This window comes from Chrysemys picta, chromosome 2 (assembly GCF_011386835.1).
Source record: "Chrysemys picta bellii isolate R12L10 chromosome 2, ASM1138683v2, whole genome shotgun sequence".
NCBI lineage: Eukaryota > Metazoa > Chordata > Testudines > Emydidae > Chrysemys > Chrysemys picta.
In genome coordinates, this window is record NC_088792.1 from 172523899 (window position 1) to 172638036 (window position 114138).

General features: G+C 41.8%; 1 protein-coding gene and 1 non-coding gene across 8 annotated transcripts; both read right to left on the reverse strand.

The window, feature by feature from the left end:
• Positions 1-23653: 23653 nt before the first annotated feature.
• Positions 23654-86807, reverse strand: DUSP22 (dual specificity phosphatase 22). Of its 7 annotated transcripts, none has more exons than XM_005307066.5 (7): positions 86398-86807; positions 79783-79816; positions 68059-68141; positions 52032-52081; positions 33804-33878; positions 31749-31920; positions 23654-26963 (listed from the first exon to the last, which is right to left on the reverse strand). In XM_005307066.5, exons 1-7 carry the CDS (start codon positions 86416-86418, stop codon positions 26778-26780), a joined length of 621 nt encoding a protein of 206 aa, XP_005307123.1. In that variant the 5' UTR covers positions 86419-86807; the 3' UTR covers positions 23654-26777. The 7 variants fall into 7 exon arrangements, with proteins under 7 accessions (XP_005307123.1, XP_065440959.1, XP_065440962.1 ...); XM_065584887.1 differs by lacking the exon at positions 86398-86807 and adding an exon at positions 84304-84333; XM_065584890.1 differs by lacking the exon at positions 52032-52081 and having other exon boundaries at positions 86398-86783.
• On the reverse strand, positions 73454-73572 carry LOC112059167 (5S ribosomal RNA). Its single transcript, XR_002888387.2, has one exon. It is a non-coding gene; the product is annotated as a 5S ribosomal RNA (ribosomal RNA).
• Positions 86808-114138: the final 27331 nt, after the last annotated feature.

Consider the following 114138-nt stretch of genomic DNA (forward strand, 5'->3'; position numbering starts at 1 on the left):
TTTACTGTTATATAACAGCTGAGGATCCCAAAGCACTTTAGGAACACTCAAATACAACCTCACAACACCTCTATGTAATAACATTCATTTTTAGAATTGGACAAATAATTCATACAACAAATTTAGCATGTCTTTTATGTTGTGATTTGTGAATGAACAGACTGTAGTTTGCTTGCATTTGTTATTAAAATTTGCCAAAAAAGGTCATGTCTACATGGGGAAACTGACCAGAATATCTAATGCAGAATAAAATATTCTGGAATAGCCAGTTGTGTGGGCACTCTTATTCCGGAATAGTTTTTAATTCATACCCTCCCTGGACTAACTTCCTCATGCAGAAAAGCCCTAAATCTTGGTCTAGGTCATTCACAAACAGTTCACTGTATTTTCATTCATAAAGTGAGATGTTTTGATTAGACACACAAATCGCAAACTATATTTCTGTTCACTCATTTTTGAGTGTAAATTCATTAAATGCAGGGTTTTGGTGCAAATACAGTTTCAATTTTGATATTTGTTTCCTGCAAAAATTCTGTAATATCCATAGTTGAAAATCTAAATGAAGATTAGCAGATTATTTTTGCTGTGTTCACCCTATCCTAATCATATTACTGATATATGTAAACTGTGATGCATAGAAGGCTAATGACTTACTCATGGGTACAGAGCGAGTCTTCGAAAAAGCCTTCCCACCATAAGAATGACACTGGCAATACTGACACCCTCTTCTACACACAAATGCAAAACCAACCTCTCCATTTCCCACAAAATTAAATTAATAAAATCATTAAAAATCAGAAACAAAACCTCCACACCAAAGTTCTTAACCCCAAAAGAAGGATGAGCCAGAGACTCCATAAAGTCCACAAGGGACTTTGCTACTGCTATTGATTTTACGTGGTAGGCACTAGATAGTACAGTGATAGGCGTCAGCATAAAACCCTAACATAGTCAATATGAACCTGGACTAGATCGCTGCTATTCCAACTCTCATTTTTTTTCGCTACACTTTCACCTTTTGATTATTCTGTTTATTTGACACTCTTGAGGCATTTAATTTTTGCTGAAATTGTTATGAACATTTGCTGTTCTTCATTTAATTTATTTTTTCATTAAAAATCTTCAGTCATCCAGTCAAGGAGCAGAAACAATGCCATGTGGTTTATGTGACCAATCATATAATATGAATAACAAACACTGAAAGTGAAGATAAGTGGAAAACTGTTTACCAGATATAAATAACGAATACATTCACATAAATCAAGACTGATTCAGAACAATTTACTAACCCAGCAAGAAGCTAAATTCATAATGCATATTTTCATAGTAAATATAGTCATTTGATCTATTTGCTATTTTGATGGACCTTACCTCCAATCCAGCCTTTCCATCTTGAAATCAGATAAGCCAGAGATTCTGCCTCTTCAAGGAAAAGGGCTATCACTTGGACATGAAATTTAAAACTTCTAGCTTTATGAGTAAACTGCGAGCATTTTGTTTATAACCCAGTCACCATTTCCATTTTTAAGGAAAATGGTTAAGGAAGAAAAGCTGGGTTTGTGTTGAATAGCACCTTACCCCACATCTGGTCTTATTGAGCTATCCTGTTGAAGTCAAAAAGTAAGGAACTAATCACCATGAAAGGTCAGAAGATTCTGGCCCATAGTAAATAAAGATAAAAGGCTTAATGTGATCTATTCGGTGGTGAGCTGGAGCCGGTTCGCACCGGTTCACATGAGCCGGTTGTTACATTTTGAAGCAGTTTTAGAACTGGTTGTTAACCCGCTTCCCTGCGAGGGGGTGCTGAGGCTTTGATGGGCTCTAAAAGTTTTCAGATTTTGGTTTTCAAAAGCTGAAATATTTTACCTATTTATTTATTTATTTTTGACTTCAGCAACTGATTTTTCCTTTTTTAAAAACAATAGGGGGGGGAAATCTCACCAAAAGGAAAATTTTCTTCAAAAAATGATCATTCTGGTCAAAAAACATCTTTCAATGAAAAAATTTCAACCTGTTCTGCCTTGCAATTTGGTACTGGCCAGGAGGTGCACAAACAACATCTAAATTAACTCAGATAATAAAAACTCCATATCCCAATCACAATCCCTCTAGCAAAGACTGAAGCGCTTTCTCTTTCAGAACCAAGTAACATAACTCCTTACTAAGCCAATTGCTGCTGGGTTATACACTCCTAATCCCTAGAGCAGTGGTTCTCAACCTATTTACCATTGTGGGCCACAACCAGTACTACCTCTATGGCCTTGAGGATGTCACATGGGCCGCAGCTGTGTGTTGATTGGCCTCAAGTGGCCCACAGATCATGGGTTGAGAACCACAGAGGGAAAGATGCTTCTTCCATACAGCTCCTGAACTCCTGCTGGCCTGGATATCCAAACAGTGCCCTTATTCTAAAAAAGATAGTGATTAAAGTGGGATTTTCTTCTGAAAAGTAACCATAAAAATGGCTCCCTGTGATGCCATATTTACCATACTCAGCATGATCATATGTTTACAGTGCAGGACCTAGCACTTAATAAAGAAAACCAAATGATACATATTTTTTTAAAACAAATAACACGGGTTGGCTGACATTTTTCCATTGAAACCAATTTTTCAGTGGAAAATTGGGTTTTTGACTAAATGAAATTTTTCATGAAAAGTGCTGCTTTCCATGGGATTTTGATTTTTCATCAAACAAACAAACAAACGAAACACCTGATAATCAAAGAGGAGATGCATTACTGCTGATCCAATTACAGGAAAAAACTGGAGACTGGCAAAAGATTTAAAAACTCTGATATTTTACTAATCACAAATTAAAGTACATATAATAATTTTAAACAGGGAAAACACTTGTGCTAAAGCATCATATGACAGTATATTTATAAATGCAATTAACACAGTCCCATCCTCATTGAAGAAAGCTTTTAGAAACACAGTAACATCAAAGCAATCTCTCTTTATGTCTCCGATATAAATAAACTAAAAGAAGTCATACATGAAATGTGACTAGTGTGAGGAACACAAGGGCAGGAAAAATCACCGATAGCAAGCTGCCAAACCAAGAATAATTTCTAATTAATAAAAGTCAAGATAAAAATAAACATTTTTCCTTTTTCTATTGGTAACAGTAAATATTTTCTTCTACTAATTTTTACATGTAAGAGTGGTATTGTTGTCTGTTGCATTAGGGGGATCTTACACCATGATTTGGGAGCTTCTAGGATCTGCAAGAATTTCCAGGAGCAAACCTGGATTAACCAATGTGAACTCTGTACATTTGCACAGGGACCCTGATCTCCAGAGGGCCCATGACCAGGTTTAGGCCTAGGGTTGCTGCCTGGCTGGTTTTTAACTGGCCTGGCCAGCTTTTCTCCAGCATTGCCAGTTGCAATATGCCTGGGTTTTTTTTCACTTGTAACTTACAGTTACTTGTAAGTTACAGGTGAGCCCCTACCACCACCTTACATTGCAACCAGCAGCCTTTGCTGCCTGCAGGCAGGAATACCAGCAGGTGCTTCCACTATGGCTCACAAGTCACTGCTGGTACAGCACGGCACTCAGGTCCTGCTCTGCATGCCACGCCCTCAGCATGCTGACACAGTGGCTGAGGTTCCCTCCTCCTCTCAGTGCTAGAAAGCAAGATGGACCCCAGGCTTGCCAGCAGGGATGGGTAAGCACCAGGAACAGGGGTGGGGGAGGAAGGGGCCCCTAGGTGGGGAGGGTGGAGGGCTTCTTGGGCTGAGGCTCCTAAGAGGGGGTGGGTATAGATGCTCATGGGTCAGGAGAGTTGGGGGTTGATGATGGGGTGCCTGGGAAGGGAAGAGGAGGATCAAGCTGGTGGTAGTGCATGGAAGGGAAGAAGAGGGTCAGGCTGGTGGGTGGGGCACCTGGGAAGGGAAGAGTGGCAAATTTTTCTGCCTCTCAGAGAGGGCATCCCTATTTGGGCCCTGACCAGGTTTGGCCCAGGTGCCTCCTCCTGAGTCATGACTCAAATGGGGCAAGGGGAGGGAGGCCAAACTTCAGAGAGTGATTTAACCTGGCCCAGGTATGGTGAACCACACGGTTCAGGTATGGTGCTGTAGGCAGCTGGGTCACTTCTCGGTCTAGTTTAAGGAAGATGATGGGGGTGGGGGTAAGGGGGAATTTCCATAGTTCACAGAGCCCCAAAATTCTTTAATCTGGCCCTGTCCTGGGAGACTGCAGCACTATAACTGCCCAATTTCTCATCAGCGAGGGAAAAAACAAATCCCCAGATGTTCCCCACTGGGATTTCGTCCCTCCACCCCACACATAAAGGGAGAAGGTGTGTAAAGGAGGCAGGAATCTATCTCCCTGCCCCCTTCAGCATGGGGCAACGGGAGAATTGAGGGGGTCAGGCTGTGTCAGAGCAAGATGTCACTGGGAATTAGGAAAGAAACCTAAGTCAGAAGAGATGCTGCTTTTTGACACATTGGATTTATTCTCCCTCTTTGTTAGAGCCCTGAGGTGGTGTCCTGGGAGACAGGTGAATCAGAGCCCCCATCTCCTTCCACTCTTAGCAGACTGAGGTAGCTCGGATCAGGCAAAAATGCCAGAAAGCGGGTGCTGGGAGCATTGTGCTCAGCAGGGATTTATTTTAGTAAACAACACTGCTGAGATTCTGAAGACCGAGCTAGTAGTTTCAGAGAGGTGCTGGTACAGCTATTTCTGAGCCCTGTCTGTTGGTGTAATGAGCACACCCATTTTTGAGAACCTGCTCTACCTCAGTCCTCCTGTTTGCTGCCACTGCTGGGCACCCTGGCTCACTCCCATGGAAGGTGACAGAGGGGGAGGTTGGAGGGAGCAAAGTGGGACAGGGCAGCAACAAATAGCCTAGAGCAGCCTGACAGGGGTGGGCTGGTTGTCAGGTGTGTGGGTAGGTGGTGCCAATTCAGATATTTCTTGCAGGTGTGCAAATTCTCATCATCCCCCATCCCCAGCAGGGGGTCCTTGCTCATCCCCCCTTCCTGCATGGACCCCAGGTCTCCCTTGGCAGGGGACTGTGTATGGAGAGGTCAGTGGGTCAAATTTCAGTGGTGTTGCAACCATGGAGTCAGAGTGATGCTCCAGACCTCTCTGGCAGCAGCCATACTGCTTTAGTATGGGATCACTGCTTAAAAGTGGTCAAGAAATGCCTCCCCCCCTCCCCCCCCAGTCTATGGAACATTGAGCAAACCTGGGGAGCAGCGGCATTCCCCTCCCCCACCTCACTCCTCCTAAGTGGCACCATTGTGTGTAGGGGGTAGTTGGCGGTGGTTGATGGAGGGCTTAGGAGTTTCCTTTTAGACACCTTTGTCTGCCCCTGTCTTCTTCAGTATCTAGGGTTGCCATCATTGTATTTTAAAAATAAGGGGCTGTTTTCTTAGCACTCCCACCCACCTCCCCTCCTGATATTATCATTACTATTAATAATAATTAGTAAGCAGTACTCACCTACATTCGCCAGGGGTATTTCTTGCTGCTTTTTACAGCATTCAGCAACTCCTGATCTTGTTGTACAGAGATGAAAAAATAAGGGATTTTCCCTTGTAATAAGGGACTGTTGGCAACCCAAGATTTGTATCCCCCTTTCAGCCCAGGCCCTATTCTGCTCGATGTTGTCCCTCTCTTTTAAATCCCTGTCATCTATCACATGCACCATTCTCTCTTCTCCCTTTCTGGCCTCTATCTTCCTTACTGCTGTGGGGAGGTTGGGAGAGGGAAGGGTTGGAGTAGAGGAGAACTTTGTTCGCTCTGTGCTCCCTGGCTTGGGTGAGCAGCACTCTCATACAGCTCCGCCTCCTTTGCTGGTGTGGTTAGAGCAGGGGTTCTCAAAGTGGGGGTCGGGACCCCTCAGGGCATCGCGAGGTTATTACATGGGAGGGTCGCGAGCTGTCAGTCTCCACCCCAAACCCTGCTTTGCCTCCAGCATTTATAATGGTGTTAAATATATAAACAAGTGTTTTTAATTTATAAGGGGGGTTGCACTCAGAGGCTTGCTATGTGAAAGGGGTCACCCGTACAATAGTTTGAGAACCACTGGGTTAGAGCTTCCCTTTCTGTTTCAAACTTCAGTGGGATAGCCAGGCACAACTCCTTTTCCAACTTGCTTCATTTTGATTTGGATCCAGCAGGGGGAGCAGTAAGAGTGGGAGCTTTAGCTGCCTTATATTCCTCTCCAAGTGCTCAAAGAGAAGCTTTGGAGGAAGGCCTGCACCCTGGGTGAATCCCTAAGATTCCAGAGGGGCAGTGGAGAGGTATAACAACTATATGAACATCACACCAGATGCCTGAAACTTGGCAGCCCAACAGCTGCCCAGGATTGAGCTCAGGGAAGTTCCAGAAGCCTCTAATTATGCTTGTTACACGAAGGAGAAAGAGGCCAGTCACCAGCACTTACATGTTGCCTTGCTCCACACTGGGAAGTGTGCTCTTGATCCCAATTCTTCTTCCTTCCTTTCCACTAGAGGGCAAGAAAAAGGGAGGTGGGAGTTAACCTACAGTAACTTTCCAAGATTAGCAGCTGGCAGCCATGGTTATAGACTTCCCAGGCAACAATGAGCTCTAGGAGCGCTGCTTCTTATTTCTTTGAGGAAGCCACGTCTAGCGGCCTGGACTGCTACAGGACAGAGGTTGGAGGATACCATATCTGCAGACCTGTGGACTTTAATGGGAATTATTAGTGCTCAGTATCTCAGAAAATCAGGCCTGTTATCTGGGTGCTTAACTTTAGGAATCCAGGTTTTAATATTCGTGCCTCCATTCACTATTCATAAAATGGGTATCAGACTTAGATGGATGAACTAACTGTGCCTAATTTCAAACACTCACAGACATTATGGCTTCAGAAGATCAGTTACACTTTGAAAGCTTCTGGGTAAGTGCTACTGTTCAAAGAGACAAAGTAAAGAGCAGAGAAAGACATTCAAGTTAAACAAAAATTAATTGGGAGCGAGAGAGAGAGAGATCAGAGTAGAGAAAAAAATAAAGAGTGTAAGGGGTGTGACATAAAAAGAAAAAAAACTTTATATTATATATTAGTGAGGGAAAAAACAAATCCCAAAACATTCCCCATTGGGATTTTCTCCCTCCACTCCACACACACAAAAGGAGGAGATGTGCAAAGGAGGCAGGAATCTATCTCCCTGCCCCTTTCAGCAGGGCAGGGAGCTAGATTCCTAGGGTATTTGTGGTCGCTTAGCTTTTGTGGGTGTTAGGGAATGGTCTTCTACCCTTATACATAGCACAAGCAGCTCTTAGCCAAAAAAATAAAGCATCTGGGTTTTTTGTCCTTCTGTTTTTGTTTTTAATCAAGGCATCCTTGGGGTTTACATTACAGAAAAAAGGTTCATGAATGCAAACTTGTTTTGCAATCCCTAAGCACAGCTGGAAGGTTCACAACATCCCAAATGTCATGAAGTTCCTCAGCCCTGATGATAATACTTATTTATCTCAGGGAAGTTGTGAGGCATACTACATGTTCATAAAGTACGTGGAGATCCATAGATAGAGAGTACAGATAGAAAGTACACATATCATTACAAAGTGACTGCATGATCAGAGGTTTTAGAAGGTGAAAAATCATAGTGAAGCCACAGTGTGCCTCATACAAGTCAAGATATTAGTGTATTGTTTCATCCTAACTGGATTAGTGAGGAGCAAAGCCTCAACCCTGGGCCTGTTCAGCAGCTGATACTAGAGTGGTCAGTGCTCCCTCTCCCAAAGCTTGTAGTACCTTCTTCTGAAAAGAAGAACTGCACAACCCAGAAAGAAAGACTGACCCATGAAGTACCCAAGCAGGGACAAACTCTAAATTCTTCAAAGGAAAATCCCAGTGATTCGTTATAATGCTTTAAGCAGCTGAATAAATACACCTTTTTTTCTGTAGAACATTGGTCTGACTCTGTCTTCAGTTACATCATTACAACATGGTAGGGAGGGAGAGAGAGAGAGTGTGTGTGTGTGTGTGTGCGTGAGAGAGAGAGAGAGAGAGAGAGAGAGATCTTTATGAATGTACTGTGGCAAGTGCATTTCACTTTGAAAAGAGTCCGTGCAGCCCCAAAAGATGTGCAGAAGGATGATTTTAAAAGAAATATCTGTAGCCAATGACTTAACGGGGCTGCATGGTGTCTAAGTCCAGTCAGAATTTGTCACAGTGTCAGTGATCAGTCTGACCAATATATAAGCCAGTAAATACTTCCATCTCATTCTCAAAAATAGATAACACCCTCACCCCTTGATACATGATGCAATCACACTGCAACTTACATCAAATATCCAAATGTTTCTTTAAAAATGACATTTGTTTCACTTCTACAGCATGTGGTCAAATCACAATGCAACGTGATCAGGTCAAGTGGGCAACCTTTTCCATACTGCCTCCCCCACCACTGCAGCCAGCAGGGACCTAGCTGGGATTCTTCCTCCCATTTAGCAATATGGGGATGGGCAGGGTAGTCACAACTTCCTGACACCTATCTGCAACCCCCTAGATGGAGAACCCCGTCCAATCGGATAGTTGCCTAGATTCTGAATATTATTGTACATGATGGAATTACAAGGTTGGCTGCGAGCTCCATAGGGTTGACAACATATCTTGTTCTGGACAGTGCTGATCACATTCTTGAGACTCAACAAATAGTGCTAAATTGTGCCTTTAAGGCATGGTGTACATTAGGGGGCACTGTAGAGTTGTCCCACCCCAAAGGAAGCTCCTTGAGGCATTGTATCTCAGCCAATGAACCTCCTGAACCACAGTGAGACTGTGGTATTCCTTAGTGGGACAAAGTGCATGCTTACCCTGCCTAGGACAAGTTCCGGTCCGTGGAGTGGGGACTCTTCCCTGCCCTATTTATTCTGGGGAGTCTCTTAATGCTAGATTCTGGGGCCTAATTTTCAGAGGTTCTAAGAACCTGCTGCTTCCCCTGACTTCAATGGATGTGTGGGTGCTCAGCACCTCTGAAAATCAGGGTAATTGCGTGGAGGATACACAGCTACAGGTGATAAACTGAGCCGAGTCCTTGCTCTGAGATGGGGGCTGTGTGATGGCTTAAATTCCCCCCCCCCCCCCCATCATGTTTGATGTCTCTGTGCTGGAGGGGTGCACTCTTTACAATAGAATTAACTACATATTGTGCTCGATGAAGTTTAACAGAAAAAAATATCAGTGGGGCTGGTAGCAAAGCCTATTAAGTTTACCCAACACATCCCATTATAAGATCCTATTTTCAGTTGCTTATAACTTTTCCAAACTTTAACCATTTGGCCTAAAAGTTTCCATGTCAGTGGTCTGCCTCAGGCTATGTGTTTTGGAAACATTTCAGCTGCAACAGTTCAGCCATTTCTGAAAACAAGGGTAGGGAAAGCAACATTGTTTTTCAATGTTAAATACATGTTGGTGACTGTTTTTGAAAAGTTTTAGCGCCCTCATACTTTGAAGATGGGACTTGAAATTTTGCAGGTGGTGGCCTGTCAGAGATGTGCCTTTGATCTTCCCTTTGAAAATCTGTGCAAATTTGACCAAGTTTTAAGCCTCTGAAAAATTGTAGTTCACACATGCTCAGAAGAGACTTACTACAGCTTGGCAGCTAAAATCCTTAAAAGTTCCATCCTCGTAGAACTTCTTACAGTTGGAGTTCTGACCAGACCGTGCCCGTGCCTTCCCCACAGAGCAACTGAACATATACTAGCCCCAGGCTACAGGGAGGAAGCTGGACTCTCCCTATAATGCCTGCTCCAGGCTGGGGTGAGCACTAGAGCTAACAGCAGGTAACCTAGAGAGCCAAGGTGGGTTGAGGTAATATCTTTTATTGGAGCAACATCTGTTGGTCAGAGAGACAAGCTTTCGAGCTACCCAGAGCTCTTCTTCAGCTCTGGGAAAGGTAATCAGAGCATCCCAGCTAAATACAAGATCGATACAGATAAATAATTAGCACATATTCTAGGGATCATTCAAGGGGAAGTGGCCCATTAATGGTCCTTAGTTTAGCTTAGCATATATGCTATCTTCTCAATAGCTGTGACATTCTGAGTACTTTCCCAAACCTGAAAAGCAACTCTGTGTAGCTTGAAAGCTTGTCTCTCTCACCAACAGAAGTTGGTCCAATAAAAGATATTACCTCACCCACCTTGCCTTTCTAATATCTTGGGACTGACATAGCTACACCACCATTGGATACAGCAGGGAACCCGTCTCTCCTTTGCTATCAGTGACCCTCCTGCTGGCCTCCATGCAGTGTGGAGGAGGAAATCATCTGATTCAAGTGCAGAAAGGACAAGAGTGCAACCTGTGGTGTTACAGGAGAAAGCTGGAAAAGTAGATTGGGACAAGGACTCCTGGGGTATGGAGACTGAGACTTGAGGCTAGCAGCGGGGCAGAGACTAACTTGACAAGGAGACTATGCCTGGTAGCTGAGGAGCGAAAGCAGTGGGGAAAGAGACTGGGAGTCAGTGAGTGGGGAAAACTAGGACTAGCAGGGCAAGGAGACTGGGAACCGGTGGGGTGGAAGGGAGAGACATTTGAAAAGGACACAGGCTGCAGAGAGAAAACTGGCACTGGGTGGGCAGAAACTGGAATAAGGAGCTGGGGAAAGTGTGGACACCGAGATGGGATGAAAAGCCCAGGGAGGGTAACTGGTAGTAGGCCCTGTAGCGACAGGGAATGAGAGAGGCAGTGGGGCGGGGGAAGAGAGACAAGTAAGCAACAGTGCAGGGGAGGGAACCAGGTCTTGGGGTGTGGTGGAACACTTCAGAATGCCATTCCTGCACTCTTTTGGGGGAGTTGGAAGGGCGTTCGGGTACTGTCACTTCTGAGTGATAATTCCAGAAGAACGCAAGTGCATCTTGGCCCCCCCCCCCTTTTTTTTTTTCAGGACACCAGCACTGGAGGCAACTGGGACTGGCTGAGCAAGGAGACTAGGGATGAGGGCAAGATTGGGATAAGGAGTCTGGAGGAGTGACACTTTTGGGGCAGAACCTTAATTTGGCCTCTTTGTGCTTATGCATTATGATACGGACTTTAATTACGTGAGCACATACTTTTTTTCCACAGTACCCCGGCCTCTTTCAGTTCACAGAATGGACAGTGCTCACTTAATGAACAAGCTATTCAATATTTCATTTTCTCCTTGTTGTTCAATGTGGCCCCGGGTCTTATGTACTACATGCTGTTCCAACCCTACTTTGAAGACAGAATTATTCATTTCCTCAAGAGCTCTTATATGATGCCTATGACTATAATATCTGAGTGCTTCACAGACATGACTGAATATATTTTCAACCTGGCTGTGAGAGAAGGGGATATTATCCACATTTTACAGATTGAGAACTGAGGCACAGAGAGGTCAAAAATACCCATTAATTTTGGGTGCCCAATTTAAGATGACTAGGACCTGATTTTTCAGAGTACTTCACTTTATATAACACTTCATATGTTCAAAATACAGCTCCCATTGACTTCAGTTGCAGCTGTGGTGCACAGCACTTGTGCATAACAGACACCCCGGTCTCAAGTAAAGCACCCCAAAAATGAGAAACACACAATTAGTGACCACATATAAAAAGCTGGTTGTAAGTGACTTGCCCAGCATCACATAGGAACAATGGCAGGAATAGAATCTAATTCCCCAGGGCAACAATTAATTATCTTAACCATGAAACTGTCTTGTCTCTTCCTGCTATTCCCTGCCTCATTCATTACACCCCTTCCAGCTTCTGAAGCAAATGAAGCAGGGTTCCTACAGACAACAGTCTCCTTCACTACACAACCCAGGTTCATCCTGTGCACTGAATGAGGTAGGGAACCAGTGGAAAAAATACTATTTGATCATGTACCAAAGATTGTACCATAATGCCTACGCACAAGAGGGCTGTATTAAAGTTGCACCTGGTGTTGGCCACTGTTGGAAGACAGGATACTGGACTGGATGGACCATTGGTCTTACCCCGTATAGCCGTTCTTATATTCTTAACTGTTGCACAGACAACCTTAATTCTGGCACTTCCTAACTTTTGAGTGTTTCACTTTGCAACCTGGTTAATATTCTTTTAACACAGATTACACATGCACACAAAAACTCTCAAGATAGCTGGTGCCTTATTGTGCAATTTTTAAAATGTTGAATAGGCAGAACAAGGAAGACATGTCTGTATTAATGTATGGGGGGGAAGGTTTCATGTATATAATATTTGTTTTTAGAACTACCGGTACTTACCCCACAGTAGCAGGTTGAAGCAAGGTACTTTGGACAGTAAAAGGGAGATTTTCAAAGGCAAAAAGAGGAAATCGACTTTCAGTGGCAGTTGGATGCCTAACTTTTTTTGTGCCTTCGAAAATCTCCCACTTAGCCATTTAAAAACAAATGAGTTATCCACCTTGATATTTCTATTTAACTTAAGGATATACAGGAGTCGATTCTGAATGTTCTGTGATTTTCATCTGACAGTTGATGTTGGCCCACAATATTTTTGACAAACAAACAGCTGCAGTGACTGTTGACAGCTGATATAATCGGGGTGGTCTATCTCATGAGCTCTGGCAACATATGTTCTTTTCTTCTGGTGAAAAAAAAGTCTCTGCATGCATGGTTACTCTTGGTTAACATGAACAGGAAGGACATTCTGAAGGGTGAGTTCTTAGCATGGGCAAATGCTTCTCTTCTGAAGCAAAATAAAGCTTTTCACATTACTAATGACGCAAATTTAGCCATGCAAGATGTGTTTAAGTAAAGCATGATAGAAAACACCAAGAATTTCCCTCACCCACTCAATAGTACTTATTTTATTGCATAACTTTTTTGGGAGGGGTCTGGATTAGACTAAAAAAATAGCCTCTGTTCAAATAAATTCTGGCTACTGTTTTTCATTTATGGTAAATGTAATTATACACATCACACAAAGGAAGGGAGCATGGTCTAGTGGTTAAAACAAGGCTCTAGATGTCAGGCAACCTGCCACTGCTTTGTTGGGACACAATGGGCAAGTCATATGACACTGCATACCTCAGTTTGCCCAACTGTAACTTGAGGATGCTCATAACTATCAGTCTTCGCAGAGCGCTTTGAGATCCTCATCAGGTGTTATGTGATAGATGTTATTACTGTATATGGAGTATAGAAACATTTGCTGCTAAAGTTGTTTTAAAGACTGCTTATTTTATAGTAAAAATCTATTAAATGTTAAGAGCTTTATAACATCAATTTGCTTTCAAAGGCAAGTATTCCTTTACTCCAACACACAAACTGTTTTTGCTGTGACAGGGGTCACATACAGTGGTATGTAGAGGAAGAAACTGCCTTGCTTTCTTTTAATTAGTGTGTGTATATATATATACATATACATATATATATATATATATATATATATATATACACACACACACACATACACACACATATACATACACACATACACACACACAGAATTCTTATAATATAAAGAATATTCTAAATTCTCTTAATGATATATTAGCGTTTACTGACAGCTCTCACTCTGTTCTCTCTTCTATAACACTGCTAGTGAGAGCGTTGAAAGAAAGAACTAAATGACCACGTACAATGGCCTTAACAAGCTTTGGCCTGTGAAACTTAAAGCTGGGTCGTGTTCTCATGGTGGTCAATAGGAGTTTAGCAATTGATTTCAATGAGAACAGGATCTTGGTTTCTTGTCCGTTACAGAAGTTGTAAACTGCAAGAGTGGGGAAGATGGTGCACTGAACAGATTGTTTCTTATCTATCTAGGTCCTAATATGTCTTCCGTCAACATGTAATCTGAGAGTCAAATACATGGGAGAGATTTCCCTGACAACTGCAGGCAACTAGTTTTTAAAGTATCTAGCAAAAAGATGGGAAGTGATACCTAAAAGGACACACAAGAAAAATCCTCACCAGTATAACTGTTCTCAGGTAAAAGTAAATGTCCTGTGAAAAACTGGAGAGACAGGGTGGATGAGGTAATAATCTCTCTAATATCCTGAGAGCAACACAGCTACAACACTGCCCACTGTGAAAAATTGTTCACCTATACATTTGTTACTCTGGGTTTGACTGCACTGAGAAATTACTTTGGATTAAGGGTGTGAGTTTAAAGTAGACTATTTATTCCTTATTAACTCCCTGCGTGGATGCTCTTATTACAGAAGAGAACTGCCTTATTCCAAATGAGCTCAATTCAAGTGGATGGGTAAGATACCACAGCCATATCCCATTATCTCATGCACTAAAACAGCACCAACAAGGGAGCTCAGGTTTACCTTTAAAAAAAAACAAAAACCAACAGCTACTCTCCTAGCCTACCCACAACTCACTGTGCACTTCAGCCAAGCTTCTTTGAGCACAAGATGCTGCAGGTCCCAATCGCCTATGCAATGGGATGATGGAAATTCCACTGCATTTTGGGCCTTTCATGGCCCCTCTGCATGCAGGCACAACTTTTCCTCTAATGTGTGAAATATTAGCATGAAGAGTAAAAGTTAGGGCTAGCATGAGGATGACTATTAAAATGTCAAGATCAGCACCTGCATGGTAGGCTTTTCAGTCTTATATTTGCTTAACTAATCAGTTCTCTCAGTCTACATGATTATTGCCCTCTTTTGGCCAATTAAAAGATCACTGTCTGCATGGTGCTTGTTCTTGAAGAAATGCCTTCTTCATTTTGAGCTGCCTCTTTCCATGTGATAGCTGTAAAACCCGCCTTGTCCCTTGTTGGTCCTCTTTCAAGAAACGCATATTGCTCCTAAAAGCTGCCCTGGATCTCAGATCTCCAGTTGTCACCATCCCCTATTTGTTTGATTATAAAGCTCCCACAGTTTGATAAAGCCACAGGAGCCTAATAGGCCAAAAATCAGAGCCCAGTCTGGCTCACATTTGAATGTGTTCCTATGTTTTCTTACCTTTAGTGATCAATTCAGCCGGTTCTCTGTGATGCTGGTTTAGTTCTTATTATCCATGATGATTTTCAGCCATCACACAATCTAAGCAGCTGTCCACTGCAGGGCAACACCACCAACTGTGATAGAAGCTGAGAGGTGGCTCGTTGCTGTCATCCCTTGGGAGGGAAAATGAGTGTGGGGAATTTCATTATAGGACTGAAATAGATGATGACTCTGATCTTTCTTTTTCCATCATGTTCGGTAAATTACTTTCAAAGACGACAACCATCATCATCTGCATATCTCAAATGAAAGACTGTCCTGACTCCCATTCGAGTCATCAACTGCTATGATGCTCTAAGACACACCAGCTTACTGGAAATCCTTTCAAAATCTCAAACCAGCCTATATTCCATTTGCAGTCTTGTAAAGATTACATAGAGCCCATCTGAGAAAAAGTCTGCATGAAATGTTACCACACACCTATGTCCGGTAGGGAAGCCTTGCTGCCAAATGAAAGGGAGGGCTGTTGTGATTTCACACCTTTTGGATGCTGCTAAACTAACTTCCGCCAGGGATAGCTTTTATCTTTAGGGCTCACAAATACACATCTGGAGAACAAGGCCCACATTTTCCAAAGTGACCAATGATGTCAAGTGCCTCAACTTTTGAGTGCCCAACTTGAGACACCAGGACTGGGCCTGATTTTTAGAAAACATTCAGCACCCATCCTCTTCAAAAGGGGCTGATTTTCAGCTTCTCAGACTGAGCACCCAAAATACAGAGGCACCCAAAATCACTAGTCACTTCGTAAGTCTTTTTCTTTGAAATGTACCAAATGCCTGCAACTCCCACTAAAGATTTGCATTCCATTCTCCTCCACAATCTGCTGCTTTCAATTCACAAATGGAAAACCTTCTACAATATCAATATACTCAGTATGTCTTTCAGGAAACAGCCAGTGCATGCACTTAATATAAACTTCTTTGCCAAATGGTGAAGCCTCCTTAGAGTACAATTTTGAGTTTCTATTTAAATGGGAAAACAAATTATTAGATTTCTCCAGTCCATTGCCCAACTTCTCTCCAAGCTCACGTACCCCTGGCTTTATGATACTTATCTCCATTAAAGGATTTTTTTTTTTAATTGTAGCCCCTTATTAAAAGATTGGAAGCACTTCACTATCCCCATATATATTTGTGTAAATTTGTGTAGGTTTTAAAGACTTAATGGAACATTACTATGTAAACCATACTGTATTCTATTTAATGGCATTCTTTTCCTTTGTGGCTGATAGTGTTCCTGGTTTTGACAAAAGCCACGAAGAGACATTTTTAAATGAACCAAGTGGACTGATTCCTGGATTGCTGCCTCCTCCCCTAAAACTTTCCCATAGTAATTGGGCAAATTAAAAAAAAACCTGTTCCCTCGTCCCACAGTTGTTGAACTGTTTTCAAAACCCAAGTCCCCATATTATTTGGATGGTTTTATGTACATAACGTGCCTATCAGTGTCCAAACACTCTATTGTACACAATTAAAATAATCAGTTAAAACATCATATTGATTCAAGTTATTTAATGAACTCAGAGTTGAGTTGCCTTCCTCCTTCAACCCTGGAGTAAAAGGGGTAATTTGGGACCAGATTGTGAGTATGAATCATAATCTATTTTCTGAGCTGCTCCTGGGCCAGTATAACTATGCACTGTCCCTTGCTCAATGCCTGTAGCAAAGCTCCAGTTTAAGCCTAAGGACCTAAACAATGTAAGGCTTTATTGATCAGTACCAATACCCAGAATTGCAGCCAAACAAATAGCTGGAAGGTAGTACTGGAGCATGGGTGTTATATTCTCTGTCTGAGAAAAACTGCTCAGGAGAGGGGCAGCCACATTCTGCAATGGCCGAAGCTTCCAAATGTTCTTTGGAAAAAAAGGTGTTGTGGATTCTTTAAATTAAGTCCAAGCCTTCTAGACAGCAGCCCAGAAGCACCACCACTAGGATAATGGTCTGACTCAATCAGCACTATTTTATGACCTAGTCAGTCACTTTGCCATACATTGTAACAGATTCTATTAAATGTACTAGCTAGCCACACATTTTCTCCTATAATGAGCCCATCTTTAACCATGGAGAATGTGGGCATCACTTCTTTTTAGTATTGTAGTCATATGTCCAAGATACTGGAGGGATGGAGGTTCTCTTTCATTTCCATAGTGAATGAATTCTCTTTCTATGGGCTGGAATACCCTTTGGCATGTCTTATAGTGCTCATAATATTTTGGTCCATGATAATTTCTGATTCCTTTGTATTCTCGGTATGTCATTTTACCTCTGTGGTTTCACTGCTCTGAACAGTCTATGGAGGGTTGTTGTGGCATGACAATTACGGTTCACTAGATCCTGTATATGGAAAGCATGTTCAGCGCTTCCCTTGGTTCAAGTCAAAAGGCAGCAATTTGTAGCCAAGGTTTACTACCATGATTTGCCTCCACTAGGGTCAAAACTCAGCAAGCCAGTATGCTCAGTATGCAGCTACCAGAATGCACTCCACCTGCCAATGGGAGTATTGATTTGCATATTCTCTTGCACAGAGGATTAACGAAATTAAAAAAAGAAATGTAATGACAAATTATCTACTATAGATGTTTATAATTTAATCATAAATATTTAACTCTTACCTAGTGCATTTCACCAACATATCTCAAGTGCTTTATCGAGGAGGTTAGTATCATTTATCCCCATTTTACAGATTAGAAACTGAAGCAGAGAAGTGAAGTGACTTGCCCAAAGTTTCACAACAGATCAGCAGCAGAGGTGGGAACAAAATCCAAACCTCCTGACTCTTCATCTAGTGCCTTATACACTGGACTATGCTGCCTCCCTAATGGCTGGTGGACATAAATTGTGCCATGTGTCATTCAACATGTCCTTTAAACTAGAATCTTGACCTTTTGTTGATCTCTGCAAAGGACAGTGGGCAATTTAGGATCAAATCTCTGTCTTACTGCATTTAAACTGTTCACATGACATTTTGAACCAGTCTTGAAATTTGGTGCACTTTTAATGGACCACTAATGGGGAGATAATCAAAAGATCAGTTTAACAATTTGCAAAAACTGAATTATTTTCCCCATGTCACGGTCATGTTTGGTATGAAGCATCCAATCTGGGGAAATTAAGGTCAGCTCTATTTACTGAATTTTAACCAAGAACATTTTTGAAGGTGAGTGCACTGCAGATGCTGAAAGTGATAGCAGTCTGTCCTTTGTGTGGACTCGGCTGGCAACTAATATATTTATAGAATTAGTACTGATTGTGGCTGAGTCATTGTGAAACAGCCCAAAAACCTATTACTAATGGTGACACTGATCGTAGTAAGCCAGTATGAGCTGAGAAAGGCCCAGGAAATCCTGGAGTGATCCCTAAGGCTTCTAGAATTACAAACATTATTCAGTTTTTTTCCACCCAAAAGAGCATCTTATTTCCAGAGCAGAAGGCAGCATTACTTCTTAAGAAACTTAAAATGTAGGGCTGTCAATTAATCACAGTTAACCCATGCGATTAACTCAAAAAAATTAATCGCGATTAATTGCAGTTTTAATCACACTGTTAAACAATAGAATACCAATTGAAATTTATTAAATATTTTTTGATGTTTTTCTGTATTTTCATATATATTGTAATCTGTGTTATAATTGAAATCAAAGTGTATATTATTTTTTATTACAAATATTTGCACTGTAAAAATGATAAACAAAAGTAGTATTTTTAAATTCACCTCATACAAATACTGTAGTGGAATCTCTTTTGTTGTGAAAGTGCTACTTACAAATGTACATTTTTTTGTTACATAACTGCACTCAAAAACAAAACAATGTAAAACTTTAGGGCCTACAAGTCCACTCAGTGCTACTTTTTGTTCAGCCAGTCGCTAAGACAAATAAGTTTGTTTACATTTACAGGAGATAATGCTGCCCTCTTCTTATTTACAATGTCACCAGAAATTGAGAACGGGCATTTGCATGGCACTTTTGTAGCCAGCATTGCAAGGTATTTACGTGCCAGATATGCTAAACATTCGTATGCCCCTTCATGCTTTGGCCACCATTCTAGAGGACATGCTTCCATGCTGACAGTGCTCGTTAAAAAAATAATGCATTAATTCAATTTCTGACTGAACTCCTTGGGGGAGAATTGTATGTCCCCTGCTCTGTTTTATCTGCATTCTGCCATATATTTCATGTTATAGCAGTCTCGGAAAATGACCCAGCACATGTTCATTTTAAGAACACTTTCACTGCAGATTTCACAAAACACAAAGAAGGTACCAATGTGAAATTTCTAAGGCTAGCTACAGCACTCAACCCAAGATTTAATAATCTGAAGTGCTGTCCAAAATCTGAGAGGGATGAGGTGTGGAATATGCTTTCAGAAGTCTTAAAAAAGCAACACTCCAATGTGGAAACTACAGAACCCGAACAACCAAAAAAGAAAATCAATCTTCTGCTGGTGGCATCTGACTCAGATCATGAAAATAAACATGTGTCGGTCCGCACCGCTTTTATCGAGCAGAATCCATCATCAGCATGGACGCATGTCCCCTGCAATGGTGCAAATGTATTCAGTTGCATTAAATGTTAATAATACTTTAAAGTGCTTTCTAGCGGCTGGCTGTGGTACCACCACCACCCTTTTCTCACCCCTGGTGCCCACTGCAGGCTGCCAGCCAACCTTGGTGGATCTTCCCTGGCTTGGTCACACAGTCCAAAAGAATCCCTTCTGGGGTAGTAAAGAGTTCAATAAATGAACAGTCCTGTGGCCCTCGCGAGTGTCTTCCACTCCAGCTCTGGGCCCTTTAAATTCACCCCTTTATTTGGACTCTCAAATAAGCCCTGTCCCCTCTTGGGGTTTATACCACTGTGGCCAGTAGACAGGTCCACCCACTGCTCCAGGTTCCAACCCAGGGACCCTATAAACATCAGCTATGCCCTGCTTGACTTCAGTTTGTTGCTGCTTCTTCTCTGGGCCTCTCCATACTTGGCCCCTTTTAGCTCCACCCTTACCTCAGGATTAAGGTTCTTAGGTCCTCTCTCCCTGCAAACCCAGCTCAAGCAAATGCAGCCAAAAACAAACTCTGGTTATCTCTCAAGCTCCTTTGGCCAGGGAGGTGCACCCTTCCTTCCAGCCAGAAACTTACCTGCTAAAGCCCTGCAGCTCCTTTTATCTGAGCCTTCTGGGCTCCGACTGGCTGCATCCATGAGGCCCCTAGACAGGCCTTTGCTGCTCTTTTCCTGTCATTTCGGTGCCTCCTGGGGCACAGTGTAGAAGCAGCAAGGGGCCTCCTGTAGGGAGCTGCAAAGGCCAGATATGCCCTATCACACATACAAATAATTGTATGGTATACTGGCATTTGTATTAATTAACCCATCTCAGGAGTCCTGGGGTAAATATCAGAATTTTAAATAAATAAATATATATATATATAAATAACAAGGAAAAAGTTACTTAGAATTCACTTATTAAAAGGTAGTCATAGCAAAGAGCCTGTTCCTTGTGTCTGAATAGTCAACACAAACACCACTGCCTTTTAACATAACCTAGGCACAGATTTTCAAACGGGACCTCCAGTAAATGCATGTGCACAAAACTTAGGCTATATACTTGCACCTTTGATTATCTGTTGGCCCAAGCAGCAGACATTGAACGACGTGTTTGTACCTGAAATCAAGTAGTTTAGAGGTCAATCTCATAATATTTTTATCCGAGTTTACACAGAGCTCTTCTTCAGGTCTGGAAAATGTACTGAGAGCGTCACAGCGAAATACAAGGTGAAACAGATTATGCTAAACAATTCGTTCCACCTGTATTTAGCTGCGACAGCGAGTACGTTTTCCAGACCTGAGGAAGAATGCTGTGTAAGCTCGAAACCTTGTCTCTCACCAACAGAAGTTGGTCAAATAAAAGATATTATCTCCCCTATCTTGTCTCTCTAATGTCCTGTGACTGACACAGCTACAACAACACTGCAACATACAATATTTTTATTCATAATTCATTGGAGATGCAAACTGGAGGATACAATTTTATATGTATGAGAATTGCACCTGGAATAGAAGTTGGGCTAAGACCATCTGAAAAAAATCTATATTAGCAACCTAATTCTGCCTTAATTTGATGAAGTTGGACTGGGTTTATCTCAGGAAGAATTTGGCCTTTCATTAAGATTATGAGCTGTGCTATATTTCCATGGTAATAATGCACCTGCTTATACACGGTTAGATGACAACTCCTAATAATTGCACTAGAAACTACACAAAAACTACAGTATGTAATCTTGCAACTTGTGAGCTATTAACCCTTTGTAAACTGCAGTTTGCATAATTAGCTACAGCAAATGCAAACCTAAACTTGCAGATGTTCAGACATGTACAGACAAGAATTTGCCCACTTGTCAAAGGATAAGAGAAAAATATGGGACAGCTACAAAGTTTAGTCACAGATCGTTTAATTTAAATGAGCTCGGCCCATGTGGTAAAGCAAGAACCATATTTAAAGTGCTGCTGAGAATATAATTTATAAATAACTAACTTGTAACAGTCACATATTTATGTCTCCAGGGGATTTTATAAAAATATCAATGACTTGAGAATGTCTTCACGATGAAGTCTTTCTAATACTCTCTAGAAGGCCCAAAGTGTACCCACCCCTCCAGCACAACCATCTCCAATAAGTGTAAATATTTGTTTATTTTAGCTCCCGCTACAATGTCCTGGGAAGGTCCTCTTCATATTTCTGACCAGGACTTCGGCATAACTAAACAAGAAATTGCCCTCAAAAGAATCACCCCACCGTTACAGTTAACCCCCTGTATGCTAGGACAGGACATGTGGGGGTTTAGTGAGTACTCTCATGCAGTCCTAATATAAGCAATAAAGCAACACTGAGGCTCAGTGCTTTGATTTATTAAGATCCCAGTAACCTAGGGCACATCTTAATCTTCCTAAGTGATAAGAGGATGGTGGGGAGATGAAAATGGTCACTGATGTCTGGTTATTTTATAATCAGTGATATAGAAGAGGATGTACCTCACGCTCATACTGAATAATTATTAAAGATTCATTGTCAAGTTAGCAGTTGGCATTGAAGAGAGTCATGCAGCAGTCAGTTCAGTGAAGTTCAATATTTGTCATTAACACCATGGAAGACGGAGTGGAAGGTACGCGAATCAAATTCACAGATCATACAGGTCTTAGAGGACTGCAATTCCACGGAAAGTATTACATTAAATTGGTGAAATAGGCTAAGGCCCTGAGTCTCTTCTCATACTGGTGTCCCTTCATTTGACTTCTGATTGCCTAACATGATGTAGATGATAGAAAAATCAGGCCCTATAACTCAGCACTAGAACAGATTATGTTGAAAAAGATCTGTGGGTCACAAAGGAATGAATAAATATTAGGGAATCATGGTAACTACCCAGCTGACTTGGGCTCTGGCACATTTCAGCAAAGAACTTAAACACATGAACGTTACTTTTACCACATGAGCAGTCCCAGCAACGGGCTCTGGGTCAGACCTGATATCTGCAAATAATTGAAATATATCAAATACTTTGCGTTAAATGTTTCAGAGCCTCAAAATTCTCTGGGACCAACATCTTGTCTATACTACAAATGCAACTCTTACATCAGCATAGCTGCATCTACACTGGAAGTTTTGGCAACACAACTATGCCGGTTAAGGGGTGTGGGGTTTTTTCACACCCAACCAAACTTTGTAGTGTAGATCTGGCCCGAGGTTCATTTGGTTTAAACCATAAACCGTGTCTTAGGCAATGAATAAACTGGTCAATAGTTTTGGTTTCCCAAAGACTGCTGACCAGTTATGAGGCAATAATATCTTCGTTTTTATGACACTATCTGAGTTAATTGGGCAGTTCTGGAAAGTTTAACACATTTCATATATTGTAAACGGAATACACTTTGCGATGACTGTCCCATAAGGGTATGACTCATCAGCCTCTTAGATGGACCAGCCACTGAGGGTGAACAAAGAACCACACTATGGTGATGTGGGTTATAACTAGCACAGTGAGCTCCTAGGCGCTATGATATGCACACTGCAACACATTGTAAAATAGTTGTATTAACATCTAAAACAATGGCATACCAGGAAAAGAATATATTCCAAAGGGCAAAATGACAACAAGTCACTGCATGTCTTGTTCTAGACATCACCTGCCTAGGGAACTACGTGCAACAGTTCTCGTCTGCTACTGCAAAGATAACTTATATGGAGGGGGAACATGGTAATGCACTAAGCAGAGCACAGGAACTATTTAAATGTATACATTATTAATATGATTTCTGATTTTCAGTTTCACGTCAGTTTTCACACTGGTCTTTAATTGGCTGAACTCTGACAAGAATTCAGACTACTACGACCTGGGTACTGCAGACACTGGCACTACAGTAACCAAGTGTAGCAAGGCTTCCATTGTTCAGAGTAAAAAAACATTTGCTATTACTCCCTTTTCTCCCCTGTCCCCTCCTCCCCCCCCAGGTGGCACTTCTTGACTCACTTGGCAGAGATCAATGAACCCATGGAAGGATTCAGGAGCCTTCCTGGGCTGCAGAGATCTCTGTGATGGAAAGAGCAACTTCACCTGAACACCAGAGTGAATCAGTTCGTGATAGGCTCTCTTTGCAAACAGTAGGGATGCTAGCCAAGGACCAGGGATCCAGCAGAGAATATTAATTTAGGTCTTTCAAGAAAATACACAAATAGATAGGCTATTAACATTTACTTTTATTTATAGAAAATTGTAGAACTTATTAAATACAAACCATAGAGAAAAGCAACCAAAGAGGAGGCTTCATTATTATGTCAAAAGGAAGACAGAGAACCAAGCTCACTGGGCTTACAGTTCCTAACTGACTGAAGTATTTACTCTGCTCTTTCACTGACTTAGTTATATACAGTGACCATTATAAACAATCAATGCTATTTTTTTTAAAAAGATAGAATTTGCCATAATATTTTTCCAATCACTCAAAAAAAAAAAATCAAAGTAACAACTGTTTCCAGGTTAAAATCAGGGTAATAAATACTGATGAAGTTACCTGTAGAATCATGCTAAAATGTTTGCTTGCAGTCACAAAAAAAAATTAAGTTTACAAAATAGTAAGTTATCAGTGTAAATCAGGATGCTCAATAAGTTTCATGCATTTGATAGTGGAAGGCAAAATAAAGCAGAGGCTTAGAAATACAGAAAGGCAATACTGAAAGTATGTGGAAAAACTGAACACAGTCTTTACTGCTACAGTCAAACACCTGAATGTTGACTGTCCTCTGGTGGATAATCATATATCCACACAGTCAAGTAGCCCTTTACTGTCACTGGAAGGCTGGTAAGAGAAGAGACTGTGCCAGGTTTCTGGACAATGTCTCTTTCGCTCCTTTCTTAAAGGAATGGAGCAAGGTTTAGCTGTGATTGCCATCCCTTCTGTGCCTTGATAACTTACTAATGCAGGAGATCCTACAGTCTCACTCCCCATAGGGACAGGATAGCCCAGGCTTCACTATGCTCCTGTTGCCCTCTCACCCGCTTAATTCTTTTCTACTCTCTTGAAGGAGAAGATGGTGCAATTGTGGCCTGGGTTTAGGAGGGTGATACACAACCATTGAAGATCAAGGAGATGAGGATCTACTCTATCCCAGCCAGATACCTTCCTCTGGTCCATTAAAGAGAAAGAAGAGTTGGTGTGTGCTGGAAACATAACACTCCAATTCCCATCTATGGATCTTCTTACTTTACTCTTGAGTCTTCTTTCCAGTTGCAGCTTCACAAGTGTGTGGGCTTTATGGCTATTGAGACATATCAACTATGCAGGCATCGAATGATGTTGTTTCAGAGGTTGACACTTTGGCAGTCAACCAGCCAATTAAAACAAAAAAGCAAAGAACAAGCCTGAACACAAAACATTAACAGATGTCTCCAATTGTTCTCAGTATAAAGTCATTTTAAATTTATCAGCACTTACAGTGTTGCTGTGGAAAAAGAGAAGTGCAACAATACATTCTGGAACATGTGTCAAATGCAGTTAACATTGGTATATATTCTGTGTGCGTGTGTAGGTTGTGTACACACACACACACACCTGCTGTAAATTCTTGGAATACTTTTGAGATCTGTCTTTTTTTGGTGCAAGTGCCAAAAATGCCATATATATCTTATTGTGATTACACAGGTTTGAACAAGGAGATCATCATTCTTAATCTTGCGTGTAAGACTCTTTTACAAAGTCTCCAGTCTACAAAAACTAGTGACCGTGAATGGAAGCTTCCATCGGTCTAATGCATAGAAGGTAGTATTGTCTTGGGCAATCACTAAACCGGTCTCCTATTGAAATTCATACAGTCACCTGTTTGCCTGCTAGCCAAGTGTTATCTATTAATGACGGTGGTCTGCAAAGATTAAGTAACACGTCCACATGGGATTCAGCAAGCTATGAGGTTGGAAACAAAAGGCAAGACTTTTCCAAGTCCTACAATATCCCAACACCTACCACCAACACAGTCACAATTTGTTCTGACCATATGTAATATCGCACCACACAGTGCTAGTATGAGGCCCACAACATAGAATTCTGGTGCAGATTGGAGATGGAATACAGTAGTAATGTAAATCCTAATTTTTGCGTTAATGGATTTTTAATATCCATACTTTCCATTCCATTAAAATGGATAAGATGTCAAAAATACCCCTACAGTCCATCCCAGAGCTCATCATTGTGTGAAGACATTGGCAGCAAGCATCAAAGGGTACCACGTTAAATGTTTGTAAGTTAGCATATCATAGGACATGAAATAAAAAAAATTCTGGTTAAATACAGTGTGCTGAATGTCTCTCTTATTGTGGATGACTGGGACATTCTGCATATTCTGTATATTTAAAATGGCTTGATTCTCTTGAAATGTCCTTGCAGGATGGGAGAGCATCCTTCTCTGTTCTGGAATCTTTAAGCAATACCTCTGCTTGCTCTGAATCAAAGACTAAAAGTAAGGACATTGTATCCAATTCTCCTCATCATAACACCAGTGTAAATCTGGAACAACTTCATTAACTTGTTTGGAGTTACATTGTTGTAAATCCAGAATAACTCCAACTAAGTCAACTGAGCTATTCCTGATTTACATCAGAATAACCAGAATTTGGCCTCTAGTTTTTTTTTTTTTTTACTCTGGTTTAAAATTTTGCTTACATGTGCACTCTGACAAATTTGACCACTGGTTTTAAATTGGCAAAATAGATGGAATTCACACATCTTGAATCTTCCTACTTAATCTTAATTTTTAATTAAAACTAGTGACAACTATGAATAATTTAAATGAAAGCCAGAAACCTCTCAAATAAATTTTTTTATGACACACACACTTTGCATTCATCAAGTGTAAAATCGAGGCAATTTTCAAAGTTGCATTTACAACCTCAGTGACAAGAACAGCATTTTTGAGGTAGCTAAGGTCAAACAGCAACCCGCAGCACAAGCAAAAAATACAAAAGTGCTCACACACTTTGGAAGCTCATTCTTTGGAGACAATGTTATCATGTGCACGGGGGAGTGTGTTTTAGAGAGAGACACATATTATAAAGGGGGTGGAGTTTGAGGGCAGTGAGATTCTGACATAAGGGGTGCCCCTCAGCAGAGAAGCTTACAGAGAGTGGTGTTACATAAAACTGTAAAATTGTGTCAAACACACACACACACGCGCGCGCGGTATAGTATTTTCATTAAGTTTTCCACAAGGGTACAGCTCGCATGACTTCCGTAGAGAGTGGAGGGGACACTGGTGACATCTGTTTTTAAACAGGTCGAAGGAAAAAAGAAAGTGAATCCAGCCTGGAGTGATTAGGTCTCTGTTGTGTAGTTGTTGTATGACAGGGAAGGCAGTGAGGAAAAGTTATTATTCCACTGTCGTCCTCCGGCACCTGGTTGCATCATTGCCTGCTCTTTATATTTACTCAGAAGAACTTTGGCTTCTTGCTCATCCTGCAAAGAATTTTCTCCATATTCTTCCTTCAGCCACTGCCTGAACTGGAGAAGTTAAACATATAGTAGATATGCTAATTATTAACACAAACCAGATGCAGAAGTAATACTCCTCTTACACCACAGTATCTTTAATAGTAAATATCAACATCTTTTCAAGAACATTAAAGGAGTCAAAATAATTTCCAAATCACATCATTTAAACCTTTTACATTCTAACCCTGATTGTCTAAAGAAGAGTGCCCCAAATACTGCATTTTATGGCTTTGAAACAGCAAAGCACTTAAACAAGTCAATGGGACCACTCATATGCTTAAAAAGTTACACACATACATAAGTGCTTTGCTGCATTGGGTTCTAAATTTGGAATCGGGTACTCCCACAGCACGTGCTTGTTCACAAATACAATCACACTTTGGGCGGAACAACTGGCAGAGTAATGGCCATTTTTACCAATTTAAATGTCACCTGGCACAAAGGTAAATTATGGAACTATTCACATTCATGGTGTCCTTGTCCAGACTGAAGCGTCAACAGAGGTGGTTTTGGAATAAATGAACGAATTAAACTGATAGTATTCACCCAAGAGTTCTGAAGGAACTCAGATATGAAATTGCAGAACTACTAACTGGCCTATGTAATCTATTGCTTAAATCAGCCTCTGTGCCAGATGACTGGAGGATAGCTAATGTAATGCTGATTTTCAAGAAAGGCTCCGGAGACGATCCTGGCAATTACAGGCCAGTAAGCCTAATTTAATTACCAGACAAATTGCTTGAAAGCAATAGTAAAGTACAGGATTATCAGAGACAAACATGAACACAGTATGTTGGGGAAGAGTTAACATGGTTTTTGAAAAGGGAAATCATGCCTCACCAATCTAAAAATTCTTTGAGGCTGTCAACAAACATGCGGACAAGGATGAACCAGTTAATATAGTGTACTTGGACTTTCAGAAAACCTTTGACAAGATCCCACACCAAAGGCTCTTAAACATAGTAAGCAGTCATGGAATAAGAAAGAAGGTGCTATAATGGATCAGTAACTGGTTAAAAGATAAGAAACAAAGGGTAGGAATAAGCAGTCAGTTTTCGCAGTGGAGAGAGGCAAATAGCAGCATTCCCCAAGAATCTGTACTGGGATCAATGCTGTTCAACATATTCATAAATGATCTGGAAAAAAAGGGGCAAACAGTGAGGTGGTAAAGTTTGCAGATGATACAAAATTACTCAAGATAGTTAGGTCCAAAGCTGACTGCGAAAAGTTACCGAGAGATCTCACTAAACTGGTTGACTGGGCAACAAAATGGCAAATGAAATTCAATGTTGATAAATAAAAAATAATTCACATTGGAAAACAATCACAACTATACCTACAAAATTATGGGGTCTAATCTAGCGGATTCCACCCAAGAAAGAGTTTGGAGTTTGTGTGGATAGTTCTCTGAAAACATCTGCTCAATGTGCAGCAGCAGTCAAAAAAAACTATGATGAAAAGTTAGAATGTTAGGAACCATAAGGAAAGGGATAGAAAATAATACACAAAACATCATAATGCCACTATATAAATCCATGGTACGCCCAGACCTTGAATACTGGGTGCAGTTCTGGTCGCCTCATCTCAAAAAGGATGTATCAGAACTGGAAAAGGTACAGAGAAGGGCAACAAAACTGACTCAGGGGTATGGAACAGCTTCCATATGAGGAGAAATTAAAAAGACTGGGACTGGTCAGCTTGGAAAAGAGACAATTAAGGGGGCCTACGATAGAGGTCTATAAAATCGTGAATGGTGTGGAGAAAGTGCATAAGGAAGTGTTATTTACCCCTTTATAACACAAGAACAAGGGGTCGCCCGAGGAAATCAATAGGCAGCAGATTTAAAACAAACATAAGAAAGTACTTCTTTGCACACACAATGTACTGATTGCCAGGGGATGCTCTGAAGGCCAAAAAGTATAATTGGTTAAAAAAAGAATTAGGTAAGTCCATGGAGGATAGGTCCATCAAAGGTTATAGCCAAGATTGTCAGGGACACAACCCATATTCTGGGTGTCCCCAAACCTCTGACCTACCAGAAGCTGGGAGTGGACGACAGGGGATGGATTAGGGAGTGGACGACAGGGGATGGATTACTTGATCATTGTCTGTTCTGTTCATTCCCTCCGAAGCACCTGGCATTGGCCACTGTCGGAACACAGGATACTGGGGCTAGATGGACCATTGGTCTGACCCAATATGACTGTTCTTGTTTCAACATACCAATGCTGGGGGGTGTAGTATATAGGCTGTTTAATACATACTTAGAAGTGCATTACTGTGCTTTTAAAATTATTTAGCTGGATGCAGGGAGAAGGGAAGGAAAACTTTTAAATGTTTAACATTTTATAAAATATGCATCTGCCCCCCCCCAAAAAAAGAAAAAAAGATTCCATTGCAGTCTCAGATACAATGTGTGATACAACTACAGCCTCAGACCCTGATCCTGCAAAGATTTATGCATGTGCTTAGTTTGATGTTGATGGGGCTACTCACGTGTGTCAAGTTAAGTATGAGCATAAGTCTTTGTGGGATTGGGAGCTAAACCAGGCGTTTTAAGCATTCAACGTTTTACATAAGGCCAGTTCCTCAGCGGGTACAAGTCAGCATTGCTCCAATGACTTCAATGGAGGTATGTCGATTTACACCAGCTGATGACCTGGCCTATAATCTCTTGCTGTATCAAATAAGCACATTACAAATGTGTGCAAATTCTTTAACCTGCCTCTCCTTCTTCCTGCCTTGACTCGTCTCCCACTTACCTAACCCGGCAGTGAAGCCTCAATCCGGAAGCAATTACAATTGCTCTTACTCTGCTCAGCTGTTTGGGGGGGCGTGGGGGCTTCAAAAAATAAGTGGCTCCTGCTCTTTATTCTTGCTTATTCTATATTCTCCACTACTGTCAATCAACTGAGCAAAGCAAGGCTCGTAGGCAGCACCTTCCCTCTCCAAGCCCTGCTATCACTGATTAGCTATGAATGCAAAACTATTTTAGGTCACATGACTCTTCCTTAATCAACTGTGTAATGTTTGGCAAGTTTAGGAAGAGTATGAAATATATTAGAGTGGAGGTATCCATTCAGTTAGTAACTATATGGGGATCGATCCTGTAAGGAACTCGGCAATTGCGCTCTGACCCAGCAAAGTACTTAAACACAGACTCACAAGTATGCAAAGAGTCGTAAAGGTATTAATGGGATTGCTCACATTCTTAAAAGTTGAGCACATGCTTAAGTGTTTTGCTGGATCAGGACCATAGTGCTCAGCCTCTTGCAGGATCAAACACATACAGAATAAGCAAAATATATTTATATTGAGGCCATAGCAAAGATGAGACCTTAACATAAGAATGGCCCAACTGGGTCAGACCAAAGGTCCATCTAGCCCAGTATCCTGTCTTCCAACAGTGGCCAGTGCCAGGTGCCCCAGAGGGAATGAACAGAACAGGTAATCATCAAGTGATCCATCCCCTGTCGCTCATTTCCAGCTTCTGGCAAACAGAGGCTAGGGACACCATTCCTGCCCTAAATGCACATCTAAGGGAAATTTATCAATGATACACAACATGTTATGATCTTCAATGCCTAAAAGCCTAGAAGATCAAATCTAATGGATCAAACGTCCTGAAACCCCAATATACTTTGTACAGAGCTACCAGGGACAAGTGGTGCTGTAATTAAAAACTCAGGCCCAGATCCTCATTGAAATCAATAGAAGTACACTGATTCACACCTGTGGAGGATATGGTCCCAAAAGTTGTGATTGAGAGATACAATAGCTTGCTACAACTTATGTCCACAGGTGAGCATTTTTTTTTTTTTTAGCCTAGTGCCATCCTTTCAGTGAAGAAACTGCTGCATCCTTCCATTGTGACATGAAAAAAAAAGACGTTACTCTTTTCAAGGTTATTTGCATATACAATGACAATTAGGGTTATTAGCTCAGTCCAATTAGATCTGAAATGACTGTAAACCTTCATATAAGGGAGAAAGGAGACCAGTCTGGAAAGTCCCTTTATATTGTATCTTAAAAAGTCAGTTACTAACCCATTAATATCAGTTCTGAATGACCCAGGAAATATTCAGTTAAATATTTTCAAAAAACAAATATTTACAGTTGAAAACTGCATTCCTGAAATGCCACAGTAATTTCTCAGCTCTCTGCTGCAAGAAATCCTGGAAGAAAAATGAAGCCAACCTCCTCACCTTATTTACTTTCTTTTAAAAGAGCGTCTTGAGAAAGTATAGAGGACAGAAATGTGCTGAGCAATGTAAAATGGAGTTATGGTCAGAAAAGCAATTATGTAAAAATAGTACCTCCTTACTCAACAGACCTGTTCCAGGTGTGTGTTCAGCTGTATTTGTTTATGTTATTGACAAAAACAGGTTATTACTATTTTTCTAAACTCCCGTTAGCCCTGCAGAACCAACCCAGCTCAAGGAGAAGGAGCTGGATTCCATTCTGGTTCATGCATCATCCTCACAGTTGTTAGTTAAGTTCCGATTGTACAAAACGTTTATTACTGGTGATGATGCATAAGCCAGGACAAGAACCCAGCTTGACTTTCAGATCTCAGGTTTTGTTTACAACATTGTTAATTTGAAAAACTATTTTTTCTTGCTTTAACATCTAGGTAGATGTGAAAAAACAATTTTTACATGAGCATCACTTGTACATTTGTATTATTGCCGCATTGTGGGCCATTTATCTTCTAATCTTTAACCTTCTAAAGTTATGATACAGTCCAAAACTTTATGCCTTAAGAAACCAAATTGGTCAACAAAAATCACTTACATGGTCAACATCATGTTTTTCAAACTCCTGTAGCTGCCTCTGGAAGCCCATGTTAGGATTGGCACAAGATCTCGATGCTCGTACAATAGACAATGCATCTTCCCAACCAAAGTCTGTGATTGTCATGATGTAAGCAACTACCAAAGTTACGCTCCTGGAGACTCCAGCAAGACTGCAGCAGACATGAGACAGAATAAATAGATACAAAATATGAAGTCTTAAAATAAATACGCTCATTATCTCATATAGCATCATAAATTTACACAGCACTTTACAGAGTAATATATACTACCTAAATTAAGGAGTTTAAAGTAATGAGCACATTGTGGCAGCTGTTCCTATAGAACTATTGAGATATCTTTATGTTGTCTATGTACTGGACCTTAAAATGTAGAGGAGTGAATCTTGATTATCACTACAAAAGTTTTTTCTCTTAATTAATTAGCTTCCCACCTTTTAATGTTCTCTGTATGTGTATATATATCTCCTCACTATATGTTCCATTCTATGCATCCGATGAAGTGGGCTGTAGCCCACGAAAGCTTATGCTCAAATAAATTTGTTAGTCTCTAAAGGTGCCACTAGTACTCCTGTTCTTTTTGCGGATACAGACTAACACGGCTGCTACTCTGAAACCTGCATGCAGTATGGGCACCCCAAGAGAGGAGCTGTACTGAAATTCAGTTCAGATGAGAGTTTTTTTAAACAAAGAACAAATACAAAACTTCCATGAGAAAGCATGAGAACAATTTTGTATTGTTGTTTTTCTTAAACTAGATATGAGTTATCCAGACATAAAAATAAAACACCCCCCCATACAGAATAGGGTCATGAAATAAGAAGGCAGCCTTTTCCAGCACAAATAGAGCTCTAATTTTAATGAGATTGGGTTTAAATTCATTAAACCTTCAGACTGAGTTGAACAATTAGAGCACAGGACTCAGTTCTCAGTTCTGTTTCTGGGTCTGCCACGGACATGCCGTGAGACTTTATTTCTCAGTGCCTCAGTTTCACCATCTGTGACACTGGGAGAATGACAGAACCTACCACTGTCAAGTGGTTTGACAGCTCTGAATGAAAAGTGGTGTTATTACTATAGATAAAAAATACATTTGAGTGACAGTTGTAGATTTGCTCACTTAGCACTTAACACTTTCAAAGAATATAAATGATAAAGCACAATATCAGCGAACTGTCTCAGAACACCCTCATGAAGTAGGTCAATATCCCCATTTTATATATGAAGAGAGTGAGGTGCAGAGAGTTTAATCGACTTGTTCAAAGCTACACAATGAGCCAATGGCAGAACAGGATTAGAATGCTGGAGTTCCTACCTCCAAGTCCAGTGCTCAAACTACTAGACCTGCCTCTAGATATCGGTTTTGAAATGCTGGTTAGACATTGCAGCAATGCACAAGGACCACAAGCAATGACAGTAAGAAAAACCACGATGGGCTTTCCTTTTCTCTGTTCCAACTCTTTGAAGGCAGTTAATGTCTCAGGACTCCCTCTCTAATCAGTAATCTGCTCGAAACAGCTGTGATATTTGAATGCTTCAGTGAAGCTTAAAATATCAGTTTCTGTTGAGAGGAAAATTTCCAGCAGCCCTAAAGCAGCAAAAATAGTTGCAACAGGAACTGATAAAATTATTAGGATTACAGGAACTGTCTGTGAGAGAAGAAAACGGTGACTAGCATTAATCAGAAAAATAGATGATGCAACACTATTGGTAAAATAGAACACAGGGAACAGATAGTTCCAAGGTCCGAGTGGGGGACTGGAGTCAGCAGATCTGGATTTCACTCCTGGCTCTGCCACTGACACATCGCGCGCTCCGGCAGCCACTTAACCTCTCTGTGCCTCAATATCCACAGTGGAGCCAGGCTTAACGAGCATTTTTAATTTTGATGGGGGATCCTCAGATGTGAGGTGCTATCTAAGTACAAAAGTATTATTATTAAAAAAGAAAGAGAAGGGTGGGCAACGCTAATTTATCACTGACAACAAAATGGAGGGGGGAAATTAAGAATATTCTTAAACAATTGACATACGTACCAGTGAACAAGACAGCCCTCACCTCTAAGCCGGCACTCATGGATAAACTTGATGCTCTCTTTGAAATGTCTTGTCCTGAAAACAGAAGCAAGAGGGAAATACAAAGCACTGGGCTTTAGTAAAATCATGACTAAGAGAAAAAAAGTGAGAAAAATATTTTAAAAGCCACTTAATATGGTTCGCACAATACAGTACATTAAAAAGCAACCAACAGATACTACACAGTTGCCTTCATTATTCCTTATTTTAAATATGAATGGAAACTTTAGTATCTCAGGCACCACTCTTATAGTCACCGTTGACAAATACTTTCTGCTGATGACTGACAAATCTCCCTCCCTTCCTCTCAGCGTGCAACTATGTTCGTTTGTCTTTCTGACATTTCCTTGTGGAGGCCTGCCATCAACTGAAACTTAGCATGACCAAAACAGAGCTCCTGATTTTTTCCGTAAAGACCTCCCTTCCCTCCTCTTTCTCTGTCACAGCAGACATCACAACGACCCAAGCTCGTCCAGGCCATGTCTAAATCTTGCCACTTCTTCCTGCACAATATCTCCAAGATCCACCTTTTCTCTCTGATCACACTGCCAAAAGTCTTGTTCAGCCCTTGATCACTTCGCACTTTGACTACTGTAGTCTCTTCTTCTCTGGCTTTGACAACTCCAAACTCCATCCTCCCCCCAACTCAAATCCTTCCAAAATGCTGCTAAGATCATCATTCTTGGCTCATTACTCCACCTATAGCAATCGACTCAAGACTCTCTCCATTGGTTCCCTCTCTTCCACTGCATGAAATACAAACTTCTTCTCCTTACTTTCAAAGCCCTCCACAGTGTAGCCCCACCACCACCAAGAACTTGCACACATCCTATTACAATTTGTTTCCCGGTCTTTCAGGCCTTCAGTCTCAGCCTACTCATTTGGCTCATCCACTCATTAGGTCTCATCTTTTAGACTGGAAGTTCTTTAGTGTAGGTGGTCATTTTTATATGCTTGTACTGCACCTAGCATAATGTGGCCCAACCTCATTGTGGCCATTAGGTGCTACTGCAATATAAATGTTTCATAACAAAAAACAGTTACTTACCGGTGCATCTGACGAAGCGGGTATTCACCCACAAAAGCTTATGCTCCAATACGTCTGTTAGTCTATAAGGTGCCACAGGACTCTTTGTTGCTTTTTACAGATCTAGACTAACACAACTACCCCTCTGATACTTACCTGTACAGTCACTGTTGTTCTTCAAGATGTACATTCCACTGTAGGTGGATGTGCACCCAACACACTCCAGCCAGAGACTTTTACCAGCCATACCAGCAGGCAGCACATGCGCCCTCGCTATCCTCATGCACCAAACCAAGGGTATAAAGGGGTGTGATTGCCATCTCCTTCTCCCTTTCTTTGCACTGATGGTAAGCTAAACTCAAAGTAGCGGGGAAGGTGGGAGAGTCGCAGAATCTCGCAGCACATCTCAAAGAACAACAGTTACTGTACAGATAAGTAACCATTTTTGACTCCGTGGGGAGATTGTGCACACACATTCCATTGTAGGTGATTCACCCGCAGTTTCCTTGCAGCTGGTGGATATCAGATGACTTGAAGAGAGACCGCAACACCAACTGGCTGAAGTTGGTGTCCTCTAATGAACCTTGAGTAACAGTATCTGGAGAAGGTATATACAGATGACCACATTGCTGCTTTGCAAATGGCTGCTATAGGAACGTTACTCAAGAAGGCTGACAAAATGGAAGGAACCCTCGTGGAGTGGGCTCCTTTGCAGAGAGATGTTTGCCAGATCATAACAAAGCTCAGTACAATCTGAAATTCAATGTGAAATATGCTGGACTGTAACAGGTTGCCCTTTAACCCTGTCAGCGTAGGCAACAAACAGTCTAGGAGAGGATCTGAAAGACTTTGTGAGGTGCAGGTAAAATGTCAGAGCCCTCCCAATCATCCCATCATTTTCACTGACCGCAGAAGCAAGGACATTGCTGCCAAAGGTCCAAAGAGGGGTCTCACCAAATGGGACAATATTAAAATTCAGGTCCCATGAAGGTACTGGTTCAGACTCTGGAGGGTATATGTGGATAAGAACCCTTAAAAATATGGGTACCGGGGATTGAAAACCTGTCCACTCGTGGGCGTGCTGCAGAAATTGCTGCTCAACGGAGAGCTGAGAGACCAAAGGATTTCAGATGCAGTAACGTAGTCTGGCATAAATATGTCTAATCTCTGTGTTATCAGGAGATAACTGATGCGATTCCGCCCAGACTGAAAACCTTTTCCATTTTGCTTCATACATGGCTCTTGTGGAATCCTTTTTGCTGTTCACCAGAACAGCTTGGACTTCTCAGGAGCAGACTTTCTCCTCATTGATCAACCAGAGATCATCATACTGTTAGGTGAAGATATTGTAGGTTAGGGTGCAGTGACTTGCTTTGGTTTTGAGACAAGAAATTCTCAAGCAGAGATAGAGGTATGGGTGGCCAGATGGAGAGTTGCTGTAGGTCCATGTGCTAGTACTGCCTTTGTCAGGCAAGCGCTATGAGGTTTAAGGTTCTTTATCTCTTAGTTTCCTTATCATCCTTGGAATCAGAGAGACTGGAGGAAACATGGCACCAGATGTCCCAAACAGGGAAAAAATAAAGACATTAATAATAGAACCTGGGCTGTGACCTGTCCTAGAACTGAACCTCCTGCAGTTATTGTTCAGGTTGGTTACAAAGAGGTCTATTATTGGATAACCCCACTAATGGAAGTTCTGCTGCAGAATGGCCTCTTTACTGACCACTCGTGATGATCTATGAGGTATCTGCTGATGGAATCTGCAATATAGCGTTCCTCACTCCTGAGAGGTGAAAGACATTTAGTGAGATATTGGTCTTTATACAGAAGTTTCACAAGTGGATCGCTTCCTGGCATAGCTGAGACAACCTTTCATCTCCCTGCTTGTTCAGATAAAACACAGCAGTGATGTTGTTGGTAAGATCTTGAACCACCTGATGGTGATGAACACCTTGCATCCCAAAGAATAGCTCAAAGTTCCAGCATATTTTTATGGAATGAAAGTTCCTTAGATGTCCAAAGTGCTTGAGCCTGAAGTTGACTCAGATAGGCCCCTCAATCCCTGGTGGACGCATCTATTACAAAAATCATAGTTGGTTCTGGTGGAAGGAATGGAACCCCTCTGCCTACATTCTGAGGTGTTAATGGGGCTGAAGCTCTTGGGCAGATACACAAAGCAGCATATCCAGCAAATGTTTGCTGGATGATATGCTGAGTGAAGCCAGGTCTACAGACATCTGAGGTAAAGTCTGGCATGCTGAGTTCACTTACGTACACAAGGCCATGTGACCCAACAACTCTAGACATGAATTCACTGTGGTCCTCAGGTTGGAATTGAAGCTCTCGGACAAAGACCATGGACTGGAACTTGTTTGTCGGGAGGTAAGCAATGGGAATTGTGGCATCGAGATCTACCCCTATGAAATTTACTTGCTGCACTGCTTGTAATGTTGATTCCTCTACATTCAGTTTTCAATCTAGACCAAAGAACAGATGTCTGATGACAAGAATGCTTTTTTGATTGTGAGATCCTGACCTTTTCTGACCAAGCCTACTGTCCAGGTAGGGAAATATTTTAACTCCTAAACGGTGCAGGTGAGCTACTGCTACCATCATACACTTGATAAATACCCTTAGGCCAAGGATAGGCTGGTGGGCAGCACAGTGTATGGGCAGTGCATGTTGTTTGAATCAAAGATACTTTATGTGGCCAAGATATATTGCCATGTGAAAATACGCATCCTGCAGGTCAAGGGCAGCATATCCCTCTCTGAGATTGGTAATAGATGTCAAGTTGACTGTCTTTTTGATAAGATGGTTTGGCTTTCTTAAATCCAGAATGGGCCGAAGGCCACCTCTCTTTTTAGGAATCAGAAAGTAGCAGAAATAGAAATCTTTCCCTCTGTGTTGATAAGGAACTTCCTCTCTTGCCCCCAATTCCAACAGAAACTGTACTTCTTGATGTAAAACAACCTCATAAGATGGGTCCCTGAAAAGAGACAAGGAAGGCAGGTTGAGGAAAGGAAAGGACATGAACTGGATAATGTATCCTTCTCTTACTGTGCTGAGCACCTATTTGTCCAACATAATCTCCGTCCATGCACTATAAAAGAGAGACAGCATTTCCAAAATGGAGGGTCTGGATGTAGTAGATGAAACATGGTCAGCACGCAGTCATCAATCAAGATATCAAAACGACTGCTTCAAAGTGTACAAAAAGTCTGGTGAGAAGGGTCTGTGATGCCAATGGGGGACATCTAAGCGGCTTAGATCTCCTTCTAGAGGCATCCTGAGATCTCTGCTGGTAGTAAGCTCTGTACTGTGTTTTGGGCCTCAAACTGCTTCCTCTTTTAGTTATTGGGGTGTAAACACCCAGCAAACAAAGCGATGGATAAGAATCTTTCAACATGTGCATGGCGTCATCGGTTTTCTGAGAAAACAGTTTAGCACCTTCAAATGGTAGGATCTTCTATTGCATTTTTAATTGTTTAGGAATGCCAGAGACCTGCAACCAAAAAGAGTGTCTCATTGAGATGGCTGTACCCATCAAACATGATGCAGGATCGGATACACCAATAGCTGCTTGGACAGACATTCAAGCAGTGAGATGGCCTTGAAGACAATGACCAAAAAGTGATCCCTATATTCTTCAGGCAGTTTGTCCAAAAATAAATAAATAAATAAATAAAATTGAAATTTCTGAGCAGTTTATAAAGGTGCATTTGGACAAAAATGCCAGGTAATTTGATACCCTTATCTGAAGGTTCGTGGTAATACAAGCCTTTTTGCTATATAGGTCCAGTCTCTTACACTCCCTATCCTTCATGGGTAGCCTGAGGGCGAGACTGCCTCAAATGTTCTTTTGTTTCTGTCACCACTAATGAGTCTGGGATGGGGTAAGTGAAGAAATACACAAATTCTTGCTGGAGAACCTGATACCATCTGTCCATTCATTTGGCAGTGGGTGGAATAGAGACCAGTGTCTGCCAAAGGATCTTTGCAAGTTCAAGCAAGGCTTAATTAATGGGATGGGCAACCTTTCCCAGAATGGGAGTTTGTTCAGATGTAGACACCCTCCTAATGGGGTCTTGAAAACCTTTAAAGTCCTCAAGAGGTGGTGATGTTTACTCTGGGGCGATGGACTCCTCTGGGGAAGAGGAAGAAATATGTGGGGAAAATATTCAGGAGTTCCTCTCTAGTTCCCTCCTTTTTGGAACCCAGAGAGGAAGAGGGAGGTTGTAGATTAGGAGGAGGCTCTTCTCTGGTTGTTATAGGTACTGGAGAAGCTGACTTTCTCTGGGACTGAGTGGCTGACAGGGGGCATAAATGCTCTTGGACCAATCCAAGAGGTCCCATAAGGCCAAGTAGAGCAGTCACCCCTCTGACATGGTACCCACCACCATAAGCATCTTTATAATATTGTTCCTTGCTCTGGGTATTCCTAGAACTTGATCTGTATGGTGACCTGAAAGACCTTGATGGAGATATGGGTCTATCATGGTCAGAGTCTAAAGAGAGGGAAATACAACTCTCCTCAGTGAATGGTGGAGCAGTCCCATTAGGCATCCGTGGAGGTCTTGACACCTGCAACACACATGCTACCCCAATGGTACCAACACTGATGTATCTGATAGTGCTGGTGGAAGCAGATGAGGCAGACAGGTGAGAAGGCAACACTGATGGTGCTGATGGAGTTGACGCAGACTGTATCAATGAAGCAGATGGAACTGCCGGTGCCATGGTGATAATTGGTGCTAGTGATGTAGTGGAGGCCATTACGTTTGGAACTGGATGACACAAAAGGGAGAGTCCAGGAGCGGGAGACAAAAGATATTCTGCCACGAAAAAAGCCTGAAGCATCAATGGTACGGTTAGCAGAAATGAGTTATCAGCCACTATCACTGGAGGTGCCAGACGTGATGAGCCAGGGTCAAAGCCCTCTTTAGTAGAAGTGAAGACACTGGTCTCACTGACTCTGTTAGAGCTGGCGCCAATGGTGTCCCTTTGGATGGGAGCTGGTGAGTGAGTGTTGGTGCTTGTGACCAGACCTTGACTCAGCACCAGAGGACTTTTATTGAGCACTTTTTTGTGAGGCAAAAAGTGGTACCTTGGGGGTTTCTCAGCCTCTGAAGACAAGGGAGTGCTTCAAGGAGACAGAAGGAGAAGATGCTTCTCACCAGATTTTGGCTTAAAGGCTGAGGCAGCTGGAGGGGCAACCTCATGGACAAAATCTCCATCCTCTTGAGGTCAGTGTTGGGCTCGGATGAGGGGCACATGCCTTTCTTAAGGAGATGCACTCTAAGGGGAAAATCCCTTTGTTTCTTCATTCTTATCAAGAAATAGGATATTTGTCCCTCACACGTCCCTTGCCCAAGCAGACTGGGCAACTTTTGTGCTTATTGCTAACTAACTGTGCACAATAGTATATGCATATGGGACAGATCCTGCAAGGACAAGCAGTTGCAGACCTATTGGTAAATATGAAGCTGAAAACAGGATCACCGAATACCCATGAAACATTTATTGTATATTCAAGATGTTGCCCCCCTCTGGATAAATATTAGCCCACAAAAAGAAAGAGAAGCCTCAGCCTAGCCCATACAAAAATCAGGAATGCCAGAGAAAGGGAGCTTCCCTTTCCACTCAAGAGAGCAGCTGTTGAGGCAGCGAGCAAACTTAGCACTCCAAGAGACCATCGGGCAGAAGCATGTAATGGACTTCAATACCAGAGAATTACTGTCTTGTCTACACATGGACTTGTACTGGTTTACCTTACAGTGTGATTTTAAACCGATGTAGTTAAACTGGTGCAAAAGGCCATGTGGACACCTATTCAGGTTTAAACCAGGTTTATTTTGGCTTATCTTAAATCACTTAAGTACATGGTTAAATCAAACCAAAATAAGAACAAAAATAAAAAAATTGACCATGCATGAGTTTGCATTGGCTTAGTTACATTGGTGTGAGCTTGAGAGTTAGACAAGGCCTTGGTACAATCCCCCAGATCAGAACAGTGAGAATGCAGAGACAATACTTCTGCAAAATCTACCAGATTAACAAGAATGGGAGGGATTTTACTGACCCAATGGAAACCGGTTGAATTGCACACCAGTATATCGTTTGGGGAATTAGTATCTTGCTAGACACCCAGCCTGCTTGAGGGTCAACTAAATGACTAATTCATGGAGTAGTTCATTCAGAATCATACAAGACACTCTATGTAACTCACTCCTCTGTAATGAACAGGGATTAGTTCAGGAGAAACAATGAGGAAGAAAGTATTGGAGAAAATAGCTGAAACGGCACTCTTCTCTCCTACCCCCTTAACTTGCAGGTGCTCTAGAAAGAAGAATCCACAATGGGAGGAAAACTGTCACCAACAACGCTACTAGCTCTTCCTCTGCCTGCACCTGTGGGGGCTTTCAACAGACAGGCATCCTAACCCTGGAGCTTTTCACCCACACCCTGGTCTAGACTTGCTGTGAATACAGCCTGCATGTCCCCACCAATGAAAGCCAGGCAGGGGGAACCATCCAGCGTAAGAGGTGTGTATCCCTCAGAAAGCAGGTAAGATTGCTGCAGGAGGAAGTGGCTCATCTGTGTAGCATCCAGGAGCCCAAGGACTTCATCAACAGGATGCACATGAAACATCTGGGATGGAGGATGAGAGCCAACCACACATTACAGCAGTACCAGAGGAGGAAGGAGAACCAGCTGCTCTATGGGGAGGAGACTGGCTGCTGGCCACTTCAGGTAGTAGATAGTGCTCCAGCCTGTGGTCAAGAACAAATATGCTATATTGGCAACAAGAGGCAAGGATCAGACTCCAGTGACTGAGGAGAGTCCCGAAGGCTCGGAAGCTCACAGGCACCACACCCAAGATGAGGAAGTGTAGGTCAGGGACTCCCTTCTAAGGGGGATGGAGCAACTATCTGCTAACCTGATGTCCCAGGAAGTGAGCTGCAGTTGCAGAAGCTCACACATCCTTCCAATCACTACCCAATGCTGCTCATCCACATGTGGCACTCATGATACTGCCAGGTATGACCCTGAGCAGATCAGCAGTGACTACAGGACTCTGGGAGTGAGAGTGAAGGAGTCGGGCACTTAGGTTGTGTGCTCGTCCATCCTCCCAGCTGAGGGTAGGGGCTCAGGCCGAGATACAAGCAACTTGGAGATAAAGGCATCGCTGCGCACATGGTGTTGATAGGAGGGCTTCAGCTTCCTTGACTATGGGATGTGGTTCCTGGACGGAAGAGACAAGGCAACTGGACCAAGAATGGAAGAGTATCTTCATGCGCTGACTCACCAACCTAGTGAGGAGGGCTTTAAACTAGGTTCAGAGGAGACAAAAGCACACAAAAGCAAAAAAGGCAACCTTAATAGAGGGCTAGATGTCGGGGAGGGGGCGGGATGGAAAACTACAATAGGGTCAAAGAAGCAGCAAGAAGGAAATCAGTGGGGGAATCTGCTCAATACATTAGATGTCTGTACACAAATGCAAGGAGTAAGGGGAATGAACAGGAAGAATGGAAGGATTAGTAAATAAGCTATATTATGATTTAACTGACATTACACATCAAGAATATATACACTTGTTCTGAGGTCCAGAAGGAGGCGAGAGGCAGACCAGCTGAAAGTCTTTGGGTAACGATAAAAGACGGAAAAAAAAGGGGTGACATCATGGTAGGGCAGGGGTAGGCAAACTTTTTAGCCCGAAAGCCACATCTGGGTGGGGAAATTGTATGCAGGGCCATGAATGTAGGGCTGGGACAGGAGGTTGGGGGGCTGGAGGGGGTGTGGTGTGCAGGAACGGGCTCAGGGCAAGGGGTTAGGGTGCAGGAGTGGTGCGGGGCTGAGGGCAGGGGGTGCGGAGTGCAGGAGGGGGGGCTAAGGGCAGGGAGTGTGCAGTGTGGGAGTGGTGTGGCAGGGGCTCAAGGCAGGGGGTTAGGAGGCTCAGGGTTGTGGATTGGGGTGCAGGAGGGGTTCGGGGTGCAGGCTCCAGCCCGGCACCGCTTACCTCAAGCAGCTCCAGGGTGGCAGCTGCGCGCAGAAGGGCTAAGGCAGGCTCCCTGCCTGCCCTGGCCTCGTGCCGCTCCCGGAAGTGGCCAGCATGTCCAGCAGTGGTTACTGGGGATGGGGGGGGGGAGCAGGCAGCTCCACCGTGCGCTGTCATCACCTACAGGTACACCCCCAAAGCTCCCATTGGCCGTGGTTCCCCATTCCCAGCCAATGGGAGCTGCGGGGTGAGGTGCCTGCAGGCGAGGACAGCACATGGAGCCCTCCACCTCCCTCCCCCGGGGCCGCAGGGACGTGGTGCTGGCTGCTTCTGGGAGCGGCGTGGGGCCAGGGCAGACAGGAAGCCTGCTTTAGCCCCCCTGCGCCATAGGGCTGGCAATCCCGCGGGCCAGATTGAAAGCCCTGACGGGCCGGATCCAGCCCACGGGCCATAGTTTGCCCTCCCCTGTGGTAGTGGGTCTATTATAGAACATCAAATCAGGAAGAGGTGGATGAGGCATTTCTAGAACAAATAATAGAAATATCCAAAACAAGACCTGGTAGTACTGGGGGACTTTAACACACCAGATATCTGTTGGAAGAGTAATACAGCAAAACAAAATTTCTAGTATGTTCTTGGAATGTATTGGGGACAACTTTTTGTTTCAAAAGGTGGAGAAAATAACTAGGGGGACAGCCATTTTTTACTTGATTCTGACCAATAGGGAGGAATTGGTTGTAAATCTGACGGCGGGAGCCAATTTGGGTGAATGTGATCATGAAATAATAGATTTCATGATTCTAAGACAAGGAAGGAGCGAGAGCAGCAGAATAAGGACAATGGGATTTCAAAAAAGCAGACTTTCAAAAAATTCAGAGAAATGGTAGGAGTAAGGTCCCATGGGAAGGAAATCTAAGAGAAAAAGGAGTTTGGGAGAGCTGGCAGTTTCTCAAGATGACAATATTAAATGCACAATTTCAAACTATCCTGATGTGAAGGAAAAAAAATAGAAAGAATAGTAAAAGGCCAATAAGACTCCATCAAGAGCACTTTAATGACGTGAAACTCATTAAGGAATCCTACAAAAAGTGGAAACATGGACAAATCGCTAAGAAGTAGTACAAAAGAATAGCACAAGCATGTAGGGACAAAATCAGAAAGATTAAGGCACCAAATGAGTTACACCTAGCAAGGTACATAAAAGGCAATAAGAAGAGGTTCTTTAAATACATTAAGAGCAAGAGAAAGACAGAGAACAGTATAGGTCCTCTACTTAATGGAGAAGAACTAATAACTGATGACATCAAGAAAGCTGAGGTGTTTAATTCCTCTTGTGCTTCAGCCTCCACTAAAAAGGCTAATATTGACCAGATACTCAACATAATTAACATTAACAACGAGGGTAAAAGAAGGCAAGACAAAAATAGGGAAAGATCAGGTTAAAGAATATTTAGACAAGTTAGATGTATTCAAGTTAGCTGGGCCTGATGAAATTCACCTTAGGGCACTTAAGGAACTAGCTGAAGCAATCTCAGAACTGTTAGCAATTATCTTTCAGAACTCATGGAGGACACATGAGGACGAGGAGAATCGAAGGAAGGCAAACTAGTACCTATCTTTAAAAGGGGGCAACAAAGAGGACCTGGGCAATTATAGACCAGTCAGCCTAACTTCTATACCTGGAAAGATACTGGAACAAATTATTAAACAAGCCATTTGTAAGCATAGAGAGGATGATAGGGTTATAAGGAATAGCCAGCATGGATTTGTCACAAACAAATCATACCAAACCAACCTAACTTCCTTCTTTGCCAAGGTTACTGGCCTCGTAGATAGAGACAAAGCAGTACTCAGGATATAGGTGGACTTCAGTAAAGCTTTTGATGTAGTCCCACATTCTCATAAGCAAACTAGGGAAATGTGGTCTAGATGGAATTACTATAAAGTGCGTGTACAACTGGTTGAAAGACCTCACTCAAAGAATAGTTATCAATTACTGTATATTCTTGATCATAAGCCAATCTGTTTATAAGCCGACCCCCTCCCCAAGATGGATAAGTAATAATGGAAAATTTTTATGATCCATTCATAAGCCGACCCTGTAATTCAGGGGTCCGCAAACTTTGGCTCCTGGTCCATCAGGATAAGCCGCTGGCGGGCCGAGACAGTTTGTTTACCTTGAGCGTCCACAGACACGGAGGTAAACCTAAGTAAACAAAGTGTCCCGGCCCACCAGCGGCTTACCCTGACAGGTCGGGACAGCAACTGGGGGGGAAATTTGAGGGGGGGGAATGGAGAGGGGGGGGAAGAGAAGCTGAGGGTCAGGGGAGTAACCCCTGTGACCACCCCCCACATGACCCCACCCCTAGCCTGGGACCCCCACACTCTCCCCATCCCTTCCCACCTTAGCTGGGGAGGGCCAGGTGAGGATGTCTCTGGCCTGGCTGGAGCTGCTCCGGCAGGCTGGGCAGTGCAGCCGCAGCCTGCTTCGGTGGGCTAGACTGGGTGGCACGGCCGCAACTTGCTTTGGAGGGTGGGGCCGGGCGGCGCGGACACAGCCTGCCAGCCCAGGAGCTGCAGCTGCTTTGGAGGCTGGGGGGAGAACAGCGTGGCCAGAAGCGGAGACACTCTGGCCCCACCTCTTCCCTTCTGGTTCTGCTGGCTGTGCTGCCTCTCTTTGCTCCCTCTGTTGGGGGGAGGGGCTGTGTCCCACCTCTCCCTCTCTATGCCCATTCATAAGCCGATCCCCTTCTCTGATGCTTCCCTTTTTTACTAAAAAAAATTCGGCTTATGAACGAGTATATACAGTATTCTCTTTCAACCTGGAAGGGCATGTATAAGGAGGTCCCACGGGGATCAGTCCTGTGTCTGGAACTATTCAATATCTTTAATGACTTGGATAATGGAGTGAAGAGTATGCTTATAAAATCTGTGGATGACACCAAGCTGGGAGGTGATTAACAAACAAACTTGACAAATTAGAGATTTGATCTGAAATCCATAAAATGAAACTCAATAAAGACAAGTGCAAAGTACTAAACTTACGAAAGAAAAATCAAATGTACAACTATAAAAATGGGGAATAACTTGGTTAGGTGGCTGGAAAGGAGCTGGGGATTATAGTGGATCACAAATTGAATGTGAGTCAACAATGTGATGCCGTTGCAAAAAGGCTAATATTGTGGGGTGTATTAACAAGAGTGTCTTATGGGAGGTAATTGTCCCACTCTATTCAGCGCTGGTGAGGCCTGAGCTCGAGTACCCTGTCCAATTCTGGACACTTTAGGAAAGATGTGGACAAACTGAAGAACACCCAGACGAGAGCAACAAAAATGATAAAAAGTTTAGAAAAAAAATGGCCTATGAAGAAAGGTTAAAAAAAACTGGATATGTTTAATGTTGAGAAAAGCGGACTGAGGACCTAATAACAATCTTCAAATATGCTATGGAGCTATTATAAAAAGGACGGTGATCAATTGTTCTCCATGTCCACTGAAGGTAGCACACGAAGTAATGGGCTTAATCTGCAGTAGGAGCGTTAGATTAGATCAGAAGTCCCCAAACTGTGGGATGCGCCCTAGGGGGCACAGAGGAACATTTGAGGGGGCGCGGCAGGGCCTGGGCCAACCCTCACACGAGGCGGAGCGGGAGCGACACCCAGACCCACTCCGTTCCCAGCTCTGCTGCGGTCCTGGCTCCCCGCCCCCAGCCTCGATCCCTTACCTTGGCCTGGCCATGGCTCCGCACACAGCCTTGGCCCTGGCCCCTGGCTGCAGCTCCGTTCCTGGCCCCAGACCCACCCCCAGCTGTGGCCCCAGCCTCGTCCTGCTTACCCCTGTCCCACTCCCTCCCCCCAACCCCAAGCCATGGCCATGGCTCCGGGAGGGCAGGGAAATGGACAGGGGAAGGAGAAGGGGAGGGGGTGTGACCCTGAGCATTTCAAGACCACTGGGTTAGATACTAGGAAACACTTTCTAACTACAAGGATAGTTTAGTTCTGGAATAGGCTTACAAGGGAGGTTGTGGAATCCCCAACATTGGAGGCTTTCAAGGACAGGATGGACAAAACCCCTGTCAGGAATGGCCTAGGTTTACTTAGTCCTGCCTCAGCAAGCCGGGAGAGATGGATTTGATGACCTCTCAAGCTCCCTTCCAGTCCTACACATATTTCTATGAATGACTCTTTCAGAAGAGGATCTCCTGAGGAATTCTGCAATTCCAGACTTTTTAAATGTGGGTCTATTCTAACATTTTGACTAGAACTGGTCGGGAAATGTTTTTTCCTTGGGATAAATTATTGACATTTTGTTGGAAAGATGAAAGCTGAAATGTTCTGGTTTTCAGTTACCGAAAACTGGGGGGGAAAAAGAAAAAAAAAGAAAGAAAGAAAAGTTGATACTTTGCGCAAACATTTTCATTCAGTCAAGAAAATTATTTTCCATTGAAAAAAGTTTCGACCAGCCCTAATTTTGACACCATATGGTGCTTGTGTTTGCTTGCAGGAACATAACCTGTAGGCAGCAGCTGAACCTAACAAATGACTCAGTCACAGTGAACAGACTTTACTAGTGGCATACATGGCTTTTTAAAAAGAACTGCACCACAGTCAAGCAGTATTTCTCCAAGATCTAACTTGACTCCTTACTTGACCCCTTTTTACCCCTAGATCTCTGGGGAAATGACTTAGGTTGATGTATGCAGTGTAGTTGTAGCTTTGTCGATCCCAGGACAGAGACACAGAGAAGGTGGGAAGTTGGTCCAATAAAAGATATAACCTCACCCACCTTGTCTCTCCAATACGTTGGTGTGTTTTTCCACAGTAGCTCCAAACATCAATACATCTATACATCTTCTACAATGACCTAACATAAGTTTTTCCCACTTTCTTATGGAACATGCTTTAGGATGAAAAATCTCAAAGGTAAATGGGTGATGTCTTTCTCGGGGGGGAGGGGGGGGAAGAGCGTAATTAAGCTTGGCTAATAGTGAACTTTTGGTCCAGTTTTATTAGTCATTTTCCAGATATGACATTCCGTACACTGCGTCACTGTGTATCAGCCAGTTTACTTGTTAGTGCATCAAATTTAGATGTGTGCTAGTGTTCACCCTTGATTGTCTTGTTCAAGTTTCATAGAAGTTAGAAGGGAAATCCTAACACAGTCACACCTGTGGAATTCATTGCCAGTTTGTGGAATCATGGAGCCCTGACTCTGATCAATGGGGCAGTTCACACCTCTTAGAGCTATTGTTTCAAGCAATCTGCCAACTCAACACGGTACTGGTTTACATTCACCCCTGGAATAGCAAATTATTCTATGTTAACAATGAAATGGGAAATCAATATTTACTACATAAAAGTGTAAGACAAGTGTCCTGATTAACAATCTACTCACTGGACTGACAATTCAGTGTAAAGACAATTTATTGTACAACAGCCAACTTCCACACTTCTGTTGCCAACTTAATATTATGAACGGCAGCTTCTTTATATTATCACTGGGCACATCCCACACAAAGTAAAGCAGTGAACGGCCTCTCCAATCACGTTTTAATAAAGAGGGTAATCTGATACAAATTAGATGAGGGATTTTCCATGTCAGCTCTACACTTCAGTGTTTCGTTGAGCTTTCAGAAATGCGTTAGGGTTGAAAAAAAAGCATCAGTAGGGAAAGAAATGTAGTGGTATTGTCTCTTCAGCAATCAAACCTGTAATAGTCAAGGACTAAGAACTACCTAGACCTTTTGTATGATTCTTTGGCATTTTGCTACTGTAGACAGACTGGCTGTAATATTAAATCTAAACCAAAAGGAAGGTTCAAAAGGCAACCAGGAAGCCCAATAGGCTCAGGGTGACCATACATCCCATTTTGGCCAGGACAGTCCCTTTTATTAGCCATGATCAGTTGGCAAGAACAAAACACGACAAATGCCCACTTTTATTTAAAAAAAAAAAAAAAAGGGTGGTGTGGTGAGGAGGAATATAAGCAGAGATGACAGCCCTGTGCAAGGGGGAGGCAGGGTTCGAGTGGTCAGTGATAGTCCCACCAGGGGGAGGGGTGGGGAAGGGAGCTCGGGCGAGCAGCTGGGGCCAGCCCCAGGGGGAGGGGGGCAGCCTTGGGCAAGTGGCTTGGGGGGAGCTTGGGCCAGCCCCACATGGTGTTCTGTTTTCCCCTTGGGAAATATGGTCACCCTAAATAGGCTAGCATAACTGGGTATTAATTCCCTAGAAACATACGGTACAGCAATAAGGTGGAGTGAGGAAGGGTATATTTAATTTCTACAGAATTAATTTTCGAGTAGCAAGTTCCTTAGGAGAGGGCATTGTCAAGGAAATCAGTGACCAGCAGAAGTTAATGGCCTGAGGCCAAATTCCCACCATGGAGGCCAAATTCACATTAAACTCCCAGGAAATGACCTAGGTCTCAATAATGATTGCTTAATTCAAATTCTAAGCAGGAGCAGAAAATGCTAGTAGAACTGAACCGTCACACAGTTTCAAAGAATGTGAGCATATTCTATTTTCACTGTTGTATTTTATTGGGAATTGATTTCTTTCAGGAACAGGACAGCCCTTAATATGCTTACTGTAAGTGCATTTATATTATACGTATTGAAAAAAAGTTCCATGAGGAAAACATAGCTAATGCGAACTTAAGTTAGCAACTCCACAGTCCCAAGATCCACTCTGACCATGTATCAAGCCGGCCCCATTCAACAAATGCCAGCAGCTGCAGAAAAGTAGTACCACCATCTCAGAAGAACTTTACCTGAAAAGCCAGCTGCTGAGTGATACAGACAAGCATCTTATGTGATCCTAGTCAATTTCACTCGACAGCAACCATTAGGTAAAAGCACTTTATATGCAATGCTATTCTTTTCCTCTGCAGCTGTCAGTCTCACTGACTCTTTGAGAAGGGGAGAGACACAAAGAAGTCACAAAAGGACAGATCCCCTCTTTCCCCAGGGCCCCTCCCCTCAAACTGATAAACACCCTATACTTTTAAACAGTGTTTGATAAGATCATATTACATTCTTATGACCTGAATAAAACAAAATTCTTTTGACCTTATGAAGTTTTTACACTAAAAGCAAGTAACATCAGTATTTAAAGATACTGTGCATTATACTTGAAGATTTCCATCATATAAAGAAAAGTCAGTTACTCATCAAGTTTTCTTTTAAGTGATCAAATGTATTAATATCAGAAGTAACAAAATTTGGCTGAAACCATCTGATACCGAAGCAAGAACCGTAGATGCTTTCAGCATAACAGAAACAATACTCATGCAAATACCTTATCTTCTTGTTAGTGCTTTAAAAGACTTGGTACAGTGCCAGAAAGTTAATTGCTTTTGAATGCTATAGGTTGCTTTTCAATGTATTTCCTTGATATGCAATGACTAGGGCTGGTTGCATTGCATGTGTAATTAACATTCGCTGGAAATGATGTCCTCTTTCTATTCACAAATTGGTCCAGATTTCTACTAACACACATGGCAGATTTGCAAACATTTTCACAACTACCCAGTACGATCTCCAAATACTGACACACCATTAATGACGACCCAACAAATGCGATTATGGCCTCTGTAATTTCTTAAGTTGCTTCCTTTCTAAAAGAAATGAACCTCCACAATTTTTCCTACCCTCCCACCAAAAAAAAAATGCACAAAATTGCTTCCATATCCACTGTCTTAGTTCTGAAAATCCTATTCTGTTCTCTAACCTGGATTCCCACTTAATAGCATATGGGCTACTATTATTTTTAAGGGAGTAATAATACTCAGGGTCTGATTTTTAAGAGGCACTGAGAACGTGCAGCTCTCATTGACTAAAATCTGCACCTCTGATGGGAAAAACAGGCTCATGGTCTATGTTCTTACTACATAAAATTGTGTTAAAAATGATTTTTATAATTTCAGAAACATGTTCTTGTCACTCTTTTCAGTGGCAATTAAGAAACATCAAGTGTCATGTTGGAATCTCTCCAAGGTATGAGAAACAAAATACTCTAAAAATATGCACTGAAAGCATCAGCCGGAATATTACTCTGATCTGAGAGAAAAAGCAGTGCTGCATTTCCTTCCGTAGGTACCAGGCCCTTTCAACTACTTCTGTTTCTCTACATAACTAGCTAGCAGGAAGTGGCTGAAACCCCCCGCACCTCTCCTCAACATAAACAGTGAACGCTAGAAGAAAGAGTTGGTCGCCATCCAAGTATTCTTATGAAATACGTTTTGATTACTTCAAGATCATGATTTCCTAGATACCATCAATTCAAAGATTCGGAATGTTAAACCCCGGGTCAGTTCAACTAACTTTCAGGACAGTTATATAGCCAGTGGATATTTAAAATAAAATTAAATTAAATTTAAAAAGCCTGAAAGTGGGACACAGCAGCTTCACATAGCTACATTCCTACTACAAGAAGCATAAGACCATAGGAATTGACATACTGGATCAGGCGTAATCCAGTACACTGTTTCCAGCAATGGCCAGGAGCAGATGATTTGGAGGAAGGTGTAAGAACTCTACAGTAGGAAGACGTGCCATAATCTGCACCCCACATAGGTGGTCTCCCTGTCTCTAAAATGTAGAGATTGGCTAAGGCTCTCTCTCTCTACCAGAAATGCTACAGCTGCACAGCAGCAGCTGCACTGCTGTGGGGCTGTTTTTCCATCACTGTAGTAAAGTCAACTCTCTGAGAGGTGGTTGCTAGGTCAACAGAACAATTTTTCCATCAATCAAGCAGAGTGTACGCCAGGGCTTAGGTTGGCTTAATTACATCACACAAGGTGTTAATTTTTTCATAGTCCTGGAGGAATTAATTTCAGCAATTTCTGTTAAGCGGACCTAACTTTGCAGCATAGACCAGCCCTGAAGCACAAGGTTTAATATCCCTTCCAAAAATTTTGCCTTAATTATAACAACACTGGATATTCTTGGTAGCAAAGCAGCCATGCCAAGTAGGAAAGCACTTTTTTTTTTAATTATTATTAAAAGGACCTATTTTTCTGTTACCTCAATATAAATCAGGAGTAATTCCCCTTAAACCAACAGATTTAAACCCACATTGGTGTAAAACTAGTGAAAGATCAGAATCAGGTCCCTTAACATATTCCAAAACAACATTAGTACTGAATTAAAAAAACCCAAAACTTACAAATTCTGTGAGGGTGAATCAGCAGCAGGAATGCACAGATATTTCACTCCCTGTATAAAGTAGTAAACAGGAATGAGAACACAACATTAAGAAAAAAGCATAATGGTCACAGATCAATGGGCAAATTCTGCTCTAGTATTTGTGGAGCTCCACTGATTATGAAAGAATTGTAGTATTGTAAGTATCTGCAGATTTTGTCTCATCTGCCCAGATTTAAAAAGACAAGGTGGGTGAGGTAATATCTTTTATTGGACCAACTCCTGTTGGTGAGAGAGACAAGTTTTCAAGCTTATACAGAGCTCTTCTTCAGCTCTGTGTAAGCTTCCATATGAGGAGAAATTAAAAAGACTGGGACTGTTCAGTTTGGAAAAGAGATGACTAAGGGCGGATATGACAGACATCTATAAAATCATGACTGGTATGGAGAAAGTGAATAAGGAAGTGTTATTTACCCCTTCACATAGCACAAGAACCAGGGGTCACCCAATGAAATTAATAGGCAACAGGTTTAAAACAAACACAAGAAAGTACTTCTTCACACTATGCACAGTCAACCTGTGGAACTCATTGACAGGGGATGTTGTGAAAGCCCAATGTATAACTGGGTTCAAAAAAGGATTAGATACATTCAAGGAGGATAGGTCCATCAATGGCTATTAGCCAAGATGGTCAGGAATGCAACCCCAAGCTTGGGGGTCCCTAAGCCTCTGACTGCCAGATATTGGAATTGGAGGACAGGGGATGGATCACTCAATAATTGCCTGTTCTGTTCATTCCCTTTGAAGCATCTGGCATTGACCTCTGTCAGAAGACAGGATACCAGGCTAGATGGATGATTGGTCTGACCCACTATGACCATTCTTATGTGATGAACCCACCCACCTTGCCTCTCTAATATTCTCGGACCAACGCTGTTACAACACCACTGCATACGGACTTAAAAAGTTGTTTTCAGAAATGTTTTGTTGCTAAGGAACAGACAGCTTAGTCATGTTTACACCAAAGAGCCTTAAGTGAATTCTTTAAGCGGCAGCATCTTTATTAGAAAGGCGTAAAACTTTTGTTATATTCATCAGCTTAAACATGTTATTCTTGTTATGTTTCATTGGAAACTAGTCGCATCTTATACAGTTCTCACTTTGTCAAAATGAATGCTGAAAATGAAATTTGAGAAAAACTTTTTTCTCGTGCAGAATGCCACATTCAGTTGTTTTTCCCTTACGTATTTAGCAACACAAAGGGCATTTTGGAAGAGGAATCGGTTATTTTTTGAAAGCGATGACTTTAAAACTCAGGCGTATCTTCCAATAAGAAGTCCTCACTTTATTAGTCAGCTATTATTGTAACGAATTATGTACCGAAATAAGGAACTGCAATATATATTCTTAGAAGAACTCTGATCTGAAAAGTCAAGTAGGCAATGCCTTTTCAGGAGTGTTTTACAAAAGACCACAGAAACAAGTTTAAAAAAATGAGCTTGGACAATAAAGTGACAAAGTAATAGATAAGTAACAAATAAAAAGAGCGATGACAACAGAAGTTAGTACTCCATACGAACATGCTGTAGTTTTAAATATACCTAGTAACTTCCCTCTCCAGGGACATCTCCAGGATCTCGGATGGTGATCAGGCTCATCATGACCTCCTCAAATATACACCTCTCCCCAGGCTATGATCTCCAACCCCACCTCTGGCTATTCCACACCTGAGCCAACAAACCACTGATGGTGCAACAGCTATCTTCTCCATCTGAAGAACCAGAGGTAGTACGTCAGAGCAAGCCAATGCATTCTTCACAGCCACTCCACTACCGCTTTCCAACCTCTTCCTGGCCCTTTGAGCCATCTGTGGATTGTCAACTTGTTTCCTCCTGAAGTGTGTCACAGAGTATAGCTGGTGAACTGTCAATGGTTCACTGACTAAGTGGCACAGCCAGAGTGTGGGGATTATTGGAAATGTGGAAGGCATAGCCGGGGGAAATCATGACTTAGGGAGAGGGAAATATTTGAAGAGGGGTTTACAGTGAGAAAGCGCACAATCTCAGCTGAACTCCTGCAGAGTGGGAGCTGGTGATATTTCGGGAGGGTAAAGTGGGGAGAGTTGTGTGGACATGATAAAACATGGTTGTGGGGAAAAGAGATGAGATTCAGCTGGTGAACCATGGAGGCTGGACAGCTAAATGGCATCTCTGATATCTGTCAAAAAATGAAAACCGTTAAACATGGCAGCCACCCCCACTTGAATCAGGGCAAAGCAGCCCTAGTGTGGTTGCAAGGATAATAACCCTTACGGAGTCAAGATGGCTAGCGGAGATGCACTCAACTGGTGGTAGAACAATCTGCATATAAAACAGATTGCTAATATCATGGATTGATTTCTCTAGACTAGACAATGCTACAGTATAGATCTGGTATCATTACCTCCTTACAGAGGTATTCACCATGAAGCTTTAGCTTTGAACTTAAGAGGACTGCTCAAATGAGTAAATTTTATAGAATTAGACCCTACATTTGCTGAAGCTTGGCAATTTACCTTTTCAGGTCATATTAAATACTCTCTCCTTTGGACAATTCAGTACCAGGAGCCCAGTACTCATTATCTACCCTTCAACAAGGCAGAACACAGGAATGAAAAGAAGGGGGGAGGGGAGAGAGAGAAGGAAACATATTGAGGCCAGCTTTGTACCATGCAATTAAGGTTCCAATCCTGCATCCCATACTCATTTAAGTAGTCCCACTGATTGCAGCAGTTATCACACATGCTGAATGCTTACAGTAGCTGAACTAAGAGGGGCTTTCAGAAAATGTTCACTTTAAAAGAAGAAGTACTGTCAGTTTTACAGCACACAGTGTTCTTTTCTGTCACAGCTGGCTGATTCCCATTCTGCATGATGCTAAGAGGGACGTGAATTCAGAGCTACCACAGAACCACACGTAAGCATGAAACTAGCCTACGAGAGACCACATATTGTGCTAAATAGCTCCTCCAAGGCCTGATCCTGGAAGGTACAACTCCCAATAAAGCCAATGAGAGTTGAGCACCTCTCATTGAGTGTATCACTTCTCAGGATCAGAAGTTTAGTCAGGTTAACTGGGCCATTCAACATATAAAGGTTCTGGAAGTCTAAGCTTTACCAATGCGTGCCACCTTGGAGCATTTTGGAAGGTGGTGCTAATGAATTCCCCGCCCCAGGCCTCCCAGGAAATCCCCCCCTCCTCCAATAGGAAAATGACAATTATGGGTGGGATCTCAAAAATGCTCAGTGTTGGCCTCTCTCTGTCCCACTGAAATCAACAGTAAAACTCCCAATTACTTCAACTGGAGCACAGTTAGAACATTGCTGACCAACTTTTTAAAATCCTACCTTATAAACAAACAGATTTGATCCTAGATAGTTTAAAAATCTTAGAATCAAAAGCATTCATTTTAATTGCACGAATAAAATAGAGGGACTATACTGGTTGGTATTGGGCAGGTGTTTGTAAATGAAACACTTGGGCCACTGTCCAACAGAGATATTTATATGTCGCTGTTGATCACAAGACTTGCCACGCTGCATTCGCTTTTCTTCATGCACTTTTGATATTTTTACAAACTTAGTGCCCCCCCCTTTTTTTTTTAAGATATTGGAAACAGGAAGTTATTTAATTTCTGAGCCCTCTTGTCTATGTGATAATTAAAAAAAAACCATCCGAGATCGTAGTGTTCTTATGCAGTTATGCCCCAGAGACATCACTGTCTTTCCTGTGCATGTACAATGCAGATAACATCTAAGAATTGTCCCAAAGGGACTCTAAGCAAAGCAGAACAGTTTGTGTCAACGTAACAAGTAAATACTCTAGACTAAGATTTTCAGATGCTCATGGCTGGTTCATTAGTGCGCAACTATGCCATAGGCTTCACAATTTCAGTAGTTAGTGGCGTTTGCAATTTTAGAATCTTCAACAAAGACCAAGCCAAAGGAGGAAGCAAAAACATCACTGAAGTGTCTGTTTCCTTGCTTGGGTATGTGCTCATCATGACAACACAGAGTCTGTGCCTGATCATAGATTGCTGAAGCCAATGGGATGACTCCCAATGCCTCTATGGGCCTTAGAGATTTATTCAGGAAGCTATAATATTGCTAGAAAATGTTAAGAATAAACCCTACTATAAGATTTAACAGGATTTAAATTAATAATATTAACAAAGATGGGGCAGGCAAAGTAAACATTAAGTGTATGTGTATAACTCAGTATTTCTTTCAAAGGGAAACCTGCATTTTGTCATCTGGTAGAACAATAGATGGATTTTTCAGTGAAAAAAAGTGGATTTAGGTTCCAGCAGATCAGTTCCACTCATTAAATTTGTTAAGTTAATTGAATATTTGCCCTTCTCAAAAATGAAATGTTTTGTTTAGGTCAGAGATAAAACCTTATTACAAGAGTTGATGAAAAAGCAAATATTATTATAAATCCAATGTGAAGGAATGAATCCACATTAATTAATTACTGCTGCAGTTGGTATATTCACAATGAAATATTCCTTCAACTGATATCTTGCATGCCAACATTTTTCTTCTTCTTTCTCCCTCCAAACAAACCCTTCCCTGGATTAAATCAAACCAGCTTTTTCATCAAACTAAAATTAAATATTTTCTCGGAGTTATGAAAAATTACACACATACATTGCTGTAAATCAAATCGAATTCTATGCTCCAGCTGTAAAAAAACCAAACCTTCAGCAGTTCACCACACAAGTTCAAGTGTTCGTACAAACTTCCTAGATCTGTACATAAGCAGAATAACCAACTACATCACAGTGCCTTTCTCATGGCCACTTCTAAATTCAATGCTATATATTCTCCAACTGTTATTTCTAACTCCTTAACATCACCCCACCCACAACCTACATTTTTTTAAGATGTTTTCTAAGGTTATCGATATTAGTTAGTTTTCGTATGATGCCAGAATCAATTGAGGTCATGCATGTTTCTTCCAGTGCAGTTAAAGATACATGATGGACTGGAGAGCCAATATACTAAAAGATCATTTTCTTTTCAGTTTTCTATTTCAGCAGACAGAGTAACCACCAAAACTAGAATTTTGTCTCTCTTAGGCCCTGAAACTAAAGGCTACAGTTAAACCGATACAGTGAGAGCTAACAAAACCAGAACAAGTATTCTGATTTCAAGATTGTCAAAGCTGAAACAAGCGAGAGTTAAGTAAAATTTCTAAAATTCACTGTTATTTGTGAAACAATACTATGCTTGCACCATTTTGCCAAACATCGTAAAATAAAGCCAAACCCATTACACAGTATCTCTCAAGTTTTCAAAAATGAAAAACAAAATTTAAATATATATTTTATGTAGCCAGGGTTTACACCGAGAGCTAATAAAAACCTATCAACTGAAGAGCAAATATGTTATAACTTCTAATTATTTTGGTGTCATTATGTATAAGATCTGAACACTGCATACTTGTTTAATGTTTGGAATATTCAATGAAACTGTAATAAAATCTCTCTCTCATTTAGAATGCTTTTTTTTTTAAGTCTTCTATAAAGTATTAAATATAATCCAAAAATGTAATGCACAAGAAAAAAAGTACAGGAAAAACAATGAGTATCTTTTATGACCCAGTTTAATTTTTTTCTATTCTACTTATCTGTGGCTAATTTGAAATGAAAAAAATAAGTGGATGTTACTTTCCTAACTTAATTTTATCAACCAAACTTAAAAAACAATTTGAACTTTCCTATGCAGAGCAAGACTTTGCAGTAGCAAAATGATGCAATCACATCTAGTGCAGTTGAGATAGTAGGTTAGTATGTGAGAATGGGAAATCCAAACAGCACATTGCAGATTTCACCTTGACAAAAGCATTACCAAGAATCAGCTAATAGAAGCATGACAAAACATATATGTCTTGTTATTTCTTCAGGTTACAAACATAGGATAGTTAGTGAATTCAGAGTGTCTTTGATTATAACAAAGAATGATGCTTGATTAACAAACTATAAATAAATAGTATTGTATGGTGTATTCAGACGTATAAAAAAATCTAATAAAGTATTTGGGTGTTTTTGCTTTAACGTTTTTGAGTAATCTAGCAACACTCTGTCGAGGGAGGGAAAAGAGTTATAGAACTTAAAAAAACAGACTCATAATGCATAGTAACACTCAAGATAGAGTTTGACTTCAATGCTCTATCCCCTTTGAGAGTTGTCCTCTGTTTTGTAACATCTCAATTTCTAGTCAATCAGTGATGGGAAAGGGAGAGAGAGAGAAATACGAACCCTGAGTTGTCCAAAACCACCACCACAATTTTCTATTCTAAAATCATTATTTTTTAAAGATAAATGTTACATTTTTGGCATTAAACTTCTCGGTATTTAAATTTATGTAAAGATACCATCAACGACTTCCAAGAAATTCTTTTTTTTTCTTTTTCTTTTTTTTAAAAAACAACCAAAACCCCTCAGCTTAAATTTGTGAACCCAGATGCAAATAGGAAACCTCTAGCACCTGGCAAGTTCTTTCAGGTTAGTCAAAAGCCATGTGTTAATCTGACTTGTCACATCAACAGATGAGGATGGGAGTACTTATTTTTGTTCAGGGGCATTTCAGCAAAAAAGCTAAAGTGGGAAACAGCCAGCAGATAAGGTTTCCTCAAGGCAAACCAGCAAGAGGTTACCAAGAGTTTTGTCCAGTACAGCTACAGAACCACCTAACTGAAAACTAGTCAACCGTTGTTTGTCCTTTCAGTTACTTTCTGGAGCAGTTACAAATGCTGTTGATTTTATTAATGACTCATAGAAAACACATTTATGTTTCAGCAATAACCATTAATTGACCACATTGTAAAGTTATTTCATGTTTGCTTTTGAGAGCATCATAAATACATGAAATAGACTTATGGGAAATCTGATCTACTGAAGCTGGGAAGGTCCTGTAATATTTATTTTTAATAATAAAGTAGCCTTTTTATATTCACAGCACTTGATTACATAAGGGATCTCACAGCAATCTTATGAAGTATTTTCAGATTTTTTAAAAAAGTCATTAAGATCAGAAACAGCTATATCTCTTTTTAGAAATGAAAAGTAACACACTTTCCACATCTTTGCCTAGGTGGAAGTTGAAGGGCTCATTGTGTTCCAGTGAATGTGGTATTCAGAAGACTGCAGTCAATGGGTCAATACTGACCCATACTTTCAACAACCTAACCCCTAGTAGAGGTGCCTCATTAGTGGAAAGATTCCAAAACCACCCTTCCACCAGATGTTAGTGCTACCCAACAAAGGCTGGAGTTCACCTGGAAGGTGGAATAACTAGGGAAACCAAAGAATGAACTGAGTCAGTATATCACCTCAGCAGTCTCCACCAGAGATGACTAATGTTGAGTGCCCAACTTGAGACACTACAAGGAACCAATATCAAGAGGGCGAATGCTCAGCACTTCCTGGAATTCAGGCCTCTTTCAGGTGTCTCATAATGGACATACAAAATCACTAGTCACTTTAGAGAAATTAGGTCAGAGTTCCCAACTCCTCATGAACTAAGCCAAAGTCAGAAGAACTGTATTTTAAATAAAGGAGTCTTCTCGCACCACTACAGCTGAAAGAAAAATGGTAACTATTTTGCTCAGCACAGTCTTTGGAAACCTCTCATAGGGAAATTCTTACCATGAATAAGCAGTGAAATTATATGAAAAATACATTTTTTTATTTAAAATGAGCACTTCTGAGCTTCCTCTTGATTGTGACCTGACCTGACTGTTGAAGAATGACAATTTGTGACACTGGTTGAGGTAGGAGCCCATTGGAAGAGACTCAAACAGAACAGTTTCAATCTGACTTTAATTACTTATTGAACAACTGGAAGAACTAATTTTCATTGTGGTAGCATGATAATGACTTGGAAATTGCATTTTGTCGTATGCTATGTGGCCAGCAGAATGCACTCATTAAGAGTCCCCTAAGATTTTGGCCTACATACAAAAAGATTGCAGAGCCAGTGTACAGAATGTGCTACACAATCATGACTAAAGGATACGTTTCTTCTCATCGGTTCCTTAAGAAGCAATTTTTACTTACAAATAGCTTCTTGCATCTCAAGAACTGCTCCATGTTTATAGTACAAAAGCTGTATTTTTTTTAAAGGTCTGGAGGTTTACACATAATGAACAGCATCAGTCCAGATTTAGCCTGAACTCAAAAAAATGCATGATTGATTGGTTTCCTAATATTTCGCTATTTAGCCATCATGTGTCAGAGCAATGATGCACTTCTAGTCCAAACCAAAGACTTACGGGTTGGTTTCTGAGTGTGGATATTCCCTTGAGATTACAGAGCTAAAGAGAGAATGCTGAAGCTTAGTTATCTTCTGCACCTGTAGTTATACCAATTAGGGAGATGGAAATTGCTTCTTTCATCTTAACCCAGGGTTTCCCCCAAGAATTTTGGAAATCTCTTTAAGTGTATCAAAGGGGGGGGGTAAGGCTATTTCAAATCTAAAGTTAAAGGTGGTGGTGGAAGCTTTCAGGACAGGGAACGTGGTATTAGAAAACTGAAACACACTGTGGCTATCACCATTTAATATTTCAATGGAAACCCTATGCTGAGCATGCCCCAATAATATTCTGAGGCACCAAGAGCTGATATCTTAGGCAGCAGCAGGAATATCAGCCAAAGACTGTGTTGAAGCAGCTGATCTGCTCTATGCTAAGAAACTAGCTAGTTCCTCTGCTCATCTGGAACCATTTTTAATCCAGAAGGTGCAAAAAGTACAGCCCACTTTAAGTTTGATATCTGAAATATTTGGCCACATGCAGAAATTTAAGAAATTTCCACAAACAGCAAATCTAAGTGTAGGCCCATAAGGATGTATTATTACTAGGTCTCTGATAAGTGTCAAACAGACATCTCTCTTCCAGGATAATAGCTGATAGTAGAGAGATTGCATGGCTTTTGCTAGCAGATCAGCCACTTTGTTAAGTTTCCTCAGGACTCCTAGATCTTCCATCCAGTCCTAGGAACTTGTTATTTATCAGTTTGTTCCAGCACATCCTCTTTTGACTTCTCCATCCCCAAGAGTGCCTGAAAAGAACAGGTATGTCCGCAACATCGTCTGTAGTGAAAACTGACTCAAAGAAATCATTTAGCTTCTCTGCAATGTCCTCATTCTTTTATTTCCCCTCATTCTCTCACACTTACTGATTTGAATATAAAAACAAGAAGATACTCTAAGTATATCTTTGGCTATATACTCAACCATTCACTTCCTCTTAATTCCACCTTATATTTTACCTGCCATAGTTTGTGTTCCTTTTTATTAGCTTTAATTGGGCTGAATTTCCATTTTTTTAAGAATACCTTCAAAAACTTTGTGGGTTTTACTCTAAATCATCTCTTAACTGCAGGCCTCAAAGAATTTGACACACACTTTGTTGGAGAACTATTATTTTAATGCAGGAGTCCAAATTAACATGCTGTCAACCTCTTGCCACTTCAGATTATCTTGATGAACTAGCATCATTGATGCTAGCAGAACTGAAAATAAGAGTCATGCATTAACTACTTCTGCAAACTCAAGGAGCTTGAAGAATTGTCTTCATCGCTCTCATATTCCTTCCCCCGGTCAGTTTCTTAGTGACTGCATGGAAGATCAAATTTGGGATCTAAATTCTTTAGGAGGGTCCCTTGGAACTTTTTAGTCTTAAAGCTACAGTTCATTTAAGATAAGTGATGACAGCAGCACAAGAAAAGCTAGTAAATCGACCAAAATTGATAACTGCATTAAATTGTCTTAAGAAGTTTTTTTTGTTTTGTTTTGTTTCTTTCTACAGAGCATACAAGCCAAAGCTTATTTTATGTAGCCATTAGTATGGGGGAGGGGAGGTACACACTGCACTATTCTGGAGATACTGTGCACAAGATCTATCTTGGCATCGTGAATGGGATCAGAATTTTTTTTTAAAAGAATAAATAACTCTGCTTCCTGCAGGTGCTCTGGTTAATTATAAAGAATGAAAAAAACCACACTACAAAATTTACATTATAGAAGAGCTAATGGAGGAAGATTACGATGTTTCATTGGCATGCACCATAGAGTATTTCCTAAGCAGCAGTCATATCTATGTTATGCTCTAAACAACTATGTATAATACTTTAAAATTATGATATTTGCCCTAGAAAGAAACTGATCATCAAACCACAGCAGCTCTAATGACAGGACTACCTTCCTGAGGGGCCACTTATACAGACTTGCATCACCAAACAGGCTAGATATATCTTCTAGACCAAAGACTGCACCGGTGTGTGGATTGGCTATAGACATGTATTGCAACTGCCTACAATGTAAAGAGAGCGGTGTGCTCTTAAAAAACCCAAAAGCTTGTCCAGTTTGCTGGGATTTAAATATAGCCCAACTATTTTAGCCTCACCTGGACGGTTTCAGATTAAAATTGCAACTACATATCCCTTTCTCTTCTAATACCCATGAAAAAGAAAAATCAATTCTTTTAGAAACAGAAAGCAAGAAAAATCACACACGTGCACAAAGCACAAAACCTAGACAAGGGCCAGCTTCAAATGTGACTCACTGTAAATGGAATGGTGAAGATCCAAGCCTTCTGTGACAGAAGATAGTACTACAGGCTATTTTAATGGGAACATTAAAATGCCTCCAAGGTCATGCTACTCTTCCTTTTGAGGGCCAGGCCTCTGATAAAATGAAAGTGTCTTAATTATGTCATAGAATCATCAAATCATAGAAGATTAGGGTTGGAAGAGACCTCAGGAGGTCATTTAATCCAACCCCCTGCTCAAAGCAGGGCCAACCCCAACAAAATCATCCCAGACAGGGCTTTGTCAAGCCGGGCTTCAAAACCTCTAAGGATGGAGATTCCACCACCTCCCTAGATAACCCATTCCAGTGCTTCACCACCCTCCTAGTGAAATAGTTTTTCCTAATATCCAACCTAGGCCTCCCCCACTGCAACTTGAGACCATTGCTCCTTGTCCTTGCATCTGCCATCACTGAGAACAGCCTAGCTCCATCCTCTTTGGAACCCCCCTTCAGGTAGTTGAAGGCTGCTATCAAATCCCCCATACAAATCTGCTATCCAACAGAGTACAGAACTTGCTGTGATGCAACAGAGGCCACTCTGCAAATGACAGAATACTGTAAATTAATGTCAGGAGACCAGATAGCCTCGGGAGACCGGGAATAGGATTCATACACTTACTGTTTCAACTCCGGTATAGCTTAACGGCAATAAAAATGTACTAGTAACTGACAAACATTTGTTGGATTCTATAAAAAGAGTTGATAGTTTCAATCCAGTTCCTGATGGACATATGGCTACCTCTCTTGCACACACATCTTCTAGAGAAAATCCAGTCTTGATTTTAAAATTGCCAGTAATGGAAAATCCACCACAAACCTTGATAAGTTGTTCCAATAATCAATTACCCTGTCTGTGAAAAATGTGCATCTTATTTCTAGTTTGAATTTGTCTAGCTTCAACTTCCACACATTGGATCTTGTTATATACCTTTGTCGGATGGACTGAAGAGCCCTCTATTATCAAATTTCTGTTCCCCAGGCAAGTCCTTATAGACAGTGATCAAAACACTCTTTAACCTTCTTTTTGTTAAGCTAAGCTAATGCTTGAGGACAGGCTAATAGTAATTATCTAACCCCTGCTCCAAAGCAGAGATGGTTGACATTTGCTAAAATAAAAAGCTCTCAAATGCACTCTCTCAGTATTTATATTGTGCTCCTCATTGCAGGCTATGAGCACCTAAATGAATGAACGAATGCAACACAAGAATACAATAAAATACAAACTTCCACCATGAAACAGTGTGGGGAAAGCTCATATTGCTGCTGCCAGTGTTGTACCTGCCTTGGGACAGATTCAAAGCCCATAGAAGTCAATAGAGAGACTTCAACAGGCTTTGTGTTTGGTCCTTTGTGATAACTTTTTATCCCCCTTCACCCCACAGCAACAGAAATGAAAGCTGTAAAAATTAGCTTTAAGGAGCATGTGTTGGCATTGCTGAGAATCCTTGTAGATTCTTGTCTTCAGAGGTTTCAGAGTGCATGTGGACAACAACTCTAATAACGTGGATATTCCTGGAAGCCATGGACTTTCTGGCTGTCCCACCACAAACATCAGGGCTGGTTACATGCTTGTTCTCACCTCTGGGTTTTGTCTGAAGATCAGCCCTGAGTCAGGTCTGCCCATCAACCTGTGCATGTTGATGCTTGGTCTATTCCAAACCTGTGTCACCCCCAAAGCCTACTCCTCGTTGCATCAGAGGTACTGATGCTAAGGGATAGCTGACATCCCCTTCACACCATGGAATCCAGCAGATCACTGACCGATATTATCTTTTAGAGGAGGCTCCCAGCTCACTGATTCCTTGTTGTTTCTCATGCCCAGAGAGCACTGGGGTTAATATCTATAATTTGAAGCATCCAAGCAGCAAATTGGTGAGGTGATGGCCTAGAATCCGAGCTTCTTCTATGCTAGGATTTTATGTGACATTCAGATCTATGAACAGTCATCTGTGGCCATGCAAGTTCAGCCTCTGTGCTGGAGGAATGCTCGTCTTATACTGACGAGCTAACACGTCAGAGATACCTACTCCTTGCCCAGGCAAAAACAGAAATGATGCTGGTAGATAGAGGATGGTGTTCTGTGTGTGTCACTGTTTATTAAGGCACTCATTTGAAGTAGTTCACTTTATCATCTTTTGTAGTCCCTTTTGTGTTGGACCCACCACAATCACTTCCATCTGTTTTCTCCTGACAAACTTTTAGGCATGTCTTTTTAAATTACAAATGTCTGTATGTGTTGTTAGGATATCTGTATGGTGATGGTGTTCAGCATTTGAACTGCTTCAGTATTGGGGCTTCATAAACAAATTAATTACAGGCTCTATTTTTAAAAAGATAGCACTAGTTTACATTAAAATAGTATTACATACAGAGCAAAAGAACTAAGCAGGCAATAGTGGCAGATTGCTCAATTCATGTTCTTTTTTTTCCAATTTAAGCCCATGTCAAGTTTAATACCTATAATATGGAAGCCATACCCTTCCCTACAAAAAGTAAAAACAATCCTTTAAAAAGCTGTTTTCAGCCTTTGTTGTACCACAAGTAGAATACAAGACTTTATTTACTTTAAAAACATTTTGTCTGCAGATATTCCATTTTGAAAGCAAACAATAGCTTCCTGAGCCTAATCTTTGTTAATTAGCCAACTATAAATAGCGAACTCATAAGAGGATTTATAGAGTTGAACTTTACCAGAAAGGGCTTCTGAAAGCAAATCCCACTGAAGAGTTATTGGTTTCTCAATTATTTCTCCTGAAAAAACTTAAAGCATTTTTATATGAACCCCAAACGGGCAATCATTTTCACTGATGTGGCAAGCTATGGGGCAACAGAAGTTTCATATTTCCTAATAGTGCAGAAAACACAAGGAACAGAGCAGGAAAATGTAAGTTAAGAAGGTATTTGTTCAAATACAAAATCATTCTCAGGTCAAAAATAATTTTTAAAATGTCCTCATTGGCATTATTAACAGATTATTAAAATTAGATTTTAGAATATACACCAAATATACTATTCACTATTTATGATGGCGGTTTGCTTTTTATTCTTCACTCAACATGGACAATGAAATTAGACTGGTCAATTCCATTTTCTGGTTCTCATGCACTAGCAAGGTGCTACCATGTTGCATATTCAAATGCTACAGAATAATTATTATTACATCAAAACAAAAAACTATTATTGAAATTACAAAAAAAAAAAAGGAACACCAGGTAACAGTAGGTTTTGTAAGAATTTTTGAGAGCTAACCTATGTGACAGTGACCCTTTAAGCATGATTCACTAGAATGATGAACACAATTTCTCTGATCAATAAAAAGAACTTCAAATTCATTATCACATAATGTGTTATTTCATACTACTGATATCAACTCATTCAATACAGCCATCACTTTAATGTACTATGTTTACCACTTTAAAAACAAAACAAAAAGTTCTTCCCACAGTTTTTTATTTAAGTTTAGTGAAATAGTTACAAATATTTCTTAAACTTAGGCTAGGAAATTAAAAAAAAAAAAAAAAAATCAACTTTGGTAAATGGTCAATTAAATTACCATCTTGATTTTTAGGGGTAACTACTGTATCTAAGTAACAGGAAAGTTTACTAAGGGTCTGATTTTACAGTCATTCCATGCATTAATCTCAAAATGATTTCAGCGGAATTTCCACTGACTGAGCAGCTACAGAACTGGGTACCTAATACTGCACCAATGAAGTCAATAGGAGCTTTGCTGTTGACTTCAGAGGGCAAGAGAAAAAGCCCCGAGTCTCTACGAATGGAATAAAGCTACTAATCTTTTAAAAGCAAAATATAATTTACATAAGGCCTAAACTCTAAACATTGTTTTCAGCGTATCTTAATTACAACCTGACAAGTAATCATACCTAAATGGAACTAATGAAGTACTGTAACAAGATTTTCTAAACCTTCGTTCATCAGTAAGTACTTAGTTGCAAGTGTCTACTGAATTAAGACCATGAATTAGAATGTAATTAATAATAATTTCACTGAAAAACAAAAGGAACTTGCAATCTTCCTTCTACTTAAAGAACTGCGGACAAATTGTAACATTTGTTTTCCCCATGAGAGGAGGTTGTAGACTGAGAATACTGTGACTGCACCTGGATTCTGCAGTGAGTAGTTCCCCTACCTTGACTAGAAAATCATGACACTAGACACAAGCAAGCTTCTGTTTATTTTAGAGGACAACACCCCGGAGGAAACACATGCAGCACAGACATAAAAGTGTGATTACATCTTCCTTAGTGAGTGCAACTGTATATCATTCCAGTTAACAGCAGTCTTGAAATTCAATATGCTTTTAGACCATGCAGTAGGCACACCTTAATAAGTCAAACATACACACACACACACACACACCACAGAGAACAGTTTTAGCGTTGCTGATCCACAGTACTGAGCCCAAAGACAATCTTCAAATTCCAGTTCACCTTTAACTGTCCTTTCCCCTACGGCTGCCAGCCCTCCAAGATTGTCCTGAAGTCTCCAGGAATTAAAGATTATTTTTTAATTAAAAGATTATGTCATGTGTTGAAACCTCCAGGAATACATCCAACCAAAATTGGCAACCCTATTTTCCCCAGGTATGAATATATATGTTATCCAAGCTTTAAAAACAAACAAAAACTATTCACTGGCTTGCCAGGTCAAATGGAAATTTTGCAGGAGTGAGTGGCTGAATCCATTGCTCTTTTTTACTGGAGGGGAACAGAACTAGAGAGAGCCGTATAGGCTCAGAAGGAGAGCAGTAGCGGCAGCAACATCAGCAGTCATCTTCTATGATGCGAACGTTCACAATATGTAGATGAAAGTAAAATGGGGGAAGGAAAGGATTAATTTGCAGAGGGGGCAAATATCTGCCCATGTGAATTGAATGAGTAGTTTTTTGGGGTGTAGCAGCACAGGTGTATTCCCTCCAGGCAAATAGGCAATGGCATTTTTTGTCAAGCCTGGATAATTACATTTTAGACAGAAAAGGATTTTAAACCTCTTGCACAAATACTTTGCTGTGCAGTGTTAGCAAGGGGCATGTTATGATAAAGGGACATTTTTAAATGGGTTTTAGTTACCTCTGCTACTGGGCTAAGAACATGTACTCTCACCAACAGAAGTTGGTCCAATAAAAGATATTACCTCCCCCACCTTGTCTCTCTGATAAAACAGAACGTCAATCAATAAAACACTGTAACTGAATCCTCCTTTGACAGCTGGATTGCCTGTTGTAACAATACCAGTGATGAAAACTGTGACTGACTCACAAAACTATGACTGCCAAATGTTTCCAAGAGAAAATACGGAAAATTGTGTCAAACAATTGTAATAAGGATCAAATTAAACGAAGGTTGACAGGCCATTATTTCATGTTAACTAGAGCTATGATGGATTCCCCCTTACCTCAAGCATAGGCCTAGCACCGTCATGGATTGACAGAATGTGTGTAACATTATTCTTGCTCAGTTGCTCCGCATCTCGAGCATCTGTAGTGGGGGGAAAAAAGAGATTATTTTTTTTAAGTTTCTCTTAAAAAGCTGTTCCTAGTTCTCTCACACATGTTGAGAATCATGATCATCTGTGAAGTTCTTCTAAAAACAACACATTCAAAAAGACAGAAGGGGGGGGGGGGAAAATGAACTCCAAAGCAAATGATATACTATATAAAGAACAAGCTTAAGAAAACATCCCTAAATTATTAAGCCAACAGTTTCACACATTTTGCATCTGAAATTGAGTGTGTCTATCTGTGGTGTGTCACACACATCACATGTATGCAGATGACATAGGATACATTTCAGAGCCATGTGATAACATGCATTTATCATACACCTTTGACTGTCTCGCCTATTCTCTGCCCACTAATACTAATCCATCTGCACTTTAATTTATTCTTACATTTCAAAACCTGTAGCACTAAGCAGTTTCAAAACTGCCATCGTTGTTTAAGATCAATTTACCACACAAGTGTTCCTTCTACCTTCCACATAGAGAATCCCACCTTCATGTCCCCTTCCACCACCCCTACAAACAAGTTACACTGGCCAAGGTAGGCAATATTCAGTCATGAAAGGTTTAAGGCCTGATATCTCACAATTCTGCAGAGCTAGAAACAGGAGATTTCTTACACTGGACAGGAGAAATTCCCAGCTTCCCAAGAAAATGCACCCCAGTTGCTTCTAATCCTGGAAGACCCTAAGAAATCACATTTCAAGTCTAGAAAAACAATGTTAGTTTTTTTAGAGGGGACTTACATTTATTTTCTTCTCCATCCAAGATTTGTACGGTTGGACTTTTGATTTTACCAACAAAGGGATACAAGAAATTGTGTGTGTGTGTATAAATAAATATTTCTCAATTTTTTGTATAATATGTAATACATATATATAGTGTATATGAAAATGTGGTATTACGATTTTATAGACGTTTGTTTTAGATGACCTGCAAAATTCACTGGGAAAGTTGGTGGGGAAAAGTTTAGGATTTTTGTTTTTAATATTCCCCGCCCACACCCAAATATTCAACATTTCATCAAAACTCACAAGATTTCTATTAGCTCTATAGGAAGCAGAATAACATGGGGGAAGAGAAATTTATAACAATTTAATCAACTTTTGAATTTTGAAATTTCTCATTACTTCAACCAGCTCCACTCATGGGTAAGGTAGCCATCCCAACAAAGCCTTTACATCATAGTGCCCAGTCATGTATTCTCTATGCATTATTCAAAAAACACACACCGAGTAACCCTCACAAACGAAAGTATAAGACAGTCCTTGCCCAAGGTGTTTAAAACAAGATTAAAAGTTTAATAGTCACCAGTGAGGAGTGAATCTGTGAAAAAAAGCAAAGGCCACTGCCACTTCAGCATCTGGAGTACTGCTAGCTAATAGCAATACTGGGTTCTTATTCTCTGTAGACTAGCTACTAGAGAGGGACGTAGCACCTGTAACATTCCATACCTGCGCTACTCCTTTTAAGTTTGGCCAGTGATTATAAAGAGATTTGATAAGTTTCAACATGGGAGAGGTACCAAACCACATCTTTAATCAAGTTACATAAAAAATAAGAAAGCAGTGGTACAATTTAACACATTTTATTAAGTAAATTTGAGGAAAATTTTTTCCCAAGGTGACTTTTAATCTTGAACCCTTAATTATAGGCACATGAGTATTCAGAATTACAATTAGGTGCTCAGAACTGGAATGCAGGTTAAGGCCTGAAAAATTCGTGCTAAACGTTTTAAAGAAATGTAGTTGATTTTAACTCCGTTCACGTAGACATAATCCAACAGCTCTGGAGTCTGAAATCTTCTGTAGCCACAGTGCAACTTCACTACACTGGCCCATCAGCAAGACCAGGAGGGAGGACCCTGGTTTGTTCAGTTTGCCTTTAATCTTGATCTCTTGACTGGGAAAAGCTGCCATACATGTCATTTATGACAGTGTTCTTTGTGATATGGACACCTGTCTTAAAACCAGCCTATACAATCTGTTTGTGTTAGCCTGGTTGAATAGATTTTAAAAAAGCACAGACCACAAAGGTTTCAAACCGGCTCTTCCTTGGTACAAAAATAACAACAATATCACCTGTACCTTCTTTATGTACGTGCAAAAGATCAATTGGCATCTCTTAATTCGAGTCATTACTCTCTACTATGAAGTTTCAATACCCTTTTTAAATCAGAAAGCAGAAGGTGGCATTTAATCATATTGTCCAACAGACAAAATGCTGAGTATCTGAACACAACAGAATAGAGTTAACAAGTCCATACCCGATTATGAAAAATACTTAATCTTAAAGCTCTTAGCAGCTCTAAAAATCAGAGAAAAATCAAAACTGTCTAGTTTCACCTACTCTGAAGGTCCAGTATGTGTGACTACCGAATAGATGTTTATTCATTTGGATTCCCGTGTCACCATTTCAGACAGAATTCAGCACCAAATACCTGAAAGAACTTAAATTCTCTTCATAACAAGAATGAGCACTTCCAAAGATAATTATGAGACTTGCTGGTATAGACACTGTAACCTGCTAGATCTTCAGAGTTGTTAATAATATTAAGTGCATCCTTGATTATTCTGAGGTCTCAGAGTCCACCTGTAAAGTGAAGGCTTTGGAAAACTACAGAAGCCAGCCCAGTTGGGCTTTTAAGTCTGTACTGTACTATGCAACTATATTTGGAGGGTACACATTTCAGGGCCAGCTACCTGGAACCTCAATTTTAGTTTTAGGGAGGTAGCATTTTCCAGCGGATAGGACACTGGACTGGGACACAAGAGATGTGGTTTGGCCACTGACCTAAATGTAGCCTTGAGCAAGTCACTTCATCTCTATGTGCCTTCATTTCCCCCCTCCCAGTCTTTAGCTGTATTGTCAATTTAATAAGCTTTTCAAGACAGGATCATCTTTTACTATGCGTTTATACAGTGCCTAGCATAGTTGGGCTCTGATCACAATTAGTGCTAGTGCAAGACAAATAAATTATAATTTAAGAGAATGCTAATGGCTCAGGAGAAACGGTGATCCAGGTTCCCAAAGCCCTGGCAAGACAAGCAGCTTTGCAGCCCAGCCAGCTTTAAAAAACACAGGTGGTTCCCTTTAAAAGTTGACTGGCTAGCAGTGTCATTAAGAACACACAGTACTACCCTTGCAACGTTTTAATGCTTCAGTTAACTGGAGTTCAATAAAATCAACACTGTATAGTAAGACAGTGTTTTGGGATATTCATAGAAGAGGGCAGGAGAACCACACAACATTCCTGAAGCTGTGTACCAAGATCGATGAGGTGGGTGAGGTAATATCTTTTCCCTTACCCACCTTGGCTCTTAAATACCCTGGGACCAACACAGCTACAACAACACTACAAACAATGCCAAGATAAATAGCAGTTCACAGTATGCACAATTCAAACAACAGAAAATATACAGAGGAGGAAAAAAATACAGTCCTTGGCTAGCAAGTTATCGAAGTCTCTAGACCCACGGAATAGATAATTGAGAGAGGGGAAATTCCCTTGCTTCTCCCCACTGCAAATCACTAATATAACAGACAAGATTTAGAGGCTGTCCTCAGCAGCTATATAGACTGCTCACAATATTTCTGTATAATAGAGATGTATGTTCAATTTCGTATCTAAAATTGTTACACTAAGGGACCAAAAAGCAAGAACATTCAGTGCTAGAATTGTAATTCTGACTCATTATTTATCATATCACTATAGTACTGCACCATACAAAGCAGGCTGATGTTTCAAGGTCACAGTGTTAGATGCACTCTCTTAGAAATCAGAACGAAAAGAAATCTATTAGGTCACCTCTTGCTTATCCGTTTAGGTCCTCCACAAGATTCTTCCCTACAGCAGGCTGTCTAATGCTTCATCCAATATAATTTAAAACCTCTCAACTCATGGAGGCATCAACCAGTTTCCTTGGGAAAGTCCTTCCTCACATAACTTGATACATTTCCCCCTTTCTCCTCTTCCCCTCCCCACATTCAGCCTACATTTCTTTTGCTTCATTTTCTTCCACGCTCCTAGCTCTAGCCCCTCATACTAGTATGGACAAGGTCACAGCCACATAGCGAAAGGAGGAAGATTAATTTTGTAGTTAAGGCACTGGAACAGGATTGGTAGAATCTGGATTGAGTCCCCACTGTACCACACACTTCCTGTGCCTTATTTCCCCATGTGTAAAATGGAGATAGTACTTCCCCTACTCCACAGGGTTCCTCTGAGAATATATTCATTAATGACTGGGAGGATCTTCAATACTGAGGTGATGGGGCCATGTAAGTAGATAGGCAGACCTAACTCATCATTAATAATCCCTTCAAGACATGCGTGGTGAAAAGAAATGATTTCTCTTTCATTTGAATGACAGGAAAAGAATTTTCCCTAAGGTTTTGTCACCTCCCCTTGCTTCAAAATATCTAGAGTTTTCCCATCCCTTCTTATCCAGTAAAACCAAAACCATTCTGGTGGAGAAAGCCAATTATGCTGATGCCGATCCAAGTCTGTGGCATCAGACTGTGAGGCATCCCGCAACTAAAATAATCAGATCAATGAGATTAGCTCAAACTAGATTTGTATTTCTTGGGGTGGGGGGGGGGGAAGGGGTGAGCTATTACCTTTCTTCTCACCATACACTGTCCTCTTTGTATGCAGTCTCTCTCCCTCCTCCAAACACACAACCCTGCAGCCTTGCCTTCACTAGAAAAAAAAAAAAAAGGTGTGCTCTTACCATGTGTTAAACTAACCTATATCTAAGGAGGTAAAACCCTAGTGAAGACAAGCCAGCTGTAGTTTTATCACATGTTAGCAGCTTGAGGCAAACTCTCGGCTTCCCGCTAGCATTTAGCTCAACCTGTGACTGCATTTGAAAACTACAAACTGCCTTGCTTTCACTAGGATTTTAACACATGGTAAGAACACATCTTTTCTCCTAGTGGACACACCCTGAAGGCATTTTTGAGAGGAACTGGCTGGAGACCTAGGCCAAAACTTTCAAATTTTGGTACCTTAGTTAGGCACACCTACATAATAGGTTTGCCAGGTGTTTGGTTTTCAACCAGAACATCTGGTTGAAAAGGGATACTGGCAGCGTCCAGTCAACACAGCTGACCAGCCGCTAAAAGTCCGGTTACCTGCAGTAACCAACCTCCACCACTGGGGGTGGGAAGAGCAGCAGCTGCGGCTGGAGGAGCGGCTCTGCTTAGCAGCTCCTGCTCTTCCTGCCCCCCCTCCCCCGCCCAATCCCCGCAGCCAATGCTCAAACCACTGAGCTATCTGTCTCCCCCAAGCCTACAGCACCCAGTATTCCCAGGAGGTCTCCCATCCAAGTACTAACCAGGCCCGACCCTGCTTAGCTTCCGAGATCAAACGAGATCGGGCGTGTTCAGGGTGGTATGGCCATAGACCTGATCAAAAGACTGGCTGGCTGGCTCCCAGACCAAGCTCCAAAGTACGTACCGGTGCCGTCGGGGAGGGGGGACCTGTCTCCCTCCCCCCGCCCCGATTTCCTCACCCCCTTGCTCTGGGCACTGACCTCTGCCATGCCCCACTGTGCCCTAATTGGGCAGGCTCCGCATCAGCTCCTCCCACGCTGGATCTACAGGCAGTAGGTGAGTCCCAGGGGATGGGGGAGCGAGCGACAGGGGCAGGAGTGGAGAGCGCGCAATGGGGGGATGGGACAGGTGGGGCAGGGGGCAGAGCCTTGGGGGAAGGGGCGGGGCAGGGGTGTTCGGTTTCAGGGATTAGAAAGTTGGTAACCCTACTACATAAACTGCCTAGTTTTCAGCGACATTGAGCACCCACAGCCATAGGCAATGACTCCATGTGTGCTCCGGGGCTGGAGCACCCACAAGGAAAAATTTCACCCACCGGCAGCTCCCCAACCCGTCCCTCCACCTCAGCTCACCTCAGCCTCCTCCCCTGAGCGCACCGTGTTCCTCCTCCTCCTCCCCCCTCTCCGCCCAGCACTTGCACCGTGAAACAGCTGTTTCACGCGGCAAGTGCTGGGAGGGAGGGGAGGAGGAGGAACGCGGCACGCTCGGGGAAGAGGCGGGGATTTGTGGAGGGATCCAATAGGGGCAGGGTTGGGCGGAGTTGGGGCAGGGGTGCGAGCACTCACTGGTGCCAAGGAAAGTTGGCGCCTGTGCCCACAGCTCCCACTGAGGATTGCTTCCCACCTCCCCTCGCTACCCATGGTTCCAAAGGACACACTCAGTTCCACCCATAATATGCAATGATGTCACAGAACAAATTGAGTGTCTAGGCAAAACTTCCACCCTTCCTGTTCCCGAAGCTTTAATTCCTGTAAATAAACCTGTTCAAAATTCTAAGTAGTTCCATTGTAAAGGGGAGGGGCAGGAAGACTAGTTGGCAACAAAGAGTGCTCCTGAACTAGAGCCCTGCAGCAGGACTGGGATCCCATGGATCCTGCAGGACTCGCTGCCATAATAGCAGGAGCAGGTAAAATGTACTTTGTTGCAGGCAGGATTAGTTGGGGGGGGGGGGGGGAAAACAGACCGGTAATTTGCGGGAAAACACTAAATCTCATCAGTTTGTCATTAAATAGAATTTCAGCAATTTCTCTTTTTTTAAATAAAGGTTTTAATACGTAAATTTAAGCAAGGGATAGAAAGATTTGATGTCTATTACAACAGAAGTTAAAGTATTTTTTTGCATGGTTTAAGCATGATTTGTTTTATTCTTTTAATGGTAAAAATTGTGCCTGAATTCCATTTTTTTTTTAATATATATATGTACACACATATACATATATATATATATATATATATATATATATATATATATATATATATATATATATATATATATATATATATATACACACATATACATACACACATATATTAACAGACTTTTTTTTTTTTTTTAAGTAGCATGGGGGAATCGGTCTCTGTCATGGGCTTTGTGGGATCTAAGGTTTTTATGGGTTAGAGCAGGATAAAAATGCAAGAAACAATACAGGAGCAGGTGGGAGTGGGAATTACAGGGCAGGACAGGAGCGGGATTAAAACAGTAGTCCCACAAAGGGCTCTACCCTGAAGCTTCTTCCCTTCCTAGGGTAATCCACACTTGAAGCTTTAGCTGTACTAGCCTGTAAATCTAGATTATCTGTGAATCCAGGAGAGCAATACTGAAAGATACTAACCCACTCTTCTTTGTTGAAAGCTGAACCCCAAATGGGACCCCAGAAAAGGAAGTTTTCCTGAAAGAACCTCGAACAAACTTATTCAGAGGAATTCAATGGCACTGTGAACACAGGAGAATCATTTGCTGTGCACTACATCTTATGTTGAGGAACAGGAAGAGTGGAAACTTCACCTAAGCTCTTCAATTCATCCATAGTGCCACTGGACTCTTTGGGGGAATTAAGCCTCACATTGTGGCTTTCCCCTCAGAATCAAAAATCCCCCAAATATTCCATTGGAAAAACTCAAATCTTCCAAACATTTTGTAAGCAGAAAGGACATGTATTACTTTGTATTCAAGCTTGAAGAACTGTGTGGCCTTTAACTCTTATTACAGTTTATTGAGCCCTGGTTTTTGGAATCAATTGTACTTGAAAGACCAGTTGGCACTCGTGTAGATGAAAAATATTTCCCTACTGCTGCATGTGAAAAGAGGCAAAAACCTCGTACTGTCCCACTAGGGTATTAGAAAAACAAGAAATTTCTTCTGATGGGAATACAGAAAGCCAGCAGTTGCCGCACAGCAGACACCAGCTTTCGTGTGGGAATAAAGGCTTATGGGGGCTTTCAGACCCACAGCTGTTGACTGACAGCTTTGCACTTCATCAAGGGAGATTACACTAGCTTGTGAGTGGACTGCAGGACTTTGATTTCCATTTGACAGACCAAAATTCTTTCAAATCAGAGGGGGGGTGCAGGGATTTAATTTGAAGAGGGCTTCTTCCCACCTTCAGCCCCTCCGCCACTACATCTCTTACCAAGCTACCAGTCCCATGGAGTTTAGACAGGGCAAGGCTTTGCTCCTGAACAAAAGGAAACCCAGAAGATAATCAATCTGTAAGATTAATTTTCTCCTGGATTTTAAAGGTGAACTCTTCCTCAGTATTTTGTAAGAAAGGCAGCAGTTCTGCTTGAACTGCCGAGTTCTCTGGATGCACATTCTCCTAAACACTTTGTACCTTAGGAATGTAATTCAGTTTTAATTTTTAGCTAAGGTCCCAATTCAAGAAATCCATCTCTCTTCAGAAAAACATGCTTAAAGTCCTATGGACTTTAATGTTTTCCTGAATCAGTACTATACAAAGCTTTCCATTCCCAAGGATTCCAAGATGCTATAAAAGCACTCTGCCTCTGCCTGAAGCAATCTGTCTAAAGATAGGAGTCCTGACTTGCAGGCCACTGCTCTAAGTTCTATCCCCATCCATATCACTGACTTGCTCTACAACCATTTCATAAACTGTGCCTCAGTTTACTCGTAAGTTAAACGTGTCTGATTCTATTTACCTTACATAGACAATTGGAGGCTTAACTTCAGAACAGCAATTCAGGAGCCCTGAAAGACAGGTTCTACATAACTACAAAGTAGGAGTGCTAGTATGGTGAAAGATTCCATGGTCAGAACATTCATTGTCCCTTCCAAACAATGGAACTTCCAGAAGCACAGCACCCTCTAACATCATGCTGGGGTATTGCATCAGTTTTGATGAGAATGCAGGGAACCACCTGCTTGAATCACTCATACCACTTCCCATAGCATCTCAGTTTCCTTAGAGGTTTCCCATGCAATTACTAACCTAGCACAGCACTATTCAACTTGTGAAAGGTGATAAAAATCACAGTTCAAGGGGAGTCTGTTGTATCACACCTTTTTATACTCAAAAGAATCACTTGCAAAACCCAAGCTTTCTAGGCATGAGACACCATAGAAGGACCCAATTGTCAGAAAGCACTTAGCACCAACTTTCTCAATATGGGTGTCAAGTCCAGCACCCAAATCACTACTCACTATTCAAAATCTTGTCCTGTCTTTCATACATTGCATGTGATGTAAATCAGAACACTTGCAAAAGAACTCAGTAATCAAATTCCTCTAGGAATGTTTATAGTGGCAAGCTTATATTTGCCTTGTTTCAGCAGCACTGTATTACTTTGCAATGTTAGCGGTCACTGTTGCTATTAGCATTATTAGATGGTTTAGAAAGTTTTTTAGAAATTCAAAGATTATTAACTATATTAATTAAAGTGTTGTTCTATGCACAAAGTAAATGAGGTAATATATTTTATTGGACCAACTTCTGTTAGTGAAAGAGACAAGCTTTTGAGCATACATAGAGCTTTTCTATAGGTCTGGCAAAGGTACAGTGTCCGAAGAACTCTGTGTGGCTTGAAACCTTGTCTCTTTCACCAACAAAAAAGTTGGCCCAATACAAGATATTACTTTCCCACCTTGTCTCTTTAACAGCAATTGTCTCTCTTCTGCTCCAAAGATGTAACTAACTCAGAGATCAATTACCTACTGACATGACCTCACGATGGTGGAGAGTATTGATTAAATACTATGTGAGCAAAGGCCATTTAAAAAAAACCCACCTTTATTTTTATTAACAAACAAACAGCGATAATCGCTGAAGCACAGACATTCATATTGACACCAGCCCTTCCCCCTCCCCCTCCAGATATGAAATAGCTGACACACTTCAGCTTCATTTATTTTTAACTGGATCCCAATACTACACAGTCACCCCACCTTCATTAACACCATGTTTTTATCATGCTAAAAGTTATCTGACATACCATTTATAGACCACTTGCAAGGCCCGTAGCTGAATGGTTACAGCATGACAAGCCAGAAGGGTTCTAGGATCTAATCTGGGCTGAGGTGCTGACTCACTCTGCAACCTTGGCCTACTCCCCTTCATCTTGCCTTGCCTCAGTCACTCAGTGGGTGAAAACAGTACCACACTGAGAAACAGATGCTGGGTCTGAGTTTCACTCTCTTGGGAGTATTATCAAAAGTTTTGCCACCACGGCTGGCATGACGATAGGGCCAGTTTCAGAGTCACACACCGTGCGCTATGGGCAACTCCGGGGCCCCTCCCCCACACACTGCACTTTGAAAAACTGAAGCACTCTCACATGAAATGCAAGATATCGTCCATCCCTCTCCCGTCCTCTCCCACTTTGTCTCATTCAGCAGTGAGGCCAAGATTTGCTGTCACAAGCAGAAGGCACTGCCTCAACTCAGAAGATGCACGGTCTCTGGGTTTTCTCCCTCTCCCCCTCCTTATTTTCTCCTCCCAATCCCCCACCTGCCCCTTCTGATTTCTATATCTTCTTTGTTTCCAGTCCCTGTATCCCATCACAAACTTATCATTACCTGCACACTCGTCTCCTTCCCCTCCAACCCTCATCCACACCGTTGACACAACAAACTTCCCTCCACCCCACACAGCCCAGCACCATCTTCATGTTTGCCACCTGGCGTAGGAGTGCCCTTCAAACTCATCCTGCGCCTCTGGGTTCGTTCCAAAGATGTTCCACACAGAAAGGGGAGCAAAATAACTATCAGGATGCTAAAGTGGACCCTGCAATCCCAACCCCCTGTCAACAAGGGATGGCAGGATCAGATACAGACAAGACAAACAAACAGTGCCACTATCCTGTTGTAGGTTCATGCTACCAAATACTTCACAGGAGCGAGTGGGGTGGGGGAGCAGGGGGGAGAAGAGAAATATTGGTGCAGCACCACCTAAATATGAAATGAAAGGAACAGACCTTGTCCAGTCATGTGAGCAGACCAAATATATGGAGGCATGTGCAGTCGCCACTCAGCAACATGCCTGCTGCTCACAACTAAGCGTAGCTCTAGGTAGATGATGTTGCCAGTTATTTATTGGTGATATTGCAATAGCACCTAGAGACCCCAAGTTGGGATCGTGGCTCCTCTGTGCTAGGTGCTGTACACATATGTAATGAACAGATGGTCCCCGTCCCAAATACTTAACAATAAGTAATCACAATCAGTGGGAGCTGCTGGGTGCCCAGTACTTCTCAGCCTTAGCTTTCTTACAGATAAGGCTCTAAAAGTGCTAGGTTAAAAATCAAATGGAAAATAAAAACCACACACAGAGAGGGAGAGGGAGAACAGGTCTGAATCTACAATATGGACATTGCATCCTGATACTCAGGCATCAAACTCTGTATCTGTCAGTTTCACAAGCATTTATAATAGGGCTCCTGAACGGTTCTGATCTATAACCACAATAATGAGAGCAATGAATTGGAGGCAAATTAAGCCATTAATAATGAGGAGGGCTTACAAAAATGGCCTGGCTCACAGGCCAGTCTGCAAAGTGCAGAACCAATCTACAACAGAGGCCAACATTTGGGAATTCTAGGTGAAGCATGCTCCCAGGAGAGTGTGTGCATTTTTAACCAGTTGTGCAGTGCAGTGTACAGATGACAGAGAAAACATTCTCTTTTTAGTGCTAGCAGGTAGATTCAGAAATTAAGCAAAATGGGGATAAAGAACTTGCACAGATTTTAGCAAATACTGTAGGGCTATGTATGACCCAACACTTTTTCAGACTTTTAAGTAATCCTAAATTGTAACCATAAAACTAATCTTACCTTTAAAGTTGCCAAGGAACAAGCCAGGCAGAATCTGTGAGAAAGAAATATAGTATCAAATATAGAGGTCTTGTGGTAGCACAGTTCGACAATGTTCGATTTGCATACAGGATGGAACATATTTCTGTCGCAGACTATTGTCTAATAGAATCTAAAGATGCTGGCAGCATTATATATTTCTCCTTGCAACTTTCCCATCCTATAATGCTTCAGACATGCTGCACTTTGAAATGTTTCCAACATAACTAGGGGTTGATGGTAATATTTGACGGTTATACACCATCTTCCACCAAGGATCTCAAAAATAGGCCTTGTAAAACCCTTGTTGTAATGTATTATCCTTATTGAATCAATGGGGAAACAAACACAAAAAAGGTTAAGTGACTTGCCTAAGGACACAGAACAAGTCAGAGAAGGGACTGGAAAATAAAATCCAACAGATCTCGTAGCTCTTGAAGCGGAGGAAGGCAAGTCAGACTACTGTCACCCTAGATTGCAGTAGGGTACTCTTTCATTGATTCTCATTCAGTTCATAAGTGCTGTTTGCAGTGATTTCTTATAATTAAGTCACTCAGTTGCACTTCCGCACTCCCCTCCCCTGAACTATGTGCTCTCCTGCAGCGCTCCCATAAACTCTTGCTGTTCTCAGTTACATTACTTTTTTAATATAAGAGTTTCAAGGTCTGCTTCAGGGCCAGCTCTGTGCAGTCTGAGTACATGTGGTTAACATTGTGATGTTACCCATTCCCACCCTTTCATAAACCTCCTCTGAACTGAAGCCAAAACACAAAAGAGCATATATGAAAAAAAGGAACACACCACAACTCAAAAGTAAAACTTTTGTTCTCTCCCACTACATGACAGACACCTGGACATCTATGACCAACATCTAATTCCTCTGAAGAAGCTAAAACACATGATCCATTTTCCTTAACACGCATGCAAAGCATACCACCATCAATGACATGTCAACACCAACTTCCTAATGCCTTAGCAACGCCCTAATGTCATCACAACTGCATCAACAATCTCTCTAGCACTGCTATTTAAAGGAAAAACTCCACCCATTTTGCTCAGTCCAGCAATCCGGAAGTTCTAAAAGGTATGAAGCACTTTCGCCAGGGATTGGCATTTGAGCCCTTTCTTCACAACAACCATCTTGTTGAAAAGTGACATGATTTGTGTCACGGAGTGTAGCAGCCCAGCATATGAGACTGTAAATTAGTTTCCAGCATGCTTTAGAATACTTGTTTTTGTTTGCGGAACCATCTTTAACGCTTACTAGGCCATTGTCAATCAGGCCAGAAAACAGAAAAACCACACTTTCATGCCAACATTATTTCACATGAACCTCCCTCCCCCTACATCTTTAACTGATATTTCCTCTCCATGTCAGGTCACATCATATCTAACCCTAGGGTTCAATCTTGTTAACGGCTCTAGAAGGCCGTGTTGCCTGGACCCAAAGAACCTTTGCAATTCCCTCAACCATGTACAGAGATGAACGACACTCATCCATTTTGTTTTTATTTTTGCTTTTGCCATACTGGGATCTGAAGGAATGTGAAACTTAAAGAGAAAGTCAAGGGTTGCAAAATCACATGAACCAAAGCTGACAATGTTTGACAAAAACCTACGCAAACAAAGACCTGCAAGTTTAACACAGCTAATGCGGTCTCACTATTTATCTCCTTTTGAGTTTTATTAACTAACATCCTTTACAAAGAGTGCAGAGTCTGACCCATCTAGAAAGTCATTACTTCAAGAGTGCATGTAATTTGGTCTCCTGAGTACGGACCACTTTGAGGACCCATCCCTGAAACCTTTCACTCTCTCTCAAACATGCTTGCGGGGGGGGGAACCACTCATGGTACTCTTTAAAAAAAATAAATAAATATGTGGTTGTGTCTCTGACTCAGCTTGAGTCTCTCCAAGTTAAACAGATGTGGGCCATTGCCTCTGTTTGAGAGTGAGGGTGGGGAGACAGCACATTAGCAGCTTCTCTCAGGAGTATTGTACCTGTGGCATGAGTGAAGGGCCAGCAACTGCTGGCATAGTATGCTCCCAAACAGATCACAATGGCACAAAATTTGACAACCCAACCCAACCAACTATCTCAGTCTGAGCTTAAATTTCCAAATACACCTCTACCCCGATATAATCCGACCTAATATAACACGAATTCAGATATAACACGCTAAAGCAGTGCTCCGGGAAAGGGGGGGGGGGGCTGCGCACTCCGGCGGATCAAAGCAAGTTCAATATAACGCGGTTTCACCTACAAAGTGGTAAAATTTTTTGGCTCCCGAGGACAGAGTTATATCGGGGTAGAGGTGTACAAATGCAATATTCCATATGTGTAGCAGTGAACTCAAATATCACAGTAACACTGTATGATGCTATAATATTTTAGACTGTACTGCAGCATTTATATACCAATCGTATATTCCCAAAAGAGGATTCGAGTTTATATTCTAGTCATTATGGTTTCTAACCCTAGTGGTAAAGAGAAAATGCCAAGACTGGGTAGAGGGACAGACTGGAGGAGGGATAAAAAGGAAGATGCTCTTTAAATACGATGTCCTCAGTGAAGGTGGAAAAAAACAGAAGTGTGTATTTGTGCATTATGAAACCAATAAAGGAAATTAAAATGACTTGCAAGGAAGAGGCTGTCTCAGGAATCATTCTAAAAGAATGAAACCTTACCAAGGGGGAAAGCTACCTGGAAAAAAGTGACTCTTCCTAAAGTCCTTATTAATGTTTCAGCACTATGCTATGGTTGGGAACTTTCAGCTCTGTCATCTCACACTGACTTCAGCAAGTGCAATTTCAGACTATGGAGAAGGGAGGATTAGAACCACATGAAGAGTGATGGATGGGTGTTTATGTGTGAGAGAAGAGTGGGAATGTGGGCGGGGGGGAGAAGGGTGGCTATATCATGAACTTTTCAACCACTGCTTTGTGAATAAAACAAGAACTCTTCATATGAGCTGAAATACAATATGAAGCAAATGCTATTTAGTAAATACAACCATGGACAAGATCTCTACTTTGCCACCAATCACCAAGAACATCTAAGTCAGTCATTGATTCTTAATTGCATTAATGGGAAAGTCAAAAGAATAAATATTGTGATGGCAGAGCCCTTCTAAGACAGAGCTACTGATACTTATCAACATCCTAGTAATTCTTTAGATACATAAATCTTTTAAGTGGATGTCTGAATGCCCCATTATTTTCTAAATAGACACATACTCTCAGACTATATTAACATAACTTACTGCATAAAGTTGTTTTGACTAATATCTATTAAGCAATCCATGGAAATTCACTGCAGTTTAATGGGTTTTGTGCAGAGATTATGAGAAGATAACGTGATGCAAGGCAAGAACAAGAGGATTAGCCTATTTCACTAAGCCTCACAGGAAAGTCACATAGGTTGATGGACCAGATCTTCACCTGATGCAAATTGACATAGGTCAATTGATTTCCATGGAACTATTTACATCAGCTGTAACTCTCTAGATCGATTTATATTTCTTATAAATTATCCTCTTTATTAAATGCAATTTATATAGGGCACTTATATTCATGTGCTTAATGATCTTGTAATAACAATTAAACACTAATAAATCCCAGTTGCCATTTTAACAATGCCACTAAAAGAACCTTCCCCCATGAAATACTGAGACTTACACCATCACTTCAAGAAAGCCTGAGTAAATAAAAAGATGTTGCAACATACAGTTAATTGATCTTCAGGGTATCAGACAAGAAGGGAGTGAATCCCAGTGGAAGGCTCTTCGCTGAGAATGCCTTTCATTAAGAATACCTTGTTCTCAGATAAATACATCTAAGTTATATCCGTTTGAGCGTTATCTCCCATCTGATCTCAGCTGCCAAACTTCAAAATGAAGAAGAGGGGGTTTCTAAGGTCCTGCATGATTTTGAAACACAGAAATCAACATGAACCTTGAACTAAAACCAAATTCAGAGATAAAGCATAAGGAGTTAGATTAAGAAAAGGAAAATGTAGACTATTAAGAAAAACTCTAGCAATCAGATCAGTTGGACTGCAGAATAGTCTTCCCACGGAAATGGTGGAAAGCCCATCACTGGAACCATTTCTGATTGGAGTAGGAAAGATCTCTAGAAACTACTGTGATGGAAGATAGGCTAAGTGAAGAAAAAGATCTGCAGGATTTTAGCCCTCAACTGAAGAGGTTAAAGACAGAAAGCACTGAAAATTAATTGCAGTTAAGTGGTGAATTTGCAGTCAGAGAGGGCTTGCTAGCCAGCCATTTCCCCATAGTTGTGTTGCATGGGAATAATATTATGAACAAATGCTTTCAATTTACTTTGGAAGAATCCGGTGGATGACTAGGTGCTGGGCTTGAGAACAACAAACACAGCTATTTTTGCTAAAATGGGTAGCACAAGGTGTAACAGACAAAAAGTGTCCCAGTCCTCTGCAAGCCTTTCTATAAGCCCCAAAACCCATATAAAATCAGGTACACTTACTACTATGAAATCCATGTATACCACATTTCTAATTAAACAAAAAACATAGGAACCGCACTGCACTCATGACTAGAACACACAACAGTGACAAGGGCTCAAGAACCAACAGCAGCTGTAGCAGTCTCTGGAGCTTTTCCATTCCTGGACCATTAGGGGCAACAATTAATCCTCTCTTGGCTTCAGTACAAAGAGATTCTCCTAATTGAAATAATCCACCATCTGATGAGCTGCTCAAGTCATGTCCCTCTGCAGTCTCCATCATATATGGCTACACTGCAAGAAGCACTCAAATTACCAACTAATGTCACTGGTACTGAGAGGCATTGATGACTCAGGGGGGCACATGCATCCAACAATCAGCTTTGATGATTCCAAGCCTCTCTTAATCCCTTGTGTTACTGCTGGCTCACAAGACTGACAGAAAAGGCAATATGCTTGGTGCCACATTCTAATGATTCTAAGAATAAAACCAGCACCCAAATTCTTCAAAAATGACTCTGGATTTTGGGCACCTCCATTTTTAGGTACCCAATTTGAGATACATTAAAATGGACCTGCTTTTCAAAAAGTGCTGACCACCCACCATCTGCAAAAGCAAAGTAATTAGAAGGTTATGTCCTAAATAGCCCAAATAAGGGAGAGGGAGATCCATAATTGATTTTAAATTGACCACACTTCCCCAAAATCCCAGATAAGGCAGGTATGTGTTGTTATTCCCATTTTGCAAACAGGAAAACAAATGTGGAGAGGTTAAAGCTCTGATCCTGCATCCATTAACGTCAATGGGCCCAGGATCAGGTCCTCAGCGATTTGCCCAAGACCTCACAGCAAGTCAGTGTCAGAGCCAGGAAATCCTGGCTCCCAGCCTCATGTTCAGTCTACTAATCACATGGCCCTGAAGTGCTGGACAGAGATACATAAAAAGTGGGATCCTTGACACCCCCAATAGTAAGTCTGAGGCAAAAGAAACACCAGGAGTGTGTTAAATCTTCTCCCTATAGTAATCAGTAAACAGTCAGTCTCCATAATCTAAATTAACTTGCATTAAACAAGTGTCTGAACACAAAAAGAGCTGATGCTGGAAGAGAAAAGAAAGAGACATCCAGATTCCTCTATGCTGAATGGTATCAGCTAGGAAAATCCTGATAGTTATAGAAATTCAAATATTTCTTATAGGATACACCCAAAAACCCACTTAAGAAAACAAATAATACAGCAAAAGAGCCAAGAACCACAACAATCACGATAAAGGTTTTTGACTTGGCTTCTTCAAGGCATGTGGTATAACACAACATGTCCTGAGACTGACTCAAGGGGAGGTGGGGGGGAAAGGTAACTGTGGAACTGTTAGATGCCTAGGAGACTGCGAAACATAAAGAACGCCATTTATTTTTCTCCAGTAGCTTCCAACAAGTCTGACATCTTGATCTTCCTACCGCTCTGCGTGATGGATGGTTTTAAAGGGGGTGCCCAGAATACTTCTTGAACATCTAGGTAGCTGTAAGGACTCTGGCTGCCTGAGACATTTCCGTCTTCTCGTGCAAAACCGAGAAAAACACACACACACAACAAGGAAACGACAACCGAGAAATATACATATACGCCCTGAATACTAGTCATGTGGGCAGCAGTCTTATAAAGGCGCGTGAAGGCTCAGGGATCGGGAGTAGAATTATCTAGCTCTCCCACTTTGCTAAACTAGTCTAAAGCAAATGTATTTTGCAGGGCGAGGAAGGGAGAAAGATCTACTTAGTACCAGCTAAAACCAAATCATCGTGCATGCATGGCAGCTGCAGATTGCTAACCAGGAAACGCGCCCCCAGGGGGAATTTCAGCCATCATCTCCTTCCCTTCCCCAAAAGCCAAAATTAAAGTTAGGCAGAAAAACCTCATTTGACCTCCTCTGTCCATAAACTCCTGTAGCAACGGCTCTTTACCCCTCATTGTACAAGGATGTTTACTACAAAACAAAGCGGGGAGGGCAGGCTGTGGGGCGGCGGTGGATTTATCTATACAGCAGCTTTTCGATCCTGAGGAGCCCTGCACACCCCGACGCACATGCACACAAAGAATAACAATAAGCAGCAGCATTACCTTGTTCATCCCATTCCCCATGGCTCTAAGCGGACTGAACTTTAGTACCACGGGAGAACGCTTGGCAGCAGGCTAAGCTTGCTTGCACGCTGCAGGTCAATGTGCATGGGAAAGTGTTTGCCCTGTGATGAGAGTGTGAATGGGGTAAGGGGTTTACTCTCAATTCTTAGCTGGAGCGCGCAGGATCATCTCTGCCCCCAGCGTGGCTAGGCTTTTCTCCTAGATGCCTTGTGAGCAGAGGAGGTTTTCCGCTCGGCTGCCCCTAGACCTCGCTGCATGGGAGAACAGCTGAACTAGTCACCAGGGCTCCATTGCCAGGAACCACCTCTCGGCTCTCGCCCTTCTGTTTGCAGGGCTCGCCACCCCCACGTGTGAATAGAACCAAACGCCTAGGAAGCTCCCCCCTCCCGCTCGCAGGCTGCCCTGGGGCTTGTAGTTCCGCCGCTGCCGGCTCCCCCCGCCGAGACCCGCCTGAGAAAACTACAGGTCCCGCCGTGCAAAGCGACCCCAGCCCTCCTCCGCCTTTAGCACAGGCGGAGAGAGACTAGGGTGCGTCCTCCCCACTCTCATTCCTGGAAGGGTGAGTAAGCGGCGGCGGCTGGTGCTACGGGTGTGTGTGGGATGAGGCGGGAGGTTGTTTGGTTTCTCAGCAGCCAGGGCCAAAATAACACAAGTTGCCACATTGAAATAATCAAACCTATTTCTTGCCGTTTATGCAAATCAGGCTTGGTTTTAAAAAAGAAAAACAGGAAAAAAAAAAACCCTTCTATTCAGGGCCTTGTGCCAGGAAACCGCTGCTGACAGCTTTATGCTGATCTGTACAGTGGTTTCCAAGGACTAGGGTCTCTGTAAGACCCCTGTGCCCCCCACATCCCGGCTTTTCCAAGATCTGCCTGTATTCCCAGTAGGGCTGTAATGTAGACACTACCGCAACGGAAGGGGTTCTTCTGTTGCGGTAGTAAATCCACATCTCAGAGAGGTGGTGGCTAGGTTACGGTGTGAAATTGTTCACAGCCCTGAGCCATGCTGTGAGGTCGACCTATTTTTGTAGCGTAGACCAGGCCTTAGGACATATCTACGCTCCAAAGTTAAGCTGACTTAAGTTACCTCAACAATCATAAGTCGCTTTAATTACATGCATTGTGCATGCCCACACAACATTCCTCGTGGCAGACCGTGTCCTCAGTTGGTGCTCTTGCATTGTGGGTACCTATTCCCCTGTGCAACTCACCACCCTCTGCTGCTGGGAGCTCTGAGAACAGATCGCAGGGCATCATGGGGGGGAGGGGTGCTCTCCATCCCAAGATGCAGTTCTTTCCCTCCCATCATTCCATGGGCTTCAGACTTCATTTCACACCATTTTTGAATAGCCCCTGTAAACTGTGCACCCGCTGACTCTGCCTGAAAGCATGGATCCTGAACTGCTGACAACAAGCTCCCTAGTTGTTTAATATGTGCACAATTAAATGGGAGATGAAAATTAAATGGAGGCAATGGCTGGTATAGCTAAGGTCTTAGAGTTTGATCCTGCTCCTGTTGAAGTCAAAACCAGAAGTTCCATTGACTTCAATGGTAACAGAATTAAGCCCTTAGTCTGATAAACTGGCACAGTTGTTTGGAAAGTTTGAGAATAACTGCTTTAATATAGTCATGACAAGGCCACAGCTGTCTAAATGCCCTACGGTGTTATTCCTTATGTCGTTTTCTGATGACAGCAGTTCTGTTGAAGGAGAAGAGCATAAATTGGTCTCTGTGCAGTACTTAGTACCTCACTCCTCCCCACCCTTGTGCCTAAATAATACCAAAGAGCTACTTAACCAATGGAGAATAGGAACTGTCTTGAATATTTCATTGGCAATGCTCCCCCAAATGTATTTTATTACAGTATTTTTGTGAAATGTAGGCTCAAAATAAATTAATTGCCGTTTGCTATAATATTACCTCTCCTGGAATTCTGCACCACTGCACAATGGAGAATTTGCACAGAATTAATGTTCCCCACAAAATTTTATATTTTCATGCAGAATTTGTGACTTCCACCAAAATGTTTTTTTTCTGGTTTTGCATTTCAAATGTATTAGTTACATATACACGTAATGTCTTTGCACACACGAGCACTACTGCTGTGTGAGCAGCAAGGTTCAAAGTAAAAACCTTATGTATTCCCTGCCAGCCTGAACCCATCCCCCTCCGCTCCGCGTGCATACCACCTCCAGAGATGAATGGGTATTGGCTGGCAAACCACGTACAGGACCCAACACACACACACACACACACACACACACACACTTACTTTATCCTCAGTCTCCCTTCCCCATGCTAACCACTGGCTATCCTACAATTAAACTACCACAACTCACCAACCCCCCACCCGTTACAGTGGCATGACCCAAAAACCTTACAATACACATAGAAGTTTGAACTTGGACAAGGCATGACAGACACAAAACAGTCCTTAAGGATGGTAGCCTCCTTTTAGGCCAGGTCGTTACAATACTTTTGTATAACATACTTTTGTATAATGATTTTGTTTACATGAAACATTTAGTTTCACTGAAACAGAAGATCGCTGTCAACAAAGATACATCAAGTTTGGTATTAATATGCTTAATAAGGAATCTATTTGTCAAAAAAACATTTTCTGAATCTTTTTCATTGTCTGTATTGTTACAGACATACTTGCTGACAGGTATTTTGAAATAAATTACCAAAATAATTGAAACTGGCATGATTATATTGTGCTATTTTGACAAATAAAATATGCAGAATTTTGCAGAATTCTAAAATATCATGCGCAGAATTTTTAATTTTTTTGTTGCAGAATTTCCCCCGGAGTATAATATAGAAATGTAGAACTAGAAAGGACCTCAGTAGGTCATCTATTCCAGCTCCCTGCATTCTGTACCATCCCTGACACGTGTTTGTCTAACCGGTTCTTAAAAATCGCCAATGATGGAGATTCCAAAACCTCCCTAGGTAATTTGTTCCAGTGCTTAACTATGGATACAGTTAGAAAGTTATTCCTAATGTCTAACCTAAATCTCCCTTGCTGCAGTTTAAGCCCATTACTTCTTTTCCTGTCCTCAGTGGATAAGAAAAACAGTTTATCACCCTCCTCTTTATAACAACCTTTTACATACTTGAATGCTTATGTCCCTCCTCCGTCTTCTCCTCTCCAGACTAAACAAACCCAGTTTTTTCAATTTTTCTTCATCGGACATGTTTTCTAGACCTTTAAACATTTTTGTTGCTCTCCTTTGGACTTTCTCCAATTTGTTCACATCTTTCCTGAAGCAAGGTGCCCAGAACTGGCCATCACACAGTGCTCCAGTTGAAGCCTTATCAGTGCTGAATAGAGAGGAAGAATTACTTCTTGTGTCTTGCTTAAAACACTCTTGCTAATGCGGTTCACTTTTTTTACAACAGTATTACATTGTTGACAAATATTTAGTTTGTGATCCACTATACCCCCAGATCCTTTTTCCTACGCAGTCATTTCCCATTTTCTATTTGTGTAATTGGTTATTCCTTCTTAAATCTAGTACTTTGCATTTGTCTTTATTGAATTTCATCCTATTTATTTCAGACCATTGCTCCCGTTTTCAAGATCCTTTGATTTCTAATCCCCTCCCAGCTTGGTATCACCCACAAACTTTATAAGTGTACTCTCTATGCCATTCTCTCTTGCACTACCCGGTTATTCTTAGTACTTATTTTCTTATTTTGTTGTTGTATAATAAACTATTGTATATTGCACACATGTCCAGATCCTCAGCAGATATGATTAAAGTGAATGGAGCATATACTGATTTATACCTGCTGAGGACCTGATCCATCGTGTTCAATATATGCATTGTTTTCAAGCCTTTAAAGCCAAAATAAATCTTAGAAATAGAGGGCTGGAAGAGACCTCAAGAGGTCATCTAGTGCATCCCCCGTGGCTAAGGCAGAATTAATTACACCTACACCCTCCCTGATAGGGGTTTGTCTAACCTATTCTTAAAATCCTGCATTGAGAGGAATTCCACAGTCTCCTTAAATAACTTGTTTCAGTGCTTAACTATCCTTGTAGTTAGACAGTTTTTCCTAATATCTAACCTGAATCTCCCTTTCAGCAAACTAAGCCAATTACTTCTTGTCCTACACCCGATGGACACGAAGAACAATTAATTACTGTCCTCTTTATGACAACCTTGTACATAACTGTCTTCAACTACGTCCCTCCTCTGCCTTCTTTTCTCTAAACTAAACAAACCCAGTATTTTCAACCGTTCCTCATAGGTCATGTTTTCTAAACTTCAGATCATTTTTGTTGCTCTCCTCTGGATTCTCCAATTTGTACACATCTTTATTAAAGTGTGGCATCCAGAATTGGACACAGTTCTCCCAGAGGCGTTACCAGTGCGGAGTAGAAAGGAACAATTATCTCTCACGTCTGACATACAACATTCTTGTTAATACATCTCAGAATAACATTGGCCTTTTTTTGCAGCAGCATCATATCGTATTCAGTCTGTGATCGACTACAACCTTGACTGTCAAGAGCAATCTATACTGAGGTGATCACATTGAATAAACACACACTCTAGCTGGGTATAAAAGCACTTGCTGAGTCTGATAGCTTTCAGCATTCCTGAGAAGTGGCATTATTTTAGCATAGCATATAACCACGAAAATCCTATTTTTTTGTATTGCCACGGAACATGTGAAGCACGTGCACAGTAATAGCAACTTTTTGACATTGCATACAAAAGTTCAGTGATGCTAAGTTCCCTGATTGCTGCAACTGTCTTTGAGGCAATTATCTGGGTAAAAATCAGAGCCAAACTGTTGGCAAAACTGATCTTTTTAAAAAAAAATCTAGTCTGCTTTAACTGCAGGTTGAGTTTGACACCCTTAAAAGAAAAATAAATAAATAACCCATGCCTGCTATCTTCTGATCCACAATGTATTGCTGTGCTTACACTCCACAACAGGCAGAAGGCAACCTCATCCTTCCTTTATCTGACAGAAACTGATTAAGAGTGGCACTGGCTTCCATGAAAGGGATTCATGGCTAATTTTGCAGGGCTGGCAAGGAAGAAGATTAAAAAAAAAAAAAAACTTTCCAGTGAAACAGTTTTCCACTGGAAAATGCTGATTCTATGACATCGAAAAGTTTTGCCGGAAATAACTTGAGCTTAAAACCAAATTAATAAACAACAAGGGGTTTGGTAGTGATTGGGTTGGGGGAGTGGTCAGTAAAGGAGAGAGAGCTGGATCCAGGGCATTCCCACCGAATTATGGGATTCCTGCTGGATAGCTGTAATATCTATATAGTTACATAAAACTATACTAGCCCATACTACGTTATTAATACACTGAAGAAGACATAGCACTTTGAATATGAGTGGTAAGCATTATTGTTTATTATAATGATGGTTTCCACTGAGCAGAATTCAGACACAAATTTTGCTCTCATTTATGCTGGCGTAAATCTAGAGCAACTCCACTAAAATCAGCTGAGTTGCTCTTATTCATTCCCCCATGTAACTGATGAGAGCAAATTCTGACCTTTAAATTTTATAGTGAACCAGCTTACAACTGCACCTGCTGGCCAGAATAGCTGGTTCACAGTCCTTCTCTAACCCCACCCCTGATCCGCCCCCTCCAATCCTCTCCACCAGTGGGTGGCATGGGGGACATTCCAGGATGTATGGGGTGAATCCACAACTGAGGACATAAGACAGAAATGGCATAAAGGAGACTTACAAGAGGTCAATGACCTGGACAAAAAAGTAATGGACAATTCAGACAGGAGGAACAAACGAAGCAGTCTATCAAAATGCTGTCAGAGGAATGTAAATGTAAAAAAAAAAAGCTCAGACTTGTAAAGCTTTTTGGAGAAATGTACAAGATAATCTAGATGTAGGTTAGCTGCCATAGCAACCATGGATCAAATAACTGCACTCTCATATCTGTAAAGCTATAATTCAGCAACCTCTGTTTACATGTACCTAAAGCAATTAAAAAATTAATCTATCTGAAAACTCAACAGGAATGGCTGATGGTTTGCAGCTACTTGGTTTACTTGACTGTTGTAAATTACTTGGTTAAAATATGTGGAAAAACAGTACTTAAAAATAAAAGGCCTTAACAATTCTGATTTTACTCCATTTTTGAAATGCCGTTTTTGGCGAGGGAGGAGGCACAAGTGGAGAGAATATGTTAAAAATAGATCATTGCTGTTAGAGCAGTGAACTCTAACCAATGACTTGTACTGCCTTGACTTTACTGTATCCACTTACCTGATCTATCTCATGTTTGCTGCATATGTAAGAAAGTAACTGGTCCTGTCAACAATTCGGTTTATCTTTCATAATTAGATATCAAAGTGTTACAAAAATAGTAACACATTTTCTATCAATTAAGAATCTTCTTCAAATATAATAAAATACTGGATTCTGGAACTCTAGGTTTTGCAAAATAGTAAACATTTTCAATGGAGATAAGAACATTTAAAAAGCATATTGAAAGGTGTGTGTATATGATTAGTTACTATAAATAACCCGTTGTTGAGTGGGAGTGAAATGCCAAAATTTACCCTTGCTCATATGCTAAACATTTATTTGTTTCTGTTGGTGTTCATTCTATACAAGGACTCTAGAGGAAAAATACTGTTATAATAGGCCATTTTCTGCTCTCAGTTTACACCTGTGCAAGAACCTTTTGGAGTGGGCAGAGCTCAATTTCTGAAATTACCATTTAAAAAATTACTTTGAAGCTTGGCAAGTAGCAGGCGTACCATCAGCACAGAACTATCAGGAGCATGATCTGAAGTTCTTTGAATCAGATCTTAAAAGAAGCTGTGACTAGGCCCATAGCACATTGTTTTCACCAGGTATGCACCATAGATGTTTTTCTTGAAGACACTGCAAACTGCCGGGTGGCAAGACACAGGAGACAGTCTCACCAAACGTTCCTTTCAATTGCTTAGCTTTCTTCACCTCACTGCATGCTAGCATGTGAAAATACTCTGCATGGTGCGCTCTGAAGAGGGCTCTAGACAGATCAGATCATTCTGTTTTCATACTGTAAATATATCTGGTTGTTCTTTTCTCTGTCCCTGCTTATTTGTTTAGATTTTAGAAATGCTGATGCAATCTACAAGGTTTGTACAACTAAGGGAAAGTTACAGTCAGTCAGATGTGGTCTACTTCCATTCAGTATAGCCAAATGGTGAACCGGGAAATGGCTAAAATAAGTTAGACCAGCAAGTACAACTTTCCCCCTTCTTGGAAACTTGACTGAAACTAAACTTCTTGGAATGTCTTGACTGAATTTGTGTTTTGATAGTCCAGCTGAGCTGTGTGGTGCACCAGAGAAGGCACAGCATAGTATCGCTCTTAAAATGCCCCTAAGCCTTTCCCTGAGACGAAAGTGCAAACTCTTGGGCTAGATTCCCAGCTGGTCTGAATCAGTGTAGCTCCACTGAAGTCAACAGAGCTACATGGATTTACACTAGCTGAGGATCTGGCCCTCTTACGTTTAGCAAGTTTTGTTTTGTGTGATTTCAGTAGGAACAGGATGGAGACCAAGAAGAACAATTGTAGCAAAAGAATCACTTGACCTAATCTTTCTGTAAATAAAGTAGACATGTGAGGAAATTTCACAATATCCTTTTTTCTTATTATTATTATTATTTCACCTGCTTTGATGGTTATTTTATTGGTCACTGTCTGGCAGAAAATGAAACTCATCTTATTCTCTTTTAATATCTGAATAGCACCATAATACATATAGATGGATTTATATTTAGGAGTGGTGCCAGCACTGAGTAATTTTACTATTTAATATAGTTGATAATATCTGACCAAATATTCTAGAGTAAGTCACTATAGAAATGAAGGTAGGTTTCCTGTGTGACTTGCAGTATCATGCTAAAACACAAAAGAAACCTGACTTGGTTTCAGTTATGAAATAATAGATACTGAGCCATTTTCAAAAGTTCCTTCGTATTTTCTTCATTGTTTAAACAGGTGTGTTTCTCAGACTTTGAAAAACAAAAGCTCAGCTGAAAGCAAGATGATGTTAGGAAGCAAAACCAGAGCTGAGTGATAGTGCTTCAAAATTGAGAGACAAGAGTGGGTTTAAACAAGAACTGAAAAATTGCATCAGTGCTTTTAAAGTGTCTTATATTTTTAAAAAAATGTACTAAATGTACGACCGTATTCTACAGTAATGTTCCAAAACACTACAGCTTATAGTAGTGTTACTGCAATGTTTTGGATTACAATTGTTGAATATTACAGTCCTTTATTTTTAATACAAGGGATGTTACATTTTCATGTCAGTTCAATGCTCTGTAGATTAAGAGTCAATGTTCAAGGTCATAAATGTTCAAAGCTCTTATTTTTTTAGAACATTCTCTTTGTGTATGCGGAGGACAGGCAACAGTCTTTAAAAAACACTCTTGCCTTCCCACTGCCAGTTTACCAGAAATAGAGAAACCCATATATAGTGAGCCCAATTTCAAGTTATATACAGGGTATTCCACTCCAGTGACAGCTACAAGAGGACAGATTTTCAAAAGAACTCAGCTCCTATTTAGGTACCAAAGTAAGTGTCAAGATTTTAAACAGAGAGTTTTAAAAGTACCAGTTCACAAAACCACTGTCTACTGACCTACTTCAATCTGAGCAATATGACAAGTCATCTCTCTGAAGCAAGATGAGACCTGACAGCAGCACAAATAGCTGTCTCTGAACCAAATTCTGTCTGTAGGTGCATGCGCTTTCTTCCATTGAAGTCAAAGTTTGGACTCTGACAGTTTGGGAAATTTTTCTGTGTAAAAGTTAGGAATTCTAGTTCATTTTATGAAATTGCTATATCATGGAATACCTCAGTGTATATTGAATCAGCCATTTGCTAACAGGGGCATTGTCGTCAATGTTAAAAAAGTGCATTTTTTTAACTCAGGGTAACTAATATGCATGAGAGATCCTAAGGTAATAAAGACCAGGTACCACAGTGAGGTAAAGAGCCCTATACTTCCTCCAGAGGTTAACCTCAGTGTATTTACCTCACGGTAAAACTAATGTGCCTGGTCTTCCTGACAAAAACTGAAATTTTTCCATGAAAACTTTTTTTGTTGTTTTTATCCAAATTTTCCATGGAAGGAGAGGGAGAAACCATTTTCCAACCAACTCTACTCACCAATGCTTTTCTTTCAAACACCATGGTTATATTCAGGGGATTAGGCCTTGAGAATTAATTCCAGGTATATCTCACATGCACCCCCTTGACCCAAAATAAATATCTTTTCATACATTAACACCTACTCCATTGTGCGGTCCCCTAGGGCAGTGTTAGATTTTAGAGATTAGATAAGATTCAGCATTTAAAGTGCAGCTCTATTCTGAAAAATGATTCAGTACCAATGGCAGTGAGATATCAGGTTTGCCATCTCACAGTGGTTTGCATAATAAATGTGTTCAGCTTCCAAATACGATGTTTTTATAACTGCCAGTGATATAACGTCAGCCAGGGGTTTAAGAATCAAGATAGAATCTTTCCTTCTCGCACATCCTCATCTGTAATAAAGGGTTTGCAAACCAAATTATGCCCTCTGCTGATGCCTAGCCTTCCCTGGGCACCTTGATGTGGTGTGAAGGCTTGTGTGTTCCAAGGACTCTGAGAGGTATGCCAGCAGGAGCTTTAACTCCAGGTAGGGCCACACAAGCCAGACGGGTCAAAGGGTAGGGTCCAGACAAAAAACAGTCCACTGGGCCTCCAGGTTGAGGGAGGGCAATAGACCAACAAACTATCCTTGTTTAAAAAAAAAAAAAAAGAAATTAAATGCTAGAAACAGATCAAGGTAGCCATTCCAGGAAACAGCATGGTAAACAGGGGTGTTTGTGCCCTAAAGTGATGTCTGACAGCACAAGAAGGATTCAGATTCAGTCTGATGCCTATATAGTCTCATTGTCTTCAATGAGTTTGAGCATGTAAAACAGACAGGAATTTAGCCAACAGCTCTGCTGCTGATGCACCAGATGGAATGGAATCCAGTTCATTTTCCCTTTGCTGTATGTGGCTCCGGAGGACTCACAGGAGTAAAAAGCAGGAAAAAAAAAAACTTACTTTGGGCACCAAAGTGAGCAGCCAGCTCTACCTGCATGCAGGGACTGCTTCTGTAGAGTAAGAAGGTGCCGTTCTTCCATGGTGGCTTTTTAGAGTAGAGCTTGTGGTTCTACTTAGGCATGCATACAACTCTCTTCTCAGGGTGGAGTGAAGCATCAGGTGATGACCTATCATGGCATTAATTTGATGGTTTTGAAGAGAGAAAATTGTTACTTCAAATAAAAACACAAATGGAGACAGACATATGGGTGTCAGCAAAGTCAACAGAATCAGACTTCTGGAAAATAATGGCCAACCTGGAATGTCAGATCTCTCCATAGGTCAAAGTGCTCATATTGTAACCATTATTAGCAGTTTAATGAATATTTCAGGTGTTACTTGGCAATAAACTTGTTACATATGGTTGTTGGTATTCTGAATATTGTTTCAATCATTTGCGGCTTTTCAAAATTTCGTTTAATGATGTGGTGGCTTTTCGGCTGCTAAAGGCTGAGTGCTGCTACCCTGTTGTATAGGAGTCATTGCAGGAGTGATATGCGTGTGAAAAAGTTGAGCTGGTCTGGCCCCTACACCGAAAACACATTTCTAGACTGTAAAATATAACCCCTAATCTTAGATTATATTAATTTTAGACATTTTTCCATCTCTGCTAATATTCTGAGCAGTGTCATTAATCATCTCTGAGTGGGATTTTCAGAACCACACTGTATTGGCCTAATTCTGCTTGTATTAAAGTCACTTGACATTTTACCATTAACTTCAGTAGAAGAAGTTGTTGAAGGCCAATGCTGAGCACGTCTAAAAATTCTGCCCTGTGTTTTTTAAACCTGAGACCATCCACAAAACAGAATGTTGAGGAGAACCTCTATCAAAATATACTCAGGGCTAAGTTAGAAACGTCGAAGTTTCAATCTTAAAAACAATCCCCATTTCTAATTATGGTTCTGAACTTTACCAGCAAGTTTCAGTCATCCTGATGTGGATCTGATCCCAAACATTTCACATGTGCAGAGTCAGGAATCCACGTAAGAGAAAGGGGCAGTTCAGCCACAGGAATGGGTGACATCTATGAGAGAGCCACATTAAACTAGAAGTAGCTATTTAAATAAACAAAACCTAAATAGGGCTAATTTGTTTTCCTCATTTCTAGAACGCACAAGTACTGCTTTTTCAAAGTCTCAAAATTTTCTATGCCAAATTTCAGGGCCCGCACAAACTTCTTCTCTACATGTTGGCTGACTGATACTACTGACTATATTCTTCTTGAAATCTTGTCCTTCCTCAGCTTTTGACACCCCACTTTCACCTGGTTTTCCTCCTACATCTCTAATCATTCCTTCAGAGATTTTGTTCAAGGAATCATCATGCTTTCTCACATTTGTTGGGGTCCCACCAAGCTTCATTCACTCTTGACCCCTATCTTTTCTCTTCTTATCTATTCTCACTAAGGCTAAGATGTAGTCATGGGTATTTTTGGTAAAAGTCATGGACAGGTCACGGGCAATAAACAAAAATTCACGGCTCCTGACCCATCCATGATTATTACTATAAATACCCATAATGGGACTAAATCTCTGCTCCTAGAACCCACTGCTTTGGGGGCCCCCTTCTCCAGCGGTGAGGGCTGACTGCACCCAGCAGCCGCTGCTCCAAGGCCCCCTGGGACCACTCTCCTGATGGCCTTTGGGGCCACCAATGCTCGGGCGCCCCCCGGGGCCAGCTCCCAGGGCCGCCCAAGCAGCAGCCACTGTGGCTGGCCTCAGGGTCACTCCAGCAATGGCCCATGCGGCTGGCAGGGCGGCCCTGGGGTCAGCCACTGCAGCTGCAGAAGTCACAGAGGTCGCGGAAAGTCAGAGAATCAATGACCTCTGTGACAGAATCGCAACTTTACTTATAACTGGGTGATCTTGTTTGACAACAGCTTCAGATATCATGTCTACATTGACCACTCACAGAACTGACTCTACTCTGGACCTTTCTCCTTCCATCCAAACTAAAATTGTGGCCCATCTTTCTGGTTGTCCAGCCAATGACTTAAGGTCAACACAACTAAAACTAGGCTCTTCATCTTTCCCCCTCCTGTCTTCCCCACTATCTCACGTACCATGGATGTCACCATTATCTTCCACTCAGACTCATAATCTAGGTGTCATCTTTCACTTACTCATCTCTCTAGACTTACATATCAAGGCCATGTCTAATTCTTAAACAACATCTCTAAGACCCATCCTTCCTTTCCGCTCAGTCTATAGAGCTAAAACTCTCATCCAAGCTCGAGATCCAGAGATACAAAGTTTTTATTTGGGACCATCTCTGCTACTTATGCATCTTTACTCTCTGTGATCTTTCTGCAGCCTTTGATATTCTATACCAGTGGTTCTCAAAATTTTGTACTCGTGACCCCTTTCACATAGAAAGCCTCTGAGTGCGACCCCCTTTATAAATTAAAAACACTTTTTTATATACTTAACACCATTATAAATGCTGGAGACTAAGCAGGGCTCAGGGTGGAGACTGACAGCTCGTGACCCCCTGAGGGGTCCTGACCCCCAGTTTGAGAACTCCTGTTCTATACTATCATTAATTCTCTACTTTCCATTGTAAAAAGGTATAATATCTACTACATATTCTTTTACATCTTGCTAAAACAACTGACACTTCAAGTTAGTTGAAAATATTAAATTTAAAAAATATCTTTAATCTAGGTAGGCTACAAATGAAGATGGCTCCCTCGATGTTAGTGCTTTTTCTATTAATCTGTATTTTTGTATATTGCTTTTTTTTTTTAAATGAGAGAAGGATGGTCTTGTGGTTAAGCCACTGGATCTGGGATTCAGGAGATCTGGGTTTAATTCACACCTTTGCACAGACTCTGTGACCTGGGGGAAGTCATGTAATGTCTCTGGGCCTCAGTTTCCCATCTATAAAATGGGAATAATACTACTTCATTTCCTCCTCCCTTTGTCTGTCTGTGTAGATTGTAAAATCTTTGGAGCCAGGGGTGGCTTTTAGTATGTGTTTGTAAAGAACAATGGGGCCTCACTCTTGGTTGGCACCTCAAGGCATCATCTCTCTCCACGGCACCTCTAGGCATCATTTCTCTCTACACAATTAGGTCGACATAAGGCAGCTTACATTGACTTAATTATATCAGTGTCTACACTACAGCCTTCTGGTGCCGATGTAAGTGCCCTACTACACTGACATATCTCCACCTCCACAAGAGGCATAGCGCTTATGTTGAAGTAGTTAGGGCGACAAGGTGTATGTGTAGACACTGCATTACTTACATTTGCTGTTGGCTGTCTTGCCCCTGGCTCCGCACTCCCAGCTGGGCTGCTGCCTGGAGGCTCCCTGCTCAGGGAACTGAGAAGCCCAGGCAGCTGGCCCCTTCCCTCCCCCGCCTCTCCCCCCAGCTGGGAGTGGGGAGCCAAGAGCCCTGGGGGGCAGCTGGGCTCCGGGCAGGGAGCAGCGCAGAGCTGAGAGCCTCTCAGCCCAATAATCTGCTCTCTTTCAGTCGGTGGAAGCCTGCTGAGGATGTGCACCACCAACAGAAGGAGGGTAGTATGGACATCATCCACCGCAGTAATTACAGCAGTGGCTGTAAATTGGCCTAACATAGGGTGACTTAGAGCTGTACTGTAGACATACCCCTCCTCTCACTTTCAGTCAGCATAACATGGAGCCCACATGGGGCTTCTTTTCACAAGATGGAAAAGAAACTACCCTGTTAAATAAAAAGCACTTCTGCAGACTAACTGGAATGAGAGATCTTCTTGCACAGAAATATTATAAAGGCAATAAGGAAGCTGCTCTTGCTTTGTGTTTAATTCCCTTCAGTCTGGTCTATTTCAACTCTGTTGCTGATTGTAGAAGATTGCATCATTGTAATACAAATAATGTAATAAAATACAAACAAACTAAAACTATAATGCTTTTCTCCCCTGATGCCGCTTGAATATTTTCTCTGGGTATGACAGTTACCATGGAGTAATTGAAAGCAGAATTTTGCACCTCATCCATTTTTTTAAAATAATAACATAAATGAATGCAAGTTGTGTGTGCAATTTAAAAAATGTACCAACAGTCTTTACTCACTGACCTTTTAAAAAGATACTCAATGTGGTCTTGTGTGATATGCATTTCCTGTTACATTGCAGCCTCCAGATGAGATTCCCAGTTCCTGAGAGACAACTGAGATTAGCTTTTGTGATTCACTTTTGGTCCTGAAAGCAAGGATAAAAAATGCAGCTGAAACTAAAGTCTTCCTTATACTTTCTTCTGTGAATACTTTTGAATATCAGGTGTTAAATGAGTGGGTGGGGGAAATTCAAGTTTGGGTTTAACCAAACTTCAGAAAAAATGGTTTTGGTGGAACTTCCCAAACCTTTTCTCACCCTCTGGTCCACTATGAAAGATTTTGCTGATTTTTGTGTGATTTCCATATTCAACTTGAAATATAGTGTTTGGGGTCATTTCCACTTGCAACATTTCAAGTGCCTCCAAATTTAGTTTTATAAATCTGATCCCTCTATTTACTTTTCAATCCTAATATTAGTTCTATAGAGTTGGATGATACAGTCCCTATTCAGGCAAAGCTCTCACTGACTTTAATGAGAGCTGTACCTAAATAAGGAGTGTAAGATCAGGACCTCAATTGTCCACTATCAGCAATGGAGTTGAAATTGACCAGACTGAAGGGAATTGCACGCACAGCAAGAGCAACTTCCTGATTTTGTATTAACAAGATAAAATGAAAGATGCCTTTCAATATTTCTGTGTAAGAGGAGTGTTCATTCCAATTAGTCTGCAGAAGTGCTTTTTATGTAACAGGGTAGTTTCTTTTCCATGTTGTGATGTCACTTGGCTCCTTGGTGTGCTGATTGAAAATGAAAGGTGGAGAGAAAGCAAACTACACGACGGACTATTTTAATGATATTTCTTGCGTGAAACCATTAAGCTTTAATCACCAAGACATGACATTATAGAAGTGAAATGAAATTTTAAGCTTTGAAGCTGAAACACAACTCATTCTCACCTGAGGTCAATGATACGTAAAGAAGATAAGATGTTGGGAGGTAGGGTCTGAAATCATTGGGCTTTTGCCTGTGACATCAATGGGAGCAGGTTCAAGTCCATTTTCTATCAAAATATTGTTTGCATTAATTTTGGTGCATTTTGAGGAGCGTTACCTATAGAAAGGAATAATCTGACAGAATGCAAACACATCAAAACATCAAGTGACTGCGCGCACAACTCCAAATACAAAACTAGCTCAACTTTAGGCTGTAAGTTCTTTGGGGGCAGAGATTGTAGTTTACTTTATATTTATACAGTGCCTAGTACAATGGGGCTTCAACCTGTCTGGGTGGTGGCTGACGGTCCAGCTCAATGGTTAGAACTGGGCTCAGGGGGCCAGGAAGTGGAGCTGGGAACCAAGGGTCAGAGCTGAAGTTGGAAATCAGAAACCAGAGCCAGGGGTCAGGAAGCAGAGCCAAGAGTCAGAGCCAATGTCAGGAACTGGAACCAGAGGTTTGACCCTGAGCCAGGAACCAGAGCTGGAGTCAGGTGCCGGAGCAGGAACCAGGAAGGAACATGGGACTGGAGAAGGACAGGAACAAGACAGGCCAAAGCAGAAATGTTGAGCAGCCGGCAACCAGCTGCTGCTACTGAGCTTAAAATCAGGCCTCTTTGACTGCCTTCAGCCAATCCTACCACAACCCAGCTAGGGTGACCAGATAGCAAGTGTGAAAAATCAGGACACTTTTTGGGGGGGGGGGGGGGGCAGAGGGATAGTTGTCTATGTAAGACAAAGCTCCTAATATCGGGACATCTGGTCACCCTAAACCCAGCTGAGCTCATTAATCAGCCTGGAGGCTGGCCTGGTTAGTCCTTGAGGGGGCCACCTAGGGATCTGGGGCAAAATCAGTACTTGGTCCTGCTAGTGAAGACGGGGCTGGACTCAATGACCTTTCAGGGTCCCTTCCAGTTCTATGAGAAAGGTATATCTCCATATATTATATTATAAATCTTGTCCTCCCTTGGCTTCTGTAACTCTGTCCTCTCCTCTTAAATTGCTCTTTCAGCATGTCCTTTGAAGGATACTCTTCATTCTTCCTTCAACTTTCTGTGTGGGGGTTCCACAGGGCTCTGGGCTCTGTCCTTTATCCCCTTCCCTTCTCCCTGTATACCTTACTTTTGGGTACTCTCATCCACAAACACAAATTCAGCTACTATCTCCATGCTGATGACTGTCAGATCTATCTGTCTCCTTCGGTCCAAATTACAATTTCACCTGTCTTAAAGCTGGTTGGAACTTTTTTGGTTGAAACTGGGTTTTTGATGTAAAATGCCAATTTTAAAATCAGAACATTCAGAAAAATGGGTCTCTTTAAATGACATTTCATTTAGAACCCCCCACCCTGCAGTGAAGCATTTTGAAAATGTTAAAATGTCCCCGACAACATTTTCAGAACAAAGCATTTTGATTGTTTATTTTTGAAATGACTATTCAAAACAAAATTAATTGTTTTTATATAAACCACATTGTTAAAGGTTGAAATCAAAATGGAATGCTTCAATTTTATCTAAACAAGATGTTGAAATTGACCCGAAACTAGTATTTTTGTGGAAGTTTGTTTTGTGGGAAATTTTCAGTTTGTATTTGTTTGTTTTTTGGTTTTGTTCCATTTCAGAATGGAAAAAAAAAATCAATATAATGGATTTTCCCCTGGTTCCTACCCAGTTCTAGCCTGTCCCTCTGGTGTCTCCTTATGGATGTCTAACCATTCAGTTTAAGCTCAACATGGCTAAAACACAGATCTTAATTATTCCCCCCAAACCTTCCCTGCTACCTTCTTTCTCGATCACCGTGGACAACACCCCTATCCTGCCTGTCACTAAGGTCCACAACCATTATCTTTGGCTCAGATTTCTCTCTAGGTCCTCACACCCAAGCTGCATCTAGATCTTGCAGATTCTTTCAGTAGAACATCTCTGGCTTTTCCTATCATCCACACAGCTAAAATGCTCATCCTGGCTCTCTGCATCTCACGGCTCAATTACGGCAACATCCTTATTTCTAGCCTTGACCAATGCAATCTTGCCCTACTCATATCTATTCAGAATGCTGCTGCAAAGATCATTTCCTACCCTGTTGCTTTGCCCAGGTCACCCCTCCTTTGAATCCCTCTGCTGGCTCTCCCTTCTTGGTCACATGAAAAATAAGCCACTTGTCTTCACTGCCTGGCCCCTCTCCCTTCCCCTCCCCCACCTACTTGTAATCTCTCATTCACTATTGAAATGTCAATCCCCAGTTCTTATCAGTCTGTGACTCCAGCTTCCATCTCCCACTTGTTAAATTTTCAGACAAGCCTCTTTGTTTTCTCCCAGGCTGCCCCTCACACTTGGGAGGAGCCCCTCATAAATATCTGCAAAACTCATGCATGAGCCTCCTTCAAATCCCTCCTTAAAACTCTCCTTTGCCATAATTCCTATAAAAACTTGACAAGGATTAGGTTTCCAGTATGTTGAAATCATGACCTGTCATGCTGACCAATATTGTCTCAATGTTTCCTTGTGCTTCCCCATCTGTCTGTATTCATTTGTTGTCTCTTGCCTTATACTTCCATTGTAAGGTCTGTCAGGCATGAGCTGTCTTTTTGCTATATAGTTGTACAGCACCAAGCACAATGGGGTCCAGGACCCTTGACTGGGGCTCTTAAGTGCTATGTTAATACAAATAATTATTAATAATACTAATAGAATTATATATTGCACAGCTAGCAGTACTAGTAACTTTCTTTGAGATGCTTTGCTAGCTACTTTGCTCAGGGCTGTGAAAAATTTCATGCCCTGAGACCCTAGTGTAGATGTGGCTAAGTCAACAGAAGAATTCTTCCGTCAACCTAGCTACCGTCTATTGGAGAGGTGGATTAACTACAGTGAGAGAAAAAACTCTTCCATCAATGTAGCTGTAGCAGCTGTAGTGTAGACATGGCCTGATACTCAGGAGAATCACACATTGAAATGTTCATGTAGAAGACTAGTAATATTTTGAAAGTTTAAAGGTATCCATATTACTCTTAAGCAACCACAGAACTAACCACCACCACATCATATATTTTGGGCCTCATTCAAATTCACAGTAATACCCCTTTATACAACTCTGGCAACACGAAGCGTCCAGAACGTGGATACAAATATAATGTATGTCCATTTCAAGTCTCCTGTACACTGGCAAAGCATTGTAAAAGGCCTCAGCACAAATGAGAGCCAGGGCCATTCTATTTTCCATGCACAAAGAGTAAATCATATCCTTTCAGTCTGAATGACTTATTTTAGACTGAGGAAGCCAGCAGGCAGGCAAAGAGCAAATACAGAATTCCCAGAAGACAGAGCATGCAACTCACTCAGTAAGATCTTCTCCATGCTGAGTGCTCTGACAACTGTGCCTCTTAGCAGACAGAAATGGGAATGCCTTACATTTAAATATGCAGGACACAGAAAAGAGTAAGGGCTACATACATCCCACTGCAATACTGTATTACTTCTAGTTGGGGCAGGTGTGTTGGTGGATGACTGAAAAAACGGTTGTGTGGCTATTTTTTTAGCCAGTTAGGATGTGCCAGGATTGAGCACCTTCAGCTGAGCCTGAAAACTAACCAGGCTAGCCTCCAGGCTGATGAATGAGCTCGGCTGGGTTGTGGTTGGAGCCAGCCCACCCGATTGACTGAAGGGCCAGCCAGCCTGCTTTTAAGCTCAGCAGCAGCTCATCATTGGCCACAGTGCTCCACATTTCTGCTTGCAGCTCCAATCGCTCTTGCCCTGCCGTACTCTTGTCTTGCTCCGGCCCAGCGTTCCCTTCCTGACTCCAGCTCTGGTTTCTGACCTGGCCGTTGCCTCTGGTTGCTGGTGCCCTCAGCCAGGTTCTAATCATTGAGCAGCACTGCCAGCGCCCGCCCCGATGGGATGCTTGAGATGTATTTGTTTACAGTCTAGTCAAAGGAAGCAGCCCTGCGGCCACACGTTCTAAGGTTATTAGAAAATGAAAATATTGACCAGCAACTGATTAATATCTTATAAATGTACCTTGTGCCCATTTGTTATACAGAGACATGGATAAAAATCCCCTCCAAAAGATCCTGAGACTGCTTACTCAGGCAAAATTTCCATTGGTTTCCATAAGCCAGATTGTTCTTCCTGTGGAAGGGCCTGAGGGAAAGAAAACTCTGAGTTGTCCCATTGGGGACAGTTTGCCCTGCCACAGAACAGGCAACAGGATCAGCTCCCAAGTCTGCAGATCCCCTGAGATCCAGGCAAATGTAGGGGGATCCACTAGACATCATCTATACAGAGGCCATTGTTCTTCTGTGGCAGCTTCAGGGTCCCCCTATTCCCTCTTTCCCCCCCCAGCTCCAAACGCCAGGGACTCCCCCACCTGTGGCTGAACCTGGATTTCCCCCTAGAGGGGGAGTTCCCCATAGCAGAGGGGACTCACAGAGAATAAATGCAGCCTCCGGCTGTTAACCTCTCAGCAGATTCCCCAAGGGGCTGGTGGAGGGACTATGAGTCCCCTCCCCTAATCCACCCCCTCACTGTACCTGGTTCTCACACAGTTCCTGAACCCTTCAAAAACTCCATGGACAGGGGTTATGGTGTCAACTGAAAATGCCAATGAAGAAGTGGGAGGAGAGGGGTAAAAGGGAGGTGACATCCAAGTACTGATCTTGGGGAGATGGTCCAGGTCAATCGTTTTATCTGAGTAAAACCTGAGAACCAAATTCTGCTTCACTAACTGCTGCAAATTCATAGAAACTCCGCTAAAGAAGAATGCGGAGAACAGAAAGTATGCAATTTATGAAGGCAGAACACAGGGGAGATGGCAAGAGAATAGGGGAAGTTTACAACCTTACACCATGGTAGAGTTACCCCCGGATAGCTGTAAGAGCAGAATTCGGTCCTGAGTAAGGACTTCAAAAATTGGCCCATGATATGTTGTGATAAGGTGACTCAGCACTGAAGGGAAGAGCGTGACATTTGAAATGACTATAGAAGTGGGGTTAAACACGCGATATAGATATAGCTTTCTAAAGATGCTCAGAATTTAAGAGGAAAGCACTGGTCCTGAACGTAAAATACAGATCCAAGCCGATCCGACCCCATGGGAGTCAATGGGAGTTCTGACTGACGTCTAAGAAAACATGAGGATTAGGCCTCACATTGTGCCAGAGGTTTTTAAATCATTTCCCCAACTGTTTTTTTCTCTTCGATGTCTAGCACTGTGTACACTTGTAAACTTCCCCTGTTGTCTTGCCACCTCCCCTGCGTTCTGTCTTCACAATTCACGTACTTTCTATTCTCTGCATTCTTCTTCTTTCATGTCTGTGTAGTGATTCACTCTGCATCTTTTTTAGGGTCAACAGTAGTGGTTTCACATTCCAGACTGAGTATTAAGTGTGGGGGCATTTACAGGAACTTGGAAGCATTACTATAACACTTGAAAGAAACTAAGGAGCTTCACAAGTAAGATTTACGGTTTTTCACACATAAGCATCTTCAGTGATTTCCCATTGTATAAACAAAGAAAGTAAAAATAATTGTTAATGTATCGTGATGACATATCAGTGTGAACAGTTTCAGTGTGATGGTTTATTAAATCAATCTGTCTTTTTTTTTCTGTGTCTGACAGTGACATCTTTTGTTTACCCTGAATTAGTGCAATTCATGGTTTTATCTTTGTATTTCTATGATGGGGGAATATTGCAGCTAGAATTTGATGGATGCAGTTTACCATGCCATTAAGCGTATTCACCTCATTATTCCTGCTGGAACTTTCTTTTGTTCTTTATTAGAGATAGCCCAAACCAAAACTTCAGACCCAACCTCAGCACCACCAAACTCTGTAATTCGTATCCAGACCTGTCACTGGATCAGGTTCTGAACTTTGTGGCTTGGAGCCCATCTTTCTGCCTTATCTCTACGCTACATCTTGGGGCAACATTTTTCTCTTAGCTCCACGTGGCCACAAACATTAAGCCAGGCTGATCAAATGTGTGCGCCACCCCACACACATTTAAGGAGGGCAGAGTATGAAACTGCCAAAGAAAAAAATTCGAAGTTAATAGCCTCCTCTTCCCTCAGTTTATCTTGTCTTATCCGTGTTGTCTTTTAAGCCTCGGGGCAGCCTTTATTTTCATCTTTTACATCAGCAGTGCTCACCAAATAAAAATAATGGCACATCTCAATGCTAATATTCTTTACCCTCACTCAGATCTGGTAACGGGAGTTCCATCAACATAGGGAGAGTGGAGCTCATATCAGCCAGGTAGACTGAAAACAGAACAGAAAAAGAAGTCTTGGCCTTAGATATTGTTCAGGACTAAACTGTTTTATTTCCCACATTGGAAACTGTTTTAGCAGAACAGTAAATATTTCAGCCTGGTGAAGCAAAATTTAGATTCCTTCGCATTCCAAGGGCATGAGCCAAAAAGAAAGCAATAAAATGAGTCTCAATTAGGGCTTGTCTTCACATACAGTGCTGCAGCGCTTTAGTGAAGATGCTACTGTGCTTACTGGAGAGCTGCTCCCATTGGCATACTTAATCCACCTCCCTGAGAGGTGGTAGCTGTGTTGATGGGAGAAGCCCTCTCACTGACAAAACATTGTCTACACAGGGTTAGGTGGGTATAACTATGTTGCTCAGGGGTGTGGCTTTTTCACCTGAGAGGAGACGCCATTATACCGATATACGTTTGTAGTGTAGACCTGGCCTTGGAGAGGGACCTAAACCAAACTCCCAGAGCCAAACCAGTCTGTACTTTGGGAAAACTGGGATTCAGATCTGAGCTTTTCACCTTGTGGCCATCTCTCCTTGGTTTAATAAAGCCCAGAAGTAAACAGTAAAACAAAATAAGGTATTAAAATTGATGGAGTAAGTGTTCTGTGGTGAAAATGGGAGAGAACTTTATCTTTCATGCTAGACTTGTGCAATATTTGGCAATTTCCATGCACAGGGACTTGTGCCAAACCATTTCAGTTGCCATCTGTTCATTTCCCTTGAGTTTTACTCCACTTCAGATTTGAATGAACCCAAAACCTCAACAAAAATTTCTCTGCTGAAACCATCAAGTTCAACCTGACTCTAGGCTGAAACCAAGGAAAATGGCCACATTGTGTGCAGGTCCCACAACAAAGTATAATCCTGCCCCAGTTCACCAAAAGAATCACAAACAATGAATCTTTTGACAAATCTGGGCCCAGGTTTGTAACTCAAGTTTGGGCACAGCTACAGTCCACTGTCCATTTAACATTGTTTAGTGGATAACATTGCAAAATGCTGGGCAGCATCCCAGTATACGTAACAGTAAATACTGCAGCTAGTTCTCATGGGTAGTTTGTAGGTCAAATGGCTAACCAGGGTCATATCATGACTTCAAATAATTTCTACCTAAGTGGACAACAGTCACAGGCAATGGCTGTGGGTGAAACACAAGTGAAAGCTGCAGGTGCTCTATGTCTGATACCACTACAGCAAAAAACCCTGACAGCTTTGACTCTTCCCTTCTACCTTTTCGCTATTCATGCCCGTTCACCTCACACAGCATGTCATTCATCCGTGCTGTAAGGCCACATGCTTAGAGGCCAGAATCCCTTTGGTTTCAGAGAATTTTCGTCAGCAGGTATAAGCAAACCGTTAGGCACAATCAAGATTTTCTTCAGCATTAGACAGATGAATCTACTCTTGACCCACCTCTAGGTTTTAGCCCAGGAAGGAAATGTCGATTGTGGCATTTGTAAGGGGTCACTCAATATTTTTGGCATTTTAACAGGGAGTGCGAAAGTTAGGGATGGACCTGAGCCAAAACCGTACATCCAAGCTCCTCTGAGCGTTTGTGGCTGTGTGATAGGATCTATCAGGCCTACCAGGTGACCAACAAGATAGTCCTCCAGAGGCCTAGAAAGGTCAGGAGGAAATACAGACCAATCAGGAACTAATAGGCCATTTAAGAAGGCTTGCCGCCTTTGCTCGGGGCAGAGCTGGGTGAAACTGGAACAGAGGAGGAGCTCCTCAAGGCTAACCCAGAACCCAGGCCAGTGCCTTGCCCTAAGTGTTGCAATCAAGCACTTGCATTTAGAAGGGCTTTTTCCTCTTTGTTTAAAGGCGCAGACAGCTGAATCCTGAGTTGCTAATTTGTTACTTGATTGTTTGAGACTGGTGCCAAGCTTACAGCACAGAATACCCTGCCCCAAGCAGGTGGCCAAACCTTGCAGACTAAGGCAGGGATCTCCTGCAGTCCCACATATGGCCCTGAAGGGGGCACTGCAGAGCAGCCCACCTCCCACAGGCTGGCCCCCATGAAGGCATGCACTCTTTCCACTCTCCCATGCACCTGCATAGGCATAATCTGTCCCATGAGAGGGACTGCCAAAGCAACAAAACCTAAACCATGGCAAATCTGCTTCATGTTAAGGTTCATTAAGAGAAAGAATCTCTTAGAATAATGTTTTCCACTCTGGTATTCCTGAAAACCCTTCATCAGACAGAGGGGACACAATAGGCTTGCTTGCTGCCTTGGTCCTCAAAAGAGCCAGGTGGGAATCAGAGGAGAGGCTATCGTGGAGACCATGAGCCACAGAAGAAAACTTTCCAAGAAGGGGGAGTCCCAGGACCCATCGGTGGGAGGAGAGTCCATGAAGAAGTTGATTTAGACAAGTTTCATTTCATAGTGAAACTGACAAACCTTTCACGCGTTGGCTGGTGATGCTTCAGATTTCACTGAATTGTCATTTGCAAATGAACCCAAAACACAAAGTGGAGTATGAGGGTAACAGAGCCATGTGAAGTTAATCCATGGGTTTCATTTTGCCAAAACTGTGTGTTGTATCTTTTGCTCATTACACAACAAATGTAATCAGGAAGAAATACAGCATGCAAGGCTTAGCTGCATACAGACACTGCTGCTCTGGCCTGGTTCTGCTAGCTTCTAAAACAGACAAACCAGTGAAGCCACTAAAGGGTTCAAACTATTTATAGGATTATGATGACCCACTTCTTATGCACTACACTGTACAAACAGGAACAGGCACTTCTCTATCTTGCAGGAGAGCTGTGGAGCTAAATGCATTAAGGATTGTGAGGTGTTAAGACAATGGGGGCCATATAAGCACCATGGATAGAGACAGCACCTTGTTCTAAGCCTATATTTGTTGCTGGGAGAAGTGATTTCCCGTGGTTGGAGATCAACTAATAGCATTCAGTGACCTTCCAATCACTATTTACCTTATCTAGACCTATGAGATCCCCAGAGTGTGCAGGGCCCCTTTTATCATCACCATCACCTCTCACCACTCACTGGCATGCACTGCAAAGGATATGGCTGATGCAAGCTGACAGAAAATGCTTCCTCTTTACTTAAGGAAATGATACAATGTGTTCTACTGACAGTTAAAACTAATTGTTTGCTAAGTGACTTGAGACTCACCAGTATTTGGATAGGAGATCTCCAGGAAAAAAGCCAGGATACTGAAAGGATGGAGCAACGGGGATTGAGTAGGTAGTAGCACTCTTCCCTCTGAGACAGTGCACTGGAAACACTGTGCTTTCTGCATTTGGATAAAGCACATTAAAGGTCCTAGGTATTAAGGATCTCTTGACACTTTTGGGAAGTACAGGTCGTTAACCTCAGTATCCTGGTCAAATTCTAACTTATCACTTATATATCTCCTCTACAGTTTCAGTATTAAAAACAGCAATATTAGCAATCAAGACACTAAGCCTAACCTTCCCTATCTAGATTTTTCAGAAGGATTCTAAACCAGATTCTAATCTCAGTTACAATTGATTTCAATGAAGTTTCTTCAGATTAATACTGGTGTAAATGAGAGCAGAATCTGATTCTGTGGCATTGTCTTTGAAAACTTTGAGCAAACTACTGGCATTTAACAATAACGTTTTTTCTATTGTTTTCTCAGTGGAGGGTAGAGGAGATCTTTATTATAGAATTTGTTAGAGTAAAATATACACCTCACTGCTCTTGTACTAGTTATAATGATTTATGTAAACATTTAGGAACAAATCCTGCAGTACCTACTAAGGCAAAATTTGGAATCTTTGCTTGAGTAAAGGCCTGAGATTTTGGCCCTTAATATTATTCATTCTGTATACATGCTTGTTACACACACTTTTTTTTTATTTGGAATTTAAAACCAAGGCGGATTAATGTCACTGGAAATCTCCAATTTAAATAAAACTCAACCATCTAATGGTTGTGGGTTCGGATTTTAGGGCATTAGATTCTTGGACCTGGTCAAGTTATGCTCAGCATGGCAATCAAGTTGGCAGGTGAGCAAAGGATGGTTTTCTGCCATCATTGTTCCCTTAGAGATAAGCAGTCAGTGGCTTGTGGCAGTGTGTAACAATTCTCTAAGGGCCATTATGCCAGAGAGCAGCGAGCTCTGCCCATGCACTCTGCACAGGTGTGGGTTCTTGAAAGGGGTAGCTCAGCCCCAACTGGGGATTCCCCTTTCTGGGGAATTCCCCAGCTGTCCCACTTTACAGCCAACACAGAGAGGGGCTAGAGCAAGGCTGACGGTCTGGCGCTCGCCATTTTGTAGACTGAAAATTTACAATTACATAAAGTGATGTGCATTAAAAAACAATGAAAAGTTCCCGTGCATAACACAATGCATATAACAAAGATACACGTAAACAACTGGCCATCAGCACATTCACTGCTCAACTTCTCATGTGGTTGTGAAGGCCCAAACTCAATTACTTATGGTGTGGAAAGAAATGTTTGGCAGAAGATTCATTTATCAGCCAGAAATACATTATAACGGGGATCGGCAACCTTTGGCATGTGGCCCGCCAGGGTAAGTGCCGGGCTGGTTTGTTTACCTGCCGTGTCCGCAGGTTTGGCCAATTGTGGCTCCCACTGGCCGCGGTTCACCACTCCAGGCCAATGGGGGCTGCAGGAAGCGGCGGCCAGCACATCCCTCGGCCCGCGCCATTTCCCCTGGCAGGCCGTGGGCCAAAGGTTGCCGATCCCTGCATTATAACATTATGTAGAATTCCTTGAGCAGCTCTCACTGGCCTCAGGTAAGCAGTTGTAACCCACAAAGGAAGCACAGAAGTGAATGGGAAATTAAAAAAAAAAATCTAAGGACGATGAGAAAAGTAATATAAAGGGTGGGCAGATGCTCAAATGAAACATGGATGAGCTGGTTTCTCACTATGGAATTTTCTAAGTTAATTCAGTGGAACAGGTCAACAAACTCTGGCTCAGTTCACATTATTGCAATTATATATAATAGTTTTATGTTCACCTCATGCATTATTCTCGCCCTGCATTATTCTCCATAGTTCTAGTGTGACCTCTATAAACACCCTTAAGGGGCAAACTCCAATGTCTTTTTTTCCTAATCCATCCTCCAGGAATACTAAGACAGAAGCACTGTGCATGGAAGATGGCAGCATGCTGGGAAGGCATTCAGGAGAGGTCTACCTCCCCCATATAAAATAAAGATGGACTCTGCAGGGCCTTATCCACAACAGTGCAAGATCATGGCCAGCAGATCTGTGACAAACTCTACTGCCTTCACCTCCTGTATGCAGGGCGAGATTAATGCAGGGGCTTTAGGGACTGCAGCCCAGGGCCCCAGGCTAAGGGGGGCCCTGGTGCAGCAGGGTTCAGGCAGGCTACCTGCATGCCGTGGCCCCCCACCGCTCCCAGAAGCTGCCAGCTGCTGGCACGTCTCTGAAGCTCCCGGTGGGGGGAACCGGCCAATGGGAGCTGCAGGGGTGACGCTTGCGGGCGCAGACAGTGCACTGAAACACGCTGTCCCCCTCTCCCTAGGGGTGCGCAGAGATGTGCCAGCAACTGGCCGCTTCCAGGAGCGGCGTGGGCATGGGTGGCACTCTGTTTTTTGCCGTCCCAAGCACGGCAGGCAGGCGGCTTTCAGCGGTGCGCCTGCGGGCGGTCTGCTGCTCACGTGGATCACGTCCGCCGGTGCCGCGCCTTTGGCATTCCCGCCGCCAAATTGCCACTGAAGCCGTGGGACCGGCGGACCTCCCGCAGGCATGCCGCCAAAAGCCACCTGCCTGCCGTCCTCACGGCGACCGGCAGGCCACCCCTGGGCGTGGGGTCACAGCATGCAGACAGGCAGCCTGCCTGAGCCCTGCTGCACCGCTGGCTGGGAGCCGCCTGTGGTAAGCGCCTCCTGGCCGGAGCCTGCACCTCACATCCTCTCCTGCACCCCAATCCCGTGCCCCAGGTAAGAATTCCCTCCTGCACCAAACTCCCTCCCAGAGTCCGCACGCCTCACCCTCTCCTGCACCCCAACACTCTGCCCCAGTCTGGAGCCCCCTCCTGCACCAAAGAAATTAAAGAAAGAAACTAATGTAACAGCTGTTCTAAGGGAAGAAATAGGCTATTTTGAATTAACTTAACTATATTCTACGTGTTTTAATACTGAAATGTAGCCACAGGACAGCTTTATGTTAATAAAAAGACAAGTTTAGTATAGTGTTAATAGCCTTGATGCCATAGTTGTGATCATTTTGTTTTAAATTAGGAAAAAGACTTGTATACAGGGGCCCCACAAAATCGAATAGCCCCG

Coding starts and splice junctions, on each gene's coding strand:
- DUSP22 (XM_005307066.5), bottom strand. CDS start 86,418: ATGGGGAATGGGATGAACAAG. Junction 79,817..86,397: donor TGGGGAATGGGATGAACAAG/GTAATGCTGCTG, acceptor TCTTTCTCACAG/ATTCTGCCTGGCTTGTTCCT. Junction 26,964..31,748: donor AAAAACATGATGTTGACCAT/GTAAGTGATTTT, acceptor TAACTTCTCCAG/TTCAGGCAGTGGCTGAAGGA.